Genomic DNA, 102,198 nt, shown 5'->3' on the forward strand with positions numbered 1-102,198 from the left:
TATTCGTATTACACTGTTATGTAACCCATCAAGCACAACTTGTCATTTCCCCTTTCGAAGGCTCTGTCTTTGTGTCATGAAACTTTTTGTGTGCTTTGTTGTCCACTACCATCATTATTGTACATTCTTGCCATTTTGTGAAAAACAATAATTATAGATCTGCTTAGTGAGACTTTCAATGCATTTATCCCATTTATTACAAGCTTCAGTTGTGAATAATGTACAAATACTAATCCACTTGAATTGTGCATGAAATGCAGCCCTCAATAAATTTACAGATGAGACGTTTACAAGAATGCATGCAAATGAATGGAACGAGTTTACTGGACATGTGCATATGCACGTGAGGGGAAATAAAAATGTGAAAGAAAAAAAATCATATCATGTGTCATGTATAGGCTATGTCTGCATGTAAAAAATCTATAATTATGCCATCCATGACTTGTTTCAAAAGTGCATTAAATGTACTTTTGACGGGTTGTGAGTAGAAGATTTGCTAGAATGCTATGCATGTGACTGGGCAGGATGGAGACGTGCATTTGCAACGTGAATTGAGCAGGAGGAGGGACTGGTTTTTGGGTGTTCATGCAGTCAGAAGAGTTGTTCTGTTTTTATCTGTGTCTGTAGTTCAACAGGAAAGACTCATGCCAGGGATTGCATCCTCCGTTATGTCAAAAGTGAAAGTTTTAACAGTGCAAACTAGTTCTGTTGATGCCTAAGGCAACAACACAATCGTCCTCTTTGCATAGGCACAGCCACATGCAGCTGGCACTGTGAGGTGGTTATATATTAGTTATCAACACCGAGAAAAGCCCCAACATGGAACTTTTTTGTTTGGAAAAGGACGCAATCGTGCGAGCTCAGAGAGATCCCAACATCTTCTGCGATGAAAGAGTATTGCAAAGTCTTTTAACAGTGGAGGACAGATATGTTCCGCAGGGACCCTATTTTAAATGTGTCCAGAAGGAAATTCAGCCTTTTATGAGGCGGATGGTCTCGACGTGGATGCTGGAGGTTTGTAGTTCCAGTTGTATTTCTGGAAACGGGTTGCTTGTAATGTAGAATATGTTGGCAAGTAGCCTACCTAAAGTAGCCTATAGCTGGACTTTGTCATGCATTCGTTTTATTACAGTGCAGACAGTCAAACTCAAGACAACATTTGTTCACACCTGTATGCGTAGCTATAGCATATATGTTGATGAATGTGGAAAGGAAAAGTTTGATCAAGAGATCAGCAGGAAATGCAACGCTGAATCTCCCACACACGATTATGTATAGCCTACTATAAATGTTAATTTAATAAAAAAACACTTTAGTATTTTTCTTTAATGCATGCTTTTTTAGACAGATGGGGGTCTGTGCTGTATTAACATGTGTTTTATGAATGGTTTTATACATTTGTGTAATTGTTGCGAATTTTTTAAACAGGCGCAGCCTTCGAGTTGCTCGGTGCGAAAGTGCATCTAAGAACCGTCGATTTAAATGTATTTCAGTTAATCAAAGCAAAATAATAATAATTGTCTGATATAATTTGTATTAGAGCTATACATAGCCTATACATAATATTATATGCTGTCATTACTTAGTGTTATATCATATTTTCTTATCGTGACGAATCACCAAAGCAGTTTCAGAAATTCGCAAAAATGACACAAACCATATGTGGGCGTCATTGGGTTTAACAGCACACCCTGCTTGAAATGAATGAAGATCTTTAACTGCTGGAAAGTTCCTCTTTCTCATGAAGAGAAATAGTAACAGTAAGCAAATATTCTACAAGCTGCAAATAGGCCCAGTAGCTATAGATAAAAAAAGATTATACATGTGTATGTATGTCTAGGTGGAAAAAGCATGCTAAAATAACTACAACAGTAGAATATGAACAAAAATGCCTGGTTAAGAGCATTGAGCTAACTATAACAACAAAAAGATGTAGAAAGAACAAACAAATGTTAAATTAATGCTATTTATTAGACAGCCTTGATTATTAAATTGTGAATTATTTCTGTCCATGTCTCTGTAGGTTTGTGAAGAAGAGAAATGTGAAGAGGATGTCTTTCCCTTGGCTATGAACTACCTGGACAGATTTTTAGCTGCAGTCAATACAAGTAAATGTTATTTGCAGCTTTTAGGGGCCGTGTGTCTCTTCCTGGCTTCAAAATTAAAAGCATGCCAACCGCTGTCGGCCAGGAAGCTCTGCATATACACAGACAACTCTATTACATCTCAACAACTGCTGGTAAGAGCTGATGGCCCTTGATGACAACAAGAAGTCTTCCATCTGTTGTGTAATTATTCAGACTTCTGATAATATGTTAAATTATATATATATATATATATAGCCCTAGGTTTGTGAGCTGCTGATTCATCATATTTTTATTATTGTGAAATGTAGCTATTGGGGAAGTGAATTTAGCTTGATTTGCCCCCTAATGTTGTTTTTAATGTTGAGCTGTGATGAAATACTCTTTTGATTTTTAGCACCTCTGAACATCTTGAGAAGGTTTTGATGTTTTGATACTGTTCCCATAAATTGGCAAGGACTCTCTACTTTCATCATACACTCTATTCTTATCACATATAAGCTGGTAAAACCCTTCATGTCTAAATGGAAATTATTTCTAGAGCTTTTGGATATTAAGTGTGTTTAAAGACAGAAGAAGAGAGAGAACAGGAAAGACAACTGGGTTGAAACAAAAAGGTTTCTTATATATCGCAGTGGTGATTCTTGTATAAAACCGATGCATCTGCAGACTGGAGCATGGCTTTAGAAGTCTTGACCTTGCTGATTTGGTGTCACTTGTCAGGGACTGTACCTTCTTGGTGGAGTTTTCACTAACTCAAACACAAATTTCTCACACTCTCTTTTCACTTACCAGCAAACACACAGTGAGGGTGTAGAGCTTCTCACTTTGGCTGGTTTTCCCCTTGTGTCTCTGTTCTTGAGAGTTTCTGAGAAAGCAGCTTAAGCAGGCGAAACAAAGCCAGCTGGGCACGTGCAAGGAAGGAAGTTGAGCGTGTGAATGAAATGCAGCATCTGGGTGGAGGAGATGAAAGACAAGGGGTGGAGCTTTACACGATAACCTGATTTATTTTACAACTATGATGTCCTTTTGAGCAAAACAGATCCATATTTAAAGAGCAACTTCACTAATTTCTCCCCTGTTTTGAAGAATCGCAAGTTGAGCGTTGAGTGACAGAAACACAACCTAGATTTTTTTTAAATGCCAGTGTCAGTAGATCCCAAAGATTTGTGTCACAACTTGTGCCAAGGCAATACATGTCTTTGCATTTTTACACATTTTAGCCTGGTGAGTATGGCATATACTTGGGATTTGCCGCAAGATTGACAAACTTTGCACAGTTGAAACACTAGAGGGCAATACAATAAACTGTAGTCAAGAATGATTAAAGGGTTAGTTCACCCAGATAGCAAATTTATGTAATTAATACAGAGGTGGAAAGTAACGAATTACATTTACTCGCGTTACTGTAATTGAGTAGCTTTTTTGTGTACTAATACTTTTTAAAGTAAATTTTTAAATCTGTAATTTTACTTTTACTTAAGTATATTTTGTTTAAAGTATTGTACTTCGCTACATTTTAAAACACATTAATTACTGAGTAAAAAAAAAAATCGCTCCCTGGAAACTACGTCAGTAAATAATGGGCAGGAGGGCAAACTGGCGCTAAAATCAGAAGAAAGATGCAGACGGTAGTGGTGGAAATTATGATTCTTTCTAGAGATTCGTTCATTTTCAGTTCGTTCACCAAAATGATTCGTTCAGAATCGTTCACTGATTCGTTCAGTGATCATTTCTTGGTATTACACAAAATATGCCAGCAGGTGGCGAAAAAAGAGTGTATTATGTGTTATGTCTTTAGTCAACGAACGTATTCACTTGTTACAAAAACTGATCTGGCTTTATTAAAATGTGTGTATAATCGCATTCAGTATATAAAGTCTAATTAAGTTGTTCAGATGAACAAAGCACAAGGTTTTCTTGCCTAATTAGCATTTTAATTGTTTGGTCAGACAATTTGTATATTATATATTCACATTTTAAATCGGGGATTAAACGTGGAGTTGCTAAATATCAAAACAAGCGTATGTGCACAGCAGAGGTGGAAAGTAACGAATTACATTTACTCGCGTTACTGTAATTGAGTAGCTTTTTTGTGTACTAATACTTTTTAAAGTAATTTTTTAAATTTGTAATTTTACTTTTACTTAAGTATATTTTGTTTGAAGTATTGTACTTCGCTACATTTTAAAACACATTAATTACTGAGTAAAAAAAATAAAAATAAAAATAATAAATCGCTCCCTGGAAACTACGGCAGTAAATAATGAGCAGGAGGGCAAACTGGCGCTAAAATCAAAAGAAAGATGCAGACGGACAAAACAGGCGTTAGTGGTGCAGACACCGCTGAAAACGAAACCCCGTCATATTCTGAAGTTGAACTCGAAGGAAATGAAGTGAACCCCTGGCCATATGTATGCTCTATTATGCAGTGTAAGCTGTACTTGCCTAAAACCAAACTAGCAGCTTATAAAATCTCGACAAGACATCAACCCTTCGCAAGAATGTAGAGGTAAGCTAAATAATTGCATCGTTGCATTGGTGGTTAAAATGAAGCTTTGACATTTTAGCAAGAGGTTTTGCACAAATTAGCCAAAAAGACAGTGGTGAGGAGTGTGCTATTTTTGTTTTAATGATGTGCGCGCGCATTTATAGTGCGTTCTTTCACTGTGTCTCCTAAAATGCATTTAGAATGATCGCAAAATTGAAGATATAGGGGCAGAAAATTCACATATTTATATAATTTCATATATTAAATCAAAATCACACAAAGAATGCCATCTTTTCCATGAATATATACATACATATATATAACAGTTCAGTAAACAAGTTAATTAAGAGACTTGCGTTTTAGACACCATATTGCCTTTTTTAGCTCTATTTCTACAACAGAAAATAATTCCAAACACAGCCACCAAAGCACAGTTTTGCGTCTCTGAGCAACGTGACAGTGTTTCGTTTCTGAATGAATCAAACGTTTAAATGATTCGGTTCAATCGCAATGACTCACTTATTAACAGTGACTTGCTGACACATACTGGCCATTTTAATTTCACATTTAAAGTAGGCTATCTTTTGATTTTTTTAAATAATTAATTTCTTATCATTTCAAATGAGTATTCAACATTTTATGTCTTGTATATCAAAACATTATTCATGCATTTGTAACTGCAGGTTAAATGCATTCTTGTCCAGCACTACACAGTGTGATACATCTAAATGCCACTTCCAATGAATATTCTGCATTTCCTCTGCATTAAAAGATGAGTTTGTTGATACTGATTTCCTTGGCAACAGCCCAAATGTATTATTATTCTAAATAACTGATTCCTTTAATTAAAAACAACTACAACCCGAATTCCGGAAAAGTTGGGACGTTTTTTAAATTTTAATAAAATGAAAACTAAAAGACTTTCAAATCACATGAGCCAATATTTTATTCACAATAGAACATAGATAACATAGCAAATGTTTAAACTGGGAAAGTTTACAATTTTATGCACAAAATGAGCTCATTTCAATTTTGATTTCTGCTACAGGTCTCAAAATAGTTGGGACGGGGCATGTTTACCATGGTGTAGCATCTCCTTTTCTTTTCAAAACAGTTTGAAGACGTCTGGGCATTGAGGCTATGAGTTGCTGGAGTTTGGCTGTTGGAATTTGGTCCCATTCTTGCCTTATATAGATTTCCAGCTGCTGAAGAGTTCGTGGTCATCTTTGACGTATTTTTCGTTTAATGATGCGCCAAATGTTCTCTATAGGTGAAGGATCTGGACTGCAGGCAGGCCAGGTTAGCACCCAGACTCTTCTACGACGAAGCCATGCTGTTGTTATAGCTGCAGTATGTGGTTTTGCATTGTCCTGCTGAAATAAACAAGGCCTTCCCTGAAATAGACGTTGTTTGGAGGGAAGCATATGTTGCTCTAAAACCTTTATATGCCTTTCAGCATTCACAGAGCCTTCCAAAACATGCAAGCTGCCCATACCGTATGCACTTATGCACCCCCATACCATCAGAGATGCTGGCTTTTGAACTGAACGCTGATAACATGCTGGAAGGTCTCCCTCCTCTTTAGCCCGGAGGACACGGCGTCCGTGATTTCCAAGAAGAATGTCAAATTTGGACTCGTCTGACCATAAAACACTATTCCACTTTGAAATAGTCCATTTTAAATGAGCCTTGGCCCACAGGACACGACGGCGCTTCTGGACCATGTTCACATATGGCTTCCTTTTTGCATGATAGAGCTTTAGTTGGCATCTGCTGATGGCACGGCGGATTGTGTTTACCGACAGTGGTTTCTGAAAGTATTCCTGGGCCCATTTAGTAATGTCATTGACACAATCATGCCGATGAGTGATGCAGTGTCGTCTGAGAGCCCGAAGACCACGGGCATCCAATAAAGGTCTCCGGCCTTGTCCCTTACGCACAGAGATTTCTCCAGTTTCTCTGAATCTTTTGATGATGTTATGCACTGTAGATGATGAGATTTGCAAAGCCTTTGCAATTTGACGTTGAGGAACATTGTTTTTAAAGTTTTCCACAATTTTTTTACGTAGTCTTTCACAGATTGGAGAGCCTCTGCCCATCTTTACTTCTGAGAGACTCTGCTTCTCTAAGACAAAGCTTTTATAGCTAATCATGTTACAGACCTGATATCAATTAACTTAATTAATCACTAGATGTTCTCCCAGCTGAATCTTTTCAAAAATGCTTGCTTTTTTAGCCATTTGTTGCCCCCGTGCCAACTTTTTTGAGACCTGTAGCAGGCATTAAATTTTAAATGAGCTAATTAAGTGGATAAAAGTGTAAAATTTCTCAGTTTAAACATTTGCTATGTTATCTATGTTCTATTGTGAATAAAATATTGGCTCATGTGATTTGAAATTCCTTTATTTTTCATTTTATTAAAATTTAAAAAACGTCCCAACTTTTCCGGAATTCGGGTTGTAGTTTGAGATTAATAGACCTATCCCAGGGGTGTCAAACTCAGTTCCTGGAGGGCCGTAGCCCTGCAGAGTTTAGTTCTAACCCTGCTCCAGCACACATATCATGTAGTTTTCAAATAAACCTAAATGATTAGATTAGCTGGATCAGGTGTGTTTAATTAGGGTTATATCTAAACTGTGCAGGACTGTGGCCCTCCAGGAACTGAGTTTGACAACCTTGGCCTGTCCCATTTTTGACTCCCTCCCACTGTTAAAATGTAACTAAGTAATTTTTACTCTGAGTAAATTTTAAATGAGCTACTTTTTACTTTTACTTGAGTAGATTTTTAGACTGGTACTTTTACTTGTACTTCAGTAAAATTTCATTAATGTAATGGTACTTTTACTTGAGTAGAATATTTTTGTACTCTTTCCACCTCTGAATTAATAACTTACCCTCATGTTGTTTCAAACCCGTAAGACCTCCGTTTATCTTTGGAACGCAGTTTAAGATATTTTAGATTTAGTCCGAGAACTCTCAGTCCCTCCATTGAAGCTGTGTGTACGGTATACTGTCCATGTCCAGAAAGTTAAGAAAAACATCATCAAAGTAGCTGAATAAATGCTGAATAAAGTCGTCGTTTTTGCTATTTTAGGACCAAAATGTATTTTCGATGCTTCAAAAAATTCTAACTGACCATCTGATGTCACATGGACTACTTTGATGATGTTTTTCTTACCTTTCTGGACATGGACAGTATACCGTACACACAGCTTCAATGGAGGGACTGAGAGCTCTCGGACTAAATCTAAAATATCTTAAACTGTGTTCCAAAGATAAACGGAGGTTTTACGGGTTTGAAACAACATCAGGGTAAGTTATTAATTACACAAATTTGCTATCTGGGTGAACTAACCCTTTAAGTCAAATGCATTATCATTGACAAACACTAGTTGAGTGATTATATCAGATTGTGATAGTTTGTCTAATATTTTTGTAGACAATTTTTACAGTAGTCGACATTCACTGTAAAAAAAAAAAATAAATAAATTCCAAGTGGTAAATAAAACAAAGTTTGTTTTACAACAAAATACTTGTCATAACTTGTATTACTTGTAATTTATTTGTAATTGTTTGTGAAATTTACTAACAGTTTCTGAGTTTAAAGTCCACGTGAACCGGAAGTTGCAAATGACTTTTCTCCAGTGTTGTGACGTATTTCCGAGAGAAACAGAATGCTAAATGAGGAAAAATAGTGGGCGTGGCTTTATTTTCCAACTAGCACCTGATTGGATCTAGAAAAGTAGTTAATGACAGATATCTCACAAAGCCCATTTCGTGTTCTGTCCAGTTTTTGAAGCATTCGCATGTGAAGTGCTTCGAGCACATCCGTGACCTCTCTGTTATCCCTCTTTCCTCGAAATGTAAAGATTCGAGCCATCTGGACCGTAACGAGGGAATTTTAGGGAATGGGAAAAGTGTTTCGTGAGTGCCACAACCAAAAATGCAGCTCCTCGCCATCTCTCCTTTCACGCGCTGTGAATGCTCGTAAACACACAGGCAGCCGGACTTTAAGTAAATCCTATACCAGTCCACATGCACAAATAGGCGTGTATAAATTCCATAGAAGATCTAGACAGGTGGAGCTGGTGGAGGTGGAGGGTCTTAGGGGAACCAGTTTACAGCGAACACTGAACCTGAATATTTAAAGGGAACATCAGATGAAATGTTTTTAGCTTTTTTAGCTTTTTTTTTCATTTATTTAGCTTCTGGCTTGTCTGCCAGCTCAGAATAGCTTAAAAAAACACACAGCCAGTTTGTTATGGGCTGTCTGAAACCATGTCATCCAGCGACCTGTTTTATTTTGCAGCCGGTTTCTATGTAGATAGCTAGCTATTTGAATAAGACCACATCTGAGTCATCTAAGGAGTCCAAGACAGCAATTCAGGTCAGAGAGCTGCACGGGTCCGATTTTGTAAATCCGCACCCGCCCGTACCCGCAGTGCTTAAAACCGCATCCGACCCGTTTTCCGACTGCAGCACTAATTAAAATCCACACCCGACGCGACCCGCTTAAAATAGAACCGGCACCCGACCCGCACCCGAAATCAAATCAGTTAAGCCAATCACATAAGACACACTTTTTTTCGAATTTTATTGCCAGGTCATACAGAAGTTATTTATGGAAAACTCTTTTTAAAAGATATTAGTTTTTTATACATTTTATCTTATAATTTTGATCAATGTTTTATCAATCAATTGACCGTAATTAATAAATAAGAAGCAAATATATAGCAGCCAATGTAATAACCTTAGTGCAATTGACAGAATTACTAAAAAATTTTTTGATACCTAAAAGTTAAATATTTTTTGGACTGATATTTTTCCAATGTCTGGACTCCTTCAATAGTGGAGTATATAAACAGACGTTTCAATATATTGGTATTAATGCATTTTCTGAGAATTTATATTTCACGTTTTTACTGCAAATGTCAAAATACGTGCTCTTTGGTCCATCAGTGCTTGAGTCACTGATCATATTAGAATAAAATATCTCATAATAAAATAGTACAAAATTGACTGATTTATGAATGTATATGCATAGTTCTCATCAGTCGGAAATACAGATACGCTTTCATTTGTTGTATTTTTTTGATCCTGAAAGAAAACAGAACAACAAAAGAGCGAATCATACCACCGTCTGAGGTTGTGCTTCAAGTCGAACGGTTCACAGCTGAGCATCGCGAGAGGCGGATCTGCGCCAGAGCGCACATGTGAATGAGCTGCACAAAGTCATGTTCAGATGCAATAAAAAAAAAAAAACAACAACCCTGGATAGCCTAGATTAGGCCTATATTCACAAATGTGTTAGCTATGGAATGAAATATCTGATATTCCGATTATCAAATACATGAAAGTGGAAGTGTATTGTTGTTTAAACACCTTTATAACGATCGCGTTAGTTGAGCTGTGTGCGATATAATTTTATGACATAAATTTTTAAATAGTCTTAAATCAAACACATTTTAATTCAGATTCTGTATATATATATATATATATATATATATAAACGGAAAACAAAAACAACGAAAAAAAAAACCCAGCTGGCTGATCTTTTACGTCTGTTAACTAATGACTCATGCAGCCGATCGCGCGGTTGTGATTTTTTTTTTAAGTGGAACGTAGGCCTATTTTTACGTTTGCACGTGACTGTTTTAAACCCGTGTTTAGACCCGTGTTTCCCCTGTGTCAGACCCGACCCGCACCCGTATCCGACACAGTTGGATATTTTTCACCCATTTCAGCCAAATTTGCGGGTCCCGAACCCGTGCAGGACTCAAAGGGCCATTTCATAGTCAACGCATCTGTACGCATATGCGTCCCCGAGGCTACGCATCGTTACGCTTCGGCCGCCATTATGCGTCGGTGCGTAGCCAAATGTGTCATCCTAGTTTTTGATACGCGATGCGCCGATGCACGCAATACTATGCGTTGTCGGTGGGGGCGACATTGCAAGTATTGTACATTAATTCAAGTATTTTGTGTTTACAGAAGAAGAAGGTTTGAATACAATGCGGGTGAAGAGAAAAAATTATGCAAACTTAACATCCCTATCTCTGCGTTGCCTCTGTTGCCGCCGATGTAAAATCAGCAACAGAATACACTCCTTTTCAGTTGCCATTGTGATCTGAATATCACGCGACCCGACTCTACTAATATCACCCTGACTCTACTACCCCCTGTTGCGTGAGCGGTGTATTGCATACACGCATCGCCCGTGACGCTTGCGTCCACTGTTTAGACTATGAAAGGGATCGCGTCGCTTGCGTTGCTTGCTCGCGTTTCTCGCGTTGACTATGTAAGGGGCCTAATTCAGGTCTTGTGTTGACACGCTCCAGGAAGAGAGGGGTGGGGTGAGCAGTAGCTCATTATAACTTAAAGAGACATGCACCGAAATGGGTCGCTGTGACCAGATATATTTTTGATAAGGGAAAACTGGTGTTGTTTTACATTTTTAACCAAAGTATGTTACAGACATTTCATGAAGACCCTAAAGCATCATACCAACTTGTGGAAAATGGACATCTGATTTCGCCTTTAAATGTTGAGCAAGATATCTCATTGGCTGCACAATCGGCCAATCAGCTTTTGCTATGTAGCAAATTATGTGATTGCTAGCAGACTGCGTGTAAAGAGCCTAGCATATAGATCTATGTAATTAATCAATTTCAAAATCTAAAAAGGTGGATTGTGGGTAATATAGTCAGTTGAGTTTATGTACACTCGTATTCATTATCTCTTGTTCTGTTTCTGTCATTCTCTGTCTCTGTTGGAGTGGGAGTTGGTGGTTCTTAGTAAATTGAAATGGAACCTGGCTGCCATCACCCCACTTGACTTTATTGAACACATCCTGCACAAACTGCCCTTTCCTGAAGACAGATTGACGCTGATCCGCAAACACGCACAAACCTTCATCACCCTCTGTGCAACAGGTAGGACCCGAGATGAGTGACAGAGCACTGACTGCATTCGTCAGAGATACTGTGCTAAAGATGTATGATGTGAATGTGTTATGATGCTTTCTGCCTTGTTATTCGTGTCTATATAAAAGTTTTTTATATTTAACTGGGTGTGTGTTTCTGCTGCCCTGCATCTGTTCAAGAGGCTGAGGCCCGAGTACAAGCCAAGATTGAGGAGCTTTTTTGAGTGATTGCAAATGTTTTTGTCAGTGCCTTTAACAATTTTCTCAAGTCAGGAATGTTGGTTTAGTGCACAGCTGCTGTACAGAGGCAGTCAGTCGAGTATAGGGTGTTTATTCAAGGATGACTGTTGTGTCCTGAAATAAGCACCACGCTAACACCAACAAAGCAGATGTAACGAAAGACTTCCAGCACAAAATAGCCAAGGCTTTCCTCCCCAACTAAAAACCAAGGGCTGGTTCTCAGGATCTCAAGGCAGATGAAGAGGGGGAGTAGTTCCTGGAGACCTCAATCCCTTCTGATGTATGAAGGGAGGGAGGAATTAAGGAGGATTGAGAGGAGAAGGAAGGTTCATTCACAGCTACAGGACAACTTAACGGAGGTAGTAGTGATGTTAAAACAGGTCTGACACAAGAGAGGATGTGAACGTCAGGTTCAGTTTTACGAGGAATTCAAAACAGATGTAAAATGCAGTAAGAGACTCCTCAATCAGATTCCATTATCACAGCTGTTTCCTGGGAAGTTGTTTTGAAGTGTTTCACAGGTGGTGACTAATGTTCTGTGGAACTTACTGACCAGGTCACTGATGTTTCGGGATGTGTGTGTGCTTGTTTTTTCCTCAGATCACAGCTTCACCATGTACCCTCCCTCCATGATCGCTACAGGATGTGTGGGGGCAGCAGTATGTGGCCTCCAGCCTGACCAGAGCAATCAAAATCTGTGGGGGGACAGTCTGACAGAGCTGCTGGCTAAAATCACCCACACTGAGGTGGTAAGTGTCCAGCATCTTCATACTGTTAAAGAAAAAAGTGGAGCAAATTACCATTCAAGATGAAGGTTAACCAAGGATTAGCCCTTTTTTTTCTTTAGTTGTACAATAATCCATTCATTCTGTGATATTTTATGAAAGAACAACTTCCTGATGACCTCATTTTTTTCGTCTGTATGTATTTTCTTTTGGAAAGGGAAGTTAGGATGGGACACATATCTACGGTCTCATTTGTTGATTGAAAGCTTTATTTCAAGCAATGCTGTTTTAATATCATTGAAATACTATTTTGTTTTTATTCATGTTTTTGAAAAAATTTTTTTTATTTTATTTAATGTTTTCTTTTAATTTTAATTAGTTTTAGACATTTTATTTTGTAATTTGTATTAGTTTTTTTAATGTCTATATAGTTTTTATTTATTTGTATTTAAGTTTTAGTTATTTTAGAACATCAAGTTAAATTAAATGAAAATGAGAAATGTTGCCTTAGCAGCTAACTTAAATAAAATACATTTTTTGTTAATATTTTAGTTTCAGTTTACATTTTAATTTCAGTCATTCTCACACACACACACATACATATATATAATTTTTTAATGGTTTTATTTTTAGTTAACCCTCAACATAATTGATTCCAGATGTTTGAAGAGGTTAAAGTTTGCTGAGGCCCCCGATTTGAGAAATACTGTTCTAGATACTCTTATTTAATGATAGTTTAGCATTGTCAGTTTTCAATACTGAAGTCAATTTTGCCTGTGACAAATGGTTGGCATAGCAGACATGTGCGTGTGCCGGACATTCATGCATGACTGTATGGAAATGGAGAAATGTGTTATGAATGAGTGTTTGTGTGTGTTCACTGCAGCAATGGTGATGTGTTTTCAGAGCTGCATACTTGTGGCGAGACACAGTCCTCTCAACCACATCTGTGGATTAAAGTGCAATGTTACACACACACACACACACACACACACACACACACACACACACACACACACACACACACACAGGCTCTTACACAAATCTACACATCTTGGCTTCAGGCTGTTTTGAAGGTCTCACAGTAAAACTGTTTTGAATTGGACCCAGAGAGTGAACGCCCCATTTAAACTCCTCACATGCACTCATAATGTTTAACACATTCTTTTCTCACCCCTCAATGTAATGTGTTAAGTTTTTCTCCACTTAAAGTTCTTGCCGTTAGCAACTATTCCTTCCTATCCCTGTAGTTGTCAGGGCAACAGGGACTGTTGTGGCTGTATCCTTCGGTCCAAGGAGAGAACAGGATTTAATTATCCAGAGAAAAAGATGAGAGTTTGATACGGGATTATTCTGTCAGACCGCTCACATTTCTACAGAAAGAGACAGAGACATTGGTCAGTGTTTTATTTGAAAAATAAAGGTTCCAAAAGGTTTTTTTTTTTTTTTTTTTGCATCAGTGACATAGGAGAACCATTTTTGGTCCCTCAAAGAACCAATCAGTGAACAGTTGTTAAAAAATTTCTTAATGTGAAGAACATTAAAAAAACAAATAAAGATTTTCTTTTCTGCAACAAAGAACTTTAAAGATTCTGTGGATGTTAATGTTTTTTTTTGGAACCATCAATGGCTATAAAGAACTTTTGATTTTAAGAGTCCTGTATAGCCGATCGGTGTAAAGTCTGAACCAGTTTGCAGCTTCATTTTGCCTAAGAACTGCCCACTTAGACAGGAAATAAATCTGTCTGACCACATGAAAAAAACAACAGTCTGTTTCATTTTATGTGGTGTTTAGTGGCAACACTGTTAGCATGAGTTTTTACATTTGTAAAAACAGCAAAGATTATTGAAGTAAAAGAAAGTACTGTTTCAGTCTTTCTACTTCAAAATGTAATGTTTAATTTAATACTGCTTGCAACTTCATTGTAATACATTGAGAAATTTACTAGCAGTTTCAGAGGGACAGTATTTCAAAGTAAATCCTACAACCACATTTTTTCAGTTTAGTTTCCACAGTAATCATGGGCAAATCATTGAAGTAATTGCACAACAGCATAATTGGTGTATTTGGAAAATTATGCACATCTTTTGTGCAGAGTCTTATAAAAAATAAAGGTTCCAAAATGCGGGACCTTTATAGCAATGCAATAAAATAACTACTATATTTTGGGTTCCCCCCAAAAAACTTTTAGTTAACAGTTCTTAAATTAACCATTTCTTGTTTAATAGTCTAAAGAACCTTATTCCACAACAAAGACACTTTTGTGCGATGGAAAGGTTCTGTAGATTCCATCTGTATACCACACTGTATACCATCTACTGTATATACCACAACTGTACATAGAAATTTAGTCTATTTCTGTATATATATTATATTACTGTGTGTCACCAGAACAAATTCCTTGTATGTGCAAACATGGCAATAAAGGTCTTTCTGATTTTGATTTAAAAAAATAACCTTTAATTTTAAGAGAACTTTGAAAGGTTTTATGGATGTAAAAGGTTTTTTATTGGAATCGATGGTGAAGAACCTTACACTAAGAAAGAAAATGGTTCACTGAAAGGTTCTTTGGGAAACCTTTCTTTGGCATCACTGTGAAAACCCTCTTGGGAACCTTTATTTTTAAGAGTGTATGTCAGTACACAGTGCCATCTGAGGTTGAAGCTATCTAGTGTTCATAGTGCTTACCTTGGTTCTTCTTTTTCTCTCTCTTTCTCTCTTTCTTCTAGGATTGTCTGAAATCTTGTCAAGAGCAGATCGAGCAGTTACTGACCAGCAGCCTGAAAGAAAGTCAACAACAGCATCAACAGCTACAGGAGGGCAGAGCCAGCAACAAAGGGACGGAATCTCAAAATCTGTCCTGCACCCCTACAGATGTCCGTGATGTTAACTTATGATGTCGGTTCCTGTTCCTATCCACCTCCTCAGCCTAGAAAAGATTCACTTATCATTATATTACTGTATGGAAATTGAATTTCAAAGCCTCATTAGATGGTTATGCACGCATAATACATGAATGCAAGCTTGATATTTTATAACAGAGCAAAACAGCTGCTACTGCCATCTCATATCCGCAGGCGGTGGCGTTTTACATACTTGAAATTTAATTGAATTGGCCTCAAACAATGATTGAATAATGCAGTATGTTGTATATTACTTAACAAAGAGCACACATCTGTTTTGGCTATCATATACAACTGTATTATTATTATAATTTATGTGGTTATTTCATAATAATAATAATAATACCTATTATTCTAAAAAAAATTATTGTGCTTTTTATTTTATAAAATGTATTTCCTTAGTAATTCCCAGAGGCTATTTTTTTATATAATATTGGAAGCATGTGATCCCACGAAAAGCTGTTCTACAGAATGTATAGAAACATCCATCAGTCCTTTCAGTGGGATCTATTTTCTTATCATAGAGATATTAATACAATGATCTGAAGAGTTACTTCTCAGATACAAGTGACTCGTAGCATAGGGATTATTTACAGTGAATGTTATTGCATGCAATAAGCATAAATGAATATATGTTAAACCATTTCTATCCATGCACGGTGACCATCACAGCTTCATGAGGGCACAGGACAGTTTCAGATGGACACTAAGTATGAAGTGTAGGTGGAGTAAAGGTAGGGAGAGAAGGAAGGAATGAAAAGAGACGAATCGAAGAATACAGATTGAAAGGTTTTGCACGTGGTTGAAATATGAACGGTTTTAGGCAGGTGTTTTTTGGAACACTCTAAAGTTTATAATGAATAAGTGTGAAGCTGTTCGCTTTTTTGACCTGTTAAACACCATCACTTATGGGTCAGAGACACTCGCAATGCTGGAGGGATTCAATCATTTGGGAGTCTTAAAATCCTTCTTAGCAAAGATGATACAAATGCACTTTCAGATATCACCTCTCACTGGTTATCCGTGGTATACAAGAGGAGGGCGAATCATTCTAAAGGGTTTTTATTTTATTTGCATTATTTTTCTTAAATTATATTTGTTTTGGGGCTGGTTTCCCATATTAGCTGTGCCTTGCGGGTTATAGTTTTAAATTTAGACCAATACATTTAGACCAAAAACTGATCTAACAAGTCAACTTCCAATTGAAATGGTGAGGTTTGACATGCCAAGATTGGTTGCGTTTTACTTTAGTTGTGTTGAATTCATGTCAGCATAGATAGGACATCATCAAATTATTATCATTAAATCACTTTATTTTATTAGTTTATTTTATTTTCTGTTCTCAAAATATCAGTCATCTACTTGAACTTTTCTCATATATAGGAAAAAGATATTTTGAAACATTACGCTGTTTTCCTTTCTATGTATTCATTTGTTCTTGCACTTTTGAGAATTTATCCTCTTTATATTAATGGACTTAAAAGTAACTCGGGAGGTCTGAGATGTTTACTTCAAACATATTATGCGTTGTGCTGACATCAACGTGCCATTCCAACACGTCTATGCAAATGATGTTATAAACAAAGTTAATTTTCATTCTCAATGTTCACCCATTTAAGTTTTGAGAGAGTTTGTGTACTGTATTATATCCTTAAGTTCATTTTGTGTTCTTCCCTTTCCTTTATCTATGTGTAAATGTTTGAACTTGTGTTCCAGTGCTGCTAAAAGAAAAAGAAAAATGAAAAAAGAGCTATTGCATACTTAATATCGGTTTCCATGTTGCTGCTATGTCAGAATTATTGAACGTGTTTTTATGGTGGCTGCATGTCTGTTTTCTGTTGGCATTTACACTTTCAATTATTTTCATGCATGAAGTGCCTTGCCAGTTATTTGCAGATATTTGCATGAACAGTCTCGCATCATTTGTGTTAAATCTAACTTAACTGTTGTCTGACTTTTTTCTAGCTATTATTTTACTTTCTGTAATGAAACGCCTTTATTGTTTTCAAATAATGTTCCTTCCCAGTCACAATACCTCACAGAACTTAGTCAGGATATTTCTAGAAGAGTAGCAGGATTGAAAAGATAAAGCCTGTGTTAAGGTTAAGCCTCCAAGGTTGTTTTTTTATTAACTTGTCTCATACACACTCGCCAAACAGCTGTAAATGTATTTTCTTATCAGGTGGTTGATGTAAGACTGGAGCAACGCATCGTTTTCAAAGACATTTTGTTTGAATTTATGTTAAAGCAGCCACCTTTTGTTGAAAGTTCCACCTCCAGATCCAAAAATACCATCAGTTTCATTTTTGCCCTAGAGCACTTGCCTTCAATTATCAGACATTCAATTAAATAAATCTCAATTTGAAAAATAAAAACTGTGTTCAGTTTCTGTGGTAATTCATGAGAACTGTCTCCATCTTTGACACAGTTGTGGTCTAGAGCAAGAGGCTTTACTCCTAACTTAAAGTTATGTTTATTCTCATAAGGGAACTATGGGTTAAAACTAAAAAAAAAAAAGTATTTCTGGCCCCTGCTGCTTAGAAGAGGGGTTGCAGGGAGTTTGTGGTTTTATATGCAGCTTTGCCTGTAACATAATTTAATGATTTATATATAGTATTACAACTGATTATTATAAATATTTTTTATTTTAAACTTCATATGATTTTTAATTAATATGAAAATCAATGGCACTTTGATTATACACACATACACACAAACAAACAAACTTCATATCAGGTTATCGCGAAATGAATAAAAATTCACTTCTACATGTCAGGGTAAGCCATTAGGGAGAATGCTACATTTCATTTTATTAGCTGAGGCATGTTTACGCCACACTGCAGGAGCACGTGAGAGACTTTTATTTTGAAGCGCAATTATTTGCTGCTCCTTTCACTCTTTATTGTTTCTGTCTTCACGCCTCATACTTTACCGCGTTCATGAAGGGCTGATGCAGAGGAAGTATGTATCAAATCACCTTTTAAACGAATTGTTGTAGTGTTTAGAAACTGTTTACCCCTAAAAACTATATTTTTTCATATTTTGTTAATTGTCGTGCTAGAGTCTCAGCGTAGAGTTTGCCAGGGCAGCATTTCACAAGTGCACATGCATGAAAAGCTCATATAGTGTAACTTAACTCAACATTATATCTAGCTAACATGGATTAGAATACTAATAACATGTCACAATCACAACTGAATTGTGTGTTGTCTTTACACATAAAGCATTGCACCCTTATTCAAATCAATCAGATGTTTTGGAATCCATTATGTGGCTGCTGATATACTTTGTGTAATTATGAAAGCTTATGGTTTGGTAGAGGATCAAATGCAGATATGACACCATCAAAGGACGGCATGACCTCCCTCATCGACAAGACCATAAAAATGAGGAGAGAGGAACAGGCTCGGCAGGTTGTCCTGGCATGGGCCGTGCTGAACGTGTCTCTGGCTGGGATGATCTATACTGAGATGTGAGTTCAGATATGCCCCTAATGTGCAGGGTTGCCAACTCTGACGCATCTGGCGTGACACTCACGCTTGGACTTCATCGTGATATTGATGCTGAAAGCGTGAGTGTCACGCCAGATGCGTTAGAGTTGGCAACCCTGAATGTGGTTTCAGTGTCTTCTAAACCACGGGTAACCTTGTCTTATAGGTCTGGAAAGCTTCTAAGCAGATACTACAACATAACCTACTGGCCCATCTGGTATATTGGTAAGTGAATGATAAGAGCTCAAAGCGTGTCAGTGATCTGGTATGCTGTTTTTCATCTGACTGGTTTTGTTGGACAGAGCTTGGCCTGGCATCCCTGTTCAGTCTCAATGCGCTTTTTGACTTCTGGAAGTATTTCAAGTACACCATGGCCCCGTCCACGATCACCGTCAGTCCAGAACAACATCAACTACTTGGACTCAGGGGTTCAGGTGAGTTAGCTGGCATCAGGAAAGAAGTGTTTTGGGTAAAAACAATCATGCAAAATGCTATTTCTCACCAAAAAGACAATTTCTTGCATGCATTTACACTGCCCCGTAACATAATTGCTTAATGAATGCCGATTACAAAAATAGTAGCTGTTTTACTCTAGCATGTCTCATATGGATGATTTGTTTTTTTATGCCTAATCATGATTTCAGTGTTAAAAAATTACAGCCCGGGACAGAAGAAAATGCAAACAGGTGTTTTCTGCTACATCTGTGGGTTTTACTACATCCAAACAGCAACAGAATAATTTTTTAAGTTCTTTGACATTAAATGATGTATTTGAACATATTTTTCCACTCTCTGATGATTAAAATAAATAATAAAATAAATACATTATAAAATAATTGTTATAACAAACAAATATTATTTATTATAATAAAAAATATTATTTCATAATCATGAACTAATCAGATTTGCTTTAAAAATATGTAGTCTGCTGCTTTGGTAGTTGTGGAAACTAATCTTTCATTGCTGTGTTAACAGGGATTCAAACCTCTCCACCTCAGAAACAAGAAAAGAAAGAAGCTTCAGTCTCAGTGCAGTCGTCGCCCCTGCAGGGACAGAATGTACTCAGTTTTAGCCCTGCACGAACCTCAAGCACCAGCCCTAAGTTTTCCCCCAGCTGTGTGTCTGGGTTCAGTCCACCTCTGAGCAGCCCTTCTTCAGCAGGAGGACCCTTCTCACCCTCCATGGCATTTGGCAAGGTTAAGTACTTTGAAAAACTTCTTTAAAATTGTATTTTTTGATATTCTATTGTTCTCACACCCATTGCATTTCCTCTCTTGCTTTTTATGTCTGCAGGTGTTGAACTATAGTCCATCTCCAGGCTCTTCTCCGTACCCAAGCATCCTCGGACCAGCAGAGGGCACCAGTCTCCGTGCTCGCTATCGCACATCCCCATCAGTCTTTAATTCGCCTGGAGGTAAGGAGGACTACATCGATGACCTGAAGACTTTGGAAAAATTTTTACATTCGGAGGAGGAGAAAAGCCACCACAGTCAATTGGGTAAGAGTCCTGCAGGGACATGAAGATGCTGAACCAAACTGTGGCTGTGCTAAGCAGTGGCCTACAACATTTTCTTTGCAATATTTAGGGAGTCCAGAGTCAACATCTCCAAGACACAGTCCATCGTTCTGGAACTACAGTCGTTCTGTGGGAGATTACGCACAGAGCCTGAGGAAGTTTGAGTATCAGCCTGCCTGCCGTTCACAGGCACCGTCTGCCCATAAAGACGACACGGAGTTGGGCTCCAAACAAGCTGCTGAAGAGGTGAGGATCAACTGAATTCAAGATATCTAATCATCTTTGATCCTCGTTTACTTTGCATTATTTGTAAGGTTTCTTTTTCTTTTCTTTTCTTTTTTTAAAGAGTATTTTAAAGTAGAGTTTTGCAATTTATTACAGGTCTGGGCAAGAATCACGACCAGTCGTGTGGTGAAGGATAGTATTGACAGCTGGACTGCTAAACTGAGAAATGTGAGTTCTAATTAATTAATTAATTATAAATAATGTATAAAATGGTGATTATTAGTATTATTAATTTAGCTTGTTTCAGTATTTATTTATTCTTTATTACTCATTTTTATTATTATTATTATTATTGTTATTATACATTTAATTGTTTATTATTATACATTATTTATATAATTTATTATTATTATTATTATCATCAATAATTACTTATTTATTTTAAGATTTTCTTTTGAGCCATGAAGTTTGTCAATAGTCTGGAAATTTTGTCCATATATTTTTAGTATTTATTTATTTATTCTTTATTACTCATTTTTATTATTATTATTAATATTATTATACATTTTTTATTTATTATTAATATTATTATTATACATTCAATTGTTTATTTATATAATTTATTTATTTATTATTATTATTATCATCAATAATTATTTATTTTAAGATTTTCTTTTGAGTCATGAAGTTTGTCAGTAGTCTGTAAATGATGTCCATATTTTTTTTTACCTTTATACTTGTTCCAGTGGATAAATGACACCATTCTAGTTCATCTGGTCGGAGAGATGGACTCGGTCAACAGTCAGCTCAGGAGGATGGGTTGCCCTGAGCTCCAGATCGGAGGTAATTGTCTTTTCTGCCAAAGATATTTAGATTGTAAACCTTTCTATTATGTCTCACTTCTGTTGCCCTTGTATTATGAAGAGGCCAGCATCAGCAGTCTCAAACAAGCTGCTGTGGTCAAAGCTTCTGCAATCCCCTCCCTCAATGCTATCGTACAGTATCTGGACATCTCATCAAACCAGGAGTATCTGGTGGAGCGAATCAAGGGTGAGCAGAATACACAACTGTCTGGGATTAAACATAATATTTAGACTTACCGTGGTTTTGTCTCATGAACAGAGATGATGCTACTGTACTGCTAATGTTCATTTGTATCAATGCTCTTTGCAGAACTAGCCCACAGCGGCTGCATGAGCTCTTTCCGTTGGAATGGAGGAGGAGATCTGAAAAACCGGAAATGGGACACAGACCTTCCGACAGATTCTGCTGTGTGTTCTTTCAAACATTTGCAGCATTTGAATGCCATATTACCAATGCATTGCAGTTTAGATGAGAGCATAACAAATAATATTGACGTATTGCATTTACTTTTACCCTACACTGATGCAAACACTTTGACGAACACAGATCCTGATGCATGTGTTGTGTACGTACCTGGACTCGCGGCTTCCTCCACATCCTAAGTATCCCGACGGAAAAACCTTTACATCCCAGCATTTTATACAGATGCCTGATAAACCAGGTGTGCATAGACTGTGTGTTATATTGAGTTTTATATCAGTTTTAACATAGAGATACTATTGTAGATTTCGAATTAGTTTTAATATTTTAGTTTTAATTACATTTTGTTTGTAATTTTGTTGTGTATTTTTGACATTTTAATTTGTTGATATTTACAGTTTTATATAGTTTAACACTTTTTTTTTTTAAATCAAGCTAACTAAATGAATATTACCTTGCCAACTACTTGAATGTGTATGTTATTTGATATTTAATGTTTTAACTATAATAACTTTTTTTTTTACAGCCTGTTTAATTTGACTTTTGCTTTTTATGTGTGAATTTCTAACAGACGTGTCCAATGAGAACTTGTTTTGCATTCATCAAAGTAGCACAAACCCTCCTCATTATCAGCTCGTCTACCAGGGCCACATCTACAGCTTGCCTAAGGTAAGAACATACTCTCCAACCATAATGACAGGGGAGTAACTTTTCTGTGATTATTGCTTTTATTGTGTTTCCACAGGGCAGAAATAACTTGTTTCATACCATCCTAATGTTTCTCTACATTATCAAAACCAAGGAGTCAGGCATGCTGGGGTGAGTGTAGATCTATCATGTTATCTGTGATCTGCATCGTTTTAAGGAATTTTGTAGCTGGAATAGTTGTTTCTGTTTTTGGATTGCTATTTGGAATCTGAAAGTATGTGCTACATTGAAGTACGAAATGGATCACCCCCCCCCCCCCCCCCCCTTTTGTACCAGGAGAGTGAATCTAGGTCTTTCAGGAGTGAATGTACTCTGGATCTTCGGGGACTGAGTTTGTCATGTTATTGGAGAAAAACACTGCACAAGCCTTGGGATGTGTTAAAGACAGTTTTTTTTACTTTTATAATCTTGTGATTTTGCATGTTTTTGAGATGCATTATACTGTCACATTACTTCCAAACTTAATGCAAATACAGAATAAACACAAAGTCATTTTAGCTGAAACAAATGTTTTAAATTTCAACACAGAGATATTTATGACTTGAAATGGTGTCTAGTTCCACTGGATTTTGTATACATATTTTTTTGTATTTCATTCATCATACAAGAAAAACAATGTAGTTTATTCATGAATGTAAATTCTTTGTTTGGTTTGGCTGGGTGCTCACTACAGAAGTTATGATTTTTTTTATGAGTTATAAAGTAGTTACTGGTAGTTTTTCTTCATGCACTTGTAATGACATACAACCATGAACAAGCATAAGTCATATGTACTTTTTAAATACATTTTGGTGTAGTAATGATCATTTATTTGCTCTCAGTGATGGGCTTTTTTATTTGTCTTCACTGTTATTTTGACAAACTACAGAAGAGCTGGGATGATCTTGAATGCCAGATTACATATTTGACAAGAAAAGTTTGTTGTTTGTATTTTATAGTGTGTCTGAAGTGAAACTTGAAATGGGATGAGCTTTCACTTTTGTCTTTGGTTTTCACATTAATAAATGCCAAGCACTGTTCTTATATCTATTTTTTAACTCTATTCCCAGTGTTAACCACTGGATGGTGCTGCACACCTACAAATGGTTATAAATGGTAAGAATATATTTGTCTTATTTTAATATTTTATAAAAGCTTTTATAGCAGTTTCACTGGTACTGCAACTTAAATTTCCTAGAATCCCGACTGTAATGTGTGCGAAAATATAAGAAATGTTTTAAGAAGTCTTCCGTATTTTACAGTAGTCAAACTGAATAAAAACATGTTATTCCTGGAAGTACCTTGTAAATATCACATGATAATTATTCGGTATCATTGTATTATCTGTTGCCATCGCTGTACCATTGTAATGACAGCACTTTTTGGGAGGTCAAAGTTATAGTTGTAAGCGTTTGGTATTAAAAAAAAAAAATATATATATATAATAGTTATTACTATATGAAAATAATGAAATGTAGTGTTTGAAGTAAAAAATAAATAAATAAATAAAAAATAATATTATTACTAGCACCGTTTGCGTAACATGAAACGTCACATGCGCTCATCGCGCTCTGTGGTAACGTGAACTGCATGTCCCATGGTGCTTTGCGCCGCTCGTCACCCACCGTGCGTATCCGTTCGTGTGTCGTTTCTGTGTAGAAAAAAAAAAACAGCCTCATCAGTGCGGTTCGCAGCGATGTCAGTCCAGGCTGTGACAGCGAAAATGGCCGAGGTCGAATTAAAAGACGTGACCGGTAAAGACGCTCCCCCCGCCATATCTCCACTGACACCCAAAGCAGAGGAGAAGAAGAGTGAAAATAACTCTACTTTGCCATCAGCAGCGGCCGCGACGGTTGAGCCGAGTCCGGTGACCACCGCTCCGAGCCCCGTGAAAATGCCGCAGGCGTCCGCGATGAAGCGGCCGGACCCTCAGCAGAACGGCGGCGAGGCGTTTGTCAACTGTGACGGCACCGTGGCCGAGGCACCGCGGATGAAAAAGGTAACATGGGATGATTGTGCGGAGATCCGTGAAATCTGTGATTGAGCTCGTTTTGAACCGTTCATCCGCTCGCTGTCGTGTGTCATTGTGCGGCGATGATTCCTGGCCTATAAAACCTTTACTAGCAGCGTAACAGCTGTAAATTCACGTTAATTTACCTCCAGCTGTCAGGAGATGATCGGTGACAGATGTACCGAGTGCTTTCACGGGTTTTTTTTGGATCGGATCGCGTTGATTTCGAGCTCGTGAGTGATTGTTTGGAATACTGCGCATGTCGTGGCGCTGCGTGCTTTTATCCGGATCAAAACAAACAGTTCCAAAACACAAATCGTGCTTTAAATTGTAACACTTTTATAAAAACTTGAATTATGAATTAATTCGCAGATTGTGTAATTCTTTGGATAAGCAGTTGTATGCAATTTAATTTTATTGCACTTCCATGGAATAGTTTGATTGTACATGATTTAAGCAATACTTAATAACCTTTGATATTTATCTTAATGACAGTAATGGAAAAGTAACCCAGTTTTTAATTATTATTATTATTCCATTTGTGATATGATCTTCAAGCTAGAAAAAGCTCTTTGAGAATCCTTCAGATTTACCTTTATGTGAAGATAAGAATTCCAGTGTTGGTTAAGATTGTTTTCATTCGTTTTGGTTGCAGTTTTTCTTTTATAGCATTGTTTGCATACAAGTCTTCACTTCCTCTGCATGTAAATCTAAATGTCTAGTTTTGCCTTTGATTTTCAAAGTGAAGAAAGGTGTTGTTGGAGTGTGTGCAGGTCAGTTTTGTAGCATTTGAAGTTAGCAGTATTGTTTGAGTATTTTTCCAGTTCTCTGTTATGATTAGGTTGCTTTGTCCATGTGTCCTGATTGACGATGTGGTCAATAGAAACCCTGCCGTTTGACTGTCTGACATGTAATTTCATTTCCCTGTTCAAAAGCAATGTCAGATTTGATGTGAGGAATCACATGTATCGCTTGATATAAGTTGAGAAATGTCACTCTTCTGTTACGTGTCAGTGTGACTGTCATGAGCTTTGTGTGTCCAGAGCTAGATTAGATAATTATGGGATTTTGCCGGTTCATTTCATGGAGTGTCTCTTATCTTTGACCTTATCTGGCTTAACAGAGACTGTGTTATCCATGAATCTCTTATCAATAAAAGAAAATCTTCATTATCTTATCTTAGCTGACAGAATGAAGATGGTGTACATTTCAAGGATAAAATATTTTGATAAAGAAATTTGCTTTTATTATTATTGTTACCATTAACCAAGGATTTAATGTAGAACGAGCCAGAACATGACATTTGGATGTGGCCTTAGATATTTATTCTTTAACAAAATTGTTTTTCACGCACTAGTGCATTTAATTTTATTTTATACATTTGTTAAAATGTTATTATTATTAGATTTTTTTAATCCACATAAATATATATGTATGTTAATAAGTATTTTTATTTTAATTCATGATAGATGATTTCTTTTTAAGGCCAAGCGCATAGTTTTTCTTTTTATATTTTCTGTTTTCATTTTTGTGCTTTTGTCATTTTTTATTATTATTTTTTTTTATATATATATTTAGCTTTAATTTAAAGGGTTAGTTCACCCAGATAGCAAAATTATGTAATTAATAACTTACCCTCATGTTGTTTCAAACCCGTAAGACCTCCGTTCATCTTTGGAACACAGTTTAAGATATTTTAGACTTAGTCCGAGAGCTCTCAGTCCCTCCATTGAAGCTGTGTGTACGGTATACTGTCCATGTCCAGAAAGGTAAGAAAAACATCATCAAAGTAGTCCATGTGACATCAGAGGGTCAGTTAGAATTTTTTGAAGAACCGAAAATACATTTTGGTCCAAAAAAAGCAAAAACGACGACTTTATTCAGCATTGTCTTCTCTTCCGTGTCTGTTGTGTGAGGAGTTCAAAACAAAGCAGTCTGGATATCTGGTTCGCGAATGAATCATTCAGTTCACCAAATCGAACTGATTCGTTTTAAACGGTTCGCATCTCTAATACACATTAATCCACAAATTACTTAAGCTGTTAACTTTTTTAATGTGGCTGACACTCCCTCTGAGTTCAAACAAACCAATATCCCGGAGTAATGCATGCACTCAAACAGTACACTGACTGAACTGCTGTGAAGAGAGAACTGAAGATGAGGGGAGGGGAGGACAGTGACATGTCCCGCAGCGGGATCCTGAGTGTAGGCCTGTCCATGTCATCACATCATGTAGGTGCAAACGGCCTGTAGTTTGACTAAGGATTGCTGTGACCTCCGTGAACATTCGCACAACTGGATTTGAGGGGGTAAAGGGGAAGCAGGGTGCTGATAAACGTGTTCACGCTGCTGTTTGGCATCAGCCGTGAGCTTTGTGCATACCTTACACTGTTGTGATGTTATATCACTAAAGCTGTTGTACCCAGGATTCTTAGACCTGACAGACTTATGATGTGATGTGTATAATTTGGGGGAAGCACTGCACATGACTATTGCTTACAGTTCAATGCTGGTTTTATATATATATATATGATATGATATGATATGATAATATTTAGAGTGATAAGATAAGGATAAGTTGTTTTTAGAGCAATATAAATGTATCAGTAACGGCTGTAAGCAGTGTTGTTATTGTTAACTTAAAATATAAAAAAAGTTTATGCTGAAGTACCACATTTACTAATACTGAAATAAAAATAAACCTAAATATAAAAATAAAAACTAATAAAAATTTAAAAAAGCACATCACAAAATTATTAGAATTGAAATTCTTTTACTGCATTGTTTATATACATTTTTAATATGTAGTCTATTGCCTATATTTAAACTTGTTTAACAAAAATGAAACAGATGTAATTCACATGTAATGGACCAGTCTCTGTTTTTCTGTTTCCACTGGTTCTCATGCCCCGAGCTGGAATCGTGTTCGGTGGGGAACTGCTAACTTCAAATCGCTGCCCTGCATTTCACTCTTAGCCGAAAAATGCATAACCTGCCTATACCACCTCTGGGGACATATTTTAACATCCAAAGTATTTATATTCTGTATCTTTATGAATAAAAATATTTTACGCAAAAAATAAATGATGCTTTGCATAAAATTTTACGATATACAGTATAGTAACTATTTTATCAATAAAATAAGATGAAATTAAGAAAAAATCCCTGCAATAAATAACTCAACCGCTGGGTTACATCTGACCCAGGATCTGAGTAACACAAAAATTACCTGAACATTGGGTTGTTATGTCTGACCCAGGAGCTGGATAACACTAAAACTACACAAACACTGAAAAAATTCTCTTTTGGGAGTGTTTCTGAAAATGTTGCTTTTGAAATCAGGGTCTAGAAGACCTGCGGTACTCAGATTTGGTTCGTGTGTCTCCCTTTCCAGTTTGCTCCGCACGCAAGTTTCTCGTTGCTCACATGACATATGATGAGATTTAAATGAGCAGTTGACAGGAAAATATTTCTCACCATGGTGCGAAGTTTGAAGGCTTTGATAAATGGTGGGATGGAACCAGAGAGACTGACCTGTACATTGAACCTGTCTGTGTTTATCTGCACTTGTAGAGGGTTCATGTGTGAGTGATAGCATACCTCCAGAAAGACCATTTTCTGTGTATGCCACTTATTGTCTTAAGAGCTTAAGAAAAAGGACCACACGTGTTAAATAAACGGAACTAGATGTGCTCTTTCAGGTAAGTGGTGCTCATGGAGACTGAAGCTTTGATGGAGTGATGCATTGAACAGAACTGCATGTTTTGTACTGAAGCAGTTTACTGATAACAGTGCACTCACCGAATCATCTTCTCTTGCTCTCAAACACTCATCTATGACTCTGTGTCCTTGGCAGCAACCCTAATGGTGCACTTCAACACTTTAAAGGGCACAGCTGAGATTTCTCTCTCCCTCAGGCAGCCGTAACCACATCGCAGCAGAACTCGTTCACCTGAAATCACCCAGAGTCTTCTCGAGTGCCGTAATGACTTGGTGTACTGCGGAGGCAACAGTGAGAGCGAGCCAGCCAAACAAACACAAAATGTGCCAGCTCAATGCTGCTTCTGTCGAGTGCATGTGTGACACATTCTCTTACCTGGAACCCTATGAAATCTGATTCTTTTTTCTGAATTCCAATAAAAATTTTCTGGATTCCATTTGAAAGTTTAGATTTCAGATTTCAAAAAGCCTACTGACGTAATACAAATTTATTATCGAAAATAGTGGTAATCAAATGAAGGCAGAAAAATTAATTTAATTAATCAGTTAAAATGTAATTAAATGAAAATTTAACAGTTGCCTTTTTTTGGCAAACAAAATTCTGTACAACAGAGGTCTACCGTTAAAATAAAAATTGAACAATTAATAAAAACTGTGATTTTCCTTTAAAAAATTTAAATGTTAATAATTTATTATTGTTTTTATTCTTTTGAAAAGTATGTTCCACTGTAGTAGTATTATATTTGTCACTATTTCTTAATCAAGATCATTTATTTTGACGGTTTGACATGAAGACCTTTTGAGTTTCAAAAATGGCAAATTCCATGACATTCCAGGTTATACTGTGAATTCCATTGTTATTACTTTTTCATAGGGCCCTGTCTTCTGTCTCTCTCCTGTTCTTTTTTTTTTTTTTGGGCTTAAAAGCATTTTTGTTTTACTCTCTCAGAATGTGCTGCCATATGTTGCCATTTCCCAGCAAACCTGCGCAAGAGATGGCAGTTTCCGTACAGTGGCTTGATAAGCTGCTAGATTGCAATCTGTGACTTGCATGTCGTGATTTTTCACAAGTGAGCTTTATAATAGCAGCAGGGCTAGAAGAGTCAAAGTATGCATCATGAAAGCAAATCTGTTGGAGGGTGCCAGCTGTTGTCGAATTGTACGGCTGGATAGAGGAACATCAGGGCCAAGCTGTGTACATGGCAGTTGGTTATTTATTCTTGCTCTTTGCTCAACATTATATGTTAAGCTTTGCTTTAGATCGATTGGGAAACACAATCCTGTAAGGACATTTTAATCCCGTTGGTTTATACATTTGTTCACTGAATAAATTCAGATTTGTGGCACTGTTGAACGAAGGAGTGAATTTGCATCAATTGTGCATGTGAAAAATTAAGCCACCGGTCAGGCGTTAGCCAGGAATGTGTTACTGAATGAATGAACTAAAGCTTTTCCACTGACCAAATGGACCTTCTGTTCACAAGTGACTGTTCGATTGATTCATGCTGTTGGAAATGAAGTAGAAGATTTTTTGGTTGGCGTTTGTATTGTATTGAGGCCTAAGGTTTTTCAATTAGTTAACCGGTGGAATGGACACACATGCAGGATCCACGGCTAAGGAATGCACCATAGACCTCTGCACCAGCCCCTCACAAAGAACATTCAGTGTGCTCAAAATCTGCTACATTACAAAAGACTCTCAGAAAAGGTTTAAAAAAAATCCTTCTTCGTTTCTCTTCCTTTCCTGTCTACCAAAGAAAATACAAACCTTAGACCACAGCTGCTGAAATGCATTGCTTGATTGTGACCGTTACCTTGATTTTAGTGGCCTGACTCACCTCAAACTTCACAACATTGTGTTTTTATGTGAATTTACTAGAAGGTAACCTGAAGATAACCTACACTTGTCTGACATCAATTTACACTGAGTTACATTGAGGTTCAAATAAATGTTCCAAAAGCAATGGCATGGGAGAACTATTTTTGGTTCTCTAAAAATCTAAAGACCCTTTTTTCACTATAAAGAACTTTTTGTGGATTGGGAAGGTTCCATGGATGTCAAAGGCCCTTAAGAGTGAAGAGCATGCAAAATTTGTCTGACCCAGTCAGACATTTACATTTTTGTGCATTCTTGAATTTCAGAAAAATCATAATCAAATATTAGCCAAATGTCTTGTACTGTGGCTTTACTTGAACGTTGGTATGCATTGGAAGACTTCTTTATGCATCAACTTGCCTTTTCAGTCTCCTACATTTGAACTGAAGTAAATTGATGTTTGAAGTGCAAAAGCACAGATAAATGGTTCTGTTTCTTAATAATTTAAAAGTGAGGCAGAAATAAGGCAAATCTAAAATTGACTTTTATGGCGAAGTGTAGTGTTCTTAATTGCATATTTGGTCAAGTGAAAATATCTATTTGCAGCAGTCTCTCTGCACAAACCTAAAATTTCAGGGTACCCTAGACTTTCTTTGTAGTGGGTACGTATTCCTAAATTGCAGTCCATCGTTTTTCTTTGGGACCACAAGCATCTCTGCAGATCAAACAAGTGCAGCACAGTTACTGGATTTGATGCCTTTGATCTGGTACGGGGTTGAAAATACTTCAGTGCTACTGTGGCTTGTTACTTCTCTTTATGCAGGTCACACTTTCGGTATATTCTGATGGCTGAGTGTTCATGAGAACTTTCCTCTGAAAGCGTTTGAGCTTTCAGAGTGTGTGGCTTCATTGACTTGAATCGGCTGATGACCCAGAACATGACTACTGAGCTAAATTTGTGGGTCAATTGATTGGTTCAGGATGAACATCATTGGGCGTGATGTCATCCTTTATCCTAGTTCCTCCCTGTTCCCAGGAAATGTGTCAGCAGTGTAGTGCATCATGGGAAAAACGGCAATGAGATTTCTTGCCCTCAGTGTACAGGTAACAAGCTTAATGCTGCTAATGCTAAACCATGACATTTGGTTCTTCTCATGCCAATCATTGCATCAAGCCTTATTTTTGCACATTGAATGCAGTTAGCAGAAGACTGTAATTGTTGCATGTACTGCTCATATGCCAGTGTCGATAAATCAGTGCAGAAGGGCATCGCTATCCTAGTGTTTCTGCTTCAGGGTTATCTTGTGGCTGGTAGCTCCATTGGTCAATATAAAACTGAATGAGGTTTCTTCCTCTTCTGTTTCACTGCAGATTGAATGCGTTCTTCCTCCTCTTAGAGAATTAGATTAGATGATGCAATGGGTGGATCTGAATGAAATGCATATGTGCGTAAACATTGGTGACAAAATAATTAAGCATGTCTCTTACGTAAATCTTAAAATGCTTTTGTTTTTTAAGTTGCTATATTTGACTTGAGAGAGGAGATGTGAGGCCTTCTTAGGGTTGTCTTGCTCTCTTTGAAGTCAGGCCTCTTATGAATTAGGAATCAATAACTGGCTTGCATGATATGATCCTTTTCATTTTCTTCTCTCTCTCTCTCTCTCTCTCTCTCTCTCTCTCTCTCTCACACACATCTCTAAATCCTGAACCGCTATTTGTTCCTTATGTGGAGCATCAGGAATGATTGAGTGTCAGACACATTGATGATTCTAAAAAGGCTGCAGCCATCTGCTCTCAAACCAAAATTAGCAAGTCGGAGGCCCTGATACACAGAGAGCTTTGAGCTCTAGCTGAAGATATTAATATGGGTCATGATGCACTGTTAAACTACAGTTATTACTTGTTTCATCATAAAGTTGCCATTGGATGTGATGTAAAATGGTCCCTAAATGCATCCTGATTATAAGTTTAGACTCAAAAAGTCATTGTATGTTCCCTTTTTCACATTTTTATCTCCATTATCACGTTATGCCTTATATCACATTATTGACAGCATATGTTCCATAAACCTAGAGTTGGGCGATAATTGTTGAGAAATAATTTTCCAAGATAAAACTATAACAAAAGTACATTAATTGTAAATACAATGTTTATGGGCCAAAGGCGTAACAAAACTGCGTGACTCATTTGAAGCACGCCACACGGACCATTAAAGGATAAACAGAGCTGTGAGATCCAGCTTGATGCGCTTGAATTCAGTGAACAACACAAACTATTTGGGTGAAACAGCACTGACAACATTTACTTTGGATTTACTAACTGCACCATGGCGTATTTTTGTTTGGTTTTTGCAAAGTTGGTGACTCGATAATGTCAGCACTACTGTCTATAGTGGTCGACCGATATATTGTCATCGACTGATACGTTTTTCTGCTTGGCCGATGTGTTCAAGGCAGAGAACAATTGTATTATCTGAGAACGCATTAGAACAGTCATTGTTATTTAGTTTGTGAATTATCATTAGAGAATTTTAACATTTCATTTGCGTGATACATTTTAAATAATACACATTATTAATCTAAAGGAGATGGTAAAGGGGGATGGTGGTTTTACCAAGGGGATGCTTTTTTGTCAATTTTTTCATCCAGGGGCATGCCACCCTCCATCCTCCCTCAATTCTAGCCCTATATATACCATTTCAGTTCATTATAATATTGCAAGATCATGCATTGCAAGTATGTCTTGGATCTTTGTTTTTCCTGCACCTGCTGTAGTTAATGATGCACTCGATTTAGGATAAGTTTAACAGGATAAATTGAATACCTAACAAGCTCTGAGTGGATTCATGCATCTGTGTTTGTGTCCACCAAACTCAAACGGTTTCTCTTTACTGGTCAGAGTAAAGTCAGATATGTGGCATTTGCTGATGTTAGTCTACTGGACCTTGTATTCATGTATTGTGTTCATGGTTGTTGTTGTAGAGAGGAGACAGGCAAATGTTATTTCATCAGTCAATTGCTTGTTTCTTTGTCTTGGTCTTTATCAGTGCATAACAAATGACAATAGGAGAACGGTGTGTGTGTATAACTAAATATCATGTTATACATTCTGTGTTTAGCCAGCAAGGCTATGCTTCTGCAATAATATAAGATTCAGGGAGAACAGATAATGTGTGCCACTGTGAAAACCCAAACATACATTGCTAGCAAGGAGATCTATAATGACCGGAGAAAGTTAGCATTCCCATTCATTTCAATTGCTGTTGCTTGGTTGTATTCTTTCTGTTGGCATCAGAGAACATTTAAACTATAAAATATAAAAAAATATTTTCTGAGAATACATGCTAATTGTGAACGGTTATTTTTGAAGTAACATGTTTTAACCAGATTGTGTTGTTTAAAATGACCAGACTGAATATCTGGCCAGGCCTTGACCTCTTGGCGTGAGTTTAGACATCCAGTTTCCAGATGTTTTGAAGGACTGTCATAGTGTCTTGAAGGCTGATTTTCAATGCATTAAAATATCATCTACTTACCTTTTATTAGATTTGTTTAGGATTAGATTTCTGCTACAGATAAACTTGAATTCAAGACAGGCAAATGAACTGGATGCAACATCTATTTTCTAAATAATAACTATTTTTATTTTTTTGAGATCTGCTCTACCCCTTTCCTTGCCTCTAGAGCCCACAGCAGTGAAGTATTTCTCGTTTTAGAATACTATGTGGGATGATTTTCTTTTTTTCCTTCATCTCTTCAGAATAAGCACACTGTGAAAGAACATGCTGGCAGCCTGCGTTAAACCCAAATATGAAGAGAACGGAGAGAACATCACACTCTTTCTGTTTGCGCTTAGTCAGAAGAGCACCATCTGGCACATAAATAGAAGCCTTTTATCCAAGGACCTCGAGACAATGATTGCCGCTCGTCACTGCTTTTGGAACAGGGAACTTGGAGTGGGCTTGCAGGAACAGGTTCATACTGGTGGAAGAACACTCAGAGAGAGCGACTGCTTCAATTACAGTCCAAAGGACTGAATATGAGCCCTTCGAGTGGCCAGCCTGTGCTTTTGAGATGGTGCTACCTTGGTGTTCCAGTTATGTAGTCTAAATTCCACATCAGTTTGTTATACCAATGCTAGGGATTGGTCATAAGGTTAACTAGCCCTGCAACAACCATCAGAATATAGGCTATATATGTTGGTCCCATAGTGGTTATCGATCGATATTAGAATTCATATCAATAGAATAACTGTAAATTATGACAGGTCAAAGGTTTGGAATAATTAAGATTTAGAATTCTTTGATAAGTCTCTTATACTCACCAAGGCTGCATTTATTAAAAAATAAAATAAAATAAAAAAGTGAAATATTATACGGATTTCAAATAATTGTGTATTTTTGTATATTTTAAAATGTTATTTATTCCTGTGATCAAAGCTGAATTTTCTGTATCATTACATAGTATGTAATAAAAAGTTAATATAGGTTTTTAATACTGTACATTATAATTTTGTGATGCCTAAATTCACTTTTTTTATTCACGTTCACAGTTTTTATTTAATTTTTGTTTTTATTTTTAATGTATTTATACAAAATTGTGTTCAATTGTTCTGGATATTGATCATAACATGAAAACAATTATCGACTTATCATCAGTATTGTTCAAATTTTAATGTCCATGCATGTCTGGTTCCTACAGCAGAGTTAAATATTCTGAAGAAATTGCGAATCTGTTCTGTTTTAAAAATCTGTTTTTGGCCCCTATGTTTTTATCACCCTAGCGTGTCCGTGAGGGTGTGTTCACTGCAGCCACTTTATTTATTTTTTGGTTTGCAGTTACAACCACAACTTCTACTGTAAACCTCGTCTATAGCAAAGGGCATGAGAACAACACATCTTGTAGGCTGGTATTGACATTTTATGCATTTCTTTTTTTGCTCATCTAGTACAGCTGAAGCATCCCGAGGCACTCGTTTTGGAAAACTTTTGTTAATAACGTGATGTGGTATCGAATGGCTTTTCCAGAAAGAATCTGAATTGGCCATGGGGTAGCTGACCGCCCCCTAACCCTTTGCAGCTGAGCTCTCTACGTAGGTGGATGACTTTTATACATTCACAGAACAAGTGCAGAGTGTGAAGACCTTTATTAAACAGAACAAACTCTTCATGCTTTTAATGAATTCATGGCGGTTTTGTCTATCAGTCATGAACTTTAAGGAGGCTGAGAGCAAGAAAACTTTATGATGAATAAGACTACTATACTACTGTGTAAATTTCCATTACAATCCTTAAGACTGATTTAATTTTACCAATACTGACAAAGTCCAAACAGATCCTTTACCTACAGCTAACCTCTGTTCTTCAGAGTGGAAAAATCCACATCAAACTTCAGATGCTTTGCTCTGCTTGAGTGCTTTTCAACACTTTATTGTAGGAAAGGTCAAACTCCTTGCCAAGCCCAGTGATATATTGGCCTTGTAGGAATACAATCCTATTATTTTGTGGCTGAGGGATACGAAGAAAAAAGGAAGGGCTGAATTTCAAGAAATAGTAATAAAATCTGTCAGGTACGTTACGTGTTGGAGGCCGCACACTTGAGCGCACATGTCCCACAATGTGATCCGTCATCTGAGCAGGAAGCAAATTACCGGTCACACCTTCCAGTGTTCTTTGCCACACGATTGCTAGTGTTTGATTGGTCATTTGAATTATGGATATTCCCTGTATAACTTCTGTTAAGCTTATGCATTAAATTAAAACGGTGTGAATGGACCTCACAAAAGCTCTTTCTCCGATTAAGTGCCCTGAGATGCTTCTCGGTGTCTGTTGCACCAGGCTCTCTCATTTCTGGTGCCATCATTAGTCAAAGCGGGTCACCATGTTGTATCACAGTACCCATGCTACCCGCCAAACCCCAAACCCTGTCTGTTCTGACTGTGAAGTGTAGTTGCTATGAGAGTCACTTTATAGCTTGTAAAGCTTGTGAAAATGCCAGGATGAAAACAGTTTATGAAGTTGCAGACTGTCCTACAGTAAGAAAGCTGAGGTGCAGATCTGTGTGTCACAGCAAAGGTTTTAGGCTTATAACAATTAATGCATATGCAAAAGATCAGTTGCCTTAATTTCTTTTTTTTTTATATATATAATGCAGTGGTGCATGATGGCAACAATTATTAGTTTAAGTTTTTTTTTTTTCTAGCAGGACAATGAAATGATAATTAAGGCTTTTTAAGTAAGGAATCTTAGGCTGAGTGGTTTTTCTTTTTAGTATATCAATAGATTACTGATCCCTGGTGATCAGTGAACTAAAATTTCAGAGGAAAAAAGTAAAAATTGCAAAATGCTAACTTTCAAACTTTTTTTTAAAAATTCTGAGTTTACATTTCAAGATGATCCACAATTCAGAGGAACAAGACATAATTGCAGGATATAAACTTGCCAAGAGTGAGGCTTTTTATCTTTTTACTTTCTATATATTATTACTGTACCTTTTTATATTTTTATTACATGGCGAATCCCGCATCTCGCAAACTTGAGTATCTACCCACACAAGACACCCATCAAGTTTCATCCCGCACAGCACTCTGTTGCATCGGTTAAGTTCATGAATATAATGTTCTTTTATAATGAGTTCTTTAGCTCAACCTTATGCTGCACCATGCGATGCAGGTGCTACACAGGACTTGTGAATCTGTTTACGCATGTCTTTCCACAGAGAACAAATGTAATGATCCTCCAGAGGTGTTCAGGACCTCAGCCTGATGTTGCTGCTGCCTAATAAAACTAATAAAATTAGTTTTTTGACGCTCAAGTGACTCCATTGTTGATGTGTACTCAGTACTGAAGTATGTCAGGGTGACTCAAAGTATGTTACATTTTTTCTCTGTTTGGCCTAAAGGTTTTGTATGGTTCTGTCATTTGTCATCTGGAGGAAAAGTTTTTCTCTTATCTTGTACAGTTATTCTCCATTTCTCCTCTCCTGTTAGCATGTGTTCTGTGCAGAACAGGCCCATCCAGAGTCCTACACGTGGCCTGCAGGCGTGTGCCCGCTAATATTTGATGTACCTGGTGGAATAACATTTTTGTGTCAGGTGACAGCCACAAGCGGGATGTGGGTCCAATAGCCAAGAATATTTTGACTCAATCCGGTACACGCTGATAGGCAGCTCTTTTTAAAAGGTCCTGTGCTTGTGATCATGCTCTGTCTGAATACCGTTAAAGGCTTTTAATTACAGCGTGATTTGCAGCACTGAGCATTGTAGCTAATCGCACTGCCATCTGTAGTGATTATATTAAAGGGAGCCCTCTTTTCTTGTTTTCTGTATTTAATATATACACAATTTGAATAAAAGTTTTAGCCTGTTTTTTTAAAAGAAGACAAAATGGTCACGTATACACTACAGAGTATGCACATTGCACAATAGTTTAAAATAGTTCAGATTGTTCAGAATAGAACTTTTTGTCCTGTAGTATATTCCAGACTTGCATATCTCATAAAATTTCCATAACAAGTTTCCTTGTTTATTGTCTCAGAGCTCAGTGTAATGATAGGAACTTTTTGAACTGCTCTACCCTGTAGAGAGTTCTGTTTCAAGTTTAGGAGTTCTTCGCAAACTGCACTTACTGTAGCTGCACTTTACTCTAACTGTAGGGCTAAACTGAGGTCTCGTCACAAGTAAATGAAAGCATTGCAAAATGCAAAATTGCATTATGCCAGTGCAATTACCAACTTGTACCGCATCAGTCTAAATTAACAAAATCCCTGTCACACCAGCCATGGCTTGCATCATTGTGACAAGACTCTAAAAGTTAGGGTCTTGGAACCAGCTTCAATTTTGGCTCCTGTACTGAATCCACACTTCACCAGGATGGGAAACGACAATGTGAGCCATTGCTTTACATTCATCATTCGTCACATTAATTTTTTAGTTTGCTTCTAAATGAGCACACATCATTGATATACAGAGCAGTAAGATAGTTGGAGGAAACCATTACAATGAGTGTTTGGTATCTCTGTTAAATGCTGTAGATTTTTCATTGTGATTTATATTAATGTGGACAGAATCTCTGATTAATATTGTTAATTAGTGTCATTGTCATTCGTCAGCTTTATGCCAAACCTAAGAAAGCTGCCTTACTGTCTGCATACACGACTGTTCAGCAAGAATATATATAGACTGTATATACACACTTAAGAGACTAAAGTCTTTGCACCGTAAGTCTTTTTTTTTATTTTAAATTTTTTTATTTTCTTATTATGGATGGTTAATGTCATCTTGGCAGGCAGATCACTCGGGTTTTGAGCAAAGCTGCAGTGTAATGATTATCCTTGAGTAAAAGTTCAGTTCACTGCATTAGAAAAGTGATTAATTGTTTCAACAAACAACCGATGCAGTCATCAGCACCCTGCACCCAATACTTGGACATCCATTCTCAAGAAATAAGCGTTTCTCCACCACTCTGTTCTTTAATCATCGGCTTTCAGCAGTGTCACTAAAATGTACCGTTAACGTGATGCAAGCATCTCTCTCTTTCTCTAGTTCTTTCTTTCTTACATAAGTGATCTTTTTTTCATTGAAGTGCTGCTCATGTGGCCTGAATCTCTCCTCCAATAGAGCTTTTTGCCTCCTGTTTAATACATAAATCCATTCATATTACCTTTGAAAGATTAAAATACCTCATTCTCTTTTGGCAAAATGTCCAGTGGCATTTAAAAAGAGGACATAATAGCACAATGCTTTGTTTTCAGTGCATGATTATCCTTGTCTTTTCATTTGGATGATGACCATTTCATATTGCTGAAGTCTTTATTTCCATTTGTTTTTTTCCTCTAAATAAACTAGCTGCCTTTATAGTGTACTTAGACTGTGCTGACAGTGTCTGATTAAGAACGAACGTAATGCAAAAACCCCCGGTAAGTTTATTTGTACACGAAAAGTCTTAAAAGGCCTGTGTCAGCTAGAACAACAGTATAATGCAATGCAAGTTGTGACATGTGCAGAGCAGCAGGCATTAACATTTATGCATTTGCGCAGATGCTCTTATCCAAAGCGACTTAATTTGCTCTCAGGGTATACATCTCATAATTGTTCATGCATTTCCTGGGAACTGAACCCATGACCTAGGCGTTGCAAATCCCATGCTCTACTGTTTTAGCCAAAGGAGTACATAAACATAAACTAAAGCAGCTTTTATAGACACATTAAACTTTCAGTTCTACTACTTAACTAATCTTGTTAGAAAAGTTAACACATGTTTATAGCAAGCTGCTGTACATTACATCTGGTTTAATGCCATAAAGATTTGAAAGTAACATGTTTAGTTTGTACAAGACCTCACATTTGCGAAGCTGAAGAAGCATTTGCATCTGTGTTTGCGTACACTTTTCTGGCCTTAAAATAAATGTCTAACATGGACTAAATGTTTACATCTATGCATTTGGCAGACACTTTTATACAAAGTGGTGAATTGGATTTAAGGTACACATTTTTTCAGTTCCCTGGGAATCAAACCCATGACCTTGACGCATGCTCTACTGTTTGAGCTACATTAAGGCTTTAAGTGTGTACAGACCCACAAAAGACTGATAATAGTTCCCAAATATTTGACTTTCTAAACTCCCTAGATAAAGTAATGCGTGATCCAGGTCCCTGGGAAAGGTATGAAGTCATACTGGAAAAAAGTTTTTAAACCACACCTCTAATACATTTCACAAAGGAGTTCACAGGAGATGTGGACCACCGTATTCTTATAGGATGATCTTCAGCAAATTAGCACTGTTTTTTAAAGATTGAGCCATCATAAAACATCCATCAACAGTTTGTTTGCTTTACAATGTTGAACTGTTTGTAAAGTCTTAGCACATTTTTCTTGTTAAAGGCCAACAGTTGATAATCGACACGCTAAACCAGCAACCATGACGTTGATGTTTGTCATAAAGGTGAGTTTCAAGAACTCAAGAACTTGCTAGAGTAATTATCCCTCTGGTACTTTCGGTCTGTCGAAAGAGCCCTTTGTGAGGGCCAGTGGTGGCAGTGTGTGAGTGCATGTGTCCTTGGCATGTTTCATTGTCTTGAGCATGAGCAGAAATCACATTCTAAAAGCCTCCACACACACACGCACATTTTGCCAACTCTGACCAGAATCATTTCAGCTTCTAAACAATTAACAATTAAAAGAGAGATGCTCAAAAAACCCCCAAAGGGAAACAGTCTAGCATTGTGATGCACAGGCCATGGAATCAGAATGGCCACATGTAAAGATGGTATAATAGTCTACTTCCTCTCCGCCGGATGATGATATCCTTGGATCCGCACCAAAATAATCGGTCCGAGATCCCCTGGACAGTTCAACCAATTGAAAAGGAACTCTGGTTTGGTAGTCCCACCCAATGGACATAATCTCTGAACTGGTTTGGTTGTCCGACCCAGTGGACAAAACAAACTTTGGAGCAATTTGGTTGTCTGATCCCACACAATGGGAAATGTGTTGAGTGGAAAAGAACACTGTCTGACTCTGTAGGTGAGCACAGTAATTAACACAATTGAACACCAAACAGTACCTTTTAATCTTAATGGTGTGCACTTGCCTGTCTCCAGTTGCACTGCAAAAATGCTGTTCTGATGACGCTTTGATTCCCACTCCAACCTTGAAGTGCAAAGTATTTTTATACATGGAGTATCATGCTGTTAGCTTAGAAACCTCAAAATCTATTGGTATCTAGTATTGTGAGTCTCTTTGCAGAATTGCTGTCTTTTGTAGAGTGTTCCAAGTCAAACAATTAAGATTCTAACCAAGTTCTGGACCAGAGTAGTATTTTTAGATGGTCAATCCTGGGAAGGTTTTTTTTTTTTTCTCCATATTTCTAATTTAATCTGTGTATCCTGTACAATAAAACATTCCCAATACAGTCCTTCAGCCCTTTGTGACAAATAATAAATAAGAGATAAACGGGTGCCAAATTGAAGTTCACAGAGTCTGCGGGTGTTTGCTTCTCTGAAGCGTTATTGTCGCAAAAACTCTGCAAGTGGCAATTACTGAAGTACTTTTGGGCACATCGGTGTGTTTGTGGGAATCAAGGTCTCTGTAAGTCAGGCCCTTATACTTGTCTGCATAACTGTGTTATACTCATGGTCTAAAAGCCATCCATCCGTCCTGAAAAAGCACCTCCTTCGTTCTAAAGCCTGAAGATTAATCACTGTGATCACTCAGTAGATAGTTGATTGAACACAGATATGGCACAGGTTATGTAATAGTCACGCTTTTAAAAATCTCTTGATTGAGCGGGGGGATTTGAGGCTTGCTGTTGACTCAGATAATAACGTCAGCAGGGCACGACTGCTCCGCGCTATAATCCTCTCACGGTTCACGCAGCGCGTTCCTCTCTGCAGGCAACAGCTGTCAGGCCATTAATAGTAGCACAGTTTACAGACACGTCTACGATGAGCTCTCAAAGGTCTCAAAGGTGGTCATTGAGAGCAGATTGGTGGCTGACTGAATTTATGAAGAATACTGTTGGAGTTATCAAGATTATGATATGGAAATGATCAACTTTAAACCTGCCTGACTTTGGCAGACAGGAAGTATCTATCTGGCAGGTCAAATTGTGTTAAAGATTAGGACGAATCTTGGTTTAAATCATTTTCTTCTCACTTCCCAATTAAAGGCTTATTCCTGATATTCAGCTTAATCTGTGAATTGTCACATTGTGCAGGCACTGGTCATTGTTTATTTACTTGTTTGTCACTTCCTGTGGTAATAGGCACACTGTTAAGAATTATCTCACAGGGTGTTACAGCTCAGCACAATGGAAAACATTTCAAAGATCATTTGGGGTGTGAAATCCAGCATCAGCAAGTATGCACGAGTTGAAGTTATTGTTAATAAAATATATATTTAAAAAATATATAGTTTATACAGTATGTGTGTGTAATAAATAAATAAATAAATATATATATATTATTACCAAGGATACAGTAAATTGTTCAAAATGAACAATAATGTTTTAGTTTTAAAATATTTTGTGTGTGTGTGTGTGTGTGTGTGTGTGTGTATATATATATATATATTTAGTTAGTTAGGTACAGTAGTTAAATTAAAAGTAACAGTAAAGACTGGTTTCTTTTTTTCCTTTTTTTTTAAAGGGATTTTTCAAACAATTCTGAAAAAAATGTATCCGTTAATTTAGGTTATTTTAGGTTTAACAAAATAATAAAATAAATAGCAGCACAGCTGTTTTTAGCATTGATTATAAGAAGAAAAAAATGTTTAAAACACCAAATCAGCATGTTATAATGATTTCTAAAGTATCATGTGACTGAAAACTGCTGTAGTAGCTGCTGATTCTCACAGGAATACAGTACATTTTATAATTTATTAAAATATATTACTTGGTGAACATGAGACTTCTTTCAAAGTCTTTCTTTCTTTTTCCCACTGTAAGGTCTCTCGCTCTGGTCTTTTCTCTCTCTTGTCCTGACCCTCCCACTCTTTTTCATGACAGATCCAGTTTGCAGACCAGAAGCAGGAGTTCAACAAACGTCCCACCAAGATCAGCCGCAGGTCTTTGTCTCGTTCCATCTCACAGTCTTCTACAGACAGTTACAGCTCAGGTATGGCACAAGTACATTGTACAAGCACCAACACACACTGTACAGTCACACGTTCATGTCCCATTAAACCTCAGTCAGGTGGGCTACCATAAATGTGTTACCATACATCAAGAGTCTAATGCAGTGTCAGGTGAGTCATGTGAACAAAGGCTTTCCTGTGTGGGTTCTCTGGCAGGCCTCTTTAAGAGGATTACATTGATAAAGGAGAGTAGATTGTAGGTAGGGTGTCTTAGGACTGCGTTCATGGAGAAACACACACATCTACATATTTTTTTTCTTTATTAATCTCTTTTCAGCTGCTTCGTACACTGACAGCTCTGATGACGAAACCTCTCCCCGTGACAAACAGCAGAAGAACTCCAAGGGCAATGCAGATTTCTGTATCAAGAACATCAAACAGGCGGACTTCGGACGCAGGGAGATTGAGATTGCCGAGCAAGGTTGGAAGGGCCCCGTGTGTCTTAATGTTCATGTGCCGACAAGTTATAACTGTTTACGAGCGTGACAGCTGATTGTGCAATGCCGCTCACGCTTGGTGTTGTCCGCAGGCCTGTCAACATAATAAGCCGCTGGTATTTGTTTATGTGTGAAGTAGAAGTGTGTTTGTGTGAGCTCAAGTGAAGCATGTTTTGATGTTCTTCCTGTGCTGCTGAGGGGCCATATGTTCAGTGTGTGCTGTGAGACAGCAGGACGCCCCCTTCAGCCCCTCATAACCACATGGCCATACTCCAGTGTGCACTTTCACACAGACACTGTCTCTTTATAAGCTTTAAAGTTCTTTCACATTTAAAGCTATTTTATGTGACTTTTTTTTTGGACAAATGTCAAAAATTTTAATGAGTGAGTACGTCATAAAACCATCTTCTAGTTATTTATATTTATAAGGATTTGTCGGGATGGATTTCCCGGGAAGCTGCCAACTTTCATAATTTGAACTCCAAGGGGGAAAAAAGTCTGAACTGTGAGAGAAAAAGGTGCAATCTTTTTTTCTAACCCTGCAAGCTTCAATAAGCGAACAGTACCTGTAATAAATCACAAATCACATGTAGCACAGTTGCACATTTCTGTGCATTGACTAGGTTCACAAAACAGTGTTTACACTGTAACAATGCAAATCTCTAAACCAGTTACTGCTTTTGTCCATTTGTTTCTAAATAACCTTGACAAGTTATAGTTTCCACCATTACTTGATATGAATAGCAACCAATATATATATATTAAGGTTATATTATTATATTATAAGGTTAAAAATGTTAACATTTTTAACCTTACCTACTCTTAAGACACATTTTTCAGATATCTGTGTTTTGGTATTGTGTTAGTGTTATTAGTGACATTCACAATGTAGTAATGTGATCATTTGTAACCACGAGCACAGAGATGCACCTCAAGCCATCAGATTCATCCATGAAGCACTACTCACCAAAACATTGTTCCTCTCCGCGAGTTACTTGTAGCTTTATTCTTCAGCCACAAAAAAGTAACACAGTGAGTCTAAGTCAAGGATGTGCATGTGATAATCACTTTTTAATTTAATATTAATAGCATGCATTAATGACTATTGTGTATCTGTGCACTGTAGAGATGCCGGCTCTCATGGCTTTGAGAAAAAGAGCTCAGGGAGAGAAGCCATTGGCCGGAGCCAAAATTGTGGGTTGCACCCACATCACTGCACAGACTGCTGTGAGTTTCTGTACACACGAAAATACACTCAAATAACTAATATTAACTTAATTTGTTCTTAAATTAAGAAAATTACACTCTAATTCCAACACCCTAATCCTTCCCCAACACCTTTTTAGGACATTATTTGGACCATTTAGGAACTTTTTTTACTCTCATACTATATTTGAGGATGTTTTTTTTTTTTTTTTTTATAAATGCACATTTTTTGAGAGCAGATGGACATCTGTGTTTCAGTTATGCACCGACAAGTGTGTGTGTGTTTGTAGGTGTTGATGGAGACCCTCTCTGCTCTGGGTGCTCAGTGCAGGTGGGCCGCCTGCAACATCTACTCCACTCAAAATGAGGTAGCAGCCGCTCTGGCCGAAGGAGGTAAATATTTTCCTTTCTTATTCTTATTTTGTTTTTTATTGTTTCAAACTGTTCTGTCCCGATCAACTCCTGTGTGTCGTCTCTGGCAGGTTTCTCAGTGTTTGCCTGGAAGGGCGAATCGGAGGATGATTTCTGGTGGTGCATTGATCGCTGTGTTAATGTGGAAGGATGGCAGCCCAACATGGTAGCTGGACTATTTACATTTAGAGAAGTGAAATATTATGAATTTTCAGCATTTTAACAGCTTATGTCGTGTAGATCTTAGATGATGGAGGAGATTTGACTCACTGGATCTATAAGAAATATCCCAACATGTTCAAAAAGATCAAGGGCATCGTAGAGGAGAGCGTGACTGGAGTTCACAGGTGATTATAGTCATTTGTGAAGGACTTTTTTTTTTTATTCATTAAATAGTGTTATATTTTTGGCTTTTGGGTGGATTACGTGAAAACTTTAGATTTAGAATGCAGTTGGACAATAATGTGGAGACTGCAATTGTTTTTTCATATCAATAGAGAATGTCTCCATCTAGTGGCAAGTAGTAGAACTGGCAAATATGATTGAAGTATGATATTTTAGAATGTACTCTACCAGTCAAATGTTTGGGATAATTAGGTAATTAGGATAATTAAGGGTCTTATTACTTATTATTTAATCAAGATACTTAAATACTGACCATTTAATATATATATCATGCATTAATTATATATTATATATAGTGGTTATCAACATTAATTCTGCAAAATTTGTCTTTGTGGTTGTTGTTGTTTTTTTTTTGCTAAACATATCTCATTTTTTATTTTCTAGGTTATACCAGCTGTCAAAGGCTGGCAAGTTATGTGTGCCCGCAATGAATGTGAACGATTCGGTGACCAAGCAGAAATTTGACAACCTGTACTGCTGCCGCGAGTCTATTTTGGATGGGTATGTCTCTTATAAAGGCACTTAAAATAGTTTTCCCAATCAATATGGTTAACACACTCTTTTTGGTTCAGCAGGAACTGTGTGGTTAATTTCGACCTGTGGTTTTACTGAGCGTGTTTGTGTTTTGTGTTCAAGTCTAAAGAGGACCACAGATGTGATGTTTGGAGGGAAGCAGGTGGTGGTTTGTGGATATGGAGAGGTGAGATCATTATTTGGCAAATGTTGTCAGCTCATAACGGTTTCCTTTGAGAACCTGCATTTAGATCTTCAGGATGTTCTTGGACTTTATGAAAAAGTACACTTGTTCAAATCTGTTTATTCGAAAGACTGGTATCTGACACATCCAGTCTTGCAAAATCTAAAAAAGTAATATTTAATTTAGAAAATGCAAAGTAAAGGGTTAAAATATGAAAATTATTTCATATCTGTCTAATCGGCTAAACCCCAACTATATTAGAATGATTTTTTTTTTCAATTTTAGAATATTCCATTTCATCTGTCAATCACTTTGCTGGCCACACCTCCACTGCTGCTGCATTAATGTATTAGGAAACAGATACCAGATATGGCCACTAGAGGACAGAAAACCCCAGGAAATACCTCTAAATGGATTTCTTTTGCTTTCTAATAATAAAGTCGAGGAGGAAAATAGGAATGTTTTTCCAGGAACATCAAAGGATTTATATTTTGCCCTCTTTGTGGCAGTCACATTGTGTGCTACATACAGTATATATTTTCACAGATACTTTGAACCTTTTTGTTCTGAGTCATATCTGTGAAACCTTTTGTGTGTAATAAGGTGGGAAAAGGCTGCAGTGCTGCTCTCAAAGCGATGGGCTCCATCGTCTACGTCACTGAGATCGACCCCATCTGTGCCCTACAGGCCTGGTGAGCCACAGACGCTTTCACTGTTTCAGTATTTCCTCGATAGCAGATATGCCATTATATACACTTAATATCATTCTGATGTGTTAATACATTGTGAACCAGCATTTGAGTGGTGAATGATTCTCCAATTCTTTTGCACACCTAATTCAAATTATCATAGCACTTTCCTAACTCTTGTTTTTATTCAAAATTCAGTCTCATCCCATTTATTTTTCATTTTTAAATCATCAGAAAGACTAATTTATGTTTGTCATCACACAGCATGGATGGCTTCAGGCTGGTAAAACTCAATGAAGTCATCAGACAAGTTGACATTGTCATCACCTGCACAGGTATTTTTGAATCTGAATTTGATTGTAGTAAATTTGGAAGGTTTATTATTCTGATTGATTCTTGATTTAAGGAAAGAAAAATGGCAATTTACCCCAAAAAAGAAGAGTTTTCGCTAATTCTTTTTCTCTTTTTTTAAACTTGAAAGCTGCTTTGCCCTTTTTTTTGTAATTGTTTGGGAAAAAAAACTGACATACTTTAAAGTTTCTGCTGTTGTTGATATATATATTTTATTGTATATTTAAATAATTACTAGTTAAAAAATATAAGATGTTACTTCATTAGTATGATGTTATAAAGGCTTTTAGTCAGGTTGTTCTTACTATTATTATTATTATTGTTATTTATTTGTATTGTAAGTAATAATTTATTTTTTTAAGTAATTATAGTAATAATAATAATCATTATTATTTTATATTATATATTTGAAGTTATAATTATTTTTAAAATCATTATTTGTGCATTTTCTAAATATACATGTATATATTTTTTTAAACATGTATGTTTTTAAATGAGATTATGAAGGCTCTTTGATCTATCAGCTAGTGTTTAACAGACACTGCACTGCTGCAGAATGATACACTGTTATATAAGTGAGCACAGTTTATTGCCTGTATAACTGCATTCTACCTCTCAGTGAACTAATCAAATGCAGTGATTGTAGTATAGATTGCTCTTCCTGAATTTAATTGCATCTGATACTCGTATACACTTCAGGTAATTATGCCTGAGCTGCAGTCAGTCTTGAATTTCAATGAAATGAAGTTTGACAAAAGTTCTGATTATAGACCCATTTCTAACAGTTCCTGTAAGATAAATTATGAATGGGACAATTAAAGAATCAAACCTGAATCACAGTCTAATTTGCAGGCAGCTGTGTTGCTCATGTGGATGACATTGCTTTCAGTAGTAATTGCATTTTGACTTCTTTGGATTAATTTAGCGGTTCTGTGGAGAAAGGCAGGTGGAGAACGAGGGACTTCTGTATTATGTGGCTCTTTGAGCCATTTTAAATCTATTTTTTCCTGAAGCTCCTTTCATCAACTAAACCAAGAAGCTTTCAGGGTTTCTCATTCGCATTCATCTCATTCTTGTGGTATGTTGTTTCCGTAGGCAATAAAAACGTGGTAGTAAGAGAGTACATGGACCGCATGAAGAACGGCTGTATCGTCTGCAACATGGGCCACTCCAACACTGAGATCGATGTGGTGAGGAAACTGCTCTTAACACATAGTGTATTCACACGTACTGTGTGTAAACAAGTGTCTGAAAGTTGACCACCTTCTTCCAACTTTTCAGGCCAGTCTGCGAACCCCCGAACTGACCTGGGAGCGGGTGAGGTCACAGGTGGATCATGTGATCTGGCCAGATGGAAAGAGAATAGTGCTGCTGGCAGAGGTTAGAAAGATTGAAAATTTCGTGTTTTTAAAATGTATTATTATTATTTTGTATTATATATGTATTTGTATATATATGTATATGTGTGTGTGTGTATATATGTATATATATATATATATATATATATATATATATATATATATATATATATATATATATATATATATATATATATATATATATATATATATATATATATATATACCACATACACATACCTCACCACATACACACACACACACACACATAACAAATAATACATACACACACTAATATATATATATATATATATATATATTAGTGTGTGTATGTATTATTTGTTATGTGTGTGTGTGTGTGTGTGTATGTGGTATATATATATATATATGTATATGTATGTATATATATATACATATGTATATGTGTATATATATATATATATATATATATATATATATGTGTATATATATGTATATGTGTGTCTGTGTATGTGTGTGTGTGTGTGTGTGTATACATGTGTGAATATATATATATATATATATATATGTGTGTGTGTGTGTGTGTGTGTGTGTGTGTGTGTGTGGCTAATATTCTAGTAATATGCATGCTAATAAGCAACTAATAGGTGTTACCTATTCTAAAGTGTTACCATAAGTTTTTATGGTTTAAGGTTTAAGTTTAGTTTAGGTTTTGTTTTTGTTTTTTACATTTAAATGTCTATATATAAGTGCATTTATGTGTGTACATCTTCCTGTAGGCAAGGCAAGTTTATTTATTTGACTAGTCAGAGATTGCACAGGTATTATGAAGGAGAAAAAAGAAGTTAAAATTAAAATGTAACTGAAAACACAGTTTGATAGAATTTTTATGTCTTCTCAAATCCATATACTGAATATATTTCCAGGGTCGCCTCCTAAACCTGAGCTGCTCCACTGTTCCTACCTTTGTGCTGTCCATCACTGCCACTACACAGGTGAGACGAGAGTCATAAAGAGTGAAAAATGAACACAAATTACTTTATTTAATGGATAATGTGCTTTTATGTGCATGGAAAGAGAATTTGACTTCACAGTCCAATCAGAGAATTGGTTGCTGTGTTAGAGTATGAACCTCGGGCACTTAATGTGTGTGTGTGTGTGTGTCACAGCCTTGCTGTTGTCATGGTGACTGATTTCCTGCTCCTTTTTTCCCCAAAGGCTTTGGCTCTGATAGAGCTGTACAATGCCCCTGAAGGCCGCTACAAACAGGACGTCTACCTGCTGCCTAAAAAAATGGGTATGAGGCATTGATATAAATTCATGCACATGCATAAAAAATGGCATGTCTAAAAGAATGGTTAGGCATGACCTGAAATGAACTATTTGAGAGATCTGTGGTGCTCATATTCCACTAAGACAGGCGTCACATGCAATAAACCTAGGATTTATGTGAAATCCTCAAATTTTTTCTTAATATTATGGCTGTCCAGGGGTGTAATTGTTGTAATTGGTTTAGTCTGTACCGTGTACAGATGTTTTCAGCCTGTTGAAAGATTCATTGTTTTCTGCGGCACGCGTTGTAGAGTTTAGCCACGTGGGATCCTGCGCAGACACTGAGGATCAGGAGACAGCTGAAAATAGGTCACGCTGTCACAAACGGCTGCCACTTCTTCCTCCACGATCTCTCATCCTCTCCACTGCTCTTCAGCTTTTCCTTCCAAACCATCAGCTCACACTCAGCGAAAAAAATTAAATAAATGAGATATAAAAAAGAGATTTTATATATATATAATATATTGCTTTTTCTCACCCTGAATATACAACCATGGTTCAACACTCCAGCAGGTGCTAAAAATTGGCACTGAAATATGGTGCCAAATTATAAATATTAAATCAAATATGACTTTTCTTAATGCGCGATGTTTAAAATGTACTTAAAAAAGGCTTTTTCTGCAGATGAGTATGTGGCCAGCCTTCATCTCCCTACTTTTGATGCACATTTGACTGAACTATCTGATGAACAGGCCAAATACCTCGGCCTGAACAAGAATGGACCCTTTAAGCCAAACTACTACAGGTCAGCGGCTTCATGATAAAACTTTATGATTTAAAAACTCCTGTCTTTTTATTATGTTTAACAATTGCTTGCAATGTTTCATTTTTAGGTACTAGACCCATTCACAGATGTGAAACGAAGACTAAAGAAATTATCAAGACTCCATAATTCATACAGACTAAGAGCTGTGTGTCACAGCCTACATTTGGAGGGGAGGGAGAAGCCCTGATCTGATTGGTTGGGGTTGAAGGGCGTGGCTAATTATCGTTATGGCAGTGTTTATTTATTTTACGCTAGAATAACATAGCTAAACTTTTATGAGCTGCTACTGCCAGTTGTGCAACCCAGCGATGTTTTAATGGAAATGTCACCATTTCATCTTTTCTTAACTTCATGTGTTAGTTCTATGGAATCCATTTAGAGATATTTTATTGTTAAATTTTAAGTTCCGCTAAAGACAAGGATAAACAATGTTCAATCATATATGATGATTTAGTCATGGACTACCACGTTGTCCTGTTCTCTATTTTTACAGCAAATTTTAACATTTTTGCACTCTCGATTATAAATAAAAGTGGTTAAACTTTTACTGGATTGTGAACGATTCGGGGGCGGGGCTTATCCCATCTATTCACCCAGACTGGAATCTAATTGGCTAATAGGAGTTAGCATTTCAAATTTCCCTTTCAAACGCAACACGCTCCTTCCACACTGTATCCAAGAACACCAGTATTGATGTTTGAGATTGAAACGCTCAAACTGTGTGCAATCTATCCAAGTAATTGCTAAAACTATTCAGGCTGTGTAATCACAGGGGTGTATATTAAAATATTTATGATTTTTTTTTTTTTTAAATTCTGCCATCATCTTTTGTTCCTATGAACTCATCCTCTGTCATTATAAAAAATAAGCAATTTAATGTTATAAGATACTCTAATGTAATATGAAATTAAACGAAACCCTTGTTTTATATACTGTGAAGTAGATTCTATATCAATGAGATACCAAATGTACAGTTAATCCGGTACTGAGTTTCTTTCCGGGTCTTCTGCAGATTTAGTCTAGAACACAGTGGGAGAGAAATATGTGTGAACTGAAGCCAGGACCAACTGTGTACTCATTTCAGAGGATAGTTTTGCTGTTTGCAGGCCTGTAGAGCAAAAGCTGCCTTTGTGACTTGGATATTCAAATATAATTAAATTGGGACCTTTATTTTACTACACTTTTGAAAATCTTTATGGCAGATATTTATCTTATTAGATATTTATTATGCCATCTGTGTTTGTCATAAAGGGAATCAAAATCACCTTGTCTGTTTCCTGTTTAATGTGGCGTCACGTTCCTTCGCTCAGGACTGTCTCACATGGATGTCTGTGCCGTGTAGGTGTCACAGTGGACCTTTTCTTTGATTGTCCAAGGATTTTAGACTTTGCAATTCTGTGATATCTTACAGTTTTGAGAAAACAAAGTATAAACTTGCAATTGACTTTTTTTTTCTTGCAATTCCGAATTTGCATCTCACAATTTTATTTTTCTCGCAGTTGTGGCTTTAGATCTTAAAGTTTGGATTTTTCTTCTAGAGTTTTATATCCTGTTTATGTTTTTACAGAATTATGATGTAATTGTGACTTTCTCACCATTTAGACATCATAGAAAAGCGAGTATATTTCTTGCAATTATGGGTTGACATCTCGCAATTGAAACCTTTTTTTCCTCAGAATTGTAAATTTATCCATTCTGCATTTATATCTTGCAATTCTGAGTTTATATAACACCATTTTTTTTTACGAGTAATTGCAACTTTATCTCTCAATTCCGACTCTGAATTTTGTGTGGATAATCTTGCAATTATGAGTAAAATTTCAAATCAACTAAACCCTAAAGGCATAAAAAAGTGTTACATTTTCTTTCTTTACAAACACAAGGTGGGTTTAATGTTTGTTCCTCTTACGTTGTTAGTATGTGCTGCTCTTGTAGCTTGTATTAAGAGAGTCTACATTAGTATTAAAAATGTAAATGTATTGATATCCCATCTCCTCAATAACCCTCATGTCATGTTTGCATTCACTTTTTTTTATCTGCTTAACACAAAATCTCTGTACTAAACACATCAGTTGCTGTACATCTTGTCGAAATGTGTTCAACCCATTGTTTTCATTTACTTTCATTCTTATTTGCGAGGGTACATGCGTGTGCTTTATAATGTGTGTGAAGAGGCTTGCTTTCTCGGCCGCTGTGTGGAAGTGGAATGTGGTTCCAGGCCTGGGATTTTTCCGGATGCTTTTATAACCACGTGGAGAGCATGGGATCAACACCAGCACCTCTGATGGAGAATGAGCATTGACTTAAAGAAGCTGAAACAACTGTATATTTATTGTCATAAATCACTAAAAATAAGAAAGTCTTTAATGATGAGTTGTCAACAATGTTTAAATATTGCAAGTGATGGTAGAGGAGCAATAATCTGTAATAATAAATAAAAATAAAAATCACAAATGTAAACTTTTTATTTTATTTTTTTGCAGGTATTACCGACTGCAATAATTATTTATTTATTTTTTATCGAATCAGGTTATCACTTAAGTAGGCTAACATATGCATGTTTTACTTGATTGTGTGTGTGTGTGTGTGTTTAGCCTACCAGAAAAAGAAAAATTTAAATAATTCCCTATTTTAAATTAGGATGTTTAAGAAGTCACACAAATGAAAAAGGTAGAATATTTTGTTTGAATAGTTTTTATTTTTAGATTTAATCTTCATTTTAATTAGAAATTTGTTATTGTTCTTGGGCTATATTTCAATTAATTATTCTTTTATTGTATTTATTAATGTTTTCAGTTATTAAAGTAATCATGTTAAACAAAATGAGAAATGTCTTTAAAAATACATTATAAATATTTAAAATGTTACATTTTTATATTCCAAGTAATTATTTGTATTATTATTTTTATTATAAATGTTTATGTTTTTGGTTTTAATTATCTATCCCTGGCTTAAATATTCATGAAGCCCAGCCTTTGAAGATTTGAGGAGGACGGTTGTTTGTTGACTGTGATTGAGTGCTCAGCTTCTGCTGGCCTGTCATTTCAGGCATAATTTGGAGTAAAGGTCCTTTAGGTGATTTTAAATATCCAGGCATCCCAGTAAAATGTGTTCTGATGTTAAATCAAATTTTAGCTAAATATAAGGTATTTTAATGCTATTCTTGGTGTGCTTCATCTCTGTATATTCCTGGACACTGGTGTCACCAGACAGTGTAAACAGTGGCTGTTTATTCTGGACACATGATGGTTTGAGAGGTATGTAAGATCAGCTGCTGTTTTCACTCACACCTTCAGGTTACTTGTACAAACACACACATGCTGAAAGTCTGTTATCTTCACTCTGATCTGTTACGAATGACTGTCCTCAAGTTCAGACCTTCCCTGATGATAAGTACAGGTACTAATAATGTTTAATAATTTGTTAAATGTGTAGATGATAAACATTGCAGTGGCTAAGACTATATTTTTCATATTTCTGTCTCAGATGTTCTGTGAATGTCTGAAGTTAAAGCAAAATAATATGACTCCCCACTGCCCTAATTCTTTCTTTTAAAAGTCGGTCCCGTTTCTTTTTTATGGCATCTGTCACACTTTCAAATTAAAATGTTCATTGAAGTGCTTGCCTTGTGAAGGCACCACCATCACGAACGTGTCTCCATCTCAACAATCAATAATTCATTGTGTTTACAATATGGTCTGTCAAAAACGTCACAATGTGGCTCTTTCTAGCTGCAGATCTTTCTGTTCCTCAGTGTGAATAATTGCACTTTGTTTAGCCAAATCGTTACTCTGACAGCACTTTCTAAAGGCCATACATGATAAGACTGGAGATTTTATTTTAATGTATATAAATATTGTTATAAAAATAACCCATGGGTAGCTGTTTCATTGGACATTTATTAAAATTAGTACATTCTGAGTGAAATACAGGCAATTTATAGTAGTAGCCTAGCACCTTACAGTCGGCATCTAGCATAGACAAGACAAGTCATAGTTGGGGGCGGAGTCGGCGTGGGGGAAAACATAGTGAACATCGTGTGTATTTGAATGACAAAAATGCACATATTGAGCGCTCATTCCCAGACTCAGAGACGCGTAGAACAATTCTAGTCTCTTTTAATTTTAATATTCATATACACTAGTCCATATCGATATTTGATTCATTTTACAGCCCTACTGTAGATGTAGGCTATTCATTCAAAAATAGCCATATTCCGCGACGTTCTGCTTTATATATCCAGGTCCATTTGTGACTGGATTCCGCGATTCTATCCGTGTCGCTTCGCAAACACAGACGGGGTGAATTTATGAATGAAAGAGTAAAAGTTCAGACAAAAAACCAAGTTATTACGTATCCTCACGCTTTTTTAAGTGGGTATACGGAAATCCTTGGTCTTTTCTAGTGGTATCACGTATATGGCGATATCACGTAGACTACACCTCTTAGCAGACGTGTTTTCATGCGAGTTTAGGTTCGACACTAGGCTAACGTTACATAGTTTTGCTTCAGGTAGAATAATAAGGCTAATTATATATGCATGCCACTTTCTGAAACAATCTTACACAGTTTTGATAACGTTATAATGAACACAATGTTAACGTAGCCTGCCTGTGATGAAAGGCAGACTGCACACACACACGTGCTTAGTCTTGGGATTCCACAACTTCCCTTGATCATCCTCACAGTTTATTGCTTGTAGACATTTTGTCCTCCTTTCCGGTTCTGTATGTTTATTAGGAAGGATGTAGAACTTTAATTAATAATTTGTTAATTTATTGGAGGTACAGAAAACGACACAACAACTCTTCGGCATGATTGTCCCATGTATTTCCAAGGCAATTGCAATGTTTTCCCCCACGGGCTAAATTCACATCACGTGACGGGGCGTTCCCGGGGGCGTTCCCAGACCAACCGTCTGTATGTATTCGTGGTCGTGTGGGCGTGGCTCTCCGCGCGCATTACCTCAAAGCACGCCCTCAGCAGCCAATCAGAGCGGTGGGAACGGATATTATTCTGAACTTGGAGTCCAGCAGCGTCTGCTCCAGTCAGTGACAGTGTGTTTCCGTGCAGCGAGCAGATCCACAGCCTGACAGATGCAGCAGCAGAACGACGACATGGAGGTACCTTTACTTAATGATTCTAACAGTAACAGACAGAAGTCTCAGGCTCAAGAGAGAGGATTCGGAGGTAATCCGAGCACACTGACAGTTTGCAGGGGTAGAGGCGTGTGTTTCTCTCTTTCTCTCTTTCTTTCTTTCTTTCTTTCTTTCTTTCTTTCTTTCTTTCTTTCTTTCTTTCTTTCTTTCTCTTTCTTTCTTTCTCTCTCTCTCTCTCTCTCTCTCTGTCTGTCTGTGTGTGTGTGTGTGCGTGCGTGCGTGCGTGCGTGTGTGTGTGTGTGTGTGTGTGTGTGTGTGTGTGTGTGTGTGTGTGTGAAAGGTGGCTTGTTGCTGGGGGCTTTAAATGCCTCGAGTTGTTATTTTAGAAACATGCATGGCGCTAAAAATACCTTATCTTTAGGAATTTGATCCAGTGTGAGAGACTGGCGGTTTTATAGATGATATAGACATGCGTTTCATGTGCATGCATTTGAAGCGTAAATATAAAGGATGCATTTGTTTCTTTAAATTCCCAATTCTTACACCGTATATGGAGGATATATGCACATGCGCATATACAATGCTGAGAATGTACTGTATGTATTTGGCTCATTTCGTTCACAGTACATGTGTATTAACCCGTCAAATGTCAGTGGGCACAAATTTCTGTGCACTTTAATATGTATTCAAAACCAGTTATTTAATAAGCTTGATATTAGCCTGATGTTATGGAATTTATATGTTGTTTTATTGGGAATTAATTGGGTCAATATTATACTATCTGCTGCAGATTTATTTATTTATTTTAATTTAAATTGATTTAAAAGAAGCCGTGGTCTATCTATTTACCTATTTAGAGTTGAATTGATTTGTAATATTCAATCTGCTGATGAATTTTTAATTTCTATGTCTTTAAAAGAAAGCCTGTCTGTCTACTGTATCTAGTTATCTGTCTATGAATGAACTGAATTGGAGTGGTAAAGACTGCACACTATATTGTACTATACACTATAATGTACTCATTGCTCTCTCCATCTTATGAACTTCTTGTTTATTCCGTCATTAAAAATAAAAGCTAGCAAATCCATATTTGATTCTCTTCTTGGCACAGCGCAGCCCAGATTCAGTCTTCAAGGTACAAGGACAGTAACACATAGTGTGCTGTGAACACATCCAGCCTAGTGAAGTTATGGTAATGAATTCCTCAACCATGATTGTTAATCATATTAAATGTTTTTTGTTTGTTTTTTAGAGAAATTAGAGTGTGCTTTTCTCCTGCAGCAGTTTTTTTTTCTAGGACAAAGATGGGGAGGCAGTTTGAATGTACACAAAATGCCTCAAAATGTTGTGTGTGGTTGGAGTTATTATCAGGAGTGAAACTCAAAGCTCATATATGTGATTGATCTGTCCCTGATCTGATCTCTGATCTCTGATCACTTGTGTGTGTGTGTGTGTGTGTGTGTGTGTGTGTGCGCGTGTGCGCGTGCGTGCGTGCGTGCGCGTGCGTGCGTGCGAAAGGTGGCTTGTGGCTTTAAATGCCTCGAGTTGTTATTTTAGAAACATGCATGGCGCTAAAAATACCTTATCTTTAGGAATTTGATCCAGTGTGAGAGACTGGCGGTTTTATAGATGATATAGACATGCGTTTCATGTGCATGCATTTGAAGCGTAAATATAAAGGATGCATTTGTTTCTTTAAATTCCCAATTCTTACACCGTATATGGAGGATATATGCACATGCGCATATACAATGCTGAGAATGTACTGTATGTATTTGGCTCATTTCGTTCACAGTACATGTGTATTAACCCGTCAAATGTCAGTGGGCACAAATTCCTGTGCACTTTAATATGTATTCAAAACCAGTTATTTAATAAGCTTGATATTAGCCTGATGTTATGGAATTTATATGTTGTTTTATTGGGAATTAATTGGGTCAATATTATACTATCTGCTGCAGATTTATTTATTTATTTTAATTTAAATTGATTTAAAAGAAGCCGTGGTCTATCTATTTACCTATTTAGAGTTGAATTGATTTGTAATATTCAATCTGCTGATGAATTTTTAATTTCTATGTCTTTAAAAGAAAGCCTGTCTGTCTACTGTATCTAGTTATCTGTCTATGAATGAACTGAATTGGAGTGGTAAAGACTGCACACTATATTGTACTATACACTATAATGTACTCATTGCTCTCTCCATCTTATGAACTTCTTGTTTATTCCGTCATTAAAAATAAAAGCTAGCAAATCCATATTTGATTCTCTTCTTGGCACAGCGCAGCCCAGATTCAGTCTTCAAGGTACAAGGACAGTAACACATAGTGTGCTGTGAACACATCCAGCCTAGTGAAGTTATGGTAATGAATTCCTCAACCATGATTGTTAATCATATTAAATGTTTTTTGGAGAAATTAGAGTGTGCTTTTCTCCTGCAGCAGTTTTTTTTTCTAGGACAAAGATGGGGAGGCAGTTTGAATGTACACAAAATGCCTCAAAATGTTGTGTGTGGTTGGAGTTATTATCAGGAGTGAAACTCAAAGCTCATATATGTGATTGATCTGTCATTAAACCAGAATATGCTGGATGTGAAGCTCTGTGCTTGGTCTGATGGTATGAGCAGGGTAATATTAGTGATGAATTTTACATCTGGCAGCAATAAATTAGTAATTAATATTAAATGGTGAATATTGAATGGATCTTTTGGCATTTGGTCCATTAGCACGGGGGGCACAATGTGCATGCCCTGTTTTGAGCTTTACAGATTTACAGATTATTCCAGTTATATATTTTAACACAATTTAAAAAAAAAAAACGGTGTATGGATAATCAAGTAGACCTAAGTTCATATTAAAGTTATTCTAACATTTGCTTTATAAAATCCTAGGTTTCACAGCAAAGATGGACTTTTCACAATTATATTAAAAGGCCTTTTATTTGCTTAAAATTTACAAAATACATGTAGTAGATTGTGTACAACAGATTTTTTTGATCATTTAGAGACCTTAAAAAAGTGCAGGTCAGATTTGATACAGTAAGCTTTGTAGTGTAAAACACCTTAAAATATTACTGATTATAACCTAAAGTACATAACTTGCAAGTATCTCGTAATGATCAGGAATTGTAAGAAGTTAGACATAAAAAAAGCCTACTGAAGAACTCATGGTTCATTAGACTCCACCACTGAGTCAGTTTCTTCAGTGTATGACGTGTGTGTGAGTAATAATCAATGACATGATTCACGGAAGTATTGTGTTTACAGGACATTGTTCTAGTTTATAAGCGTCATAGTTTGCCTTCGGATCAGATGTTTTGGCCACTGACCTTCCCTGCTTTCTCTGAATGCATTAGTGTCTGCATCGGTTTGGATCAGATGTGAGTGTTCTGCTTCTGGGAGATCAGAGAGAGTAACCTTTAGGGAAGGTGTCAGAAGGAAAGCCCATCTCTCTCTCTCTCTCTCTCTCTTTCTCTTCCCACCATGAGTATCAATACCATCTGCTCCTGAGGACCACAATAAAATGCTTCTGTATGTGCCATGTCTGTGAGTTGGGAGAGAGAGACAAACAGAGAGAAGAGTGTAAATCATTAGTTTAGTGTGCACATGCATGCATAAAGTCTGCACACATACATTTTGTATAAAGAATATGCATTATGATGATAATGTGCATTTATAATTTTTTTCACATCCATTATATAATGTATACTGATTATGGACAATAAAATACAGTGCCTGAATTATACATTATACATTTAAACTATGGGGTGCAACAATATATCGTGTCACAACATATCGCAATACAAAAATTCAGCAATATGTATTGTGTATAGTTAATCCAAAAATGAAAGTTTATACAGATTTAATTTAGGGTTTTATTCACATATAATCAATGATATCCAGTAATTCCAGTCATTCATTTGAGCTTTCATGTTTATTAAATATCTCAGTAAATAAAAAATTCTTGCATAAAATAATATATCATATTTTACAATTTATAGAAAAGAATAAAAAAATTAATTATTTAATAAATATATTTAAAAAGTTTTTAAATGTATGTGAGGGACAGAGAGCAACTATGCGTCTAACATAATTCTTTATTATTAGCTATTTGTATTCTGGTTATAAAATTTACTTTTTGAGAACTGTTTATCATGTTTTAGAAGTAATAAAAAATTCCATTTTAACTCTATTTTGGCTTTGTTTAAAGTATTGTGAGAGTTCAGCACTATTAATCGAACCAAATCGTGACATGTTGTTACACTCTTAATTTAAACATAAATTTAGTTTTATTTCTAATCACAGATTTACAGATGAAAGCGACTAGTCTGATGGGGAGTTATCTTAAGTTTATTTGACTGTCCACTGCCTGTGAAGTCATTTTAGCTTGTAGCTGGCAAATGAAAGAGTAGACGCTTCCCAAAGAGGTTAGATATACAACAAAAGTATAAAATGGAGTTTAAAATCAAACCACCCAGACATTTCCTAGCAAAGTTCATCCATCATCATCATCTATGAGAAGGGGACTTGTTTGAGAAGGTAGAGAGAGGTCAACAATCACTTAAAAAAAAAAAAAAGTACAGACTTCAAGAAATTAATCCACAAGAGCTTTGTCAAGAGCCATGCATTACGGGTGAGTGGCAAAAGAGACCATTATTTAGAAAGGAACCATGTGAAAACAGATCTCGGGTTTGCTGAAAAGCATAGTGGGTGAACCATTTGGGACGGTTTTGATGTCAGATGCTTACATAATAGAGCTTTTGGGCAAAATTCTAAGTGATATGTGTGGGGCAAGTCTAACACTGCCCAAATCAAAAAATAAAACACACCATGATGGTGCAAAATACAGGGAGATATACTGCAAAACAACTGCCTACTAAAACAAAGCTTGACCGAAAGTCCAGCACAACAATGAGGCTGAATTAGTTGCAAGAAGGTAAATGTCCTGCAGAAGCACTTTATCTTTAAATGAATAAGCACTTGAGCAAGAGAACCTGGTCCTCAGGGGCAATAAAGAAAGTTCATCTTCAACATTATGCTTCTTACATAATTTATTCTTCAGCTGACAGCACAGAGCGTGTTCCCCAGATGTTAATTGGGCTGCAATTAAATCAAAACCCCTCAGAGGGCCTGAGACTTCTTCATTTCAGGCAGACTGTGAAGGAAAGCCAGGAAATCCATGTTTGGCTCAAGGTTTAAGAGACTGTTCAGGGATATCAGCATACAGTAGATCAGCACTGATGTTTTAAAACCATTAACACTCCGTTTGAGTGTGAATATTCATGCTTTAGTAGCTCTTTGAGAGTCGGCTAAAAGACATGTGGCTATTCTTAAGCATAAGTGGAGGTGCAGGAAATATCCTTTTAGATGGACACACACACTGGAAACCCTGCAGTCTCGCTTCTTATTACCATGACACACTGTGGGTCGATGAACAAATCTGTCAAATTAACAGTAAAATTAACAAAAAATTGCCAGAACTTTGCTTTTAAAAAAAACCTGACTAAACCTACTGAAGTACGAACTTTGTTTTGTACCTTTATAATATGCTGAAAGCTCCTTATTGAACTTACTGTTAATCAATTAACATGTTTTCCCAGTAGTTTTACAGTCCTCCATCATTAATATATATAATATAATTTATTTTTATGCATTTTTAGCAGACGCTTTTATCCAAAGCGACTTACAGTGCATTCAGGCTATCAATTTTTACATATCATGTGTTCCCGGGGAATCGAATCCCCTACATTGCGCTTGATAGCACAGTGCTCTACCAGTTGAGCTACAGGAACACTAATATATATATATATATATATATATAATCACAAGAGGAAATTTTGGGAGGATCAATTTTATGACTAAAAAAGTTTATGACTAAATGATAAGATGACTTGTTTTTTCACTTTCAAAATCTTTTTTTGTAAAGTTTTTTTTTTTTTTTTTAGCTGTATATACATGGATTTCTCGGCGACGTCATCATTGCCTGCGCACGCAACCAAGAGGCAAAAGACCCGCGCTCTTCGTACCGGAGTAAATGGTTTAGGTGGTGGTGTTGTCGCTAGTCAAAATGCCAAGGAGTTGTTGCGTTGTCAATTGTACCAACCGAGCCAGTGCTGGGTGTCAGATGTTCAACGTGCCTAGTATGTCCGGATTTTGATTCGTAAACAGTTGGACGTTTTACATAATGTTATATTAATATGAAACACAAACAAACAGATCCAACTCTGAAATTGCAATTTATTATTGAGTCAACAAGAAATTACAAACAATGCGAAATCTACGTTAATTACAATGTTCTTTTACTGAACTCGGCATAACAGATAGCGGTTTTCTGCCTCCTGGATGCGCGCGCATCCGGTATTGTTTGTATACAAGAAACCCGTGTATAGTAAGAAAACTTTGTTATCAGGTTTTCACAATAGCATTTTACAGTATTTTTACCATTAAAATTACTGTTTTTACAATAAAATGTATTTTTAAAGTGTACCACAAATCAGAGAATTCTAGGAATGTCAACATTCTATTTATGTCTTTTTACATTATCAGTTTTTTTGCTTTAAAATTAAATGAAACATCTCATTAGATTTATTGCAGTTTTTCACTTTACGGTATATCAAGTAGTAAAAAAACATACTGTTAACCAATTTACAGATTTTAACAGTAGCATTTTTACAATCTTTCACCAGTTAAAATTCATTTTTTACAGTTTACTACAGACATAAAAAAAAAACTTTTAAATGGGTTGTTGATTTCGATTTCACTTTTTTAACACTAGTTAGTGTGTGATGTTGCTGTTTGAGCATAAACAATATCTGCAAAGTTGCAGCACTGAAAGTTCAATGCAAATGGATATATATATATATAAATATATATAAATATATATATATATATATATATATATAAAATTCTGGCAGTTTAATGCCTACAAAAACTGGTGAGGGGCTACAATGAGCTTCTTCCCAGGTACATTACATCACAAACCCAGATAAATCATGCCTCCGGGGACACACAACAAAGGGGGCGAGGCCATGTTGTGCTGCTTTAGAGAAGAGGAAGAGAAAACTAGCGGTGCACTCAAAAATCTGTGCATATATGAATTGTGATTCTGTCTTCTAATGATTCTAATGGATTCAAAAGTTTCAAAACCAGTGTTCTAAAGCAGTGGTTCTCAATCCTGTTCCTCGCATCGCCCTGCTCTACATCTCTCTCTCTCTCTCTCTCTGTCTCTCTCTTTACATGGCAATGAGAAGCGTTATACATGGATGCGCGAACGGTTACTATGCTGTATTAAAGCTTTAATCAGAATAAAACCATATATTAAAAGCTAACAGAAGCAGTAGCATTTACAAACAACAGCGTATCTAAAAGTATGAGAAAACAACAAACAAACATACCATTAAGAGCCACGGGTTCTGCGTGATCCTCTTCATTAATATTCTCTATCTGGCTCAAATTGATAAGCAATATAGAAGACGTCATTGTTTCCAATACAACTGGTGCACATTCTGAGCTTGAGAGGGGCGGGATGTTCAGACGTGCTCTAGAGGAGGATTAGCGAATCACAACACACTAAGCCAGCTGACCAATCTCAGCCCATTGCGTATTTCTGAGGGAGGGGCTTCATAATAATAGGAAATAATCAAGGTGTCTGTGAGAGAAGGGACCAATTGATGTGGAATTAAGGTCAATTATGTGAAAAATAATGTTTTTTTTTTTTTAAACGAAGTATGAATATATTTTAGACCGCACCCATAAACACGATCAAGCCTAGAAAGAACCCAGTCAACAACCCCTTTACATTTTGTTACCTTTTTTTTATTTTTTTTATTATAGCCTACTGAAAAGTAGAGTACAGTTAAAAACTCTTCATCGCCCAAGTTTGTAGGCAACATTGTCCCAAAAAGCATGTACAGGTGCAAACTTACAAAATCCACAAAAATACAGCATCATGTCACCCTAGATATGCCATTTAGAGTGTAATATAATTAGAGATGCATTAATCCTAATGTCACATACTATTTTAGTATACAAATTATGATGCAGTTTGTGTGGTTTTAATTGTTACTTCTTTGTATTTAGATCTTTGTACCTTCTGAGCACATGTGGGGTACTGTGGTGATGGAAATGGTAGTTAATTCATGCTGACATATAGCCCTTATTATTATTTCACATGTTATTGTCGTTGAAGTTCTAGAGTAGTGTGCCTTGGCTGAATTTGCATAATTAGGAGGAAAAGCACATGCTGCAGAAATAGTGGAAAGACCTGAAATGCAGTTGGCAAGCGCTCCAGGATGTTAGACGTGTCACTTTCTGTTGTGGCAGTGCAGTTATTATCTGATTATCCTCTGATCTGCAGGGGTCCATGGAGTCCCCGAACCTGGAGTTTGAATATGGGGACACGGATGGCTTCACTGCAGAACTCTCAGGTGGGTCACACACACACACACACACAGACACACACACACACTAACATATCTTGGGATGAAGAAACACTGTGTGAACAAATCTTAGTGGAAGCAGCGCAATAACTTTTACATCTGGCAGGTGTTCAAACATAGCTTTAATATAAAAATAGTTATAAATTCATAGAAAATTAGATGTTCTTTATACATATTTATTGATGTAATTTTAATGTTGCAACATTAACGGTGAACCTGTGTGTGGTTCATGTGTTTCATAATATGTTTGAGGTTTTATGCCTTTGAATATGCCAAATGTGGTAATACAGTATATAAACTATTATTATAAATTATTTAATTTTTTAAATCTTATTTGTTGTTACTGTAGCCTCTTGATGTGGCTGTTTCTAAAGATTTGGCTCATTATTGGTGTGTTTTAATTTGCATTTGATGAGCCATGTGCCAGTTAATGTTTAATGTTTAATTTAAACATAAAGTGATTCTTCTTAAAGAGACAAAGACACACAGGAAGTCCTCGTAATACCAAGTTTTAGGCATTGTTGAAATAAGTAGAACTTAGAAAGATAAGGAATAAATAAAAAGAAAGACAGGTTTTTTTTTGATTAAGGTTTTTTTTATTATTATTATTATTATTATTAATAATTTGTTTTACTGTGAAAAGCCGATGTTATGTGCTTGTTTTCCTTTAACTATACATGTCTTTCTGCCTCTTTCACACAGAGCTGTACAGCTACACAGAGGAGCCAGAGTTCAGTCTAAACAGGGATTACTTTGAGGAAGACTTCAAGAATCATGGTAAATGAGTAATTAATTATCAATTATTTAATTGATTTTCTCTTGAAAAAGTAAGAAAATGCAAGTTTTTCTTGCAAATTAATTACAATTACTTCTGCATTAAATATTGTATATAGAACAATTCTATATATAATTAAATAATTGTGGATTTAATATTAAAATGTAACATCGAATGTTCTCTTTTGAAATACTCTAGTCAATTCAAAAATAATGTATAACATTTTACATTATTTATTTGAAAGAATTAAAAATGTATTTTTATTACTGATAAAGATGTACCGTATTTTTCGGACTATAAGTCGCACCTGAGTATAAGTAGCATCAGTCCAAAAATACGTCATGATGAGGAAAAAAACATATATAAGTCGCACTGGACTATAAATCGCATTTATTAAGAACCAAAAACCAAGAGAAACATTACCGTCTACAGCCGCGAGAGGGCGCTCTGTCTTCAGTGTAGACTACAGGAGCACTGAGCAGCATAGAGCGCCCTCTCGCGGCTGTAGACGGTAATGTTTTCTCTTGGTTCATGTCTCTTAGTTCATTTCTCTTGGTTCATGTCAAATTAATTTTGATAAATAAGTCGCACCTGACTATAAGTCGCCGAACCGGACCTTTTTTAGAGTGACTAACCCTACATTGGTAGGCAATGTTATATTATAGCAAAAAATATCATCTGTATTTTTAATTGTATTTTTAGTAATAATTTCCACTATACATCTTAAAACATCCTTAAAACAGGCTGAATTTACTTCAGAAACAAATTGCACACTAAGCCTTTTTTATTTTAATAAATTTTTTTTACTATTTATTTATTTGTTTTGCTTGTTTTAAGCATAAACCTCAAATCTAACAAATCTAATATGCAAAATACTTGATATGTATATATATTAATGCTGTCAATCGATTAAAAACTTTAACTAGATTAATCACACATTTTTTCTGTGATTAATCGCAATAAAAAAAGAAATGTTTTTGTACGTTTTTAATATATTTTTTAATGTAATAATTTCACAGTTAATCAAATTAATGTAGAAACAACATAAAGACTATATTATATTTTAAATACTTGTTATGGCATCTTTTTATGAATGAAGGCCAATTATTACTGATATTAATACAGCTACTGATTTTTTTATATTTTTTTTACATTTATTATTAGGCTTCAAAAATATAACAGTTTTTAATTTAAGTAAACTTAAAACAATGCTAACATAAACCCAAAATAAATGTCATGTTTACTCCTGCCCTTCCTGTCTTAACAGTTAGGAAATATACAGAAATGTAATAAAGTTATCAAAGTTATATGCAGTCTGCACTGCATAAACTATAAATTAAATAGTTAATCCTTATTAAAGCAACAAAAGTTATTTAGTCAAGAGCAGCGAGTCATTTTCTCTGTTCCCTTTGTTCTTTAACTTTACTGACAGGAAGCTTTATTGGCTGCTGTCCCTTTAAGAGCAGACAGACACGCGGATCCCACCGTTTATATACTGTCTATGGATCTTGCCTCATTCTCTCACAACTCTTTTTGTTCATTTTAGACTTTATATAAATCATTTAAGATTGCTCTTATGAGGATAATCGACAAAACTGGCACTTTGGGATGTTTATTGTTAGTTCAAGCGCTTAAGAGAACTGGATTCTGGTTCACCATGTTCAGCTTCCCAAAGAACCCAGCGTTACACTAACCCTGGATGCAGTTTGTTTTTCCGGTACAGCAATGGAGTGTACCAAGTGCCTTTGTGTGTTCTCATCATTTCAGTGACTGCACGCCTCTAGGAGCTCGGCTTTTTCCGGAGAGAATCGGAAAGCTGTATTTTTCTTTTATAAATATGATAAAACTAAAGACTTTTTTAAAATATGAAGGATGCAGTACTATTCTATAGGTACTCAAGATTAACATGAGATTAGGTGAAACCGTGTATGTTATGTACCCTTTAAAATGTACTCCCCCTCAGGCCATTCAAGATGTATACGAGTTTATTTGTTGATCGGAACAGATTTGTAGAAATTTAGCATTCCATCTCTTGCTCACCAATAGATCCTATGCAGTGAATGGGTGCCGTCAGAATGAGAGTCCAAACTGCTGATAAAAAACATCACCGTAATCCACATGACTCCAGTCCATCAGTTAACATCTTGTGATGTGAAAAGCAGCATATTTGTAATAAATTCATCATTAAGAATTTTTACATTCAAATCATTAAATAATATTGGTATCACTAGTGAAAAAGATAAGTGAATCAGGAGAGAAATATGCACAGATCAAGCAATGTTTACAGGCAAAAACAGTCCAAAATAGTTCTAATCAAATACGTGGGTGATGGACCTTTTCACTGTAAGACGCATTATAAGGAATTCTGGACTTGGGCCATTTTGGCTAAAATCAACAGTTTAAAGTTAAAACTCCTTAATGATGGATTTGTTGCTTACAAACAAACAGCTTTTTGTTTCACAAGATGTTAACTAATGGACTGGAGTGGTGTGGATTATCGTGATTTTTTATCAGCTGTTTGGACTCTCATTCTGACGGCACCCATTCACTGCAGAGGATCTATTGGTAAACAAATGATGTACAGTAATGCTACATTTCTCCAAATCTGTTCCTATGAAGAACCAAATTCATTTACATATCTGATGGCCTGAGAGTGAGCAGATTTTCATTCCTTTAAAGATGTATATGAAACCTCTTCACATCTGAAATGGGAAAATGCCTGCAAGCAAATGTTTCAAGATCTTATATCTCATAAAATCAAGGAATTTTTGATTCCTCCTGATGCGACTTTAAGAAAAAGCATCAGTCCCATCAGAATTCCAGTGTGAAGCCTTCAGTGTCCGTGATTTAATTTTACACCTGTCTTCCACTGAAAGATTTTCTGTGAGGCTTTACAGCAGAAATCTGCTACACAAACCCTCAAAGCATATGGCAAATGTTTTACTAATATTCAGAGGGAGGTTTGTACAGTAATTTGCATTCAGTCAGCCGCTCTTATATATGGTAGAATCACTGAAGTGAATGAGTTTTCATGTGTGTCGCCCCTCTCATGGGTATTTGAGCAACACAAATCCTGACTAATCTTTCCCACGTGTCAGAAATGAACCAGAATGGGAGTTGGTAAAAGTATGGCAGAAAGGATTAACATGGACCGAAGTATAATTCTTCAGTGCTCTGCTCTCAGTGAAGGGCCGGAGGTGGATGGAGTTGAGTATGGAGGAGCAGAGGGCATATGTCATGAGACTGCTGGATGCTCTGGAGGTCACCGATCGAGACAAGAGGCTCAAAGTAGCCCGAGCTATCCTCTATTTGGCACAAGGTATGAATATAATACATACAACCACAATGCAATGGGTGAATCTCATGAAACCTGTCAAAAGCATGTTATATTTTACCCCAAACCAAGAAATAAAAAAGTAACAAAATCTATTATGTGAAATTAAATATATTTTAGGATCACTAAGATCTTTTGCAATTTTGATTTTTTTTTTTTTTTTTTTTGCATATATTATCTATAATTACTTTAATTATCAAACATTTCACCTAGTTCTTATTACTTTAATAATGATGTATTGTTTAATTTGTAATTACATTTTTAGAACTGCCCTTAATTTATGTAAATAAAAAAAAATATATATTTTGGTAAAAATATTTGAAAAAGATATAAATATATAAAACAGTAACGTATGACTATATTGCAAAAATGAGAATCATTATTGAGCGTTTTTTTAATGAGTGTTTGGACGTTAATAATTAGCGTGAAAATGTAGAATTTGAAAAATTATTTAATTATTTTGTTCTTTAATTATGTGTTATTTATTTTTTGATTTAATTTGTAGTACTGACTTTAATTTATGCATATTTACATTTTTATAATAAAATACTTTATGGGAATATTTGTTTTGAGTAAAAATAAATAAATATATATGTAAAACAAGAAAATATGAATCAAGCATTATGGTAATGAGAATTTGGACATAAACATGCTGAATTGGCATGAAATAATTGTAAAAAAAAAAAATCCTTAAAATAGTCTTCTCAAGCAAAATATAATTTTTTATTTTGTCTTTTTTCTTGCATGTGTGTATTCAGGTGTGTTTGATGAGTGTGACACAGAAACAGACGTCCTCTACTGGTCGCGACACAACGTCTTCCTCCTCTACGACATGGGCATCTTCACGGCTCTGCTGGAGCTCCTCAGCATGGAGATAGAGTGAGTGTTTTTTTTATTTCCCAAAATGCCTCGGCCTGTGTGTGGAGATCTTTGACTGAGGGCAGACCATCTGCTGCAGGTGAGGACAGACAGACGAAGGGTGAGATACTGAAAGACACAGACAGAGACTGAATCTCCAGCGGTGTTTAACAGTGCTGCTATTTTTATTCTCCTTCTCTTGAGGGAGCAGGTTAGAAACGACTCAATCATGACTGTCAATCTGTGTGTGTGTGTGTGTGTGTGTGAAACAGTTGTGTATTTCTGTGGATCTCCTGGGTGCTGTACTAATGAGACAAACGGCTTTCTCTTTTCTGTTTCTTAATGCCCGGTGTGTACGGTAGCAGCTGCCTGGGCAGCACAGAGAGCCACTTCTCCATTGCTTTGATTACCCACATTAAATACACATTCATGTTAACAGGTCTTTTATTCTATTCAGAGAGTTATATCAGTGAAATCAGATATCACTCTTATTATTGCACATAATGTACATAAAAATTAATGTGCAAAAAACTACTCTGAACACATTAGCAACCGCGTAGCAAAGGATTGTGGTAGCAACTTCTGCATGGGTAAACACAATTAAGAAAATGTGAAAGCCTGCCTTATTTTCCAGAATTTTTTTTGTACCTGACTATAAGTCAAACCAGGTCAAAATTGTATCATTAAGAGAAAAAAACATTGCATTGGTGGAAGTCACATTTTATTATTACATTCAGAAAAAAACTAAAATGAACGAAATGTTCTATAAATGTATTTTAGTTCCCCGTCAATACATAACAAATCCTTTAAATTTAACTGTATTTAGAGCAGAACAGAAATGAAAAACAAAGTATAAAAGAAAACATAAGTTATAGTGGCATTCAGTGTCATTAAGATACTATTATAGATTTTACTTTAATATTTTTGTTAGCATTTTAATTTCTTTTCATTTTTGTATTTTTTTTTTTTTTGTAATTTGTATTAATTTTTATTTAAGTTTTACATTTTTGTACATCAAGTTAATTTAAAGTTAAAATGAAAATGAGAAATGTTTCCTTGGCAACTAGCTGAAAAAAAAAAAAAGTACTTAAAATGTATTAACAGTTTTTTTTATGGTTTTAGATTTAGTTAACTATAATAACCTTGGTAGTATTCATTATAAACAACATTTATTATAAAAAGCAAAACTGAAACTACTGGTGTGTAGGAAATGAGTTGTTCAAATATTCAAATGCACGTTTTGCATGCCTCACGTTATTTATATTAATGTGAAGCATGCAAAACATGATATTAGTCAACATTATATAAGTCACATTGGAATATTAGTTGAAGTTGTTGATGATTAAAAAAACATGACATTTATTCCAGAAAATATAATAGTTTACATTTTAATATATGAAACATTATATTTCGGTTCATCATATTATTATTTTGTGTGCTTGACATTAATTGCATTATGTAATCTCTTTGGACTATAGATCACTGTGGAATATAAATCAGCACATAAAAAAAAAAAAGTTACTTGTATTCCAGAAAGTCCAGATTACATTTATTAAATGAAACATTGTATTTTACTTCATCATATTCTTATGAAGTTAATAAAAGCCTCATACTTTAAAAGCAAGATCAAAAAGGCCCGGTTCTTTTGTGTATCCGTCTTGTACCTGCTGTCATCTCTCTGTAATAAGGCCGTTCTTTATATCAATCATCAGCACCCTCTCGCTCTACATTTCCTCCCGCACTCTTGTGTTGAAGAGAGCCACAGAGTGGTCCGTCTGTGATCTCTGCTTCAAAGAGAGCCTGGCCACCATGCCTTTCCTCTTTCAAGCCCCTGCCTGGGGGATTTAATGTCTTTTGTACATGGTTCCATCCACCCATACAGCAGAACTGCTCTCAGGGAGACCGTATCGCTGCCTCTCAGCCTCTTCTGTGTTTTACTTGGGCGTAATTTGCACAATTAGCCCTCTGAGCATTGATTCATATTCAACTGAGCACATCTGATTCAAATGACCATGGTTTCGGTTTACAGCTAGTATTTTTACTGAACACAAGGGATTGGACTGCATGGCCTCAAAAAAAATTATTTCGTGGAATGATAAAAGTCTTTTACAGTGTGATTTTTTTTTTTTTTGTTTTTTTTTTTTTTTAGTATCACTGCAATATTATTATTATTATTGTTATCGTTTTTATCAGTATTTTGAATATTTATTTTTCTATTTTCATTTTAATTTTAGTTAAAGTTTTAGGAATCTTGCCGTGCATTTTTTATTTTTTTATTTAAAAATAAAATAGGTCTATGCAGTTTTTATAAATTTTTATCTGTTTTAGTTGTAGTTATTATTTACAATTAGGTTCTTTTTGTTAACATTAGATAACTTCATTGCTTAAAATAAGAATGGAAAATACTTTAAAATAAATCTTAGTTAATATTAATAATAATATTAATTACAATTTATGAATACATTATTAAAATCAAAAGTTGTATGTTGCTCATATTATTTAATGGACCTAAGCTAACATGAAATACCAATAAACAGCTGTATTTGTATTAACTAACATTAACAAAGATGAATAATACTGTTAGTTAATGCATTAACTAATGTTAACTAATGGGACCTTATTGTAAAGTGTTACTATTATTTTAGCACATCAAGTTAAACTAAATGAAATTGAAAAATTTTGCTTTGCCAACTACCTGAAATAAAATTAGGTTAATACATTTGTTTTTATATATATATATATTTTATTTAAATTCAATTAACATTCATTTTATTTTCAGTTTTTTATGGTTTTAGTTTTGGTTAACTGTAATACCCCTGGTCCTTTGATACAGATGTTTCATAAGAATGTGAATTTATATTTTGATTTCGTATCATTCCCTTTTTCTCCAGTAATAACCAGGCCTGCAGCAGTGCAGTGAGAAAACCAGCCATTTCTCTGGCAGACAGCACTGAACTCAGGTAAGATGCATTACATTATGATGACTTCACTTCATCAAATCCACAATGCACTTCTCAGATTTACATTAAAATTGGTGCGGAGGAACCTTGGGCTAACATAAAGCTTTCTGACTGGCAGCTTCTTATGTCTTTGAGTGCTTTGCATCAATATACTATAAATATTCACACACATCACTCCAAACATAACTGAGACTTGAATGTTTTGCTGTAAGGAGTAATGCTGCTGCATTAGCTGATTATAGAAGGATAATACTTACCCTTGGTCACAATACACAAAGACTCTCTCTAACTAACACAAACACACACACACACACACACACACACAATCAGTCAGATTGAAAGTAAGGGTGTTTACAATATGTTCTGAAGGGTTCTTCTGAGCATCATGTATCTGATGGTTGAGACCATTCGTGTGGAAATGGAGGGTGACAGTCCTGAGAGGAAGGCAGCCAGAGAGGCCTTCAAAACAGAGTTGGGTGAGGAAGACTGTGAGAGAGCTGCTGTGTGTCCTTTAGTCTTTACAGATACAGAGTATAGTGTGTCTGTGTGTGTGTGTTTTTGCAGCGGTTGGCTGTTGACCTTCTCTATGGCGCAGTGATTAACCTCCCTCCTCTCCTCAGGTTCACCCCTTTATAACGGAGAGCCCTTTGCGCTTCTCCTCTTCACCATGGTAACCAAGTTCTGCAGCATGAATGCGCCCCATTTCCCCATGAAGAAAGTGCTGCTCTTACTGTGGAAGACCATACTGGTCAGTCTCAGTATACACTCATCAGAATCACTGGTCATATGCTTTATTTTAATTAGAAAAATTATTTTGATTCTAGTCTGTTCCATAGATCTATTCTATTCCATTTAATTCGATTCGATTCGATTCGATTCGATTCGATTCGATTCTATTCCCCAGAACATTGACTGCTTATTCTATGCTATTCTGTATTACATCTTAAATTTTGTTAATATATTGAAACACAAAAAGTTATTTTAAAATCGAATAATATTTCACAATATTGTCGTTTTTATTTATTTATTTTTAATCAAATAAATGCAGCCTTAAGAGCATAAGAGGCTTTAAAAGAGATTTTTAAAAATATTTTATTCTGTTCTGTTTCCTTCCTATGGAAGGAAATTATGCTACATTTCCTTCCATAGAATAACTGCATCATATTCTATTCTATTCTATTCTATTTCAGATCTATTTGGATATTTCAGATATAAACACTGTTTATCGTGGACTCTTTTAACAGACCTGTTTATGTGCCTATAGTACTCGGTCCATTGATTTCTGTGTGTTTGTGCACCTCAGTTCACTCTGGGAGGTTTCGAGGAGCTGCTGGAGATGAAGGTGAGAATGAGAGATCATTTGAACCTGCCACCGCTCCCTGAAGACAGCATCAAGGTGGTGCGAAACATGCGGGCCGCCTCTCCTCCAGCCTCGGCCATGGAGCTCATCGAGCAACAGCAACAGCAGAAGAGAGGACGCAGGAGCCGTCGGGTACGAGAAAAACACAGGCAAATGACTTTCAGAACAGTTGCACTAGAAACCATGTGTAGATGAAATACAGGAACTGTGCCAGCATGAGTACACACAACCTCTTATTCGTATAAACCTATACACTCAGTATATCAAATACAAAGCACACACGCACAAAAAAATCTGATCTGTGCTACTTATTACACAGCCCTGTATTTTGAAAAATTTAATCGATTTGACGCAGAAGTAAAAAAAAAAAAACATATATTTTTTCACATAATGCTCATCAAGGATATTTTATCACTTTTTATCAATTTAACACATCCTTATTAAATAAGTTTTAATTTCTTTCAAAAAAAGAAAGGAAAAAAAAAGTACTGAGCCCAAACTTTTGAACTGTAAAGTATATTGCTAAAAAAGATTTCTGTTGTAAATAAACACTGCTCTTTTAAACTTTTTATTCATCAAAGAATCCTGCAAAAAGTATCACAGGTTCCAAAAATATCAGAATATAAGAATAATTTGAAGGATCATGTGACACTGAAGACTGGAGTAATGATGCTGAAAATTCAGCTTTGAATCATAGGAATATAATGATATAAGGAATACATTTTAATGTATATTCAAATAGAAAGATGCTATTTTAAATTGCACTAATGTTTTACAGCTTTACTGTTTTTTTCTGTATTTTTGATCGTATAAATGTAGTCTTGATGAGCATAGGAAACTTTGAATGGCAGTGTATATATCAGCTTTAATGCACTTATCAGAATAAAAACAAGCATTCAAAAGTTTTAAAGTTTTAATGATAAAAAGCTATACTAAATGTGTCATTTAATTTACAAGCTGCAACAGGATGGAAAAAATAGTAGTAATATCTTCAGAATCATTCAAATGTGAAAATTGTAAAATAGTTGTAACCTGGTTCAAAGGAAGAGATTAACATGTTTTTGTGGCAGTTTTTCTGGTGATTTAAGGAATAATACAAGACTTTACACCTTATAAATGGTTATTGAAAGCAAATTGCTACAAATGAATCAGGTTTTGTAGTTAGTTTGTTGCAAAACAGACACTATTTTTTAAATCAACAGCCCAAAATATGAAACGGTGTAGGATTTTATTCAGTGAATATGGTGCAGGGCGGTGTTATATGAATATGACAGCCCACCCAGCCAACAAAACTTACACAAGCTTTAAAATAAACACACAAAAGGGACTATATGACAGCCAGACATTGTAACTGTGATGTCACAATGAGAGTGAAATGCAGCAGGCAACATTGTGGACCAATCACAGCAGGTTTTTGACCTTTTTCCTTCCTGTCTCACTCTGTCTCTGTAGGTTTTCTGTAACACTTTCTCCTCAACTCTCCTTTACTGGCCTTTTTTTGTCTGGGTTTTGCCTTTCCTGTTGGCTCATTCCCGTCTCTTCCTTGTGTCCCTACAGAGTACCTTTGTTGATAGCTTGGAAGGAGACAGTCCATATGCCAAGAAACAGGTCTTTACCCCAAACCCCTTTTGTGCATTCTCTTTGTTGTGGGCTGGCCTTGCACTCCTCCACTCTTTTTTCCTTCAGAGCAATTTGTTTTTCCTTTGAAACTTGATTTGGGGAGGGGTTCTGAGAGATACAGCTGACCATGGACATTAGCAAGACTCTCGGTCTCTTTCTCCTCCTGTCTTTCCATTTGCACATCTTTCCACATATTCTCAAGCAATGAGACCCACATAGACACATAGGCTCCAACTAGCTAGCAGAATGGCTTCTTCTCATAGGCCACCAATCACAGCTGAGTCACCTCTGCTCATGGCCTCAGTGCCGCCCACAGACACACTCATACATTGACTGCATTGGGAAAAAATGATGGCACTCCACTAATGCACCTCATGCCTGATGCTTGCTCTGAATCTTGCCATTCATGTGTTGTAGATGTGTAGATGTGAAGAACTTGTTTTTTGTGCCTTTGTTTAACTGAATTTGCACAGGAATGTTAAAAAAGTAGCTGAAATGCAGTATCTGGAATGTTTGAGTCCCCAAAATTGGATTGAATGTTTTTGTGATGCTAATCATTTGCAGGTTTATGGAATGGTAAGTTTCAGCGATTAAACTCTAAGCATTGGATGGGGAACATAATCTGAAGGCTAAAATACCAGGAGAATGAAAACCTCATGCAAAACAAACAAACAAACAAACAAAAAACACTGATATGAGTTTTGTTGATTCAAAAAAAAGTTTTGATTTGGTCAGCACAGAAAAAAAGTGTCAAGAATTTTTTTTAAGAATAAAACCAAATCTCATTCACACAAAATAAATTATATTTTAAAATCTTAAAGGGATAGTCCACACAAAAATGAATCAAAATGTACCAACATATAGGTTTGGAACAGGATGAGGGTGAGTAAATGATATCACAATGTTAATTTTTTGGTGAACTATCTCTTTAATTATTAATTTGGTCTTTCTTGATGAGACTCAGTATCAGAGTCCAGAGTGATATACATTTGCAACTTGATCTTAAACTCTTTCTCCCTCTCTTGCAGCCCCTGGTCAAGCAGGACAGCCTAGACACTTACAACGAACGGGACCCTTTCAAAAACGATGATGCGCGGGATGATGAAGATGACCCAGAGGATGTGGACAGTGGCATCGAGGGAGAGGTCGACCCTCTCGACAGAGATGTTATTATTCAACCACCACCACCACTTCAGCCGCCAACGGAGAGAGTGTCCTTCCCCAAGGGACTGCCATGGGCTCCCAAAGTCAGGTAGCATGCAAAGTCTTCGTCAAATGGGATACCCAAAAATTGTGCTACTTTAACTCTGTCTTGTTTTCAGAGATCTGTTATTTTGCATTAAGTACAAGCTATTTTTGTATATAAAGCTCAGGGAGACCGATGTTTGGAGTGCATTTATTTAATTAAAAGTACATTTAAAAACAGAAATATTGTGATATATTATTCCATCTTCAAATAGCTGTATTCGATTTTAATATATTTGAAAATGTCATTTATTTCTGTGATGCAAAGCTGAATTTTCAGCATGATTATTCCAGTCTTCAGTGTCACATGATCTTTCAGAAATCATCCTAATATGCTGATTTTGTGGTATTAACAATGTTGCAAACAGTTGTTCTGCTGAAAACCACGATTCAGCTTCTTTGATAAATAGAAAGTTTAAGTATTTCTTTATTGTCACTTTTTGGATCCACTTAATGCATCCTTGCTGAATACAAGTATTCATTTCTTTAAAAAAAAAAAAAAAAAAATCATACTGACCCCAAACTTGTAGTGTATCTGTAGTGACCCGTCTAACTGCCTACAAAAATCTTCTACAGCTCTTGTGCTGGAAACAGGCTGATTTTAGGACTGCAGTACCTCAGACATAAATAATGCATATTTATGGACAGAGACAAATGAACAGGGAGAAACACAGAGGGAAAAAAAGAGATGAATTTGCAACAGCGAAAGCTGTGACAGTCACATTTTATTCAGAGCCACACAGTGCATTATTTATCTCTGTGGCTTCTTTACCTTTGGATTGTAACACTGTGCTGAGCTCCACTGCTGCCTGCAGATGAGAATGAGAGCGTGAAGGAGGGGTGCTGCAGCACTTTAAAATAGGTTCGTCCAAAAACAATGAAGGACATATTTATGCTGCTCTTTAAGATAGCAGTTTTTGGTAGCAGTCCTGTCCTAAATGTCCGAGCCAACTCCTTGTGTAGTCAAAAGTGATTCCCCTTTTCCTCCCACAGGGAGAAAGACATCGAGCACTTTCTGGAGACCAGCAGAAATAAATTTATCGGCTTTACCTTGGGAAAGTGAGTCTCTGATCAGTTCTCCTGGGCTAAATCTCGGCTACTGATGTTCTGAATCTATGATAAATAATAATACAGGTCACCTTCATTATAATTAAATCAATAAACACTGCTGTTTCTGTTTCACACTGCATATTCTTTCTTTCTAATGTTGCTTTACAGTGACACTGACACTTTGGTTGGGCTACCCAGGCCCATACATGAGAGTGTAAAGACTTTGAAACAGGTACGTATGCACACATTTTTGTTTTCTAATGTTCTAGTTTTCTTCTAGACAGCTGGATGAGTAACAAAAATGATTCTAACATCATATGCATGAATACTAAACACTAAAGCATTCTATCATTCTTCAAATGTTTTGCACTTTTACTGATGCTCAGTAAGTGGATTATACTGTATATCTGTAAGATCTAATGCATGCTCTGTTGGGGCTCTTTCAGCCAATCGCAGTTTAGATATCTGTGCTCGGTCACCATGGCAATTCTCTCTCTCTCACCCCTTCTCTCTCAAGCACAAGTATGTCTCCATAGCGGAGGTCCAGATCAAGAGAGAGGAGGAGCTGCAGCAGTGTCCCATGACTATGGTAAGTGACTCAGTTTTGCTGTTCTTCAGCTTGTATTACTGGTTCATTAAGCTGTCAGTCAGAATCGCCTCTTTTGATTGGCTAGGGGGAGGAGGAAGTGGAAGAAGCACCTGCAGAGATTCTATATTTGGGAATGTTGCCTAGTCTCTCTCAGTATGTAGTAAGTGTCTTTATCTTTTTGCACACTCAAATACTTGGGAATATAGACCAAGCTTTCCAGAAGAATAGTTTTGGTCAGTTTCTTTCTGATAATTTTTTGCAGTAAAACACTATAGGCAAAAACTTTAGTTTTTCAAAACATGTCATTTTAGACGAGTGGAAAGATTTATTTATTGAAATGTATCTGTTTCCATCTGTAGATTTCAATTACAGTACTAAATTTTAAAGACCGTTTTCCCAAAATATTTTATTCCCAATAAACATGGCAAAAAAAAAAAAACTCTGCCAATTGATCCGGGTTATTGTAATTAATTAAAACTGAAACTACGATAAAAAAGTTAATTACTTGAATAAAATAAGTGTTACCTAAAATGTTAGAAAATATATATTTTTTTATTTTAGTTAGTTGCCAAAGTAACAATTCTCATTTTAATTAAGTTAAGCTTAATGTACTAAAATAACTAAACAAAAAATTATATAGATATTTTTTTTTATACTAAAAATGACAAAACACAACAAGATTACTAAAATGTTAACTAAAATGAAAATCAAAATGGAATGTATAAAAATGAAAAACCGATTCAAAGTCTTAATAAAAACTAGTACAAAAAAAGTATCTCAAAGATAAATATATATATATATATATATATATATATATATATATATATATATATATATATATATATATATATATATATATATATATATATAAATAACTCTGCTGTTAATAATATTTTTTCCTTTATGTAATGATAAAAAATTATTTTGGATTTAATATGTCAACAAAATGAAACAAGAATTTTGAACCTGGCTTTATTCAATATTCATGTTTCTGTTCTGGAAATCTATGCAAATTAGTGCTTAAATATGCAAATTTGACAGTCTCTCATTTGCATATTTAAATGTACATTTTAGCAAACTTGTAATGCAAAAAAAATAAAAAATTGTATTCTAATCAATCAACTCTGGAAATACTTTAACCTGGGGTGTCTTGCCTTAATTCTAAATGCTAACTCTAATACTTTTTAAAACATCGCATATTTCATGCTGGCATAAAATTTTATTTTTGGTCATAAACATCGATTTAATATTTGTGATGGATGTATCAGAAGGTTCTGCGCTCTGAAAAAAGAAAATGCTTCCCAATATTGGATTATGCATTACATTTGTTAACGGTGTAGTGGTTAATGCATGCAATCTTCAGACGAACCTGGTAGGAATGTTGCACTAATGTTAGTCTCTTTGTAGATTGCTCTATTGAAGCTCCTTCTGGCTGCAGCTCCCACCTCCAAAGCAAAGACAGACTCTATCAACATCCTAGCCGATGTTCTGCCGGAGGAGATGCCGTAAGTCTACGCACAAATGCACATAGAGCAGAGACTCTATGTCTGATGTTTGCATGCCACATGAAAAGATCAGTGAGCTTTGTTTTAGATGCACAACAAACATTTCCTATGTTTGTGTTGGAAACAGAATCACTGTCCTCCAGAGCATGAAGCTGGGCATTGATGTGAACAGACACAAGGAGATTATCGTCAAAGCGATTTCAGCTCTTCTGCTACTGCTGCTCAAACACTTCAAACTCAACCACATATACCAGGTCAGACTCGCTTTATTTGCCATTCCTCTCTCTGCTCGTGTGTCTCTGATGTCTTTGGCCGAACTGACCCTGCGCTCTGCTGATAGGCTTACTGCCAAAGCACCGTTCATCACAAGACAGCGAAAGAGAGAGAGCCAGGGAGAGACCGCAATCAGACAAACGCTTAAAGTAAAAAAGGATTCTCTAAAATATGGCAGATTTTTCTTTTTTTTTGATGAATTTAAAGTAAATTTAATCTTCTACGGCTGTACTGAGCAATCTCCACTTCAGTTATGCTTACATTCACTAAACTTTACAGTTATATTCTGAAGATTATGGGTCAACTTTAAAGGGGTTTAAGCATCTGAATAATAGTTTAATACAGCTTTTTTTTTCTCATGTATTAGAATGTTTCCTGTTTAATGTTACTTTTTTCAGAGCAAAAAAAATCAACAAATATTTTAATTCGTACAGATAAGAATGTTGTTTTATTTTTACATAAGAGTAAATATATCTGTTATGCTGTTTGTTCATATTTTATTTGTCTGATTTTACACAACATTTTATTCCTAAAAACATGCTATATATATATATATATATATATATATATATATATATATATATATAGTGTGTGTGTGTGTGTATAGTATGTTGACAAAATAATATGATAAAAATGAGATATAAATTTTTTTTTAAATGTAATTTGGAAATTTAATGCATATTTAATTAGATAAAACCTTGTTTGCATTTAAAAAAAATTTTTTTTAGCAAACTTATGTCAATTTTGTTAAATATAGCAGTTCTTTGGTCTCGTATGCTAAAACAACTGAGAATTTCTCTCCTCATGCATCAAATTATTTACAAATATTAGCAGAGGATGAGAACAAAATGTTCTAAAGCGTGATGTGCTTCATCTTGTCAGCACAGTTCAGTGTAATCCTGTATGATGACCATGACAAATTATGAAAAATGAACGTGTGGGTGTTTTAAGGGGCGCCCTCTATTGGTGGAGAATGGAAGTGGTAAAAAATAGCACTGCTGTGGAAACAGTTTTATAACACATACATTTTTTCCTGTCATTTTACCCTTTCTCACATATGTCATTTTATCCCTTTGACTTATCAAGTTATCTGAATTCATACAGCACTGAATAATCTAAAGATAGTTATGCATTTCCTTTACCTTTCTCTCCATTTCAGTTATACAAACACTCGCTCGCTCAGATTAAACAACATGAACAAGTGCCAGGTTTCTGATCTGCTGACGTAGCCCGCCGAGCTGAAGTACAGTTAATTCTGGGTAACGGGAGAGGCTCTGGGCTGCTCTTTGACAGAGTTTGCTCATTAACGTCTAAAGCAACTGGAAAGAAATCACTCTTCAGTATTCATCCAAGTCTCAGCTAAAAGAAATAATGAATGTCTTGCAAATGAAAGCCTAATGAAAGCTTCAGCTCATCAGAGACAGAGGGAAGTTGGCAGTTAATTATGAAACTGACTTCCTCTTGATGTAACGCCACTGGTTTTAAAGGGCCATTCCTCCTTATATTAAAATGTAGAGTTGTTCATATGCTGAAGATTTTTATGAAGTACTTTATTTATGAACATGATGTTTGTTTTTGTTTGTTTGGATAGTTTGAATATGTGGCTCAGCACCTGGTGTTTGCCAACTGCATCCCACTCATCCTCAAATTCTTCAACCAGAACATTATGTCTTACATCAGTGCCAAAAACAGGTAGACATTTGGATATATGTTCATTCAAAACCAACTTCTGTGTCCGTCAGTATTTTAAACATAATGTGTTTTCTGCTGGCAGCATTTGTGCCCTGGATTACCCTCATTGTGTGGTTCATGAAATGCCTGAACTCACAGCTGAAAGCCTGGTAATTATACAAAACACTACTTTTATTATGTCTGTTTTTAACTTAAACTTCAACCTTTTTGTAGGTAAAGTAGGTGAGTAAAAAAGAAAGAAACTATGATTTTTGTTGGTTGTGAAGATGCTGAATGTGTGTCTGTGTGTGTAAACAGGAAGCTGGTGACAGTAATCAGTTTTGCTGGCGTAATCTCTTCTCCTGCATCAATTTACTGAGGATCCTAAACAAAATTACCAAGTGGAAACACTCAAGAACTATGGTGAGAGAAAAAAAACACTTTTATTCTTTAAAATAAACATACTCATTTCATTTTCTAATACATGACTAGGCCCTATGCAAGAAATATGAATATATTTCAGTGTAAATTGTTTCTCTGTTTCTCTTGTGGCTTATGATGTCAGTCAGGGGCATCTCTAATTGTTTGATAGAGTCTGTTCAGGTGGAGAAAATCTATATAAAGGATTTAAAAAAGGTTTATGTGGTTTGTCTATTACAGATGCTTGTGGTGTTCAAGTCTGCTCCCATCCTGAAGAGGGCGCTCAAGGTCAAACAGGCCATGATGCAGCTCTACGTCCTCAAACTCCTCAAGATACAGACCAAGTATCTGGGCCGCCAGTGGAGAAAGAGTAACATGAAAACCATGTCTGCCATCTACCAGAAAGTCAGACATCGTCTCAATGACGACTGGGCATATGGAAATGGTAAATATCAGGGGGGTTTTTCACTCCGGGTTGGGGGCAGAGCCTAAGAGGAAGACATGGTGATACGCTGCAATTCAGAGGCTGCATCTTTTAAAGGTGCTATATGATTTTTTTTTTTTTTACTGCCCCCGACCTCTCTACCCGACCTAAAAAACCTCTGCATCCATCTAAATATCTCTATGAACACAGGCATATTAAAACACGGATAAATCAACTTATTGTGTAAGGCCTTGTTTACTTACATTGTCAATTGCACCTGTTCCTGTACAATCTGGCAACCCTCGTGAACGTGAAGTCTGAGGATGAGCGAGTGGGAGAAACAACGCTCTCCAATATTTTACATTTGGACTGCAGTACCGTTTCCAACCACTAGCTGTCAATATTACATACTGCACCTTTAAAGGCTGCATTCGAAGGCCGAATGCATCACAGCAGTGTGACAAAGGCTGTTTTGGAAGCTCCCTCAAATGCAGCCTCGAAATGCATAATTTTATTCCAGGGCCATGAAGAATACGACAAATGAATCCTTTGCAGCTCAGACTAACCGTTTAAAGGTCCCGTTTTTCGCTCTTTTTTTTTTGAAGCTTTGATTGTGTTTACAGTGTGCAATATAACATGTGTTCATGTTTCGCGTTTAAAAAAACAGCATTTTTCACACAATTCACCTATCTGTATACCGCTGTTTTCACTGTCATAAAAACGGGCTGATGACTTCCTTGTTCTATGAAGTCCCTCCTTCAGAAACCCGTAACGAGTTCTGATTGGGCCAGCAGTTCCTGTGTTGTGATTCGACAGCAGCTGAGCACAGGCTGCCCTCCTGGAAACGCGATTGGCTAGTTTTGAGAAGCAAGTGGGCAGGAGCATGTGCTGGAGATGTACTTATAATCACAGGAGCGTTTTTACTGACGAGATGCGCATGAAAATCGCATTCAATTTTTTTGCACAGCCCTAACATCTAGTTAACAAAGCTAAACAGCGTTGCCCTTTGTGTAATAAGTTACAGAAACTGTTAAACGCACCAACTTAAATAATAAAATACACTTGCCGGTTGTGGTCCATAAACATCGCCTTCTCCAGACAAAGAGGGAACTGCTCCATCTTTCAGGAATAGTCTTTGTGCGAATCCGGCATTAAACTGATTGAGATTGAGGAAGTTGTCCTCAGCAAACTGTCCTCAGCAAAATGTGCTGTACATAGTTTTACATGCGGATTATAATTTTCGGGAACCGAGATAAACATAAATTGTAACCATTAATCTCCAAGTACAGCGTCCCTGGGAAGCCCAGACAAAGGTGATTGGACTCTGAGATGAAAATAACAGCGTTTCGACGACATGGCGACAAACACTAACGCAGCTCATCCTCTTCTCTGTCTGAGCGCAACAAGACCACGCCCCCTTTTTGTGTATTCCTGTGGGCGGAGGTTAGTCAAAAAACTGTTTTAGTGATGTCTGCGTTTTACACAAGACATCATCGTTTCACAAAATATATGCATAGATACAGTTAGCTGAATGGATGCATACCTGTTTATTAGAATGCAAGCGAGTTCGGTATCTCTCTGTAGTTTCAGCTTGTCACAAAGCTCTCTCCATCTTGGAAATGCAGCTCCAATATTTACCCGTGTCTTGTTTCTTCTCTTGTCCCAAAACCTTCTTGGGTCATTTATTTCACCCGTACGTTTGCGCTTTACAGAACATGCAGGCAAAGCATAATCATGATCCATAACTAAGTTATTGATTGAGGTATAAATACTAATATAAGTACACAACTAAAAAAAAATATATAACAGATATAGTGATTTCTGCTATTTTTAAAGCAGAAAAATTACATATTGTGCCTTTAACAATGTTTGGTTGACCTTTGAAGGATGCAGCCCCTGAATTTGGACACCGCTATTGTAGTTGTTCTCATATGTAATACATGCTCCTATTTTTCATTTTCTTTTTTGCCAGATATCGATGCTCGGCCATGGGATTTCCAGGCAGAGGAGTGTGCACTACGCGAGAGCATCGAGAAATTCAATGCTCGTCGTTATGATAAGAATCAGAACAGTGAGTTTACACCAGTAGACAACTGCCTCCAAAGCGTTTTAGGACAGCGAGTCGACTTGCCCGAAGACTTTCATTACAGCTATGAGATGTGGCTGGAAAGAGAGGTTTTCTCCCAACCTATTCAGTGGGAAGGTCTGCTACAAGCTCAGTGATCCTGCTGTGATTATTATGGGACTTCTGCTTCTTATTAAACCGACACAATTGCTGTGGGATCACACACATACTCAAAGCACAGAGGGTCTGCCGTTCTTGTTCTGTAATGAATTCTTGTATGTAGATATGAATATGGAATGGTGGTCTTCCTTATTATGTGTAAAAGCATCTGGTTCTTTGGGTAAAAAAATACATGCATATCTGTATATGGAATGAAAGAATGATATATCTTCTGTAATAACTGAAGCACACTTATGTATGTATAATAACTGCAGAATACAGTATTCTAACATACATACCATTCTGAAATGATCAAGATTTATTTATATGGTCACTCACTGTGGAAATGTTTAATATTTATGTAAATATGAACACTTCATGAGGTTGTGAGGCAGGGTCTTTCTCAAAAAGTGGTTGTGTGGAGCTGATGTTTCAAAAAATCTTTTATTTATTTTTCCCTGTAGCATCATGTGTTAAACAGGAGGGTGTCTAGTTCTGGAGAAAGCTGCGAGTCACCAGTTTTTGTCCCCACGTTGCACTGCATATCACACAAAAGAGCCCTGAGCAGCACAATACACACATTCAAAGTGTCCTTGGTGACCGTCACGTCACCCACACGAAGCATGTCGCTCACTAAATGGTGCTGTTTTTTTACACTTTATTTTATCTCCTTGTTAATTGCATCCTTCTCTTCTGAAATTATATGGTCTTGCAAAGCACTGTATGAAATAGTTGTGCTCTCTCCATCTAAACAGTGTCATATACGGCACCTCACTGTTCACTCGTGCTTGTTTTACAGGGTTTGTCTTGCAATATAATTTCTTATTTTTTTATATTCTCATGATTTTGTACTAAATTAAGGTGCTGTGTAAATTGAACTACCTATATGATCCATGCCAAATACAGCACCATCACTTTTTAAAAAAAAATATGTTTACTGATTTATTGTACAGACTGCACTGTAAGTGAATGTGGAAAATTTATGTAGTTGAGTCTTTAATAAATTATAAAGAGAGTTGATGAGCATAACCTTGTTTAACATATCTCTGTCTGCCGTTTTAGTTTTGTGTCACATTAACTCACACTAGATGATCAACAAAGATAAATTAGTACATTTTAAACATTCAGTTTACCACAGCAGGTCGTTAAGTTGAACTAACTGATTCATTAGGTGTAAATCTTTTAAATGGGCAGCGTATAAGATAATTTTCCACTTTATACCATAACGTTATTTCATACCTTAACAGTTTGAATAAATAAACGAGCTTTGCTTTAAGACTCATCCAACTTCAGCTCACCTGCAAACAAAACCGACACACAGTCTGATAAAACGAGTGTCACACGACTCACCTGTAAGTAACTTTCCGCATGAAATGCACTTGTGTTGTCTTACATGCACTATATGACATTCTGTCGTTCTGTTTTGCATAAATCTTTGTTTCAGTTTCTGTATGTGAATGTTAGATACTTTTGTCAGTTCATGCATTTTACAATCTCTACATGGACACTACAAAGCAAACATACTTAGACTAAAAGCCTCAAAACCTGAATTTCTAAATCAAATCATGTTGTTTAAAATGTGTTTGTTATTGGCTTTGTAGGTTTATCACAGGCTTTTGGGCCTTTACGCTACAAAATTAATCTGTAGTTGTTGCTTTACCTTTTAAAATCTTTTAATGAATGTTATACAATATATTCAAGATTGTAAAGAGGAATAATAATGAATCGTGCTGTTTGTCTCTTTTGAAACTGTAGTCTTACTGTCAGTAATATTTTAACTCTCTCTGACCTATTAACACTTAGATCCTGCTTTTGTTTTTCTGTATTATTAATAATTTAGTGATTCTGGACAATCTTGCTGCTTTACTAGTGAGGATAAACAAGCTTCACATTTATTTAATTAAAAATGCCTAAGTCTTGGCTCTCCAGAATAAGTGATGTGTTGTTAAAAATAATTTAGTACAGAAATAGGTTTTTGAATTCTTTAATGACAATTTTTGAGAGTTATTACAATCTAAATCAAGTCTAAGATCTGGCATGCACTATTCTCCTCCAAGAGGGTAAGAGCAGAAAAACAAATCAATAATGCAATATCAAAAGCCAATCAGAATTATTCACACAATATGTAATTTCATTGTTCTTGCTAAAACACTTGCAAGAGAGAAAGAGAGAGACAGAAATAACTAAAACGCCCTCCTGTGGTGTTTCTTGTGAATTACACCCCTACAAATCGAGTCTAATTGCACTATACCTACGAAAACACACAACGCATTTCAGCATGAACAACAAAGCTATTTACATTTTATTTCCCATCTTCTGTTAAAAATAATACATTTATTAGCAAGAAGGTTAGAAGACCTAAAATTATGATTTTTTTATTACACCACTGCAAATAGAGTCTTCGTGTGGTGATATTAGTCAATTAAAGCAATGCAAATCGATTTTAATATAAGTACTTTATTGTCATTACATACAAAACAAGTTAATGCTTTATTAAATTCTGCAATAACCAATTCTAATGAACTAAAACAGCTGCCCCCTCCTGTGGTGTTTTAGTGAATTACACCGATGCAAAAACTTATTCATATATGTTCACATACAATATTGTCAAAACATTATATGCAAAACAAGTAATGACAAGATGGTGGAATATACAACTTAATAACAACAATAAATTTTTTTTTAGCAAAATAAGGTGCTAAGTAATGCATAAAAAATGTAAAATAAGATACATTTTACATAATTATTTCTAATGGATCTAAGTGGGTTAAGTAAATTACAGCGCTGCGAATTGAGACCAACTTTTTCGTTGCGTTTTTAAAAATGAATACATTATTGATTTTACTGTGAATCAGTAAAAACATTTAGCATATTATACCTGTAAACTGAGCAAACAGTAAAAGCGTCTCAGAGACACGAATGTGGTGTTTCTTGCGCTGCTTTTATACGGTTATCCAAACTGAGCCATTTACGCCCTCCAGTGGTAAATTGTGTGTATTACACTGATTCAACTAAATGACGGCTAAAATTCGAGCAAAGGGATATTAAATTCAGCATCGATTCCAAATAAATAAATTACTGAATAAAATAAAGACAAACGTTTTTTTTTTAAATTTAATCCTCAAGGCTTAGTGAAGAAGTATATTTTGCATTGATTCATATTTTAAATATTGATTATTCTGTGCATCAAAACACATTTTATTATTAAAAAATATCCCTTCAAACTGAGTAAAATAAAGACAAACGTGAGGAAACCCTTGTGTTAAAGTATGTAGCAAAAAAGTAAACGACTGAATTGCATGGAGCCAGAGGAACGCAACACCCTCCTGTGGTGAAATGTGTGAATTACAACTTCTTCATTTTACAGGCCATAAGAACCTGAATCATTGTGCTTCAATATTTGATTGGACTGCAAAAAAAAAAAAAAAAAAGAATTTAATCAGAATTTAATAATGTATATAACTGGATGCCACTGACTAAATTAGAAATATGTTGCTGTCATGTCATGTGGTATTGACAACAATACAGCATAGGCTACTGCTGTTAAAAAACTATCCCATTGTTGTTGATGTTGTTTTAAACTTCATTTTTAGTATTTTCTTTTTTCACAATGCAGCATGCATTATCCAATATCCTAGTATTATACTGTTCATATCTTGTTCCCCTCGTTTATAGGAAAAAAGTTGTTTCATTACTGAACTTTGACAGCCCTTGCTGATCACAGAATTCAGATGTGGGTTATTTTAGCCTCATATCTCCATCAGATGCTTGGAAGAAAATATAAAAATAAACAATGAAAATGCTAGCATAGATGTTGTTCGATTATTAACTTCTTACCTTTGTCTTACCTCAACCTTCTCATTTAATGCAGGAACTTTCCTTCACTGATGTATTTCATTGGTTTAAACCTGAATGTTTATGAAAAACCATGTGCATCTTCCTGGAAGTTGGTGTGATGTCATAGAAAATTCATGTTAGGAAATTTAAGAAGGTTCCAAGTTAAAAATCCAACATCAAGGGAAATTAAAGTGGCACCACTTTCTTTGTAGGAAATGTAGCTTTCTGAGTTAAATGAAACACTATTCTGGAATATTATTTGCTAAACTTTTCAAACAGATGAAAAATCAAGCTATTGCGTTTTTCATAAGCCTTTGTAACTTGAACAACCATATGGCACTATATGCAAACCTCTGTGAGCTTAATTTTAATGTTTATGAGTTCAGTTGTTACAAGCAGTCTCAGTCTTCTCCCATTTGCCATTCGTTAGGTGCTTTATGTACATTGTAAGAAAAGCAAAACCAAGACAAATGTATGTGTCAAGTAGTGATTTGCATTGATTAGCCTTAAAACCTATAGTTGCCTGCTGAGGAAAAATAGATGTCAAATAAAATGGCGTTAAAGTAAGTTACTGAAAGGCCACTTGTGGTATGGAAACATTACATAAATATATTTGAATTTTAAATTGGATATGAATACTTTGTTGGTAGTTGATACTGTATTTATCTTTGAGGAAATAAAGTGTAATATAGTGATAACAATATAGAGTTGTAAATGACATATTAGCAGATACAGTACTACAAAATAAAGACATATTTTAAAACATCTGTACACTTACATGCATGTTTCCATCATCCAAAAGTTTCTTAGAATTCTTTTTTGCATATTCTTTAAACACAAGGAGCAAGTTTGCAAGCCCTTCATTGCTATTCTCAGCCTATTTGAATAGTAAAACCAAGATTTGATTGCCAAATGTGTTACTTGCTCTTAAGTCTTGTGGAAAAGAAAAGAAAAAAAGAAAAGAAAAAACCTTTAGAAGCTGTGATATAAAACATTTAACATTCATTTTGTTGACTCATTTATATCAAACATTGCTTAAATTTGTTCATGCTCATTAATTCCAGCTTTTACATTCACAAAAAACCTTGACATTAGTTAACTTAAATTAACATGGTTCCCTAAGAGTGGTCCAATGGGTTATTATGAGCTTATTTCTTTCTTACACTATGTGTGAATAACAGCGTGGGTCAGTCAGAGGAGGAGGGAAGGGGTTAATACTGCTTCCTTTTAACAAAGGTGTCTTGACACCTCTATGAACAGACGTTCACTCATTCTTGAGGACTGCACGACGAAGAGCCAGACGAGTCACAGCCAAAGGTTTTAACACCTTCTTGCTTATTTCTTTTTCTGTCTGTCTTGATTTTTTTTGTCAGGCATTGACTGATCATGAATTTATGATGTTCTGTTTTGTTGTACTTTTAGCTTGTTGAATGGTGTCAACATGACACACAATTTAAAAATAATCATGACTTTGATGCTATTTTTAAGATGTTTTGTATATAATTATTTAAATTATTAGCTCATAACTTCTTAAAAACATCGTAAAAAGAGACTCAAAATCATGATTATTTTTAAATCAATTAAATAATTATTTGGTAATAATATTCAATATATTTCAGTTGGTTTAATTATATATATATAGAGAGAGAGAGAGAGAGAGAGAGAGAGAGAAATTTAATTCTATACAACCAATTTTAACCAATATTTTTAACCAATTATATCCAGTATAATAAAAATAGACTATTATCAATGAATTATCAGCCATAAAGATCCCATTAACATTCAATCCAAAATAATTGCACAGTATTGAAATTTCTTTTATCACTGAGCTTTAGTAGTTGCTGAATTATCAAGGTCTTGTTGAAGTTGTTTTTAGTTCTTTTTCAGTTTTTGCTGCTTACTGATAACTTTCGTCTCTTTTCAGTCACTATGCTGTTCTATTTGAGCTTCATTCTGCTTCGAGGTGAGAAACACATTTAAATACAAAATTATTTTTAAACTGTACAAACTATTTATTTTTATATGCTAATTCCCTAATAAAGTATTACATTTTGTCATTTAGTCTGATTTACAAGCTGTTTACCTCATGGGGACCAAAAAAAAAAAAAAGAAAAGAAAAAAGTACCCACAAGATTCAGGTTTTACTATCTTTGTGGGACATCTGGGTTTACCTGGACCCCAACATATGGTTTTCCTGGAACACTAATTACTCTATTTATTAATTAAACTCCTCTCAACCTTTTTGTGTTTTTCAAACAGACAGTGTAGTAAATGCAGCCGTCAGTAAAACCAGTGTGATAAGTGCGGTTGTTCCGGTGAGGTTGGTGCAAGGTGATAATGCTTGTTCCGGAAGGGTCGAAATTTACAAGGACAGCGACTGGGGCACCATTTGTGATGAAGGGCTGGACAATGCTGAAGGCAACTTGGTCTGCTACGAGGTAGGGTGCGGTCCTCTCAAATCCATACAGCCTAGTGCTTTCTTTGGGGAAGGTACGGGACCGCTGCTGACGGATGACCTAAACTGTTACGGTAACGAGAGCTCGGTGCTCGACTGCATTTGGGGGAACCAGACCGACGTGTGTGACCACACGAGAGATGCTGGAGTCATCTGTGACTGTAGGTTACATTCATATTATTATCAAAATCATGCATTATTCCGACACTCTTAAAAATAAAGGTTCCAAAAGGGGGGCTCTGTAAAAAGTCATTTTGGGTTCCACAAAGAACCTTTCAGTAAATAGTTTGCATTAAGAACATTTTAATAATCTGAAGAAGCTTTTTTCACAATAAAGACCCTTTTGTGGAATAAATGAAAAGATTCTATGTTTAAAGAAAACTCTTAAAAACATAAAAGTTTGATTCCATGGAAAGAAGTGTTTTGAAGTACCCCAGATAACCTTTCAGTCAACAGTTCTTAAAATAAGAACTTTTCATAATGCGAAGAAAATGTGAAAAATTTTAAGAACTTTCCACTATAAAGACCCTTTTGTACAATGGCAAGGTTCCATGGATGTTAAAAGGTTCTTTGTGGAACTATAGATTCCAATAAAGAATCTATAATTTTAAGAGTGAAAAATAATGCATATTTTTAAGAGTGAAAGAACTTATGGAACTTTTCATTTAGACACCCTCAAGTTAAAAGACGGCAGCGGCATGTGTTCAGGGAGAGTGGAAATCTTCCACAACAGACAGTGGGGAACTCTCTGCGACACCGCCTGGGATGTCATAGACTCGTCGGTGGTGTGTAAAGAACTTGGCTGTGGAAGCCCAATAGCTACATACTACAATGCTTATTTTAGACAGGGAACAGGTCCGGTATGGATGGATGGACTCAGTTGCACTGGTCAGGAGAGATCGCTGAAAGATTGTGTGTTTAGCGGTTGGGGAGTGACCTCTTGCACACATGCTGATGATGTTGGAGTCACTTGCTCAGGTAATTACCGAAATCAAAGAAATACACTGGGAATAATTACACTAGGGCTGGCCCTAACCAAAAAGTAGTACACTTCAAGTTTATTTTATTAAATTAAAAATTAAATTTAAATGTATGCATTTAGCAGACGCTTTTATCCGAAGCGACTTACAGTGCATTCAGGCTATCAATTTTTACCTTTCATGTGTTCCTGGGGAATCGAACCCCCAACCTTGTGCTTCATAGCGCAGTGCTCAATTGAGCTACAGGAACACTGTTAAGTATACTTAAGTAAAGTTCAAGTATATGTTTAAGTATACTTTATGTAGCAAGTATACAAATATCAGTGTTCTAGTAGTATACTTGTAAGTGTACTATTTCAATACTCCTTGGGACTAAATTGGCCCACTTTCTTGTATATAAAAGTATATTTTAAGTGTAACAGTAGCAAACATTGAGTAAACAAGTAAATTACCTCTATGTTTGTAGTTTGTACAAACTATACTTCAACTATACTAAAAGTGAACTTATAGGTATATTGACAGTTTACATATTAAATACTTTGTCCACTTTGAAGTATAGTCTCAGTAAACTACTAGTTTAGTAATTTTATACTGCAAGTATACTCATGAGTTTTCTTTAAGTGAGATTTACATCATACTTTAAGTATACTACTATGTCCCTATTTAGGTATGAATTTGTATATATTTTGTAATATAAATATCTGAACATACAAAAACTTCCAAAGAAAGAACAGGGGTCTCATTTATAAACGTTGTGTACGCAGAAAATAGGCATAGAAATTGCGTACACAATTTTTTTACGCACATATCGGGATTTATAAAAAATTAACTTGCCGTAAATATGTACGCACTGTACGGACATTATAAACCATGCGTACAAACTCTTTTTCATGGAGTGAGAAAATTAATAAAGGAAACAACGACTTTAAACTCTGTTTTCATGTCGATATACACATTTACATTAAATATTCCACTCGCATTAAAAGAGATTAACACTGAAATTACATAATTTGACCTTGACACTTTTATTTATTTGGCAGTCTATAGGACAGTCTCAAGCCTCCTTGTTATCTTCCAAAATATCTTAAATTGCGTTCTGAAGACGAATTAAGCTTTTAAGGGTTTGGAACGACATGGGGGTAAGTGATTAATGACAACATATTACGTTTTGGGTGGAGTAACCCTTTAAATTCACATACTTGTTTCCCAGAAAGACAACGCTACAATCAGTAATCACTGTTGCCAACTCTAGCGAGAAAAATAAGCAACTGCCGCTTCAAAAACAAGCCCGATATTATTTGATTATTTATTACCAATTATTTATTACCAGTAAATGAGTCTGCAACATATTAAACTTAAACTCTTTAATTTGAAAAGCGGTTATTTTACAAAAATCACCAAACTGCACCAGCCCGGGAGGAGTGCATATACATAACATATTAAATTGCATGTACATTTATTTTAAAAAGGTAAAACATATACATCACAGCCTGTGCGCAAGGTATTTTTTAATTGGATTTGAGGCAGTCGCATTCAAGCATTTACAAATCAGATTATTTCAGGTCTCCACGACCCCTTGAAGGCTTTTCAATTTAACTGTTTGTTCAACAGATCAATCCAAAAGTTAATTGAGATCATGCTCAAATGGACCGATTGAGGTGTTTACATGAAGACATTTGAATTTAGTTGATCGCTCAATCGATCTAAGAAAGTCTTCATTTACGACTCAACTGATCCAGTTAAACTCAATCTGAATTTTTTTATTAAAATCCTCAAACATCCTCCTTTCTCTTTTTTAGAGTATAGGCTTGCAGATGGAACAAACAGTTGCTCCGGGAGGGTGGAGGTCGTCTTTGAACGTTTTGGGTGGGGAACTGTTTTGGACAAAGGCTGGAATGTGTTGGGTGGAGATGTGATCTGCAAACAGATGGACTGTGGAAGTGCACTGAGTGTCAATGGTAGATCTGCTTTTGGGAAGGGTTCAGGTAGGGCATGGTGGTATAACACCACATGCACGGGAACTGAAATCTCCCTGAAAAGTTGTATTTCAGGCAATGAGAAACAGAGTTCACACAACAATGATGCAGGAGTGGTCTGCAGAGGTAAGTGTGAGCGACAAACAGAGAACTACGATGATTACGCCAAGACCGCACATCAAATGGGTAACACTTTAGAATACTGTTTCTTACTTACTACATAACTAAAAAGGAATTATTGAAGAACTAACAGGTGATTATTCATTAACACTTGACTCACTACTGTTAACTACTAAGGAAGATGTGTTAACTAATCAGTATGTAATATAATTTTATGATTGTGTTAAGTAACAGTTAGCTAATCAATAACTAATGAATTCTGTCATACCTACTGAAGAACTACTATTAATTATCTACTAGTTAGGGTTCAAGAAAAATAACTATGAAGTAACTACTAATGAACAGTTATACACAAATAATCACTATAATAATCAGGCTGTGGCCCACAAATCAAGTACTTGAGTAAAAGTACAGATACCCCAATAAAATATTACTCCAGTAAAATTATAAGTAGGCCTATTCATTTTCAAAATTACTTCAGTAAAAGGACAAGTACAAAGTACTACTACAGTAGCAACTTTGTTAAAGTCCACTTATTAGCCTATAATGGAAATGAAATATGCATTTGTTTGCTTCTAAATGTTTAAGTTTTTATTATAAATTGTTTGTTAAATTAGTTTAAATGTGGGCAGTATGCATGTTAAAATTGAATAAAATATTAATTATCTGATCATTTTTTATTAATTACTAAAGGGTTCACTATAATTTCACTTTAGAATAGGCCTGCTGTTTCAGGTTCGAAATAAGTCCTGCAGAATTATTTGATAATTATTTATTAATTACTAATGGGTTCCCTATGTTTTCACTTTAGAATAGGCCTTATGTTTCAGGTTCAAAATAAGTCCTGCAGAATTATTTGATAATTCTTTATTAATTACTAATTGGATACCTGTATTTTCACTTTTCCTCAGGCTTTGCCTTACATACAGAAATTGAATTAATGGTAATTTGGTATATGCTGATGAGGCACACATACAGTACTGTATATAAAATATAAAAACTAAGGTAAGTTATCGCAAGGCACTGGAGCCGTGGTGGGGTTTCTACTGGAAGCTGATTTCTTACAAAACACACTCACAAAACAATTCACTACACAGGCAAAACCTCTGTAAAATGTATTGCATTTATTAATATTGCATTTTTATACTACTACAACTGCTAATAACTTTTATATGAAAGGATCACAATTTAATGAAATTGTGTATAACTGTTCATCAGTAGTTACTTCATAGTTATTTTTCTTCAACCATTAACTAACTAATAGATAATTAATAGTAGTTCTTCAGTAGGTATGACAGAATTCATTAGTTATTGATTAGCTAACTGTTACTTAACACAATCATAAAATTGTATTACATACTGATTAGTTAACACATAGTAGTTAACAGTATTGAGTTAAGTGTTAATGAAAAATTACCTGTTAGTTCTTCAATAATTCCTTATTAGTTATGTAGTAAGTAAGAAACAGTATTCTAAAGTGTTACCATCAAATGCAATGTGATTTCATCTGAATTTTTCTTCTTTCAGAGGTGAAACTGGTAAACAGCCAAAGCATTTGTCAAGGTACAGTGCAGGTTCGTTATACTGGAGATTGGGGAACAATATGTCACAACAATTGGGATCTACTGGACGGTATTGTGCTGTGCCGAGAACTCGGCTGTGGTCCTCTTTCAGGGACATACCCCTCAGCTCATTTTGGGAACGGTACAGGGGCAATAATGATGGATAATGTCCTGTGTACCGGCAGTGAGTCCTCACTGAAGGACTGCAGTAAATCTACGTCTGTAAGCAGCCTCTGTACACATTCACAGGACGCTGGAGTCATCTGCGGAGGTAAATTCAAACAAAAAGAGGTTTAAAATGAACAAATGTACTTATATATAAATATGTTGCATGTTTGCAAACACTTAGTTTTGTTGCAAGAAAAGATTAGGAACATGTTGAAAACTGCTTATTTTGGAGCAAGTTGTCTTTTTATTGCAAACCTTAAATACAATGTTACAATGTTAATAACAGTGAATCACATCACAGTCTTTGAAAAGGGTTCATTCAGAAAAAAAGAAAAACTATTAATTTACATTTTCTGTGATAACATATAAATTGTGCATATGAACATTTGACAACCTGCTCTTACCTGAAATATATGTATACAGTATATATATATATATATATAAATGATTTGAGTATATACAGTTATTCTTACATGAATGCCATCTGAGATGTGTTGTCACTTACTCTGTCTCTCAGAAGTGAGATTGGTAGATGGAGACAGCATTTGTTCTGGAAGGGTGGAGGTTCTTAGAAACAATCAATGGGGAACTGTCTGTGGAGACAGCTGGGATATGACTGACGCTCAAGTAGTCTGTAGAGAGCTGGGCTGTGGAACTCCAGTAGAGGTAAACCAAGGTGCTTTTGGAAGCGGTATTGGACCAATATGGATGGATGATGTGAAATGTACAGGCACTGAGTCAACCTTGAAAGACTGCAGGTCAAACAGATGGGGAGTTCATAACTGTGATCATGCAAACGATGCAGGCGTTGTCTGCCGAGGTGAACTTCCTGACAGCATTTTCTTACTTTTTTTTTTACATGTATATATTTTCAAAATATAAATCCATGTATTGGAACTTTATCATTTTAATTAGGGCTGTATTAATTTTAATCTGACAATTATTCAATATTATAAATTGCAACTGGATTTGGTGAAATTCATGACATACAAAAGTAAAAAAAAAACAAAAAAAAACATACAGAGTAAAAAACAAGACAGAAATTATAAATATTACTAGTGTAATCAGGGTTATTATAGTTAACTAAAACTATGACCTTTAAAAACTGTTTATTGAAATGAATCTTAACTGAAATAAAATAACATTTCAGCTAGTTGCCAAAGGCAACTTTCTCAAGTTTAACTTAGTTTACATAAAATAACTAATAAAACAATTGAATTACAAAAGACAATAAAAAAGCAAAAACTAACAAAAATAAAAACAATTTAACTTAGATTAAAAAAAAAAAAAAACAGGATATAAAAATAAAAAAATATGTATTATTATTTTTATTAACTATAAAAATATCTCAGTGATACTAAAATAACACTGATTGTAATATTTCACTGTACAGAAAATAATAATAATAATACATTTGAATTATGAGCTGCTTGTGTATAAATGAACACTGTGTTTCGCTTTATTTTGAAACACCAGCACATATTTGATCTATTTAAATCGCAGCCTTTGTGTTTTGATAATCACATAATGTCATATCATAATTTTGGGTCGATTTCAATGAATCCTGCAGCCCTACTGTGTATTATTACAATTACAATCAGTAATTAAATTCTCTTAATAATTAATTATTCAAATACATTGAATTATCATTGTCTATTATTAATGTATGCATAGAGATGGATCAGGAACTCTTCTGACTTCTTTTTAGAGGTACGGTTGGTGAATACGAACAACATGTGTCAGGGCACAGTGCAGGTGTATCATGACGGCCGTTGGGGAACTGTGTGCCACAACAGCTGGGATATCGCAGATGGTTTAGTGCTCTGTAGAGAGCTGGGCTGTGGTGGGAATGTAGAGCCCTTGGCAAGTGCATATTTTGGGGCTAGTGATGGGCCAATATGGATGGATTCACTCAGATGCAAAGGTGACGAGTCAAACCTGAGGAAATGCCAGTTTGGTGGTTGGGGAAACCATCATTGCATTCATGCATATGATGCAGGAATCATCTGCAGAGGTGCGTCCATGCCCAAACCCATACAGTACATCAGTCCTCTATGGAAGCTTGCTTGTTTTTGTTTTGTCTTTTACAATTCTTACCGTTTATATCTCACATTTCAGACCCCCCCCCCCCCCCTCCCCCCCAAAAATAAATCTAGTCTGTATTACTAGATATAAACTCTGAATCATGAGCTGTTCATGTGTAATTTAACACAATGCTGTGCTTCACTCTTAGTTTCTATCTTTTGTTATTCTGAGAAAAAAGTAGGAACTGAAAAAATGTTGCAAGTATCTTTTTTATTTTGTGGCAAAAAAAAAGAAGCTAAATGTAAACTCAGAATTCTGTCAAAAAATGTTAGAATTGCTAGATACAAACTCAGAACTGCGATAAAAAGGCAGAATTCTGAGTCTATATCTTGCAATTCTGGCTTTTACCCCTTCGGAATTCTGAGTTTACATTTCTAAATTCGATTCTGAAACTCTGTGCCTGAAACAGGCTTCCATAGTTCTTTGCATTTGCAAATATTAACCAAATGTATTTCTATGCAAACATAAAATAATATAGGTACAAAAATAATATCACATCAACAAATAGGCTATTTCGCTGTAATAATGTTACAACAATACATGGGATATTATCACCATATGAAGATTTGCTATAAACAAGATCTCTTTTACAGATATTAAAAATGTGCTCAGGATTAAGGTGAACACTGACTCCGATGTAAACCCCAATGACCCTTCATACATGACAAAACTACTGGACAAAGTAACACATATTTATAAATCAATTACATTTTTATTCATTTGTCTATTGTTGTAATTGAGTGCCTGTTGTCTCATTCATCTGAATTGCACAGATCAAGAAAGAGCTCAAAAATCATGGAAATTTCTCTGTCAAGTGGAGAACTCAGTCGAATGGGCAAGTGTTTCAGGAAAAGAAAAAATTATTTGATCCCTGACAGGTTTGTAAACTCTTTCTGAATGGGCTTATTTTAAAGATACAACTTGAATATAGAACGTCAGATCTTCATTCAAATTGTTGCAGGTCTGTTATTTCGACAGGAGCCATAGAAGAAATGACCTTTCATGACAAATTCAACAGAGCAACTCATCTGCTCTTGCAGAATCATCCTGATGATGAAGAAGTGTTTATATTTACATTTAGCAGACGCTTTTATCCAAATTTAATACTAAGAATTATATACTAAAATGGTTTTACATTTTATATTATATACTAGAGTTTTAGTATGTAGTATAAAATGATATACTAAAAAGGTTTAATATATTTTACAGCATATGAAATAAAATATGCTATTTTGAATATTTGTTTATTTTGCAGCAGGACAGTGACAGTGAAAGTCTGTAATCATTTCACATGCATTGATGCTTCTGTTTTCGCTGGCCATTGTTTAATCACTTTCATTGGTTGGAAGTGAAAGGAAAATAATGTAAAACTGATTTTCTTTACATGTTAAATGTTTCTTTGCTTCTGATTTCATACATTTATAAACCACCCTCCTAAAATAAAGTCACATAACTTGCTTAATTGTGTATTCATTTGTATGGTGTTACATTTCATTACATAAACAAATGTTTCCAGAGTAAAGCGGATTAATCAAATTTCAAAATAAATTAATAAATGATTAAAAATGAATTAATAAATAAAATTCTTAGTTATTCCACGTTGTTCCAGGACATTATATTTATTTTCCATTTATAGAGTTTTCAGTATTGTAGAGTGAAGCAATAGAAAGATTAGCATTAGTTATAATTAGATTTTTGACAGTGTGCAAGAGGTGCACAGCTCTTCGTAGCAGTTATAAATATTATAAAAATTAATTATTAAATCTACGCATGCACTAAGGTGAGCCACATGACTTCTCCCTGCTTTAACACTCAATATTAGCCTACCTTTCACAAGCACCTGTTGGGCTTTAAAATTCATTTTTTCATTACCAACAGCAAAAATCGTCTTTTGTAGCTATTCATATCCAGATTTTGAAGGCACTTTTAGATGTACTTCAGGGTGTTTTGCATGTAGACTGCTGATGCCGCTCCAAGGTGGAGGCGGGGCTGTCGGTTTAGATTTAGAATAACTAATTAGGTCATAACGTGGTGATATTAGTGTAATAATAAGTCCAAACGAATGTCCAAAATAAAATTAAATAAATAAAGCTCACTCCTTCTTGCCACCCTGACTGTATGACTGTCTTTTCAAGGCATGCATCAGCCCTGCCAGTGAATATAACAGATTTATAATTAAAATCAGCAATGCATAAATATTTACATGCTGTATATCTTACATGCAAGAGACTCCCAACACCTCCCAGTTTACAAACCTGTGGCTGTTCTCTGCTCGTGAAATACCTGCTCATCAGGCTGTCCTTTCACTTTATCAAAAGGTTTAAACGTTATCTTTTTATTTATTGATTTATCTATTACCTATTTTTATTGCAAAGATTGTTTGATAAAAGTTAACATGAACCTTACCATATCCAGAAGCTCATTCTTGATATCTGGATCATTGACATTGACTCCAATCTTGGCCTTCACCACAATTCTCACTACAACATTTCTGACAATTGCTTTGAAGTCAAACATTGATAAGGAAGAATGATTTGTCATAATGGAATCTAGTCATTGCATTTGTCAGGAAAACATAAATGAAAATGGGATGTAATTGAGATAATTCTTAACCGTCCTCATGTTTAAAACCGGGTACAACTTCTGTGATGGGTCCAACTGAGTCCCAGGATCATTGTTGAATTCTACCGCTGTACCATTGAGAGCATACTCACAAACTGCATCTCAGTATGGTACAGCAATTGCTCTGCATCTGACCACAAAGCACTCCAGCAGGTGGTGAAAACTGCTCAACGGATCACCGGCACCCAGTTAACGACCATTGAGAACATTTGTCACAAGCGCTGTCTGGGCAGGGCAAGAAATATCATCAAGGATGCCTCTCACCCTAACCATGGACTCTTCACCCTCCTTCCATCTGGCAGGCGTTACAGGAGCCTACGCTCTCGCACTAGTAGACTCAGGAAGTGCTTCTTCCCCCAAGCTGTGACACTTCTGAACTTCACACCACCAATTTAACCTGCACCTGCTCTTTTACTGCACTGGTCATATTACTTTACATACATTATTTGCACTACTCATATTTTGCACAGACTACACACTATTCTAGCTATTACACTGTAAACTAACTAACGTTGTTATTGTACATAGCACAGTAAACTATTTCTATAAAAATATCATTGCACTAGTTATTTTGCATATAATATACATTGTTTAACAATACTTTTGCACACTCATCCAACTGTTTTTATTACCACTGTTCTCACGTTGCTGCTGTTCTATGTATAAATAATCCTACATTGCTCTGTTCATAATGTACATAAAATTATACATTTACATTCCTATTTATATTCTGTATATACTCTGCTTAATACTGTATATAGCAACTCCACTGTAAATTCTGTATATCATAGCTTCACTTACTCTGCACTTTTATGTATATAAAACACTAGATTTTTGCACTTCTGGTTAGATGCTTACTGCATTTCATTAGCTCTGTACTTGTACTCTGCATAATGACAATAAAGTTGAATCTAATCTAATATAATCTGACATTGGTTTTCAGGCAATCTGCCAAAAATACACTATGGAAAATGCTACAGACTTCTGTAAAAACAAAATATCTACTGTGGCCTATCTGAAAAAAATAAAATAAATCTGTAAGAAACTGAATAATGCCCATCTGTTTTTAAGTTATTTTTATAGTGTTAAAGGTCATTTTGTCCCACACATCTTTATGTTCAGAGGTGCAAAGTAGCATCTAAAATAATTTGTACTTGGTACTTCCCCTGCCTTTTTGTAATGTCTATTTCTAAAACCTTTTGTGAGGGTAAAATTGTCCCCTATCTACGGAAGTTCTAAGCGGCCATGCATTATCATTTTTTTCCTTTGTTTTCTCGACATAACGACTTCATTTTCTCGTTATCTCGACATAAAGAAAGTTGTTTTCTTGTTAAAACGACTTAATTTTCTCGTTATCTCGACATAACCATAGTCGTTTTCTCATTATAACGACTTAATTTTCTCGATATCTCGACATTACAAAAGTTGTTCTCTAAGAGGTTACAAAGCAGGTGGCACTATAGACCTGAATATAACTGATGGGGTGTTGTACACTGTTCACTTTACTGTACGTGGACCTTCCTCATGATCGCTATAATTTGTGCAGTCTTGTTCATTACTGACATTTAATTAAATTCATAAATGTTAAATGCTTGAATCAATATGATTATTTTGTGTATTAAGTTCTTACTAGATGCATGAGTTTCACCAACGCGTTCTTTGTCATGAAATAACAGCTTATCAAAACAAAGGTTGACGTCACTGTATTCTGTTTGTACCTATATATTTATTGGTGCTTCTTTGAGGCACATGATTGTCTGTTAATAAGCGGAGATGTTCTGTTTATCTACAGCAGGACGGGATTTAACGATGTAGGCTATTTGTGATGTGCCTCTTTTCCCTATTATTAATCTTTGTTAATCATATTGATGAGAAATGTGATGTATATGTAAAGTGCATGGGCTAATTTAATTCAGTTTTGTTCTATAATGTTGTACTACACGTACACTACACTTACACATGAACGTTCTTTTCAAACAGAAGCTTGTAACGCACATGATATCAGTCACAGAAAATAATGACTAGGCCTACTAAAAATTACAAATTATAATTTTATTTCAAATAAAGGGAAAATTAAAAGTGAGTTTAATCCAAGCAGATCTAAAAGATCTTAGAATAGTTCTGCATCCTTCTGAAGTGTTCGCGGTGTTGTTTTGAAATGTCAATTACAAA

The 102,198-nt window shown here is 35.7% G+C and overlaps 5 protein-coding genes across 9 annotated transcripts; all 5 read left to right on the forward strand.

Moving 5' to 3' along the window:
* Nucleotides 1-555: 555 nt before the first annotated feature.
* Nucleotides 556-17,741, forward strand: LOC132098702 (G1/S-specific cyclin-D2-like). Its single transcript, XM_059504835.1, has 5 exons — nt 556-1,014; nt 2,024-2,237; nt 11,346-11,507; nt 12,338-12,486; nt 15,193-17,741. Exons 1-5 carry the CDS (start codon nt 820-822, stop codon nt 15,358-15,360), a joined length of 888 nt encoding a protein of 295 aa, XP_059360818.1. The 5' UTR covers nt 556-819; the 3' UTR covers nt 15,361-17,741.
* A 474-nt stretch (nt 17,742-18,215) lies between these two features.
* On the forward strand, nt 18,216-23,506 carry LOC132098694 (transmembrane protein 209-like). 2 transcript variants are annotated; one of them, XM_059504827.1, is made up of 15 exons: nt 18,216-18,327; nt 18,686-18,838; nt 19,024-19,082; nt 19,160-19,291; nt 19,833-20,053; nt 20,151-20,355; nt 20,444-20,619; nt 20,755-20,826; nt 21,345-21,441; nt 21,523-21,648; nt 21,772-21,869; nt 22,009-22,123; nt 22,454-22,551; nt 22,628-22,701; nt 22,867-23,506. In XM_059504827.1, exons 1-15 carry the CDS (start codon nt 18,317-18,319, stop codon nt 22,919-22,921), a joined length of 1,692 nt encoding a protein of 563 aa, XP_059360810.1. In that variant the 5' UTR covers nt 18,216-18,316; the 3' UTR covers nt 22,922-23,506. The 2 variants fall into 2 exon arrangements, with proteins under 2 accessions (XP_059360810.1, XP_059360809.1); XM_059504826.1 differs by having other exon boundaries at nt 18,218-18,327; nt 18,671-18,838.
* A 673-nt stretch (nt 23,507-24,179) lies between these two features.
* Nucleotides 24,180-50,845, forward strand: LOC132098692 (putative adenosylhomocysteinase 3). Of its 3 annotated transcripts, none has more exons than XM_059504823.1 (18): nt 24,180-24,323; nt 24,408-24,568; nt 42,620-42,728; nt 43,025-43,168; nt 44,311-44,411; nt 44,681-44,783; nt 44,873-44,967; nt 45,042-45,148; nt 45,591-45,707; nt 45,843-45,906; nt 46,507-46,595; nt 46,857-46,927; nt 48,039-48,133; nt 48,225-48,323; nt 49,207-49,275; nt 49,499-49,577; nt 50,237-50,357; nt 50,446-50,845. In XM_059504823.1, the coding sequence occupies exons 1-18, from the start codon at nt 24,266-24,268 to the stop codon at nt 50,450-50,452; spliced, it is 1,689 nt and encodes a 562-aa protein (XP_059360806.1). In that variant the 5' UTR covers nt 24,180-24,265; the 3' UTR covers nt 50,453-50,845. The 3 variants fall into 3 exon arrangements, with proteins under 3 accessions (XP_059360806.1, XP_059360807.1, XP_059360805.1); XM_059504824.1 differs by having other exon boundaries at nt 24,182-24,323; nt 24,411-24,568; XM_059504822.1 differs by having other exon boundaries at nt 24,201-24,568.
* A 4,533-nt stretch (nt 50,846-55,378) lies between these two features.
* On the forward strand, nt 55,379-85,250 carry strip2 (striatin interacting protein 2). Of its 2 annotated transcripts, XM_059504817.1 has the most exons (22): nt 55,379-55,501; nt 63,832-63,901; nt 64,616-64,690; nt 67,873-68,007; nt 68,781-68,901; nt 71,772-71,840; nt 72,210-72,316; nt 72,461-72,588; nt 73,144-73,332; nt 74,758-74,808; nt 75,849-76,072; nt 77,059-77,124; nt 77,284-77,347; nt 77,633-77,704; nt 77,790-77,864; nt 79,112-79,209; nt 79,337-79,463; nt 81,074-81,174; nt 81,257-81,323; nt 81,472-81,576; nt 81,814-82,018; nt 83,970-85,250. In XM_059504817.1, exons 1-22 carry the CDS (start codon nt 55,475-55,477, stop codon nt 84,218-84,220), a joined length of 2,427 nt encoding a protein of 808 aa, XP_059360800.1. In that variant the 5' UTR covers nt 55,379-55,474; the 3' UTR covers nt 84,221-85,250. The 2 variants fall into 2 exon arrangements, with proteins under 2 accessions (XP_059360800.1, XP_059360801.1); XM_059504818.1 differs by lacking the exon at nt 74,758-74,808.
* A 4,735-nt stretch (nt 85,251-89,985) lies between these two features.
* Nucleotides 89,986-98,653, forward strand: si:dkey-14d8.21 (deleted in malignant brain tumors 1 protein). Its single transcript, XM_059504821.1, has 10 exons — nt 89,986-90,021; nt 90,318-90,674; nt 91,183-91,491; nt 93,293-93,595; nt 95,117-95,422; nt 95,837-96,139; nt 97,028-97,333; nt 97,998-98,086; nt 98,178-98,282; nt 98,366-98,653. Exons 1-9 carry the CDS (start codon nt 89,988-89,990, stop codon nt 98,277-98,279), a joined length of 2,109 nt encoding a protein of 702 aa, XP_059360804.1. The 5' UTR covers nt 89,986-89,987; the 3' UTR covers nt 98,280-98,282; nt 98,366-98,653.
* The last annotated feature ends 3,545 nt before the right edge of the window (nt 98,654-102,198 follow it).

Source organism: Carassius carassius, chromosome 22 (genome assembly GCF_963082965.1).
Source record: "Carassius carassius chromosome 22, fCarCar2.1, whole genome shotgun sequence".
NCBI classification, from domain to species: Eukaryota; Metazoa; Chordata; class Actinopteri; order Cypriniformes; family Cyprinidae; genus Carassius; species Carassius carassius.

Coding starts and splice junctions, on each gene's coding strand:
- LOC132098702 (XM_059504835.1), top strand. CDS start 820: ATGGAACTTTTTTGTTTGGAAAAGGACGCAATCGTGCGAGCTCAGAGA. Junction 1,015..2,023: donor TCTCGACGTGGATGCTGGAG/GTTTGTAGTTCC, acceptor ATGTCTCTGTAG/GTTTGTGAAGAAGAGAAATG. Junction 2,238..11,345: donor TATTACATCTCAACAACTGC/TGGTAAGAGCTG, acceptor CTCTGTCTCTGT/TGGAGTGGGAGTTGGTGGTT.
- LOC132098692 (XM_059504822.1), top strand. CDS start 24,266: ATGTCAGTCCAGGCTGTGACAGCGAAAATGGCCGAGGTCGAATTAAAA. Junction 45,708..45,842: donor CGCGAGTCTATTTTGGATGG/GTATGTCTCTTA, acceptor TTTGTGTTCAAG/TCTAAAGAGGACCACAGATG. Junction 45,907..46,506: donor TGGTTTGTGGATATGGAGAG/GTGAGATCATTA, acceptor GTGTGTAATAAG/GTGGGAAAAGGCTGCAGTGC.
- LOC132098694 (XM_059504826.1), top strand. Junction 20,054..20,150: donor CCTCCATGGCATTTGGCAAG/GTTAAGTACTTT, acceptor TTATGTCTGCAG/GTGTTGAACTATAGTCCATC. Junction 22,702..22,866: donor AAGGAGTCAGGCATGCTGGG/GTGAGTGTAGAT, acceptor CTTTTGTACCAG/GAGAGTGAATCTAGGTCTTT.
- strip2 (XM_059504817.1), top strand. CDS start 55,475: ATGCAGCAGCAGAACGACGACATGGAG. Junction 68,902..71,771: donor CTCCTCAGCATGGAGATAGA/GTGAGTGTTTTT, acceptor CTTTTTCTCCAG/TAATAACCAGGCCTGCAGCA. Junction 77,865..79,111: donor CTAGTCTCTCTCAGTATGTA/GTAAGTGTCTTT, acceptor GTCTCTTTGTAG/ATTGCTCTATTGAAGCTCCT.
- si:dkey-14d8.21 (XM_059504821.1), top strand. CDS start 89,988: ATGCTGTTCTATTTGAGCTTCATTCTGCTTCGAG. Junction 91,492..93,292: donor TGTTGGAGTCACTTGCTCAG/GTAATTACCGAA, acceptor TCTCTTTTTTAG/AGTATAGGCTTGCAGATGGA. Junction 96,140..97,027: donor TGCAGGCGTTGTCTGCCGAG/GTGAACTTCCTG, acceptor ACTTCTTTTTAG/AGGTACGGTTGGTGAATACG.